The sequence below is a fragment of the Eschrichtius robustus genome, chromosome 10, assembly GCF_028021215.1.
Source record: "Eschrichtius robustus isolate mEscRob2 chromosome 10, mEscRob2.pri, whole genome shotgun sequence".
Taxonomy (NCBI): Eukaryota; Metazoa; Chordata; class Mammalia; order Artiodactyla; family Eschrichtiidae; genus Eschrichtius; species Eschrichtius robustus.
The window spans coordinates 41,282,577-41,426,755 of NC_090833.1; positions in this window are offsets into that span (position 1 = coordinate 41,282,577).

Here is a 144,179-nt window from a genome sequence, read left to right on the forward strand (position 1 = left end):
ATCCTCCAACAGCATTGTCTACAAATTGCTTAGAAAGCCCTCAGGATAACTTCCCTTCCTCCTTCTCTGACAGCAGTCCACATCTTACAATTCTTAAATTATTTCTATTACCTAATCTGAGTCAGATTTCTTGCAAAGTATTTAGATTTCTTGAATTTTAGAGTAAAACAAATAAACAAAGGAATAAAAAGACATTTTAAATCATGAGTTATCTTCAGTAAGGAGAGGGTTGGGAACCTCTCCCAGACTACCCACAAATACAGTCCAAGAAGAACAAGAATAGTTCCATGGGACAGTGCCTCATTCTGAACTACAGTACTCTGTTGATGGAAAAGTAATTTCTCTCTTTCATCTGTCTTGAAAGAACCAAGTTCTTGCTAAAGCTTCTTCAGTCAGTGAACACTCAGCACCCTCTTAATATAGAGCTTATGCTACACACTATTATATCAAATGACATAACATTCTAGAAGGTATAAAGAACCATATAAATGGTGTTGTTATTACTTAAGATCACTGAACTTCAGGTTGGAAGATGTTGCTGAAAAGAGTACTTCCTCTGTGTTCAAGGATAACAAAAAAGACCAGTAGGGACTACAGGCATGTTAGACCTTTTCTTTCATTCCGGCTCTATCTCCTTCTCAAACTTGTCACTAGTTTTTCTCTTTTCACTTCTTGGGCTCCTTAAGGCTTGCTCTCTCAGCCAGCCCCAGAATAGCCAGAGTCTACGGCTGTAAGCATTGTGTCTTTTTCGTCAAGATGGCCTGGGGGGCAATCAAGGACTTGTGGGTTAGATGAATCATTCCTTGCCATTTAAGACTCATAGATGAAAGAAAAAAAGCACAGGAGGGATCCTATCTATCCAGAAGAGAACGCAAAATCACAGTGACAAAAAAAAAAAAAAAAAAAAAATTGGGGTTGCTTAGAAATTACTTTCTCATCCTTAAAATAAGCATATTTCTCCATTCTTCTCTTCACATAGAAGTGATGGAAAAAGACAATACTTTTCTTAGAGTGATTATTTTAGCTCATCAAGAATCAGGTAGTTTCTGATGGTCTGAGGCACTCCTTAGAAGGGATCTGGCAGCTGATTGAGAAAATGCATCTTTATCACAGAGTTGAAATGCCTCCAACCCTAGGAGAAGCTGAGGAACTTTTTTTTTTTTTTTTTTGGCTGCACTGGGTCTTCGTTGCTGCGCGCGGGCTTTCTCTAGTTGCAGGGAGCGGGGGTTACTCTTCTTTGCGGTGCGCGGGCTTCTCATTGCGGTGGCTTCTCTTGTTGCGGAGCACGGGCTCTAGGCGCACGGGCTTCAGTAGTTGTGGCTCGCGGGCTCTAGAGCGCAGGCTCAGTAGTTGTGGCGCACGGGCTTCGTTGCTCTGAGGCATGTGGGATCTTCCCAGACCAGGGCTTGAACCCGTGTGCCCTGCATTGGCAGGCGGATTCTTAACCACTGCGCCACCAGGGAAGTCCAAAACTGAGGAACTTTTGAAAGATTATATCTGCTCATACTGCAGGGGAAAGAAACATTTTCCAGAAATGAAGAAGTATCTCTTTCAGCAAGTCCTATGGACTCCTGCATTTCTTGCAAGCCTGCTAACCAGCAGCTTGCTCTCTCGTACCCTCCTCGACCACATTAACTAGAGAGATACTATGTTACTATTCAATTTTTTTTAAAGGAAAGGGGGAAAAACAACCCTGATTTGTCCTTGGTAGGACAATGAGCTAGAAAATATGCATAAAATGTTCCACTGTAAAATAACATCCCAGCTGAAATCTCCTTTAGGAAAAGCTACATTCATTGATGGCATAAAATAGCTTTATATCACATTGCTTTGTTTTCTTTCTTTTTTTCCTTCGAGGGAAGAAAAGGCTAATTTCTTCTGCATGAGACAAAGAAAGTTGTCTTGTGTCTCCTGCTTGATGCTTTCCCATGTTTTAATGAAACACTCATAAGTGAATGCCGAGTCAACCAATTATTTGAGTCCAGGCTTTACATTAAAATATAGATAAAATATAAAGTGTTAGTTACACAAAAGGGAATTTGCCAGATTTCTCAATAAAAAAGCCCCCATGTCATAAAAATATCCTTTCTCTAATCAAAATATCACCTCAATGAAGTCATCATGTTTAGCCTGATTGCATTTCCCTCATATATGTGCAGCTGCATTTGCCTCTCCATAAATGTCATTTGATTATGAGAAAATAAACAGGAAGGGACTCAAAGGGAGTCAGTACAGGGCCTGCTTGTTTACCTGCGGCAGCTTTCTTAGCTGAAGAACAAATGTCATGCAAATGGTGCACCAGCAATGAGCTGCCAATCACCCTCGCTTGGCATTCATGATGATTTGCTAAATCATTTAAAGAGACATGCTTTACTAAATGAAAAAATATCAGCGGCAAGGGCCTGTGTTTAAACACGGGGCTGAGTTATTATCCCAGTAGGCTGGAATGAAATGAAGACATCTTCCAATTAAAGCTTGCAGATGAACCCAGACAAACCCCCCTTTTTTCATAAAGACAGGCAGATTATGATTGGGAAGGAACAGCGACAGAGGCTTTCATTACACGCTGATTATGGTGATAAAATTCCCAGCGCTGTGTGTCTGCAGGCCCAACTTCACATTTGAAGGTTTTTAATATAATTTCCTTAGGGTGAAATGCTGAAGATTTATTAAACTTTATGAAGGGCTTACAGATCCAATTTAAGAGGACATATCATAGGGCAAAACTGACAGACGATAAAATACATTCCAACTATAAGAGAAAAAAAAAGGAGAAAGTCGAGCCGTGAAACTGTTTTTAAACATTTTTTGTTGTTGGTGGTGTTCAAGTGAAATCAGTCATTTCCCCCAGTGTTACAGCCTTGTTGCTCCACTGAAGTTTTCTTTCTTTCTCAAGGTGGGTATTGAGGCCACAGAAGGGATGCTTAGAGAGCTTACCTCATTTTATTAAAAATAATTAAATAGCCAAAATAATTTTGAGGTCACTGATGCATAAAAATCCTCAACATTTACATTTTTTTCTGCAATGAAATTTGCGTGATGCTCTTTTTCCCAGCATACCACATGTTTAAATGCTGATATGGATGCAGACGTGTTTCCATTTTTCTACAAAGAGACGCTTGTCAGAAAGACAAGTTTGGCAACTTCTGTTAGCTCTCTTTTTCTTCAAAAGTTTCAAAACATGTGCGGAGACCACTTCTCTTTAATGTTTATCAAGGTTTCATGAGCCTGTACTCACAAATTCAGGTAGGATTTTTTACAGAGGGAAAGAAATAGTACAGGATCTCTCTTCCACTTGCCAAAGAAGAAACGTTTTCTAGGTACCACACAGGTTAGATAACTCGCAAGCTTTGCTCATCACTCAAAACAGGCCACAGGTAAGAAAGCAGACACAGAAAACTGATGTTATCTATTGCCTTTATCTGGAAGGCCCAACTCCCTGATATTTGCCTAAATTGTTCTATGGCTAAGATTTCTCTGGGCAGGTTTTTTTTTTTTTTCTGAGTCCTTCCTTCGCTTCCCTCCCTCCCTCCCTTCCTTCCTTCGTTCCTTCCAATAGATTTTTAGACGTATAAATTACGTAGCATAAAACTTACCTATTTTAATCATACAATCCAAAGATTTTTAGTAAATGTAGAGTTGCACAACCCTCTTTATAATCCAATTTTTAAACCTTTTTATCCTCCAAAAGATCCCCCATGCCTGTTTTCAAATAGTACCAGTTCCCACATCACAGCCTCAGGCAACTTCTAATCTGCTTTACTTCCTATAAATGGAATTATACAATATGTAGTTCTGCCCAGATCTTTTAACCATTTCAGGATGAGAACCAGAACTCACACTGGCACTTAGTAGGGACTTGATTTATATTCAAATTATCCTGGAAAACAGGTCAAATCAAAGCAGGATCAGCCTTGTGGCTTTTCCATGGTAAAAGACTTTACTGGGTAACCTTGGTGAAAGTAAGCACAGAGGTAAGAATAAAGCCCTTCTGATTTTGTTTGTTTTTTGGATTTTTGGTAGAATCAATAATATTTCTTATAAAAAGCTATTATATTTTATAAAGATATTTTGCTTCTCATTAGAAAGAAAAGTTTTGTCTTCACTGATTTTTGCACTACTCTCTTAAGAAGCTCCTAGAACAAGGAGGTAAACCCTAGTTAGGAGGCAAATGAGACAGGAAACTAAATGTGACACATAAGCCTAGCTTGGATACTGAATCAGGGAATATAAATACTATAGTGATATATTTAGGGATAAGTGGTAAATTTTAATATAGACAGTCTATAGGAAACAGTATTATGCTGGTTCTGCATTTGATGATTATACTGAGAATGTCTTTGTTCTTAAGAAAAATATGCCAAAGCATATATATATATATATATATATAGAGAGAGAGAGAGAGAGAGAGAGAGAGAAAGGTGAAATGATAGCAACTGATGAATCTGGATGAAGGGTAAATTGAAATATTCTTTGTATTATTCTTGTGACTCTTCTGTAAATTTTAACTTATTTCAAGAAAAAGGGGTTAAAAATATGGTAATAGTGTAGTTGTGGTAATAGCAGCTATAATTGAAAAAATCAAGTCTATCTGTTTCTGTGTCTGCTCTTTCTTCAGGATTGGATGTTTAGAGCTCAGGCCATCAAATGAGATGGTGATGCTATTTACTGAGAGCTTATTACATGCCAGGCACTGCATGTTTTGATTTCTTCCATTGAAACAAAAGATAAGAAAATGGCCTGATTGCTAAACGCTTTGTATTTAAATATAACGTCAAGAACAAGGATGCCCTATATCTTCGTTATGACAGCTTGGCCACAATACACACAAACACATCTAGAATTCGTGAAAGGCTGAAGTAGATCATGGTCCAGTCTTCCGAGCCAGGCTAGAGGGTGCTGAAGCCTAGTAGTTAACTCCAGGCACCTAGAAGGGTGTATTGGACAGTACGGTTACATTATTGAAAAACTAAGAACAATTAATTGCTTCATGATAATAAAAATACTAGCCACACTTAATGAATGCTTACAGTGTGTGGGCTGTTACACAAAGCATACATGTGCAGTGGATGTTTGTGCCTGTGTGTATGCATGCTTATGTGTGTAGATATATATTCTCATATATATGATATCTATTCTTCACAATAATCTTTTCAGATAGACACTAAGTATATTTTCATGTCCAGAATGAAAAAAGTCAAGCTTGCTCAAGGTCTCATGGCTAGTCTGACACAATGGAACCCTCAAAGCCAGGTCTGTTTGACATCACAAATAGCTCTCCACCTCTAACCTGCAGTGCCTCCGTCAGCCTATCCATCCAGGTAGGAGAAACAAATGTGTCCCCTATTTGCTTTGTAAGGACTGTAAGAGGATTTATGAAACATATGTAACGATATGTTCCATGGAAGAAAGAAACGAAAGTTCCTGTGGCAGAGCAACTGAAGCACGGGGGACATGACTGTATATCAAAGGAAACGCAGTTTCCGGTCTCCTGGCTGTGTCGTTCTCCTGTACGCTAATTGCATACCCAACAGATTAGTAATGGGAGAGAGGCATGAAGAAAGGAGAGATTGCTTGCCACCTACGTTACTGCTAAGAGACTTACTTACCAGTGTTACTACTCAGGACTCATAAGGGATTCCTGAGAGCAGGTTAATTTGATTAATAATAATGCTATAAGATAACCATGTATTTTATTATATAAAATAAACATTTATAAGACATAATGACTGACAGCAATGGAGACATCTCCTATTCCTTCTTCAACTATCTATTTTTATCACCTGGTAAATATTCTACTTGCGTGTTCTATTTTTATTTTGTTGTTTTTATTTTCATTTTGTTATCCTAGTTTCTGCCACGTATTTTCTCTGGATGAATGGGGCTCAAATCACTGTTGCTCCTCTCATTTCCTTACTCATTTCAAAAGATTTCCTTGGGAATCAGCATTAACTTTTTTGCCTCTGCCACACACTTTGCTTATTCCTCTGTCATCTTCCAGAACTGAAGACTAGGCAAAAGTTAAATTTTGCAATACACAGTTTTTCAAAATTAAGTTTCATTTAATCATATTCCAGGGACATTACATTGATATACAATCCCCCAAGGTATCTTGGGAACTGGCAACATTGCTATTGCAAAATTGATAAAAATATGAAACATGCCCCAAAGGCATGCTGGAAACAAGGAGACAGGGTAGCATGCCTTCCCTTGAACATCCAGACAATGGAGTTTCCCAGTCTGCAATTCTGCTGTCAGCTAGAAACACATCCTGATCTCCACTCTTGGCTTGGATCCCTTCCAGGTTGGAGGCTTCACTGACTAGTGAATCCTGAATTCTCCCTTCCCAGGGTTCCAAAGACCTCTAGACCCCTTTAGTACAATGGAGTTAAAAATAAGAAAGACTAATGGGAACACAAGTGTTAAGTTTGTAATAACTTGGATTCTCAAGTTATGTAACTTGTTAAATCATTGACTAATGGAAATGAAAGAAATCTCACCTGAACCGATGCCCAATGTTCTAGAGTGATACACTGGTTTGCTCAGAGCTGTGGGGAAAACTGAAGGAAAGAGTAGAAGGGAAAGAAAATTTTTAAATGGCTGCAAAAGAAGGTGATGATATAGAGCAAAGGAACAAAAGCGGAAGTTCATTTTCTTTGGGGAACTGCAAAATGACATTTAAATACTGAGAGTGAGAAATGAAGTGGAATTGAAAGATGATGTTGAGAATTAGAGAAGTCCCAAATAGAGTCTTTTGCCCTTTATGGATAAGTGTGAATGACTTTTAAGAGACTCAATTCAAATATGTATTGAAACCTATTATGTGCAAGGCATTCTGCCAGGTACTGTAGGTTATACCAAAATGAATCGAACATAATTCCTGATTAGCAAATAATTCAAATGATGTATAGACAGAGAAATTCCCAACAAAGGAGAGCTCATCTCATTTAGGGATGCAGAGAAAAATAAGGAAAGATTTAATGGAAGCTTATATCTTTGAGCTAAGGCTAAAAAGACAAGTGAAATTAAAATAGCTGCAGATGGCAGTCTAGAGGTGTGGTCATTCTAGGTAGACTGAATAGCATGAGTAAAAGGACATGGATATAAGGGATTAGGAAACTTCCAGAACCAGCGAAAAGTCCAGTTAGGCTAGCGTATAGGTTTTATGTCAGCCAATACTGGGAAATAAGGCTGCCATATGTCAGAGGACTTTGTAATACAGTGGGTGATGATGGACACTGGATATTGACTTTGAGTGTATTTGCTTGTTTGTTTTTTATTTTACACAGAAGACTGTACGTGAAGAAGAGTTGAAGCAGTGAGTAGAAAGGAAGGGGTAGAGGGCAGGGTGAGGGGTAGAAGGAGATAGAGGCGGAAAGCTACCCCAGGTGAACCAAACTGACGTGGTCGATGGCAGAGAATGGATGATAGATTCAAGAAGTATTAGAAAAGAAGACTGAAAATTGCCAACTGATTGGATAAGGGAAGGGAAGATTAAGAAAAGGTTCAGTTTGCAGATTCTCCTGCAGGGAAACATAAATTTGGGAATCAAAATTTCCTTTGATTCACTTAACACATAGATATTTAGTTTCTGTTATGGACCAGACCCTACACTAAGTGCTCTGAATAATGTAAGTTTGCCCCCCAGGAACTTACGGCCTGTAGTCAAGGTAAAACAAAACACAAATAAGCATTGCACAAAATAGAATATGATAGGTTTTGTTACAAAGGTAAAAGTCAAGTTCTATGGGACTTTATGGAGAGAAGGGATCATTTCTTAAGTGGGAGGGCAGTATTGAGAACAGACTTGGGAAGGAAGTGGTCTTTGGACAAAGCCAGGGAGGAAGAAAACAATTTTGACAGACTAAGTATTGGAATAAGTAGCAAGAGGAGAGGAAAATAAGGAGATAGAGATGGGGAAAATTTTCAGTAAGGATTTAGACTGGTAGGAAACTCCCTCCCCTCCCCTCCCCTCCCCTCCCCTCCCCTCCCCTCCCCTTCTCTCTCTCTCTCTCTCTCTCTCTCTCTCTCTCATCCCTTCCTCCTGGTTTTGCCTATGGTTATGTGGTTACAAGCAGAGAGGCTGCTTCCCCATCATCTTAATCTTTATCCACATATCTCATATGGATAGTGTTAGGATTAGCTAAAATATGTAAAGGCCTTCCATAAATTCAGAACAAAAGCACCAGAGAAATATGTATAGAGTATAAACATAAATGAATACGACTGGCTTTCATTATCAGCTGACAAATACTTTGAATACAGGCACACAGCTGATTGCTCAAGACTGTCGCTATCAGAAGACTTCGCTTATGCTCCCCAAAGAGAGAAGAGATATTTTATTCCAATTTTTAAAAAACAAAACTTCTCTGAACTCATTCGGCTGTAGAGATTGTTTTATTATTTGGGATCTCTAGAAAAATTTGAAAGTCTGGTAGGTAAAAGCTGATGCTTAGCCTTTGAAACAAAACAAAATAATACCTTGCTGTGGGCTTTTGTAAATGATGTCTGTTCCCAAGGTTATGAATTGAAAAGCCACAATTCTCAGTTCAGAGCAGAACCAGCTCAGGTTTAAGGCCAAGCTGGTGTTATAATGAATCTGAGTCATCTGGAAGACTAAATTATCAAGAAGGTACTTTCAGCCCTGGGCAAAGATTTCAGAACTAAATAAAACAATATCACGTACATCTTATAACAAAGAGTATTATGAGGTTTGTGTGCTGTTTCTGACCTGATTTCTCAATGAACAAATTCAAAGGGAGGAAAAATCATCACTGAGGAAAAGGGGCTAGAATTAAGCAATGTTTCCTTATGCATCTTCAAAGAAATTTGAATGGCCCTTCATGAAGCATGGGGGAAGCCTCAGAAGAAAATTAGGCATTGATGTATCTGTGTTGATAACAACTCAAGGCCACACTCTTGGGGGATGGCCAGGAGAAGGCCAAGTGCTTGGGGTTAAACTGCATTCTGTGATCTGGGAAATGTTCTCTGTTCTTTTCTGCAGCCGTGAAAAATACTAGCTACTTATTTTTCCCTCTTTCAAGGATTACTACTGGATTCTTTATTGAGTAGTATCTTCATTTACAATGTAGGTAAAGAAACAGAATACATAGCAATCTTGTCCCTAGTGCAGAGGCTTGTTAAGAGAACAATGTCTAGGAGTAGAGACTGCCAGCGCTTACTATCCAAGTCTGCTGGTAACCCACTAACCCCCAGCTGCCCACTGCTCTCTACACATCAAGCTAGAGAACTCAGTCACCTGCCTGGGTACCAGGATGTCCCCCTGAATTGTGCCACTTAACAGAGAGAGGAAAAAACTTTTAGCTGTATGCACAGGGACAGACGGCATTCAGATAGTATGAACAATTGATATCTTTATTTTTATTCTATTTTAAATGGTTGGAGAGGCTCCTTATCATTGCATTAAAATATTTGTGTAGTACCCAATCACAGAAGGAGAAAGAATAAATTACTAGGACAATCAGGATAATAATTCTTTTCTAATATATTGTCCAGTACCATCTTGGCATGTATGCAATTCGTAACAGTGTCAACAGTAGACAGTATCATTCTTGAGTCACGCAAAGGTGGTTTCCCTATTAGTAAATTCACTAGGCACTCCCTAGTACATAATTCCTGTTAATAGTCCTCACAGTTGCTGCAGGGGGATGCAGGAGAAACCAGATCCAAACAAACCACACAACTATGTTCACACTCCACAGTTCAGAATTCTTGGCTGTGGCTGGGCTGTGTGATGGGCCAAGCCTGTTTTACTTAGATACTGAGTATCAGAACCATACTCAGGGCCTAGGGAACAATATACCAATGTCTAGTTAACAGCTAGCAGTAACAGACAAACCTGTAATATTCCAAACAATAAAAACTAAAAGTTGCCATGATTTGTAAATTATTCCACCAGCAGCTATTCCTAAAGGGAGCCTTATCTTGATACCGACGCCTAGCCCTCCCCTCCACATTCCTCATTTTTCTTTTGGTCTTTGGCCTTGGCCAACAAGCCTGGCGTGCATTAGCCCTTGATTGACCGCCCTCTGCACTCACTTTTCATCTCCTGTCCTATGTTAGTGGTATTGATTCTCTCCCTCCACGTCCCATACTGGGCACTATTAAGTCTGTAATATATTCTTTCTGCAATGCAACACTTTCAGTTGGTTGAGTGTAAGTAGAAGCACAGAGTCACAGAATCTCAGAGATAAAAGGAACCTTAGACTTCATGCAGTTCAACTCCATCATTTTACAAATGATAAAACTGAAGCCTAGAGAGGTTAAGAGCCTGGCATAAGATCAAGATTACTCAAGCACTAAAAGTGAAGGATCAAGGACCCAAACCTCTGGGTTCTGTTTGCAAGTCCAGCATGTACTTCACTACCTCACGCAGTGTTTATCTTCCAGAACCCTGAGGCTTCCTAATGAAGTGAACCTGTCACCCTATGGGCTTGGCTGTAACAAAGCATACTAAAGAGGCAATCAAGAAGACAGTGTTATATATTAGAGGAAAATAAGTTATTTAAAATTTCTAAATGCCAGTAAAATCTTAAAAGATTTAAAATATTATTTCTATCACCCAAGAGACATCCTTGTGGCACCCTTGGGAGAAGGTAGGGAATTAACGTTGTTTCCAACATTTCAGGCAAGTCGGTTTCTGATGGTTGGCTAATTATTCTCCTGTACTTGTCTGATGGCTTAGCAAATTCAGTTGCTTATGAATTTGTTCTCTTTTACTTGGAAAGCATAGAAGCCTGCAGAAGAGAGTTAGAGAGAGGTATGTGGTTGGTTGGATACAGGAGACAGGGAGGATATGGACAACAGATTCATACTGTGGCTCATCTGCTGGTCATTTTCCAGGAGCCCACCCTGGTCCACCTGTTTACCTGCACTGATATTTGCCCAGCCTGGGGAGAGAGGGAAGACTTCTATGACCTCTACTAACGGCATTGGCCAGACTCCCTTGGCCTCTGGCTTCTGGTTGGAATCAGCCAATGGGAAGCTCTGGTAGGAGATCAAAGGGCAGGAGAAGAGAGAGGAGAGGGCATTTCCCCCACTGCTTTCTCTCTGCTTTATTCTGTGGTTCTGACAATGCCTCCATCCCTCCATGACAGCTTCTGTGAGGTGGCTCTTCTCTATGGCTCCAGCACTTACTAGAATCCTCTAGGACTATTCCCTCCTCTCCCTCCTCAGGTCTTGAGATGGTAATAGCTTCTGCTTGTTGCTAGTCTCTGGGTGCCTCAACGTCCCCTGGAGGGTCCCTTACTGCTGCTCTGTAAAGAGTGCCTTCACACTCTATAAATTGTCTCCTCACACTTTCATCTGGGCAGGCTTTCTTTGCTTGCCCGGGCACTGACTGAAACAGGTCATTTGAGGTTAATCATAGTCTGAAGTCACAATTTATCTTCTTCCTTGCTGCAGCAGCAAAGCCATCACCATAAAGGATAGGATCAATTCTTGTTCCTTTTATATCTCACGGATCCGCTAATCCATGAGAAATGCAGCTGAGCTGAGTAGAGGACTGACTCTCACCTCCACTGGCATTTTTGCTTTTGGGGTTTGGTTGACACTAAATGTGCAAAAGATCCTTAGCAGACAGGAGGATACTAGAGCAAAGGTTATATCTGGTTTATGTCAATGTATCCTAACACTTTCTCCTGAATTATGGAGACTGATGTAAGAACTTTGCCTTTTTTTTTGGATAGGCCAGAAGTAAAAGAGGTTGCAGGAAAATGGGACACGAGAGGACGGTCATGTCCCAGGTCTCGGGCGAGTTCCTGGTACGGGCCACCAAGTGAGGGTCCTTGGTTTCGCGCAGGAAAGAACTCAAGAGCGAGCCAGAGTAAAGTAAAAGCAGAGATACGCATTCCATAGGCAGAATGAGGCATGTCTCCAGAACATTGTCTTTCTATATAGAACCTAGTAACATTCAGTGGACAAAAACATGCCTGGTTTTGTTGAACTATTGCAGGGTGAGCAACTATACCTGGAAAAAAAAACCTCACCAACTTTATTTATAAAAGGGCATGATTACTTGGTAGGTTTGAAACCAGCCCCAATTTTCCTCCAGAACAGAGTTATTGATTGGCTTGTTTTAAACTTTTTTTTCTCTTCTCTCAGTCTCTGTGGAATTATCCAATGTTGACTAATAAGAATTCATTTACTAATGCTTCTAAATATCATCAACCGCTTTCAGGCTGTGTGTCTCATTTCTGCCAGTAGAAAAAATTATATACCTGCTTTGTTTTGTATTTTTAGGGAGAGGATGCTGTGTGTTTACTCTTTTCCATTAATCTCTGTGAGTTCAAGGAGCTCTGCAAAGGACAAAGATGCTGCTTCAATAGACAGGAAATGGGACAAGAGGCAGAGAGTATGGGCCTTCTACGTCTGTCCTAGATGTCAGTTGGACTTAAGTCATTCATTCTTTCAGTCCATTAACATTTATTAAATTAATAGGAACTAAGTCCTATTAAGTGCCAGGGGCTGGGGGTGGAAAGACAGGTAAGGCATGCTTATGTCACAAGGGCTCACAATCTAATAGGGAAGGAGATACCTGGGGAAGTAACTGTCCTTCACTTTTAGGGAGATGGCACCAACTGCTATGTGTTCTCACACATCTGTTTATTTTGGTTTAAGAGAGAGACAGATAAGTTCTGACTCCTTGGTTTCACCGTTTTGAAACTGAGCTCTAGGTCAAGATTCTGCCTCCACTGCTTTTTTTTTTTTTTTAAGAAACAAAGCTGGAATCTTTTTTTTTTTTTTTTTTAATTTATTTATTTATGGCTGTGTTGGGTCTTCGTTTCTGTGCGAGGGCTTTCTCTAGCTGTGGCAGGCGGGGGCCACTCTTCATCACGGTGCGCGGGCCTCTCACCATCGCGGCCTCTCTTGTTGCGGAGCACAGGCTCCAGACGCGCAGGTTCAGAAATTGTGGCTCACGGGCCCAGTTGCTCCGCGGCACGCGGGATCCTCCCAGGCCAGGGCTCGAACCCGTGTCCCCTGCACCGGCAGGCAGACTCTCAACCACTGCGCCACCAGGGAAGCCCCTCCACTGCTTTTTGAAGGAAATGTTCATTGTTAAAAGAAAGAAGGAAGGAAGAAGGAAGGGAGGGAGGGAGGGAGGAAGAGAGGGAGGAAGGAAGGAAGGAAGGAAGGAAAGAGACTCAGTGAGTCCGCAAACATTTTCTGGAAAGGGCCAGATAAAGACACATGGCTTGGGATTCCCCTGGTGGCGCAGTGGCTAAGAATCCGCCTGCCAACGCAGGGGACACGGGTTCGAGCCCTGGTCCAGGAAGATCCCACATGCCGTGGAGCAACAAAGCCCGTGCACCACAACTACTGAGCCTGCGCTCTAGAGCCCACGAGACACAACTACTGAGCCCACGTGCCACAACTACTGAAGCCCATGCGCCTAGAGCCCACGCTCTGCAACAAGAGAAGCCACCGCAAGGAGAAGCCCGTGCACCGCAATGAAGAATAGCCCCCGCTAGCCTCAACTAGAGAAAGCCCACGCGCAGCAATGAAGACCCAACACAGCCAATAAATAAATAAACAAATTTAAAAAAATAAAAAAACAAACAAAAAAAAATATGGCTTTATGGGCCATATGGTATCTATGACAACTACCCTGATCTGCTCTGTAGCACAAAAGCAGCCAGACACAAAAGTAAGTGAATGGACACTTCTGTGTTCCAATAAAACTTTACTTATGGAACACTAAAATTTGAATTTCATATGGTTTTCATATGTCATGAATATTACTCTCCTTTTGAATTTTTCCAACCACATGCAAATGTAAAAATCATTTTTAACTTGTGGGCCATACATAAAAAGGCCGCAGCCCAGATTTGGCCCTTGGGTCATAGGTTGCTAATTCCTGGCCAGTTAGAAGCCTAAAGAAGCATGAAGAGCATTCTCTACCATGGATGTGCTAGAATACCTAATGACAGGGTCTCTAGCCCCCTCTGAGGCCATTCAGTGTGCCCACTGATGAAGATGAATGGTTAACTCCGTACAGCATGTCCCCTGCGACCATGGGCCTATCAGTTGGCCTTTGTGAACCTCTCTTTCTTGCTTGTGAAATAGGCAACTTTAGCTGGCCTTTTTAAACTCACAGGTTTTCATGAGTATATATGAAATAAAATCCATGAAAAGTACTTGGTGCTTTTAGGAAGTATTACACAAACCCGATGTATTATTAAAGAAAAAGCAAATCTATCAAGAAGGACTTGGAAAGCCCGAGTACAGTGCAACAGGACTGAAAAATGCTGCCCAAGACGGAGTTCTTCCCGCTGAGATAAATGACGTGGCTTTCCCGCTGCAACATGGCCTCCCGTATTTCATCATCTGCAAATGGAATGACTTGACTGCCTGTTCTTTTTCTTCCTTTTCTTTTTTTCCCCCCTACCTCATTAAAAAATTGAGAGAACCAAATTGTTCCTCAAATGGATTGCTCTGCGCCACTTTGCTGGCTGCCGTATCTGATGCAGCTTACAGGGCTGTACTTATCTGGCCAAGGCCCGTGCATGCCTCCCAAGTTTAATAATTATTTGACAGATTACCCCTGTGTATAGCACAGTATCAAAAGCTTTCTTATAAAGTCCAGGTAAAATATGCCCATGGTGTTTCTAGAGTCAACTCATTTAGATATTTAATCAAATTGTTTTTTCAAGGGTGGTAGAACGTGATTATTTTTGTGAATTAGACCTTCCTCATTCGTGGTAAGTGAAGCATTTCTTAGTATTTTATGTATATTTTTTTCAGGATGAATTCTTCCAGCATCTTTCCCCATAAAAGCAATTCTAAACGTCTGTGTTTTCTGATTGTTCTCATTCTCACCCCCACTCCCCCAGTTAGATTGGACTATTTATATTAGGCTACGTTTTCTCCACCAAAGTGTTTGGCCCACACTCCTGCCTAAAAGTTTTGAGTTTTTTGTCTTCAAATGTTATGGTTTCCAGATTTTGCTCTAACAAGTACAGCTGTAATTTCTAAGAATGACTAAAACAAGATTCCATAATATCTTCTTTGTCATGAGGGAATTTTTTCTTTCCAAGGGAAGATGCCTCGGCCTCCAATTTTTGGTATATTTGTCTCAGAAATTATTTAATTTTCTGTACATCATATTTTTTTAATGTTCCAAAGCTTATTTGTCAGAGTAGAATTAGGCATAGAAACACTCAATTGGGAGATGGTGAAGAGAGTTTTGCAAAGGAAAAAGAGGAGCTAAACCATGACTTTGGTTAAGGTTAAATTTTAGTCACTTAGCTTTTATAGATGGTATGATTAAGCTTGATCTTTTCTGTAATATCATCATTCATCTGACATACCTTTTCTTCCTAACCTTTAGCGTTCTCTTCCTTGTCCTGGTTTATTTCTCTGTGATCTTGTTCTAATTGCACCAACAATATTTCTCTATGTATAAGTGACATGAATTAGTCCCATATTATTCTGTAGTTCTGTTCTTCCATTTATTTCTTCCAAACTTTCCTTTGTAAGATGTGACTGTAATATTCTATAACAACCATCCTCACCGTACGTAGTTTGATGCAAACTTATAATGTCAGTGCCGGCAGTGTAAAAGATTATCTTTCTAGAGCCTTGTTTCATGAAACTTGAACCATAATTTATATCAGATGGAAAAAGATTGCTCCTAGTAGAGGGGCAGAGAGAACAAAAGGCGCTTCTTTCCTTTTAAAGGAAGTTTGAGTAGTTTTAATAACAAACCATTCTTGGCCATTGCTATTGTGTCTAAGAGGTACCGATGTCCCTCACTTCTGCCGTTTGTGCTTAAAACAGTGTCACTTGAATTCAATCAAGTATAGTCCTCAGATTACTTTTATTTCAGGGACAGATTTTCAAGAGCAACTTCTAATTTGAGGTATTGTAGCTGAGATCCTTCTCATTCTCTGCACTCCGCTGATGCGCTCTGTGTATCAGCGTCACACTGAATGCGACAATCACAGGCACTTCGTAGACGAAGCAGAAAGCTTGTGTGGGTGGAGGTGAATGAGGGCAGAGAGCGAGGTAGGTATCTTTCTGTACGTTTGTGTCTGAGTGTTTAATTTCACATGACCATTTTTACACATAAGCGACTTTTCAAAATGTAATTATTATAATCCTAGCGACTAGAATACAGTCTGAAGCTCTTCTAATGATTTAGAATAAGGTGTAACATCTCTTTGTTTTCCTTTGTGTATGAATCTCAGTTTGCATTCTTACCGTCCTTGCGATACCTATAACACATACTGCATCCTCCTGGCTATGTTACATGTGCACGTGACTCTCAACAAATTTTCCTCTCTGCTATTAATGCAAAAACCAGGGCAGATGAACTGAAGAGCAGTCAGCATGGGTGCATAAATTAGGAAGCTTTGAAGCTTAACTCTGAAGTATGCATACCTCTGAGGTTGTGATGCTCACCGAGATAAAAGCAACTATCCTGAAAGGAAGCCTTCTCAAGCTAATTTCCTTATTGCTCTGAATTGTCTAGAGCTCTAGGTTCTTATGTATCCAGATATAAAGACCTGAATGTGGACAGGGATTAGGTTTAAGACAGGAACACGAGAGACACTGGTTCAAAAGAATATGAGCGTCGTAAGGGCTGAAGAATGATGCAAGCGCGGAAAGATGAACGAATCCATCATTTCTTGTTTTAGGAATGTGGAGACATCATTTACGTGTCCTACTTCAGAGCCAGACTATTCGCCATGTAACTCAGTGTGGTTCCCATTGTGTCCTTAATCAATCTCCCTGAAGTTGGACGTGGGTACTTGCAACACCCCGTGTGAGTCAGGATCCCAGGCAAAACTAGATGGCGTTTTCCTGAGCATTAATCAAGTGACTGCTTACAAAGGTGTGAGCATGAGTTGAGGGGAAAATATGAGGGATGATGCCCTCCCTCTGGGCTGGCACAGATGGGGTGCCGTGACCAAGCACGTTCTGGAGGGTAAGAACAGTGGGAGCCGGTGACAGCTGTGGCTGTCAGTGGGGATGGAGAGAGTATTGAGACCAGGTAGGCAGGAGTCAGGGAAGAAACAAACCTCTCCTTCTGCTGGTCCTCTGATTTCCTCAAAGTGGCTCCCATCAGATGAAACCAATTGGCTGCAGAGGGCACAGGAGTGCCGTGAAGTGCAGTCCTCAGAATCCAGCCTCCTGGCCAAGATCAGGGCAGAGGAGCCTGGAGCCGGGTTGCGGGGGGGGGGGGGGCATGGAGGATGCCCACGCATTCTCCTCACATAACCCTGCTTCTTCATTCTGCTCAAGTTCTTGGCTTTCCTTCTGGATCTTCTCCTCCCGTCCTTATGCTCTCAGTTTCCCTGCTTAGCAGTATTTCCTCACTCTCTGCTCACTGTCTGTGCCATCCTATCGTGTGATTGGCACCGAAGGCCTCCTCCATCTGCCCACTCTGGCGTCTCCCACCCGCTTGCACAGCTTCACTTCCACATCCAGCGGGTTCCGAGCTCTTCTCTCCCACCGTCACCCTCACCTGTGGAGGCCCCGCGTGCTGTGTCTCTACCGCCTTCCGGAACTGGAAATCTTTCCGGCACCAATATTTTGAAGTCACGCTTTGAGGTTGCAAATCTGTCACTTCCATCTCCTTTAACATAGCACCATTTGTATTTTGAGTGTTGCGTAGTAAATCGTAATTGCCACCAACTAAAATAGATGTAGGAAATAGGAAGTGTGGGCATTTCTTATAATTTACCATTCACATTGAATCTTCTCCTCCATGTGATTGCAATAACAGCTCTGGCATAAAATACCAAGTAACACGTTGGCCTGAACTGAACAAAACTGCTTATTCTCTTTGAATTGCATTAAGCTTAGAGTTTCAGGCCCAGTAGGTTTTCTTTCTGCAGGAATTTTGAAGATGCCTGTTGCTGATAATATGTCTACTTGCCAAAGCCCAGTTGTGTCATTTAAATGTTTGTTCCTGTGGTCACTGGAAGTGTATGGATGTACGAAGGAATGATATTTACACCACGGTCACCCTTGTTATGAGAACCCAGAGGAAAAACTTTGCATCTCTCAGTACTAAGAACTGCCACGCTTCTTCTGACACAGCTGGTATATTGTGTCCTCTGGATATTGTGAATCTTGTGTATGTGAGTCATGCTTTTCTCTTAGTTTCAGCAGTTAAATATCTCAGTGAAATTTGAGATTCACCCCAGCATGTGTTTTGTGTATTACATCACTCCCATCATTATTTTATTTTTTTCACTTTCATTTTCTCACATTCAATCTAGGAAAAAGCTGTTGGTTCTACATCCCAAATGTATTTAAATCCATCTATGCCACCTCCAACTTTACCCTTAATGCCCACTGCAATAACCAAGGTAAAACATCAGCATTTCTCTCCCGGACGACTGAGATAACCCTCTGACTGTTTTTTGCATTCCCACTCACCCCCTCCTCAATTTCTTCTCCACAGAGCACCTTGAGTAATTCTTTAAAAACAGGAATCTAATTATTCCCCAACTTTTAATTTTGAAAAACAAAGGAAGTTTGTGAGAAAAATACAACAAACACCCATATACCTGTCACCTAGGTTCACATTTTATCCCTGAACTCTTCATCATATATTTCCTAATGTAAGAGCAGCCTGTGTAACCATAACACCTTTATCACGCTCAGGAAATTTAACACTGATACAATACTATTATCTAATATATAATCGTAGTCACACTTCCACAACTGTCTCAATAAAGTCCTTCATAGCTGTTGTTTTCTTTTGCTGTTGGCATCCATGTGTATGTCTCATCCATGATTTCATCTAAGATCATGCATTGCATTTATCTGTCTTAAGTCTTTCCTCTCAATTTGAAGAGTCCAGGTCTACGGTGTTGTTGAATATCTTGCAGATAGGAGCTAACTGATTGTTTTCTCATGATTAGTTTCAGGTTAAAACTTTTCATGTTTATTTTTGTAAGAACACTATGGAGTTGATGGTGTGCCTTCAGTACCTCATGGCACAGACATAGACTACTAATTTATTCCACTGCAGGTGATGTGAAGTTTGATCATTTGGTCGACATATTGCCCAAATACCTTGGAATATTTCCATTTCAATCTGCAAGGTGATAAATGTAATTATTTTAAAGACATAAATCTAATCTTTAGAAAAAATCATACAAGCCCTTCAAACTCTTTTCCACCTAAAGGCCTTTGTATGTATTGTTTCTCCTGCTGTGCTAATTGTAGAGTTAGCTCCTTCTCATACTTTGTGTCTAGAATCAAATGTCTACTGTCAGAGAGTATTTCTCTGATTATCTAATCAAAGCAGGCCTCTCACCAGCCACCTGTATCATAGTGCCCTGTCTGTTTCCTTAAGATGTGATTATTTGCCTGGCTACTTATTTATTATCTATAAGTATAACAAGACAGTTAGCTCTTGAGGGTAGAAATACCAGAATTGTCTTTTTCATGATTGTAGCCCCAGTGTTAGAATACATAGGGCCATACACATGATAGACTATCAAATAAACATTACTGAATGAGAAAATCAGTGCATGTAGGAATAAATGCTATATCTTGGTAAATTTCTCATATATTTATTTATATTATATATTTTAAAATAACTTTTTCAACAAGAAGGCCAAGGAAATGGAGCAGAGATGTGGGGTTCTATACTAAAATTTATGATCCCCCTTCCATAGTAGGGAGTTATCACTGGGAAGCAGCTGCCTAAGCAGGAACTACATTTCCCAGCACTCCTCGCATCCACATGGCCATGTGACTAATTCCTGCCAATCAATGTGGGGAGTGTTGTGTGTTTCACTCTTGCTCCTCCTTTTATGAAGTGGGTGGGACCTCTCCATCAGCCCTTTTCCCCTGCCAGCTGGAAGTCAAGAACTTCAAGCTATTAAGGCTCAGCATAGCCATAGATAGAGATCCTAGAGCCCTGAGTCAGAATGAGGGAGAAAGCTACTTGTCAGACTGTGAGGAGAATAGGAACAAAACAAAACAAAAAAATGTGTATTGTGTGTCCATATAAAATTTGTGATTATTTATAATAGCATCTAGCATTACTCTGAATAATATAGAAATGAAAGCTGGAAGAGCAGTAGTCAGAAAACTAAGAAAAAAAACTGAAAAGAAAGTTGTGATTACTTAAAATTCACTGCATATTACTTTTCTGGCAGTGTATATTTTCCAGAATTTTCACGTCATACAGAGTAGCCTTAGGTCTAGAAACATTCAAGTAGGAGACTTTGAAGAGAATTTTATTTAGAGTAAAAACAAGGGCCACCTGTGTTTTTGGAAAAGGTGAAAATGCAGTCGCTTAGCTTTAAGAGATGGCACGATTAAACTTCATTGTTTCTGAGGCCCTACACCCACTGCCAAACTAATTTGGGGAAATTCCAGTATGATTTAAGAGACAATCCATCAAATCCTTTTTTTGTTGCCTCCGATGAATTTTGTTTGCTGTGGGTAGCATTAGTAATGGAACAGTCAACTATCTAGTAATTACTACCAAACCAGTGAGTAAAAGGATTCACTGAATTTTAGAGATGGACGAGATCTTAAGCTTATTTTATAGTGGGCCCAGCTAATGTAAGTGCTTGCCTTTCAGAGCATAATACAGCTGGCTCCAGAAACTAGAGCTCCTGACCATATCAGTTAGGCACCTATTGGATCGAATGCTCTATGACACTCAGACCATGGCTCAACAGATGTGATTTTTAAAGTCATCACCTATGCCTCCTATTTGCTTCAGTTGTAACAGGGAAAAGTCAGTAGGGAATTTACAAATATGTATTATATATTTGTACAATCTGCCTTAAATCAATATGACTATTTCTAAACAAAAATAACCCAAACGCATTCAAATACTTGTGAACCCTTAAAGGTTATGCATTTATTCTAGTGATGGTGTCATTACTCACAGCATTTTTAAAATTTGCATTTAGAATTATCTTTAAGAGCTCAAATTAGTTTTTTTCCTCTTTGATTACAAAAGTAATTGTATATACTCTGGAAATTAGAGAAGGAAGAAGAAAATTAAAACCACCCATAATTTGATCACTCAGAGGTAACTATCCTAAACATTGTAAAGTAATTCCTTTTATATAAATGTATGTAGGGGTATGTTTTTGTGTGTATCATGTAATGCTCTATGAATGATTTTGCATTTAAAGTTTTATTATGTATATTTTCCTATAAACTTAATTTCTTAATTTTAGCTATCATATTGCGTTGGGCAGCATACCTAGATTTTTGTTCAATATTCCAGCTATTACAAATCACTGGATAAAAGATTAAAGACTTTTGATCTTTAAGTGGATGCATTCTTTTGATTGTCTTCTGTGTTGGTAAACATTCATCCTTGGAGTTGTCAGTTGAAAATAAGCAAAAGGTATTGGACTTAAGTCTGGCACATAAGGTAGATGATTAATCCAAGGAATGCATTTTGAGACAAATAGAGGGCGGTTAAAATGTAGTGAGACACTCTGAAACTGTCACAGAAGGCAGGTTCAAAAGAGCAGTTTCAAAATATTTTGAGTAATGGAGGCACTCACTAAATAAACACTTAACTGTTGTATGTGGCTACTTTGAAGAAAAATAATCACTTTACTGCTTAAGTTCTGGTGTGGCTGCCAAAAAATCAGCCCCTTGACTTCATAGATGTTTTTAGACTTTTGTGCACACCAGCACTTAAAGGTGGAGAACAAGGAATCAGAATCTACCATCATATGTGTGTATAGGAGAAAGCTAGACGTTATCATTTCCTATATCCTGTCCTATTACAAAGAAAGAAAAGAAAGAAAAAGAAAGAAGGGAGAGAGGAAGAAAGGGAGAAAAAAAAAGAGAAGTGAAGAAAGAAAAGAAAGAGAGGGGGAGGAAGGGAAGGAAGGAGAGAAGTTGAAGGAAGTAAAGAAATAAAGAAATTGGAGGAAGGAAGAAAAGTAGGAAGGCAGAGTGCTATCCCAATATACCTGTAAAGTAGTTTATCAAGAGTAATGTTAACACTACTTAAAAATAATGTATGAAGCTAGAGTTAAACTTAGTGTAGGCTGATGGTTTTCAAACTTTTAAGGATAATGGTACACTTCTGTAATCTTTTCAATAAGCTGGAACTCCAATTACAGTAGAGTGAGATTTAATTGGAAATGATGAGGTACACACAGATACCCATTAGACACTCCCTTCACATAGGTTCCAGAGAACAACTTTTGAAAACCAGTTTTAGGTTGATAAAATCCGTTAGTGTAGTTAACCTATATACCCAGGGCTGCAAAAAAAGGGAAGCTCATACATTCCAGATAAAGCTAGCTGAACAACGTTTCCAGAATCCAAGGTCCTTAGAGATGATACACCCTGACCAGAAATGGAATGTCAGTGTCTTTATTAACTCAGCATCCTGCTTGTCCTCAAAAAAATGTACCATGGTGCAGAATGTACCCGTTAAAAAGCACCGCCCTCAAGGATAAAATTCCCTCCAGAATTACAGCCTATCTTTAATCATATTTTAATATAAGGCTCAACTGAAAATATCAATAAGATAATTAAAGGATATAGAAATAGTGAATGAAAAATGGATTTCAACTCAAAGAGGAAAACTTCAAAATCAAACTATTAGCTGGGGTAGGGAGAATAATGGCCTCCCAAAGATGTCCTGTCCTAATCCCCAGAACCTGTGTATGCTACTTTACGTGGCAAAGGGGACTTTGCTGTAATAAAGTTTAAGGATCTAGACATGGGGAAATTATACTGCGTTATCTCCATGGGTGCAGCGTAATCACAAGAGTCCTTACAAGAAAAAAAAGGGAGGCAGGAGAGTCTGAGAAGGAGACGTGACAACTGGAACAGAGGTGGGAGTGACAAGGCCATGAGCCGAGGACTGTGGGCAGCCTCTGGAAACTGGAAAAGACAAGGAAACAGATCCCCCCGCCCCCAGAGCCTCCAGGAGAAATGCAGCCCCGCCAGCACATTTTGGACTTCTGACCTCTAGAATTATAAGATAATAAACCTGTGTTGTTTTAAGCCCTAAATATGTGACACTTTGCTATTTGCTATAGAAGCAATAGGAAACTGATACATTGGATGATCTGGGGGTGGAGGGCGTTACTTTTTAAAGAAAATTCACACTGAATCAGACTCGATTCTCCAAATAGATGATTTCTCAGTTTGGAAAGGGTTATGCCAGATGAATCAGTAATTTTATTAATTTTTTCTAATAGTTTTTTGGCCCAGTGACACCTTCATACTAAGAGAAAGAGGAAAAGAACTATCCTTTCTCATGCCACGCCAGAGTGATGATATTTTTCTTATTATTTCAGTTAATCCTCATAAAAACTCTAAAATGGAAGTATAGAGTCTGATTTACAAATGGAGTAACTGATTCTCAGAGAAAATAAACAACTAGACACATTTCAAGTTGGTGATAGAAAAATTCACTAATGGGAAAGAGATCAGAATGTTGGTAATTTGTATTCCCTTTAGAGAGGAAATATACAAGGGGCAGATTAGATAAATAGAGAGAAAGATAGATAGGCAAATAAAAGAGTAGTGGATCAAATCACAGAATTTTACAAATAGAGTTTAGTGTGGCCAAAAGTTTGCAAAGCAAAGTTTGGCCTAGATAGTTATTAGGAAAAGAAAAAAAAAAAAACCTTTTGGACACTCCACCTAACCTCCTGTTTTCTCCTCTATAAAGGAAAAATAACAATAGACATCTCTCTCATAAAGAATCCCAAGGAATAGAACTGAATACTGTGACACTGAAGAGCTCTTTAAATGTTGATTCAACACTCTGTGGTCTACTTATGATCCCCAAACCAATTTGTGACTCATTCAACACTAAGAGGTCATCTGTTCTGAAGGAGAAAGAGAGACATTGTAAATCAGGTGGCAATCAGTGATTCCAAAGGGAATAGAACATATTCTTTGTCCAAATGAACAGAAGATGTTGGTATGAGATGTGAACTCTCCCTGAGAAGTAGATACAGCTGAAGCTGGTTACCAGAGGGTGAGCATAATGCAACAGCAGCTCCCAAGACATCTTGGATGAGTGTCTCAAGTTAGGTCATCAAGCTGAATGAGGTCACCTAGATAGAGTTTAGACAACTGCAAAGCAGAACAATATGACCCAAGCCTGGCTGAAGACCTCAACGCAGCTACAGAGCCAATGGCAGCTGGAAACCCTTAAGGGCTAAATGCAACGGGAGAGAGTAATTTTGACATCAAAGGCATCAGCTTGACAAATGAAAATCAAATTGGATGAACTTTAATGCAAACAGCTGGGTGTGATGCAACTTAAAGAGGCAGATTTCCTGGAGTCAGCCAAACAGATTTATTAAAATCCTCCATACCTCCCAAGGAGAATGTAAATACAGAGTTTTTAATTTTCAAGTTTTTCCACTCCAAACACTGGAGGGGAGAGCATGGTAAGATAAATAATCTGCACCACTGCATTCCTTGGAATGATTTAGTGGCTATGCTGGCTCTATCTGTGCCAAGACCTTTTCTCTGTTCTGTCCACATTTTCCTCCCTTCCTTTCTCCCATCTTTCCTTCTAATAGTAGTAAATTTTATGGTAAATTTTGTAGTAAACTTTATCTTCAGGTAATACATCTGAATGTGGGGTGATTGATTCAAAGAGTAAGTGTTTTTCTGCTAAAGGATGTCTGTTACTTGGAAGCTCCTCTGAATGAATGGGCCAGGACTCCGTGACACCTTGCAAGTGAGCATGATAGATAAATTTGCTTCTTAACATGTGTTTGGCAACCAGCCTTCCTATGAAATGCACGAAGTGCAGCTGATATACATCAGCTGTTGTTTGGGCCAAAGCGTAGGTAGCTCACTGGCTGATGGAGAAATCAGACTCAAGGTAAGCGGGAGAAAGAGAAAAATTTTACCATCGGCCAGTGAGGTGCTCTACAGAGTGGTGTCAGGGACCTCTGTCTGTTCTGTTTTGTAATAGGGAGCCACCCGTATTCTGTTATCAGTGGTTACCCATTTGAGTCAGAATGCAAATATCCAGTACAAAGGATTAAAGTCGCTGGAAACGACAATACTACTGCAAGTCTTATTGCTCTAATTTCTCCGCTATCATATAATGGAAGCTCTTAATGACAGAAACACTTACCCAAGAAGCATAGAAGCTGCTTGATACTGCTCATTATTGTGTCCCCAGAAATTTAGCACACGGTAGGACACCTAGTAGGCACACAATACATATTTAATATGTTATTGAGTAACATAAGCTAGAAGTCTGTAAATGGGGCTTGGCATGATTAAGCTTTACAGGAGGGATGAGACATCTATTTCATTAAGTCATCATTATCCATTTAACTTATGTCACAGGATGTGCAGAGCAAATTCAAAGCCATAAAATCTAAATTCAGGATTAATATGGGGGTACAAACAAGACAAAGCAGAAAAAAAACCTCTAGTGTCTGGTACCATTTAATAAGGGTCTGTTTGCCTCTTTTCAGAACCTATGCAATGATGTCTAAGCAGCATGTAAGAGATTTTAAGCTAATATACCACTTATCGAGCTTTGCTGGTGGATCAGTGAATGACCTGAAGCTTTGTTCTTATTCTTGTGTCCTCTTAGATTATTCCATTGATATGCTGAAGAAAGACACGCAGATGAGAGCTAATGGTCTCAGCAGATATTAAGCCTGTTTTCTTTCTGTTTACTACCTGCAACTCCTGCTGGTTTCAAGTGTTTGGTTATTCATTTGAAGGTATGTTTTGTTGACATAATAAGCTATTAAGGGCCAGACCTGAATTGAGGTGAAGGTTTCTGTGAAAATTCATGCTTGCAAATCAGCAAAATAGAAAGTGGAATAAATGAACAGGTATTTGTGCCCAGAAAGTCCTGTGTGCAATTAGCTGATGAACCTGCAACAAAGCCTCAGGAACTTAAATCAAGGTGCATTTTACTAAGCACATCTGGGGTAATGGCCTTCAGATTTTTCTAGATTTGGTAATCTTCTAAAGAGTGTAACACAAAAAAATATGAATGAAGTGAGACGCTGGAGATATAACTTTTCAAACAGGATTTTGCCACCCAGATGATGTATTTTTTTGAGAATAGTTCAGAAAAGAGCTTTATGTGTGTGTGGGTATGCAAGTTGTGCATGTACACACCAGATATAAAATCTAAACCCTGAGTTACGATTACATTAGCTTACACAAGCCAACAGGGCTGGTGAAGAATTTGGAAACTGGAAACAAAAATGTAAAAATATATTTTGGATATTGGATAACTTCAACATTAGTGAAGAGGGTGAGATCAACTTTATCTGGCTAAACAGTCATGGATTTTTCAAACACACTGGGTATCAGTTCATAGTAGCCGTTGATTTTAGCATTAGCTGAGTGAAAGCAACATTCTTCAAATAATAAATGAGCTCACCATGTAATGCTGAGCAAGACTAGATTGGTCTAGATTTAGTTCTAAAATAGTTTTGAGGATGCTTAGATCCATTAAAAATATTTTCAGTTCACAAAAGTTGCCTTTCTTCCATTTTATTAAAACCTTCTGCCTCTCTCCTCACCTTTTATCGCTAAGAAAATAGAATAGGCAGAAATTCAACAGATTTAACTACTGTGAACTCACCACATGTCTAAGACTGAATCAATTTAGGGAAATCCCATGTGTTTGGGGTGAACTAGCCCTGTGTCATTTTCAGTCCCCATGGATACTTCTACTTCTGTCTCTCAACCAGTAGGCAATTGAGGCTGTTAGGGGGTGGCTTCATCCCAGAACAAAATAGTTTTGAGAATAACACTAGACTTTAGACTGTGTGGTTAAAAAAAAAAACCCAGAAGATTAAATAAAAAAGTGACTACAATAGCCGGAAATAAACGTACAGGAGAAGGAGCTCAAAACCAGTGTCAGTCATCTGTGGGTCGTCCTGACTTTGCGGAAGGGGTTATCTCAGCAGTTAGGAGTTTGCTACGTAGCTGGCAATGGGAGCCAGAGAGGTTAAAAGAGCTCATCGCTTTATCAGGATTACTGAGGGCAGGAGGGAGCCCTTAATGGGCTGGCAGTCCTTTCTGTCACAATTTAATGGCATATCGATCTTGCAGAGTGAACAATCATGACCTTCAACTGTTTACAGATGCTTTGGAGGGAAAAGGCTTAAGGAGCTTATTCCGGGGAAGCCGAGAAGGTTCAGACTTGACCAGTCAAATTGGGGAAGTCAAACAGCAATAAAAACATCCCAGTTTGGGGCAACTTTCCACTGGGGGTGGCACTTACAACTGGGAAGATCACAAGTGCTTCAAGAAAAGCCAGCAGTGTTACAGGCAATCAATAAATCAGCCAGGAGTGTTATTAACAGAGAGAAGTGTGTGTGTGTGTGTGTGTGTGTGAGAGAGAGAGAGAGAGAGAGAGAGGGAGAGAGAGAGAGAGAGAGAGAGAGAGAGAGGGAGAGAGGGAGGGAAACAGAGGCCCTTGCATCAAGTTGTACATTTCTACTGGAACCAGTTTTCAAGAAAAGGTTTCTTTTAGGTGCCTGCAATGTTTGAAACCTTCACATCAGCAGGGTAGTGACCCTAGGATGAGGTAATCACATTTCACAAGACAAATGTGAGCAAAGAACAATATGAAACAAGGTGTTTTTCTACATAACATAATTAATCTGAGGGTTGTGGAAGGCATTTTCTTGAATTCACATAAAACTGCCAGCTAAGATGTGGAGAACTGCTTTCTGAGAGAAGATAAATGCACTGGAATTAAATTCTCAGAGGGAGCAGGAGTTTGGATGTTTATCTGCACCATCTATTCCAATGAATCCAGTCTCTTATACTGTTGGATCCCAAGACAAAGCTTTCAGCCTTGGCTTCGATGAGCCTCCACTATGTGATCTGCAAGGTCCTGGTTACTACATACCGCATAAAGCGTGTAACACCTGCCCTCAAAGAGTTTATAAGTCCCCTAACCAATCATGGATTTGCACATTGTTTCTGGCTTTGAGGCTCTAACTCTTTGACTTCTGTGGTGAGTTGAATGGTGGTCCCCTTGAGAAATGTCTATACCCTACTCTCCAAACTTGTGAACGTGACTTTATTTTGAAAAAGGGTCTTTGCAAATGTAATTAAGAATATTCAGATGAGATCATCTTGGATTTCCTGGGTGGGCCCTAAATCCAATGACAAGTGTCCTTGTAAGAGACCCACAGGGAGAAGAAGGTAATGTGAAGACAGAGGCAGAGTTGGAGGGATGAAGCCACAAGCCAAGGAACACCAAGCATTGCCGGCAGCCACCAGAAGCTAGGAGGCATGGAAAGAACCCCCCCACCCCCACCCCGCCCAGAGCCTCCAAGGGGTATGCTGCTCTGCCAGCACCTTGATTCTGGGCTTTGGCCAGAACTGTGAAGGAATACATTTCTGTTGTTTGAAGCCACTGAACTGGTGGTAATTTGTTACAGCCGACCTAGGAAACCAATATCTCCTCTGACTTGGAATAGCTTTAACCTTTCCTCCCACATACTTGACTTTATGAGAATACACAGTGCAAGCCAAGGCTGATATCTGCGAACAGTTACTATCCTGTAATAACAAAATGCACCTTTATTGCTCACTACTAATTTGTTTCCCCTCAAATTTGTATGTAAGGGATTTAGGAGGGCTGTGAAGTGGAAGAAGGGATTTGCCCTGCAATTTTTTGAATGGTGAGAAGGAAAGAAGCAAGATGGCAAGTCCTTACAGCACTGGCCTCAGTGGGTGGGGAGAAGACCTGGTGATAATTCTGCACATAAGTAATGGGCGCTCAAAGCACACAGCTGCAACAAGCTACTGTTTAATTGTCCTCAAAAATGTGTTAAAATTTTGTAAAATATGTGCCATGTGTGCTAGATATATCTAAAACTATCTCAAATTTCAGTTGCAGGAAAAGGAACTCAAGGTCAGCTTCAGTCACTTGCGGGTCATCCTGACTTTGCAGGTGTTCTCTATGTAGGTAGCAACAGAGAAAGGAATAAATGTCGGTATGTGCCATGTGCTAATGAGGCTGTTTGGCTGCCCAAGGCACAGGGCTGGTGACACAACACCATCAAGTCAAGCAGAGCCATATGGTAGTTGTGCTACGATGGATGCTTTGGGAAATGCTCAGAGGGATGAATGACCCCTCCTCTCCACTCGTCCAGCTCTTGCTCTGGATGGGACCCAAGACGTGATCCACCTTGAATTAGCCCCACCTCCAGCCTGCCCTCTTCCAACCATTCCTCACTCTGATGAAGACATCTTTCCACCATACCAGTCTGATTACAGTTTCCTTCTACCTAAAATTCGACAGAAACAACAGTCTGGCCATTTGCAGCCTTCATGATCTGTCCCTACTAACTCCACCTTGTGCTTCATATTCCCCTACGTCCTCCCTCCATGGAGCTGCATGTCTGTCATTCTAAGCTATTTACATGGTGTCTGCAAACATTGTCATGCTTTTTGCATGTGTTAGTATCTTTTCTAGAATGTTCTCCCTGCTTACCCACTTGGCAAACACATGTATTCTTCAAAATCAAGCTCAACTGTCTACTCTCATGAGAATCCCCCTGACTACTAAAACCGAGTTAATTATTCTTTTATCTAGGCTATCACTAGCCTCCACTATCATACTCATCTCACTGTACTATTATTTGTTTATATAACCATCTCTCATAATAGACTGTGCAGAGTGTAGAAACTTTGCTTTCTCTGTGAAGGTAAAAGCATATCTACTGTGTCATCGTATCTCTTGTGCCTGGCCTAGCACTGGACAAATAATTGGTGTTCAATAAACGTTTGATGAATAAATGAAAGAATGACTAGTCCTTTCTGTGATTAGTAAGCTCTTAAAAGCTCTTAAGACATGTACATTTACTCACAAGTCATTAATGTGCAAGAAGCCTGTCTCTGCCCTTATAAGATCTTTGAGGAAGGAGATTGCTTTTTCTCTTGTTTAAAAATTTAATAAGCTTAATATTTTCTTATAATAAAATTATTCAAGTTCCTTATAAAAAAATCTGGAAAATAAGAATAAATATCTAAACAGAATTCATCTTTAATCCCATCACCCCAAGATAAACACAACTATTATTTGCATGAAATTAAAAATACATCCATATGGTCATGGAAGCAAACAACTGTGACAAAGATTATATGTATGAAAATACAGATAACCACATACTAATATTCTCTCTCTCTCTCTCACACATGCACATACACATGCACACAGATCATGGTCATTATTTATATCAATTAGGTAATGCAAGCTGCTGTAAAACCCAGCTGAAAAGGGTAAAATGGCTTAAACACCATAGATATTTAGGTCTCATTTGTATAATGTCTAAAATAGGTGTTCATGATCCTCAAGATGAGGGGCCCAGACTACTTCCATCTTGTGGCTCTGCAATCTTCCTAGCAGTTTCCAAGGTGTCTATGTTCCCACAGAAGAACAAAGAGCATGAGTGATTGCATGTGGAAGGGTTTAAGGGACAGGCCTAGAGGTGGCATGGATTTCTTCCATTTACATTCCATTGGCTAGAACTCAATCTACATGTCCCCATCCAAGTGCAGGGGAGGCTGGGAAATATAGTTTATCCTTTTCTTTCCAGGAAGAAAGAAAAGGAGTGTGCTGAATCATTCATCAGACTCTGCCATACAGTGAATTAATTCTTTTGTAAACTGATATTTTTATTTAAAAAATATTTCATTTGAATGATGTAATAACATTACTTTTATAGAATTATTGAGGCAAGTAGTCATCTGTTTAGCTGAACTGTCAATTTTTAAAAATATTTTAAAACAATTTTTTCATATATTGTGATTATATGTAATTAATCACATACAAATCTATGACACTTATATCTTCATTGTGGATTTTGCTTTTTATCAACATAATATGACTCTACTCATCAATGCCTTTTGCCTTGGGTTCTATTTTGCTTTAAATAAATGCCATCACTCATGCTTCCCTTTTGTTTGCATTTGCCTGGCCATTGTTATCACATTTCTGAATCACTTTGTTTTATGTGTCTCTTATAGACTGTATGTAGTTGAATATTTTGACCCAATCTAATAGTCTTTGTCCTTAAATAGAGACTTTAAGCTTTTTTATATTTGTCAATTAAACTGTTTAAACTGTTTAATTGCAAATAAATTTATCAATTAAATAAATAATTTGCTTTCCTAAGTTATTTTCATCTGGTAAATTGGAAAATAGTCATTTTGTTTTATATCCTACAACTACTTGTCTTTTTAAAAATGATGCTTTAGTAGATAACTCAGTTTTCCAATGTCCTGTTCCAATCAAGGAATGAACAAATGAAATAAAGGAGGAAGCAAATTACTTCTCTCTAAAAATGAGTAGAAAATTTTTATGCTTTTGTTTCCTCCTACCCACTCATACCCACTGTTTAATTTTAATGAAAGGGGATTTGTAAAACTTGAGCTACTGAACCCAATTTAACATTAGTAGAATTTTCATTATATATCTTTCTCACAACTAAAAAGCAACTTTGCTAGCTATAGAATCATTGCGTCTTATAACCAACAACACTTGCATTTCTGCAGTGATCCCAGTCATGTTTATTTACCTGGAGTCAAAACTCCTTCCCCAATTCTCAGTATATCTCAGTTCTGAAGTAAGAGGTAATTTATTCTGATAATTTCACAACAGAGATAGTTAGATTACCATGGTAATAAAGCTTGGGCAAACATAATCCACATGAGAATCTGTGCCATTTGTGCAACCTTATTTTCATCATACAAGGTGTAATTCATGTCCCACCCCCATTAAGGGCCTTCCCTTTGCAGTCCACCCTCTTTTGTCTTCCTATAATATTCATGGTTTATGTTTTATAATTAAGACATTAATTATAATCCAGTTTCTATTATCACTCATTATCGTTCACATGCTTGTCTTATCTCACCAACTAAATAGTTATTTCCTTGATGGCAGGGGCCACGTTCTGTTTTCTCTGCATAGCCAATCATCTAGAATGGCAATGAACACTGTGGGCACTGGCTACATATTTCTTGCTTGTTTAATCACATTAATGGTAAATTTCAGCTGTGAGTTTCAAATTTCTTCTCTCATTTAAGTTTGCAAAAGTTAACCAGCATATAGCAGCCTCGTTCAGATCTATCATTTATTTTTGATCCTCACCCTATGTACAAAATGACAGAAAAAGAGGAATGATCAAAAGGTAGGCAACTAACTGAAATGAGAAAGGAAACAAATTCTTCAAGAGACAGGAACACTGACATTATTTACAACAACATAATAAGGAACAACAATAATAGCTATGACTTCTAATGAATGCTAAGTGCTCATATTAATTATCTGATATAATCTTTACCTTAAACCTACTTTTCTTCCTATTTATAAACAAGGGAAATTGATGAGCGGTATGGGGAGGGGAGGGAGAGGGAGAGGGAGAAAGAGTTTGAGAGAGAGAGAGAGAGAGAGAGAGGTTTGCTTATGATTTGTTCTGAGAACTATGGTACCACACTCATTGGTTACCCATTGTGGAAATGACTAATGACAAATTTTGCTTTTAGATGCAGCATCCTATATTGAAAACAGTGCAGCATTTTACATTAAACAGAAACAAGTTAGAATTTTGACTCTTCTGCTTATTGTCTCTGTGACCTGGGGTATATTATTTACTATCTTTTTACCCGATTTCATCATCTATAAAACAGGAATCATATTTACACTGCAAGGCCCTTAGGATAATGAACATTAATGTATAGAATGTGTTGGCACATGGTAGTTGTTCAACTGGTAGCTATTATTTAGAATAATTATCACTCATTATCACTCTGCCCTCTCCCTATCTCGGGCTATCAAAATCTACTTCTTCTGTCCAAGGCTCACCTTAAATGACATCTCCTCCTTCTCTGATATCTATAATTAGCATGTGACCAACACCCCTTGCCTTTTAATCTTAATATCTTCTTATTTGTGATATATTTTTTATATGTTTTGTGTATTTTTTTCTTTCATCACTTATTTGTATATTTGTTTTCCCTCTTTCTCTTAGTTTGTTACTTTTTAAGGCGGAGAACTGCCTTTTATTTTTCTTCACACCCTCTGCAGTCTTTTGTGGTGACTTAGAGGAAGTCTCCAACAGTATTTATCAACTCAGATTAGCACAGCACTGTGTATTTCTTAACTTTCATGTTTATTGAATAATTTAGAAAAAAATACAACTTTATTTCCTTTTTACCACTGACCTCAACATTTTGCTAGTTCATTCCGTTGCAGAATTGTATCTGTAGCTCCCTAGTTGAATGAAGTGGGTGGATGGGCAACATGTTTTTAAATGCCTTTAAAAGGAATGGCTGAATTTTTTTATTATTCTTATAGCAGGACTGTGGTTCTCAGTCTTGGTCGACTGGGCTCACACTTGGCATGGTTTTTAATAATCACCATGCTTTGAGTAAAAAGGATTTCCAGTGAGCTAAGGGAACTTTAATGACCTTTAAAATATTATATTAAATAAAATAGAGGGAAATTGGCATGGTAAGCCAACACTGTTTGAAAGTATTTTATAAGAGATTAAAAAAAAGAAGAAAGACTGTACCGGAATCCCGTGAATAGCCAATAAAAATTCACCTTGTCTGTGTACTGTCCTAGGAGACACAGTCTCATTTACATTTATTAGAAGTAATGATATAGTGTCCTGCAGATAATTAACACAATAAAATGCTGCTAATTTCACAGTGTCATTATAAAATTTGCCAGTTCAAATTAGAAAGTGATTAACCCTCTGAGTGAGGCAATGACATTTCCATTCCCAGTTTGTGAATTAAATTTGAAAGGATGTTTCCCCTAGTTTGAAAGTTCAGCTCTCTCACCATTCCTGCCTCTTCTTTTTTCCTATACCACCTTTACTATGCCTTTCTAAGAATGAAGCCTCTGGATTTAAGCAAGCTAATTTACGACAATTTTGTATCCCAGAGTGTCCAAGTTATCAGCAAAAGCGTAAGTTTGTTTCAGAACAGGAACGAAGCCAATTTCCTTTATTTAAAAGGAGGGATGGAAGGAGGAAAGGAAGAAAGAAAAGACAGAGGGAGGGAAAGAAACACAATCTAAGAAGAGTATAATTTCTTTGATTAATGAACTTCTTGTTGGTTCATGTAAATCGGAAAATTCTTCGTTAACAAGTTGCCTTCAGAATGTACTTCATTTAATGGCAGTTATTCTTTAACCTTTACCCGGACACTACTCATTTACTGCGTATCTCTCCTTTACAACTGATTTTAATTAATCCCTCAAAAAAGAATAAATTCATTAAAGAGAAAAGATTTATCATGCCTCATTTCAAATATTCCTACTCAACTGAAATCCTCTTAAAGAATATTTAATGAGGGCATGATATTGTAAATGAATGAAACCTCGAGTTAATGACAAAATTGTCCAACCTGTTAAAGACAACTATTAATTGAATAAATCTAATATATACATTTATAAAGCTGCTAAAAATATGGTGCCACGTCCTTTCCCCTTCTTCCACTCCTTTTCTCCCTTTAATGATTCAGAGCAAAAGAATATATAGCTGAATTAAGGGGACAGTCTCTTAAAAAGTAGGAATTTATTTCCAAAGCACTAAAGCTTGTTAGTATCTTCAAGGAATGAAAACAATGAAAAGTGTTCCAAGAGCTCTGAAGAATACTACTCTAAGGAAATTTTACTTTATAATTTCCTCTATATTTCTAAATGCATTTGTTATCACTGATACTTTCTTCACACAGCTGTGCAATTTGAACACTTAAAAAAATTTTTTTAATCTCTGTGCTCTGAATTCACAGCATTTTAAAAAATTAACTTTTTTAAAAAAATTTATTTTTGGCTGCGTTGGGTCTTCGTTGCAGCATGCAGGTTTTCTCTAGTTGCAGTGAGCAGGGGCTACTCTTTGTTGTAGTGCGCAGGCTTCTCATTATGGTGGCTTCTCTTGTTGCGGAACACGGGTTCTAGGTGTGCGGGCTTCAGTAGTTGTGGCTCGCAGGCTCTAGAGTGCAGGCTCAGTAGTTGTGGCACACGGCCTTAGTTGCTCCGCGGCATGTGGGATCTTCCCGGACCAGGGATCGAACCCGTGTCCCCTGCATTGGCAGGTGGATTCTTAACCACTGCACCACCAGGGAAGTCCCAGTTTGAACACTTTAAATGACCCAAAGATTTTGTCACGGGATTTCTCAGGGTGTAAATGGACCTAACCTAACCTGAACTAGCTTCAACAAAAAGAGGGAATCTCTTGGCTAATGATACTGAATCCAGGGCCGTTGATGATGGCATTAAGACTCTCTCCCCATCTGGTAGCTCTTCTTTCCTTTATGTGGCTTCATTCTCAGGTAGATTTTCTTCATATGAATCCTTCAGCAGCTGCAGGCCCCTATCCTCCCAGCAAAACCACCCTCATGGAGAGAGAGCAAAAGTCCACCCTGGTTCTCCTTGGCGGAGACTAGGTCAAGGAGACTGTCCTGACCATCCACTGAGACATGACACTAACTGACCAACCCATAGCAGGAGGGTGAGTCCCGCCCACACCAAGTGACAGGGATTGAGGGAAAGGAGGTTCTCCAAGGGGTAATGGGATACCATTACCAAAAACTGATGTTCACTGATACCCAGACGACTGCCTAGTGTGAACTCATTTTCTGAGAAGACTGAAGTCTAAAGAGGCTATACCCACATAGATAGGTAGTGCCAGAAGTCTAGAATCAAGCTGGGATGCAAGCATTCTTCTAGCATTGATCTGTGCTTTAGAAAACTGACCGGCTAAATGGATTCAAGTATCCCTTATCTCTCTGACATCCTGCAATTCTGTGACTGTTTGGAAGAGTTGGGGCAGGTAACTCTGACTGCTTAGTCAAACACCAGCATCCTGGGACTTCCCTGGTGGCACAGTGGTTAAGAATCCGCCTGCCAATGCAGGGGACCTGGGTTCGAGCCCTGGTCTGGGAAGATCCCACATACCGTGGAGCAGCTAAGCCCTTGCAACACAACTACTGAGCCTGCGCTCTAGAGCCCGCGAGCCACACCTACTGAAGCCCGCGCGCCTAGAGTCCGTGCTCCGCAACAAGAGAAACCACCGCAATGAGAAGCCCGCGCACCACAACGAAGTGTAGCCCCCGCTTGTCACAACTAGAGAAAGCCTGCGTGCAGCAACGAAGACCCAACGCAGCCAAAACTAAATAAATAAAATAAATTAATTTTTAAAAAAAACCAAAAAACACCAGCATCCTTAGCCTCTGATCCATCATTTAAAAGCTGTGTGACTGAGAAATTCGCTTCAGCTCCCGGGATTTTAGTTTCCCATAAGAAGAAATGATTAGTATAAATCAACTATGGAATTTTTAGTGGAATAGGACCTTTTTCATAAACTAAATATTAATAACCCTCAAACAAGTAGTTGTTGGTTCATGTATAGCATGGTTAACTAATGTATGCTTAGATGCTTTTTTAGTGCATCCCTCTTCAAAAGAAACTTGTTAGTCATGAGGACAAAAGCTATCCTAGGTTGTCACAATAGTACACAATGGGATTGTTAATAGACAATGGTATACGTAATATGGGAAATTACCAGGGAATGGTCCCACAAGGCACCCCATCATCACCCAAATGATGATCATCACTCCCGTTTGGGACGTGAAGTTTGTTTACCTGCTCTGAAAAATTACTTGTGTTATTAGGGTGATCACTTGTGCTTTAGCTTAAAAATTTGTGATTACCGGAAAAGTGTCTGTCAGTGGTTCAGAGGGAAACCCTGGTGCTTGAATCTACAAAAGACCTTCTTGGGGACCACAAGGCCCAGATAGGTGTATAGGTGAGAATATAGGGACCCTGACTGAGGAGTGAGCTGGAGATGAGTGTCATGGGACAGGCAACATGCTGATTCCTATTTTTATTGACCGGAAATAAGCAGCCCCTCACATGAGTGCTCTTGGTGTTGACTACCTAGAACTGGCACAGTGGAATTATTCATGAAGACTGCCTAGAAACAAATACTTTTAAAAGTCAGCAATGCTTTCTTTAGTCACGCTTGACTTAAAAATGACTGTATTTTTGAAGTCACAAGTGCTTTCTTGCATCTCTTTTATTTGTTAGCGAGTTAACCTCCAACACAAATCCTATGTGTGTGTGTGAGGGTCAACCCACTAACTGTCTCTGTGAAACATTTGGGCTCTCCAGAATGTGGTTGGAAAACCAGTAAACTAGATAATATTTCACATCCCTCTAGCTCTAAGTGAGAAACACAATAAAAAGTCAGCTGTTCTCAAGTTCTTAAAGTCTGGTGGTAGCCAAGCTAAGAAAAAAATTTTCTCACATCTTAAGTTTTTAGTTATTTAAAGTGCACGCGCATACACACACACACACACACTGTCTCCTAATAACAGTCCTTATATACAACCTAGAGGCACCATTCTATGTTTGCTATTACTAGTTTCTTCCCTTGGCAACTTTGTAAAAAATTAGTTTCTTTGCTGTATCTTCTTATTTAAATTGGATTTGATCACAGCTCCCACTAAAACCCCATGTGGAGATTATGTTCTGTTGGTATGTCCTATTGCAACAGAAGGTAGCAAATCACATATTTAAAGCTCCTCCCTGATTTATGGGTGAAATCTTTAGGGTGGGAGTGCCTTGGAGCAAAGGGTGTAATTGTTGAGCGTGCTGATTGGGAAGGTAAGGGAAGACAAACCTCTGGTTACACAATAGTTTTTTAGTGCATTTAAACTGAGAATATTTCATCCACTGTCAAGGAAACAAATTGCTTAGCCTTAATCTATGCAATAATTTCTCCCACACATAAATGCCCTTTTACTATTAAATCAGGTCCCTCCTTTCCTGCAAACTTCAGCCCACAGTCCGTTGTATCTTGTCTCTGAAGCTTTGCCCTGTTTATCTCCCTCCACCTCCATCATGCCTTTTCCCTGATAAACAGAGTTCTTTCTTATTACTGGACATTTATAACATGTAACTTTGTTAATCATATTATTTATGTTATAGTTATAGCTTAGAATGTATGTATTTTATTAACTAATAGACCTTAAATGACCTTATCCATGTAAACTGTGGTTACATGGATAAGTCATTCTGGATTGGAGCTAATCTTTGGGGCAGGGAGGCTAGCTCCCTTAATTTCCATTTTATACCAATGAAAATCTAAAGGAAGGAGAGATTAAATGATGTGGTTACATCTTAACTTTTTTGAATACTCCTTATAGCCAAGAGCTGTGTGGTTTTTTTCTCTTGGAGTTCAGACAAAGCTGGTAAATCAATTAATATATTATATTATTGGTTATTTTTTTCTTCTTTCTTTTTTGAGTAAAAGATTAAAAGTATGCTATACAAAATGTTAACGTCTTACAGACATATTTAATTTAACTCTCATAACAGTTCCATGAGATAGTTAATTTTATATCCATTTTACATGTGGCAAAACTGAACTTTGAATTTAACTACTCTGAACTAAAATCAGACTGCTAGCACTTGGATTGAGTTGGTCTGACTATACTGTCCGTTCTTACCCACTGCATCATGGTGCTTTCTGTGCAAACCAATTTGTTTTCAGTATGCCAGATTTATATGAGAGTTCAGGGCACTGACTCAAGTAGAGTGAAGCCAACACAAGTATTATTTAAGTGTTGATTGCTATCCACTAATTATGTGACCACAGACCCATGGTTTCCTTGTTTGGAGCCTCGTTTTTCTCAATAATGAGTTGAGTAAGTCTATCTATAGGATTTCTTCCAGTGCTAACAATCCAAGAGTGTGTGCTATTGATTGAAAGTTTCAGCTTAGACTCCTGCAACCGTATGGGGGTCAAAAATTGAAAAATGAATTACGTGAATTCAAATCCCCATGAGTTTATAAGGCAAGTCTACATTAAGAAACAAGAAGACTCCATTTAGAGAAACAAAAGGCAGAAGAGAAGGGTGAGGCTCTGTGTGTACCTTACTTTGCTGCATTGCTACAGAATTCCTCACCCCCGCCCTCCCACTCCCAAGGGCAAGTTTGGGCAATGAAGCACAAGATAGTATCACGGGCATTTACACTGATACGAAGAGCCAAAGATTATTCATTTATTACTACACCTGGACATGTTTTTGTGCTACCATTGATTTAGCTGTCGTATTTCTTTCTGCTTACTGTCTTCCTTCTGGATTGCATTAAAGACTAGATAACACTCATCTCAAACAAATCAAGAACAAAGGCTCTTTAAAGAATGTTGTAACCATTTAACCGGGGAACATGGCTGAGTCAGTGCAACAGCTGCCAAGACCCAGGGGGCTGAAGTAGCTACTGCTGCTTGGGCACTTGGCTGTATGGCTGCTCTCACCAGGTCCTCCTACCTTGATGAGGTTTGGGGAGGGGGCTGACATAAAAACCAGACAAGCTTTGAAAGTTGACATGGAACATGATAAGGTACAGACTTGATAGCTTGAAAAAGAGGAAAGCAGTTCGAATATCACCCTCCTTATTTTCCTGGATATGATTAGAAGGAGGTTTCTCAGGTGGGAGTAGAATAGAATGCCTTGAGTAATTGGTTGAGTAGAGAAACACAAGGAAATATTTACGTGGCTATAGTAATAAGTTCTAGAGTGAGATGGGCAGGACCAAAAATAGGCAATGGCAATGAGAACTGAAAGAAAAATGGGCAGAAAAGTTCTTGTTCTTTAACGAAATCTCTGGATATGGGGGTCCATTACATAGGGTGAGAAAGGAAGAAGGCTCAAAGATGTCTCTGAGGCTCTTGGCTTGGACTGCCGGGAAGATGGTGCCATCAAGTAAGACGGGACACAGGAGGAGGAGGAGCATGTAGGAAAGGAAATATGAGTTCAGTTTGGGGAATATGTTAAGTAGCTGTAGGTTATCAAGGCAGAGGTAGCAAGTAGGAGAGAAGTCTGAACTAGGAATATCAAATTTGGGTGGGATCAATACATAGGTGGTAGCAGAAGCTACAGGTATGGGAGATAACCTCCAGGAATATTGAGTACAATAAGGCAAGAGAAAGGTTTAGGGCAGAACTCCAAGGAACACTAGCATGTTAGGTGTGGGTGGGCCGAGGGAGAATATCTGTGAAGGGAATAAGGGACACCTAGGAGGTAGGAGGAAGTGGGTAATGGAAGACAGAGTCAAGAGAGCTTCAAGAAGGTGAAGCATCTAATGATAAAGAAAACCCCAGAATAGGAAGCTGAGTCAAATAAGACAATCGTCACCAATTTTGCAATTTTGCCTCTGGCCAGACCTATTCAAACACATAAAAATGATGTGATACATGGAGTAGCAGAAAGATAATTGACCTTTCTCACTTCTATGGCCTTGGGCAGGTCCCTTAACCACCAGGAGCCTCATATTCACATCTGTAAAATAGGAGATAAATTCACATGTTTATGTCTAGAGGACTGATCTAAGAATATACAAATGACTATGCAGATATATTTTATGATTTTTTGAACTTGGCAACATAAAGCAAATGTAAGATAGACATCTTGGTGATTACTGTATGGTGTGTGTGCATCTAACTTAGGGCATTTTCTTTGTGATACACATCTTACTGATATGAGTTCTCTGAAAACAGGGATTATTTTTTGTGTCACATACATATTGTCCAATAGGATCTGAATACTTAATAAAACCTTTCCATGATGATAACCATTATTACAATGAATAAGCCAACTCTCCTCTAAAGCAAAAGCTTAATTTCCAGGCTGTACTAAAGAAAAGTTAAATTTGGCTTTTCACATCCTAAGCAGGTATTTGGCAGCAAACGTTTCCATTCAAAAAGAGAATAATATATACTGTGAAGACTTCCGGAAAAGAAGTGCTCTCCCATTCAAAAAGGGTAAAATTTTTGCAGCTGTTTTTAGATTCCAGTTCATTTAAAACTCTGCTCATTTAAGTTGTTCTCTTTTAATCCTTGATTGGTGTGAAATGCAATTGTGCCTGGCAACTGTCCATAATAAGCATTAAAGGTAATGAATTTCTTACAATCCTATTTCTTACCTATGATGAAAATATCACCCACATTATCTCATATAAGCACGATGCTAAATTAGCCACGAAGACCTTGGCAGCATTTGCTGAAGTGGGTGAAACCAATGTTGAAATCTGTGTCTTGCTAATTACTTTGCATTCCTCATTATAGGTGAGCATTGAATATACACATATTTTATAAATACCAGTTCTTATACCTAAAGAAGGTATAGCATCTTTCTTAGATTCCATGCCTTTACTGACAAAGTCATTAAGCCTAAACTTGGTAAAGGTTAGAGTTATTATTTTCCTACCATCATTGGAGTTTTTTTTTTTTATTCAAACAACTTGGTAAAAATTAGTAACTGTGTGCCATTGTTTATGCCAAAACCTGACAAGTAGCTTAAATATTCATAGTATCAGTGCATGCATGATGTTTGATTTAAGGCCTTAATTCTGGTCTCTTGCTATAGTGACCCTTCCTTGCTGACCTGAGTAATAACAGAGATGGTCCCAAGAGGTAAGAATAGCTCACAAGAAAGAGCAAAGAGTGAAATATCTAGTGTCTGGGACTCTGAATCCAGAATATGTTCCTAATGTATAGAAAGAAAGAAAGAGAGATGGAGAGAGAAATAAGAAGGAGGAGGAGAAGGAGAAAGAGAAGGAGAAGGAGAAAGAAGGAAGGAAGGAAGGAAGGAAGGAAGGAAGGAAGGAAGGGAGCTGAGAAAAAAGCTGAAATTAACCTGCAATTTTGCAAAATCAATAAAAGATACCAATAAAGAGACAACTAAAAGCTACTGTTGCAGATTTTGGAGCACTAATGACCACTTACTGAGACTTTTTAATATGCTGGGAATTAGACAATCACATCCTATGACCATTTTTTAAGGAAATTCAACTTGCTTCTAATCTTTATAAAAGAGTTACTGAGTCAGGGTTACATACTATGTCATATGCTGTGGATACAGAAATTAACCAGATATTTGCTGTGGTCTCTCACCACTTATATAAAGCTGTGGGAAATGCTGCAGGAGGGAGAGGGTAAATTAGGGATCTGAGAGACTTTGAGAGTCTCTATAATGGGCAACCTACAGTGCTCTAGGGAGAGAAGTATGTCCCATGCTAGGTTATTAACCATTCTAAAGAAGAGAATACTTCACTGTAGTGAAAGAGCTCCAAGAATGTGACTAATACTTTTCAAGGTAATAAAGTGAGTTTTAAGTAAGAAAAGGCAAATCGTTCACCTATATCATTTTATCCTCTGAAAAATCCTGAAAAGTGCACGTCTGCTTCTCCCATTTGCAGACCAGCAAACTGATTGAGGGATTTTAAATAATTTGTTCAGGTTCCCCCAGGGGTGTGTGGTTCTATCAACCATGACTCTTTTGATTGAGTGAGTGATATAAACTTGACTTAAAACATATTAAGCAGAAAAAAAGACTATTGGTTCATGTAACCAAACCATGAGAAGGAGGAAGTACAGCTGGGCCTCAAGAATGACTGGAATCAAGTTCAAATGCTGCCAAGAGTCTCCCACTCCCCCCGTCTCATATCCATTATTTCTGGCTTCATTCTATCACATAGCTCCCTCCCTGGAGTTAGAAACATGGCTATTTGGCAAACCCAAGTTTTGCAATTCCAAGAAACTCCCAGGTTTCAAGTTATACGTTTTTGAGGCAATGCAGTGATTGGTTTAGCTTGGATTTGGTACCCATCCTTGGACCAATCAATGATCCCGGGTGTTGGATTATAATAAGTGGACAATTTGGGTCAGAAAACCAGGTAATGGAACTTTCAGAAAACAGAAGCTTCTTTTCAAACAACTGTTCTGGGCTGACAAAGAGCAAACGTCAATTACAATTTTTTTTTATTACCTATAGTTGCTTCCAAAGAAAAAGACAGATCTGTGTCACTCAAGGGATGTAAAATTTCACTGGGGTAATAAGAAAGAAAACTGCCTGCATTCAGATTCTGGCTCTATCACTTACTAGTTGTATGACCTTGGACAAATTACTTACTGCCTGCTGCTTAAGTTCCTCATCTGTAAAATTGTAATAATAATGTTATTTACTTCCTAGAGAGTTTGAAATTCAGTAGCTCCAGAATTGAATTTAGCTTCTTTCCCTGAAACTGACACTTGCTCACAGCTTCCCTTTATCAGTTAATGGCACCTTCAATTCCTCAAGTTTCTAGTTCCAAAATCTGAGAGTTATCTTTGAGACTTCCCTTTCTTCCATGCCCTATTTTCAAACGGTCTGCTAAACTTGTTATTTCTTCTTTCAAAATGTCTTTTATAGCAATCTCCATTTCTCCCTTCCAACTGCCACCATGTCACAAGAGGCCCAATCAGCATTTATTTGGATTACAGTTGTAACCTCCTAACTGGTCTCCCTCTTTGGAAAGTCTAAACTTTTCGATCCATTTTTGACAGCACTTCCAACTGACTTTTTCATTCTCTTTGAAATAGTCTTCAACTCAATAGTCTGAATAAGAGAAAGACAAAATTATGTTTTCTGCTATCCTAAATTGTTTGATTTTGGTTTTTTGAAATTCTTAACTCGAGAAAAAGAGTGAATGTTGGGTTAATGAGAAAAAGTATACATATATATGCAAAAATTCTATATTTAATAAACAAATTTATGCTTATAAAATAATGTATGTACCATATTAAGACATTATCTTATAAATATGTTTATTATATACAATTGACAGACTATACTAAGAGCATTACTTTATAAATAAACTATAGTTTTATATTTAGGTATTAATATAAATATAGTATTAATATAGTTTATTATAAGTTATTTATTTAAAGGCCAGATTGTTAATTACTTTCCTTTTATTTAGTTGCAAATAATTTCATGTTAGTTAAATTTTGTTTTGTTTTGTTTTGATTAAGTGGGATTTGAAATATTGGATTGGGGAAAGGAGTGATGGAATTTTTAATACAGAGCAGTTGTATCCAATTGTGAATGTGCTTAATAAGAAGCTGATTTTATTTGGATTGGGATGTTGGATGGAATGGAATATTTGGATAAAGAGAACAGGTCAGGTGAATCATCAAACAGTAAAAGATCATCACACTATTTTTGCATTGTTGTGTTTTGTTTTTCATTTTAAGATTTTTTTGAAAGAAGACACACTGAAACTCTAGTTCTTTTCTTCGTTGCTGGAAAATTAGGGACAAAAGAAGAAAACAGATAAACTTTGAGTTTTTTGAAGGGCAGTTGAATGAATAATTTTACCTGGAGATAATTTTTGAAGTATAAAAGAATGGGCCGGTTCTTGAGTAATTAAAAAAGAAGGAAGAAAATTGTCTTTGAGGCAGTGAGATTTCAAAACATGGTTATAAACAGATTGTATAGGAACTTAAAAATCCCTAGCACTAATCTAGAAAATATGGCATGTGTATTTATTTATTTTCAAAGTTATTTAAAGTGACTTTAGTGTGGATTTGTAGGTTATAAACACAAGTACTTGATACCACTTGAAAAACTCACCTATTGTTCCAAGATGTTATATCTCTTTAAAGTTTGCTGTAAGTTGCATAATATCCTCTTAAATATGTGGAGTGTTCAGTAAACGTTTATGTTTTCCTGTGCTTAATAAGATTTCTCTTTTTCTAGTAAACATATAATTGAATTTAAGCCTTGTTAATATTAAGTAATGTGGAGTAAATAATATGAAGTATATCAAAGAAGTGCTGAAAAGTATACCTTCTCTGTAGTGTAGGTCATGGAGCATGTTGAATGCTCTGTACTTGTGTAGAGGTAACTAGCTTCGTGAGTATCATTCAAATCTTCATTTCATAAAGTGGTGGCACATGGTAGAGGTGCTTTTCATCCAAGAACCACTTTGTTGGTTTTATTATATTTCTTATGAACCAGATAGTGAAACACAAACCAGCCTGTTTTATATCCTGATGCACACACATACACACCCACTCAACACACATCATGCGCACCAATGATGTAAGTAAAAAACGAACTGAAGAATCATTTGGTGACTTTAAACCAATGATTTTATGACCACATTCCTTGATCCTCATTTTAAAAATAAGTTTACATACCATCATGTCCCTTTCCAATATCAGGTCAGTGCCTAATGCTTAAAATACATATTTAAGAAGATGTTATGGAACTTACAGCAAAATTTAAAGAGATACAACATCCTGGAAAAATGGGTGAGTCTTTTGGTAACTTTCAAGTCGTATCAAGATATAGCAGACACACATCTTTTGATTCTAAAGGGTGTCATTTTATAAAAAGAGAGTAATATGTGGATGATGATGATGACCATGGTTTCTTATTTACACGGTTATGCTACAATTTGTCCACTGTACAGTGAGATGAGAACAGGCTGAATTAAGAGTAAAAAAAGCCCAATGGTTGTAGCACATTTGTGTGTTCTGTTCCTTCTATTAATATTAACCTATAAAGTATAGGTATGCTTTTCTTTGTAGGCGATGGTGATTGAGATAAAGGAAGGGTACTGCGTGAGCTTTAACGTGTAGTGTTTTATTTCCTTTTAAAAGTTAGGTAGTAAATATTAAGATTGACAAAATTGGGTGATGAGTACCTGAGCTTTGTTATATTATACCGTATATTCTCTATTTTTATACTTCCCTATTTGTTTAAAATTTTTTTTCTAATAAATTAATAGAATCTTCAGACTTGGCAAATGGTTTCCAGATGCTGAAAAAGTAAGACCCAAGCTTCTAAGCATGGCAAACAAGCTTGTCATTATCTAGTTTCTCCCTGCTGCTCTGCCCTCATTTTCCTCCCTCTGGCCTCTCCAGAATTGCTAAATTATTCACAGTTCCTGAAAGATACAAGGAACTATCAACACATTCTATCCCTCTATATGCTCAAAAAGTGTTACTTCTGCCTGAAATCCCCACCCCAGCCTCATTCAGTCAGTTTGTTAAAGTCCTTTTGCCACTTTAGACACTTGTTTAGGCATCATTTCCTCTGGGAAAGTCCTTGTGACTTTTCCAGGAAGAATGAAGCACCTTCTTCTCGACATTATCTTGGCACTTTCAATAAACACGTTATTGCATTTGTCTATGTATCTTTATCTCCTCTTGACAATGAGTTCCTTGTTGTCTAGTGGTATAATATCTACTCCTAGCACTGTCTAGCACAAGGAGAATTTAAATATTTTTCATTAGTTGTTATTCTCACCTTTAAGGTAAAAAAAATCCCATTTAAAAAATCCCAGCAATTTAGAAGTGTATAAGGTAAAAATCTGTCCTCGTCTCCATTTACAACTTCCTATTCTTACAGCCGTGGTTAACTGGATGTTATTTTTATTTCCATATAACATAAAGAAAGAAATATTCTTTGCATATACAAGGGTGTACATGTATAAACTAACATATGAATACATAAAGGTTTATAATTACTTTTATACACAAATGGTACAGTATTATACAGTGTTCTGCATCTTGACTTTTAAAATATAGCAACTTATTAGTATATACAGATTCACATTATTCTTTTTACAACCTGTATCATATCCCATATTATGTTTATAATTTAGACTGACTTGAGAAGCAATTAACATATAACCTGATTGAAAATGTAAAGAGAATGTAGAGGTTTGTTACTTGGGAAGAACATAGGTGGGGCGACTTCAGGGTTGGTTTGAATCAGAGGATCAGTAATGTCATCAAGGACTCAGTTTCTTTCCATTGGTCTGCTCAGCATTCCCTGGTATCAGCTTCATCCTTGGATGACTTTATGATGGACACAAATTGATACAGTAGGTCTAGTTTTCACATCTAATACCACACCATCGAGAACAATACTGTACGTGAATGTGTGCTTTTCTCCATCCTCACCAATGCCAGGTTTTAACATTGGATCACAAAGCATATTCTTATTGCATATTGTTGTTCAGAACTCTTATACTCTTATATTTAGTACCTTGTAGTATGAGTCAGAGATTAGTGTGAAGAAATTAGGTTGATGTGTGGTTGAGATGATAGTTTTGATGATGGAGGTAAAAAAGTTGGGTCCAAGGAAAAGTTCCACAGGTAGCTTGAGATGTTTTGTCAATTTGAGTTGAAGACTATATTTCTGTTAATGTGGGCTGGTATCCTAAACAGGTGAGGCAAGAAGTCTCAGATGAAAAAAAAATTCTCCTTTCTCTGCTGGCTGATGCTTAAAACGTGACCACAAGACATTTGATCCTTCATCATATGCCTAATTTTTGTTAAAATGTTGATGTAACTTGGTAAAGTAGTACGTTGTATCATTGTGAGCCCAGGATAGTCTACTAAAATGAATGAAGCATCAGACAACAGAGAGATTGATGTCTTGTGGACAATTGGACAAGTGAGAACAGGAGGGGAATGGAAGGGTGAGTGGAAGTGGCCTACGAGGGAAGGAAAGAATTTTAGACACAAACTGCCTTTTTCACAGTTTTGCCCAAATGCTAGAGCTAGAACATTTTGTCTATGAAGTCTTCAAGACAGAACTTAATTCAGTTCTATCCAAAGAGAAAAAGTGCCATTCAAGGTGGTAACTAGGAGAGAGTAATACGGTCTGTGTGCTGGGGAGCTTTAGAGAGGATGGAAACTCAGCACTCTATGAATGAATTCAGAAAATTAAAAACGTTTCAGCTCAAGGAAAATTTCACATTAGTTACACACATTCGCATACACAGACAGACTTAGGCCATCATATTCAGATTAGTAACACACACACACACATACACAGAAGTGAATCTAGAATTCTAAATCATCATACTTAGCTAGTGATGTTAATAATATGGCAATAATAAACAGTCTTAAATTGTTGCTGAGGGACTCCACTCCTGGGAGGATAAAAGGCATTAAGGGCCTGTAGTTAAACCAGAATAGATTTCACTTTCCTAGTATGTACTGGGTGTGGTCCTGCCCCTAGGCAGTGAAACAGATTCAAGCACCCACCTGTGAGCATAGGTGCAATGCTTTCCTCTGTGATGTGGGCATGTTTGGAGAATTACTAGGATGGTATCTGTAAGGAATTTGAACTCTTAAAACAGGCCAAAAACAAACTCTGTGCTATATTATTATCACCCTGTGAATCACTCAACAGAATTATAACCAATCCTACTATGGTGAGGTCCTGGAACCTCAACCAGAACAACAAGTGAAACTCTGGACTTGAATTTGGTTGACTAAAGTTAATCTTGCATTATATATAGCTCTTGTTGATTTTTCCAGAGAGTGTCAGTCAAAGGTGATTGTTTCACCGAAGGCAAGCCTTCACAATCTCTGCTCACCTCCCTCCCCAACTGGCTCCCAAGGCAGAGAAGAGTTGGGCACAGAGAAAACCCTCCAGCCCCGCAGAAGAGGGAACATTCTGAATGTAACTAATCACAACATAGCAGCCAAGTGGCTGGAAGCACCAAGAAAATTACAGGCAAGCACACAGGACACAGAAGGTGAACAGGTGAATGTGCTTGGCAGACACAGTTTTGCAATCAGCTAAAGAAAAATGCAGCTCTCCGTTTCAACTAAGAATTTACTAAGACTCCAACTTCTGTTTCTCATCTGGTGGGACTGGGAGATAGCAAACGTCACATTTTTGAAGAATCTTACTCTCCAGTCCCCTTAAAAATGGGAGTTCTCTTAAAAATTAAACATATTAAACTGAATATATGTTGTATATGGTGAAAATACGAGACTTCAATATTCATTTATTCATGTATACGTGTTTTTATTCAATCAATGGCACATTATCGTGAACCTATTTTATTCCAGACCCTGAATTAGATGTTGGGGATACAGAAATGGATACGCTCCTACCCCCACGATGTTTGTTCATAGTCTAATAGGGAAGACACATAAGTAAACAGGTACATACAGAATGGTCATGGCAATGATGCAGGACCAGGATGCTATGGGAAGACAAAAGAAGTGCATGCAAGTCAGCCTGTGGCTGCGTAGTGCATATGCAGGTGTGTATGTATGTGTGTGTGCACGGGGTGGGGTGGAAGTGTGGAGTAGGGCAATTCAAAGAAGGCTTCCAGACCTGACAATTCTTCAGTTGTACTGGGGAAAATGAATAGGAGCTATCCAATTAAAGGGGGGGCCTGAAAAATGTACAAGGCTGAGGAGGTATGCAGGTCTGGATGTGTGAGAAAGTAGCTTCAAGAGCCTGCAAGTGGTCCCAAATGACTAGAACATTCAGTGCATGTGGGGCACATTGGAAGATAAAAACAAAGGAGAAAACAAAGAACATAAGGTTTCTTGCACTCAATGATGAGTAGACTGGATTTTATCATGACCATGAGAGGGAGCCAGGGAAGGGTTTTTCAATCATTCAAATATCATTCTGGTGACACCAAGCCAAACTGGAAGTTGTTGCCCCATTTTAGGAGACTACAATCTTAATCCAGGTGAGAAGAGAAAGATGCCCAAATTAGAGCAGTTGTGGTGGGACTGGAAAGGAGAAGAAAGATGAGAAATATAGAGAAAATGATGTAGATAGACAATCTTAAAGGGCTTTTGGAAAAGGGGATATCTAATATGACTATTTTATTTCTGCATTGGAAACTAGATTTATAGTGCCTTTACCTGAGATGCTGAAGATGGTCAAGAATGAAATTAGTAGGATGAAAATAACAAAGTTGAAATGAAGAGTTAGTGGATGCATGGGCTCCGTGGGAGTGGAAGAGATTTCTGTACTGTATAGGTGTATTTGCTGATCATCAATATCTAAATATACTTAAAACCATGGGTATGTGTAAGGCCACTGAAGGAAAGTAAATGGAGTGAATAGAGAAAAGGGCTAAGGAGGAAATTATAGAGAATATAAAAATTTAGTAAGTAAGCAGAGATGGAAGAGTAAGTGATGAATATTAAGAGGCAAAGTCAGAGAGGTAGGAGGAAAAACAGAATAGAGTAGTACTCTCAGAAGCCAAGAGAGTTGTTTCATGGAGGAAGTAGTTAACGTTGCCCAATGTTGCCAAAGGTCAAATAAGATTCTAAAAGTATGAGTTGGGATGTCAACTAGAGTACCTACTAGATTTTGGTGGAGGGATAAAGGAAATAAGTTATTCATCTCTTCAAGAAGCTCCTAATCTTCCCTCTACATATTTGCCATACATACATATTGTTTACTGTCCATAAAGAGTTAATTATAATGCAAAAAAGAACCAGTTAGGAACTGCAAAAGAGTTCTTTTCATGGGTATTTCAATATTGTTCTACTGACCCACAAATTTTGATAAATAAGATGTAGGAGACCACCTCTAAGGTTGCCCTCAGTGATCCCCACCTCCTGGTCTTCACGCCCTTGTGTAATTCCCTCTCCTTGAATGTGGCTGCTATTAGTGACCTGCTTCTAGAGAACAGAATGCAACAGAGGTGATGGGATGACACTTCTGAGAGTGGGTAACAAAAAGACTGTGGCTTCCACCTTGGGGCTTTCCCTCTCTCTCTCTTTCTCTCTCTCTCTAAGCTCTTGTCCTGGGGAAAGCAAGCTTTCATGTTGTGAAGAGCCCTGTGGACAAGCCTGCAGGTAAGAAGATACCTCCAGGCAGAGGCTAGCGAGGACCTGAGGGCTACCCATAGCCACGTGACTGAGCTTGGGCATGAATCTGAGGGCTGCCAACAGTCATATGAATGAGCTTGGAAGTAAATCCTTCCTAATTTGAGCCTTGAGATGACTGCAGCTTCAGCCAACATCTTCATTGGAGCTTTGTGAGAGACGCTGAACCAGAGACACCCAGCTAAACTACACCTGGATTCCTGATGCATAGAAACTGCGAGATTTTTTAAAACGTGTGTTTTTAAGCCACTAAGCTTGGGTGTAATATTTACCTAGCAATAAGTAGCTAATATCTAAGATAAACATCAGGTATGTATGTTCATCAAAATGAACTTCTCTGTTCTTCTCTAAAATACGCCTTCAGCTATAATCTCAACCATGAGTAATAGTACTGTAATACCAGGATTTCTTAAAGGATGCAGTTTGCCTCATGCTTTTTAAAATACGAAGTAACAATGGCCCTACTTAACCAAAGTCAACAGCAATTACAGAGTTTTAGAATTTCTTAACATTATAGTCACCTACGTGCTCAGTTCATAATGGAAGGGTAGAGGTTCAAGAGAGGTCATCTTGGTGCATTCATTCCCTGCCAGCCAGGAACAGAACTGGGCCATTATCTCCCTGCTTTCCTGGTGATTGATTCATCACATCTGTCTTTCCTATTCCATACCTTCCTCAGCCGGCATCTTGTGCTTTCTGTTTACTAGACTCAGAAATGCCTTGTCTCCTAATCCTCCAATCCTCATGTATAATCCTGTGCTCAACTCAAATGTTTCTTGATTGTATTGGATGTTATCACATCCTATTGACTGCCTGGAGTTTGCTGTTATCTCTGGAGGGTGTTCATCCTTTTGTAATTAACAGCTTATTTGATTCAATGGTAACAGAGGTCAGGCTGTGTGTATTTTACCATTCTGAGTTTGCAGGGGTATTTGCCCTCCCCTTTGATATCTTCATTTTAATTACTTCTGAGATTTGTGTCTGTATCTGTAGGATGTGGAGTGTGAGTTATTTTAAATATTCCTCTTCTTTTTAATATAGTTTGTGAATACTTTATTCACTCCTGGAAATGCCAAGCCAGGTTTATCAAGCATTTGATTCCTTTACTGATTTTTATTTATTTTGTATTTTTTCATTCAGCTCCATTTTCCTCCAACCTTAACAACCAATTTTCAGTTTGCATATTTTGATGCAGACATCACAAAGGGCTAATTGAACCTCTGCCAGGCGGAAGTTAAAATACATATCTGGAGATAAAAACCAAACATATTTTTATGTGTGGTATGCATCTTGTTTCCACATTTTCTAATACACAAAATGTAAGACGAATAAATACAACTGGTTTTCGTAAAGTTTGGCTTTACCAAAACTTTTTGCAACTACTCAAGGAATCTTGCAGGTGAGAGAACACAAAAGCCTTTCTTTTAGGTACAAATGATGAAAGTTGTTTGAAATTTTAAGAAAAGAAAGAATGGTTCCATGTCACCTGCTGTTGGTATCAGTCATTTCAGTCTAAGAAAATATCATTAATTAAAGGCTTGCAATAAAGGCTTATTGCAAAATATTTAACATGGGAATATTTGCAGCATCCAAAGAACAAAATAAAGATGTTTGTTTTTTTCCTGAGGATAGCAAGATTAAATATGCTTTCATTTTATTGCAATAAGCAGTGCCACATTTTGTCTTCAATTAATTTGCATTTGGTCAGGGCCAGCCTAGTAATTCAAAGATGGGTACACCGATTTGCAAATGAGCATATTTAATTTTGTAAACAATTCATGATATTATCCTAGATCATTAAGCAGGACTTATAAGTTGGATGAGACATAGGTATTTAAAAGTGGTGGGGAAACCGAAGTAGTTAAACAGCTTGAAACAAAGAACCAAGACTAAATTTCAAAAGCCAAAGAAGGCCATAGCCATGATTCCAAGTAGTCAGGCAAATAATGGAAAACTGGCTACAAAGTCCAGAAGGATGATGAAAATACAGACTGCTGACTTAGTTTCCCTAATGTAACTGAGATGAGGACGGTGCAATGAAATTTGCATTAATATATTTTTATTTAGTAATTTTCTGGGCAGCTATGGCATTCTATAGAGAACTACCCCACTGACTTATTCTTCTGGACTATCAGCTAGATAATTGCAGACACATTTTTATATTCAGATTATGCTATAAGTAATACAAGTGAACTGTATTTCCTACTCCCATTAGTTTCCTGGATGTTGCTAACATTTTTAAATAGTCAAATTATATGCAAAACTAATTAAAATGTCTCGATAATTCGATAGTGTGGTACTGGTACATCAAAACAATGTTACAGTGTTCAAGAGATACAGTGGCTTGCCCAAGATGATGCGGTGGTGCTGACAGCTCTGTAGTCTAGACTCTTGTTGCAGGATTCCTGGATTCCACGCCTGGTGGGCTTTCCTTTGCACCACACTGTTTTCAACAACAATGATATGGCAGAAACGGCAAGGCCCTTTGCAGACGAGGAAATAGGACTTTCAGAGGCAAATAGGTTTGGGCAAATGCTACATTTCTTTCTCAAAGGGTCAGTGCACATAAAACCTCTTCAAAGTCCTGTAATAATGAGGCCTGTTTTACTTTATTTAATGCAGCATTTCCAAAGAATCCCTTTTCCATATAACATCTATTAACACTGCTGAGCAGAGCACACTTCAGAAAACTGCTCTAGATTCAGGTGAAAGAAGAATAATTGCCCAAAGTAGGCAGACAAGGAAAGAAAGTGGGGGTTAAGATGTTCTTCCCAAACTCCTTGGGTAATTGCCTCAATTCCTCATTTTGCTTGGTAGTTTTAGGCCTATAATTAGATGTGTTCCCATGCCTCTCCCAGTGGCACGCAGCTGAGTCACTGAAGCCTCCCACCTGCAGTCTGGGACCTGCCCAGGTTCTGAACCGAGTCTTCAAATGACAGGGAGTGTGTCAGCAACCCAGCCCTCCAGACATGGCATGTGGAGTTAGTCACATTGACAGCGATCTCACTGAGTCATATGTTGCTAAACTCCCTTGCTATGTTGGCTGAAGTCATTTGAGGGTTTTACCTCCATTTGGTAAATCTGGTATACATTTTATCCAAAATGTCAATCCCAGACCACACGTTCAGAAACCTCTTTTTCTAGGACTGAAAATTCCCACCAGTATTCTTTTCACAGTCCTGAACTTCCTTCCAGGCATTGGCTGGGGTCTGAATATGAATGAACTATTAATATTATTATTATTATCGCTTCTACCTAGTTGCAAACATGTTCATCACCTCAAAATGATACCCATACCCATGAAGAAGTCACTCCCCGTTCCCCCTTCCTTCCAGCTCCTGGTAACCACCAATCTGCTTTCTGTTGCTATGGATTTGCCTATTTTGGATATTTAATATAAATGGAACTATATAATATGTGACTTTTGTACCTGGCTTCTTTCATTTAGTACAATGTTTTAAGGTTCATCCACGTTGTAGGACATATCATTACTTTATATCTTTTTAATGGCTGAATAATAGTCCATTGTGTGACTATACCACATTTTGTTTAGCCGTGCATCAACTATGGACATTTGGGTTGTTCCACCTTTTGCTTACTATGAATAGTAAATCTATGAACACTTATGTACAAGTTTTTGTGTGAATATCTGTTTTTAATTCTTTTGCATATATACCTAGGGGTAAATTATGGGGTCATACAGTAATTCAATGTTTAATTTTTTGAGGAAGTTTTTGAGGAACTGCCCAACTTTTTTCCAAAGCAGCTGCACCATTTTACATTCCCACCAGCAATGTATGAGGATTCCAATTTTTCCATATTCGGCCAGCACATGTTATTTTCCATTTGGGGGGTGGTTTCCTTAATTATTATTGTAGCCATCTTAGTGTGTGTTAAGTGGTATTTCATTGTGGTTTTAATTTTCATTTCCCTAATGATTAGTGACATTGAGCATCTTTTCATATGCATGTTTATCTTATATGGAGAAATGTTTATTCAAGGACTTTGCCTATTTTTTAATTGGGTTGTCTTTTCATTGTTAAAATGTAAGAGTTTTTATAGAATCTGGATACTAGACCCTTATCAAATGTATGATTTGCAAGTATTTTACCCAATTATTTAGGTTATTTTTTTCACTTTCTTGATAATATCTTTTTATGCATAAAAGTTTTAATTTGATAAGGTCCAATTTAATCTATTTGTTTTGGTTTGTTTCTTCCACTTTTTGGTGTCATATCAAAGAACCCATTGCCAAACCCAAGGACATGAAGTTTTACTCCTATCTTTTATTTTGAGAGTTGTGTAGTTTTAGCACTTACATTTAGGCCTTTGATCCCTTTAATTTTTTAATATAGTGTGAGATAGAAGACCAAGTTTATTCTTTTGCATGTGGATATCCAGTTGTTTCAGTACCATTTGTTGAAGACAGTATTCTTTACCCATTGAATAGTCTTGGCACCCTTGTGGAAAATTAATTTTTTTAAAAAATTTATTTTATTTTATTTTATTTTTTATTTTATGGCTGTGTTGGGTCTTCGTTTCTGTGTGAGGGCTTTCTCTAGTTGCGGCAAGTGGGGGCCACTCTTCATCGCGGTGCGTGGGCCTCTCACTGTTGCGGCCTCTCTTGCTGCGGAGCACAGGCTCCAGATGCACAGGCTCAGCAGTTATGGCTCACGGGCCCAGTTGCTCCGCGGCATGTGGGATCCTCCCAGACCAGGGCTTGAACCCGTGTCCCCTGCATTGGCAGGCAGACTCTCAACCACTGCGCCACCAGGGAAGCCCCGAAAATTAATTTTTAAACTTGTCTGGTTTTGTGTTAACAGTCCCATATCTGCACAAAAGGCCACTGGGCTTTTTTTTTAATATATATATAAATTTATTTAATTTATTTATTATTTTTGGCTGCATTGGGTCTTCATTGCTGCACGCGGGTGTTCCCTAGTTGTGGTGAGGGGGAGCTACTCTTTCATTGCAGTGTGTGGGCTTCTCATTGCAATGGCTTCTCTTGTTGTGGAGGACGGGTTCTAGGCGCCCAGGCTTCAGCAGATGTGGCATGCGGGCTTCAGTAGCTGTGGCTCGCAGGCTCTAGAGTGCAGGGTCAGGAGTTGTGGCGCACGGGCTCAGCTGCTCCACAGCATGTGGGATCTTCCCGGACCAGGGCTCGAACCCATGTCCCCTGCATTTGCAGGTGGATTCTTAACCACTGCACCACCAGAGAAGCCCCGCCACTGGGCTTTTGATAGGGTTTGCATTTACTCTGTAGATTGCTTTGGGCAATAGTATTAAATCTTCCAATCCATGAACATGGTATGTTTTTTTCATTTATTTATATCTTCTTTAATTTTTTTCATCAATATTTTGTAGTTTCAGTGTTAAAGTCTTGCACCTCCTTTGTTGAGTGTATTCCTAAAGATTTTATTGTTTTTGATGTTATTAAAAATGGAATTATTTTCTTAAGTTAATTGTTCATTGTTTGTGTGTGGAAATACAACTGATTTTTAGTTTTGACCTTATATTCTAACAACTTTGCTAAGTTCATTTATTATATCTAATAGTTTTTTGGTGGATTCTTTAGGATTTTTCTATGTATACAATATGTCATCTGTAAATAAAAATAATTTTACATTTTTCTTTCCAATTTGGATGCTTTACTTTTCTTTTTCTTGTTTAATTTCTTGACTATATTTTCCAGTACAATGTTGAATATAAGTATCAAAGGCAATCATCTTTGTCTTATTTCTGATCTTAAGGGGGAAGCTTTAAGTCTTTCACCATTAAGTATAATGTTAACTGTGGGTTTTTCCCAACCACCCTGTAACATGGTGAGGAAGTTCTTTTCTATTTATAGTTTGTTGGTGTATTTTTTAAATCATGAAACAGTGTTTACTTTTGTCAAATAATTTTTTATGCATCAATTGATGTATCAGGGTATTGCTGGCAGCATAGAATGAATAAGAATGTGTTCCCTCCTTTTCTATCTTTTGGAAGAGTTTGAGAAGGATTGGTCTTAATTACTCATTAAATGTTTGATAGAATTCACCAGTGAAACCATCTGGTTCTGAGCTTTTCTTTCTTGGGAGATTTTTTGATTACTGATTCAATCTCCTTTCTCACTATTGCTCTGTTCAGATGTTCTATCAATACTTTTTCATAATTACATTTCGGTAAGTTGTATGTTTCTAGGAATTTATTCATTTCTTCTAGGTTATCCAGTTTGTAGATGTATAATTGTTCATAGTTGTCTCATAATCTTTTGTATTTCTGTGGTATCAGTTATAATGTTTTTTTCTTTCATTTCTGATTTTATTCATTTGAGCCTTCTCTTTTTTTTCTTAGTCAGTCTAGCTAACAGTTTGTCAATTTTGTCTTTGCCAAAAATCAGCTGTTAGTTTCATTAATCTTTCTATTGCTTTTCTAGTCTCTGTTTCATTATTTCTTCTCTGATCTTTGTTATTTCCTTCCTTCTGCTAACTTGGGCTTAGTTTGTTCTTCTTCTAGTTCCTTGAGTTGTTGTAAAGTTAGATTATTTATTTGAGATTTTTTTTTTCTTCATTTAGGTGTTTATCACTATAAACTTCCCTCTTAAAACTGCTTTTGCTGTATCCCATGCATTGACATTACTGTCTATCTAGAATATTCGAAAGAATCAGCCAAAAACCTCCTGAAACTAATAAGCAGTTATAGCAAGGTTGCAGGATACAAAGTTCATATACAAAATGCAATCACTTTCCTACATACCAGCAATGAACAATTGGAATTTGAAATTAAAAATACAGTACCATTTACATAAGCATTCCCCAAAATGAAACACTTAGGTATAAATCTAACTATATATATGTATATATATATTCTTATGAATATATATGAATATTCTTATATATATATTCTTATGAATACATATGAGGAAAATTACAAAAACTCTAATGAAAGAAATCGAAGAGGAAGTAAATAAATGGAGACATATTCCATGTTTATGGATAGAAAGACTCAGTATTGTCAAGATGTCAGTTCTTCTCAACTTGATCTGTGTATTTGATGCAATCCCAATCAAAATCCCAGCAAGTTATTTTGTGGACATTGACAAATTTATTGCAAAGTTTATATGAAGAAGCAAAAGACCCAGAATATTCAACACAATACTGAAGAAGAACAAAGCCAGAAAACTGATGCTACTTGACATCAAAACTTACTATAAAGCTACAATAATCAAAACAGTGTGGTATTGGTAAAAGAATAGACAAATAGACCAATGGAACAGAATAGAGGGTCTGAAATAGACCTATATAAATATAGTCAACTAATCTTTGACAAAGGAACAAAGGCAATATAAGGGAGAACAGATAGTCTTTCAACAAATGGTGCTGGAACAGCTATAGAGCAACATGCACAAAAAAAAAAAAAAAAAAAAAAAAAAGTGAATCCAGACATACACCTATATTCTTCACAAAAAATAGCAAAAAATGAATCATATACCTAAATGTAAAATGCAAAGCTGTAAAACTCCTAGAAAATAACATAGGAAAAAGATCGTCTAGATTACCTTGGGTTTAGTGATGACTTTTTAGATTCAACACCAAAGACATGATCCATGAAAGACATAACTGGTAAGTTGAACTTGATTAAAAGTAAAAATGTCTGCTCTGTGAAAGACACTGTCAAGAGAATGAGAAGACAAGCCACAGACCAGGAGAAAATATTTGCAAAAGACATAAGAGATAAAGGACTGTTATGCAAAGTATACAAAGAAGTCTTAACATTCAGTGATAAGAAAATGAACAACTTGATTTAAAAATGGGCAAAAGATCTAAATAGACACCTCACCAAAGAAGATATACAGATGGTAAATACGGAGGAAACTTAAATGCAAATTACTAAGTGAAAGAAGCCAATCTGAAAAGGCTGCATACTGTATGATTCCAAGTATATTATATTATGGAAAAGGCAAAACCATGGAGACTGCAAAAAAATAATTGATCACAAGGCGTTTTGGGGGTGGGAGGGACCAGGAGGCAGAGCACAGAGGATTTAAGTGGATTGAAACTATTCTGTATGATACCATAATGATAGATATTTGTCAAAACTCATAGAATGTACAAAACCAAGAGTGAACCCTAATGTAAACTGTGGACCTTGGATGATAATGATGTGTCAATGTAGGTTCACTGATTATAACAAATGTAGCACTTTGGTGTGGAATATTGATAGTGGTGGAGGCTGTGTGTATGTGGGGTCAGGGGATACACGGGAACTTTATGTACTTCCTGCTCAACCTGGCTATAAATCTAAAATTGCTCTAAAAAATAAAATCTATTTTTAAAAATGCCGCTGCTTTCTCTCACTGCATTGCAGCTGCTTCTTTCTGCATTCATTGCTGTTCACTGTTGTGTTTATGACTAGGTTCTAGAGTTCTGCAAAAGTCAACTCTGACAGTTTTTGCCAGCTTATTAGTTGCTTTTGTGGAGGGATGGAGACCTGGAGTTCTGTACTCCACCACTCTCAGTGAACTATAATGGCCTTTTATTTTGAGTGAAGTAGGGAGCCACTGGATAGTTTTGAGCAGAGGAGTGATTTGATCTGACATTTTAAAAGGTCCATTCAAGTTTCTATGTCAAGGCTAGACAATATGAGAACAAGTGGTGATACAGGGAGACCCGTTAAGAGGATATTGCATAATCCAGGAAAGAGATGTTGATAGCTTGCAGCAGAATAATAGCAATAGAGAAGTGATTGGACTCTTCATATAAATGCGTAGATAGAGCCTAAAGGTTTGAATATGAGGTATGAAAGAAAGGGAGACATCAAGGAGGACTTCTTAATCTATTGTGCCTTCACCACATATTAGAATTTTTTTAGGCATAGTATGGTGTGTTGAAAAGTGTGAAAGCTTTGAAATCAGGGGCATCTGAATGAATTCTTGTTACATTTCTCACCATTAATGTACCTGTCCTAGTCTCAGTGACTTCATCTGACATGGTATAGGAACACCAAGCTCTCAAAAGTTGTGAGTGTCAAACAAGATAACAACATAACGTATCTAGCTTTGTGCCTACATTGCAGTAAGAAATGAATAAGAATTAAATTTGTTTTATTTCTCACTCTTTTCTAAACCTGATAACAGTAGGCCCATTTTAGAAGTTCTTTGTAATTAAATTAAGCCTCCATGGATGGAGTTTTTGGACATCTAATTCTGTACACTTTCTTGAAAATTTCAGTCTGCTCTCTTCACAGACACCAAGAATCCACTTCCCCTAGGATGTGAAGCAGATATCAGGTTTGACTCCTAGAATTACGGCCTCTTAAAAATTCGAATGATCTCATTTCATTCTAATATGAGACAGCTCCACAGGGGATTACACCGTGGAGATTTCTCTCCCTCCCTTTTTTATCAAAGAGACCTTGGGAACACATTCACATTTTTTTTAGATCTTTTCCAATCAATAGTGAAAGCATGATTTTGTAAACCGAGGTTCTTGCGCATTGTCACAATGATTACAAAGAGCTGATTGAGAGAAAAACATTAACCAAAAAAAGAGGGAAAACATACGTTTTCCATCAGTGTTGGTCAAAGACATGAGACATTTCTAAATAAATATGCTATACCAATCAGGGACTACAGCATTCTCGGTGAAAGAGAATGCTTCCTTAGCCATCAAGTTTCAGCCATCGAGTTTCTACAAAGATGAAGAGCTACCCTTGATGGACATAAAGATTATGACAAGTCCATCAAGAAGCTCCTGTTTACCATTCCAGGAACAAGTAGCAGGTAAAACCACAGGAAATTCCTGTTTCCTGGGAGATTGACTGACTCAAAGTTCATTTTTCCAAGCATTTTGCCACGCTAGCCAGCCTCAGGCCTAAGGTAAGCTCTATGCCTGCTGCTCCCCAAAGTAGATCGACTAACTAAATTTATTTTTAATTAATTAATTAATTAATTAAAAATTTTTGGCCACGTTGGGTCTTCACTGCTGTGCACAGGCTTTCTCTAGTTGGGGTGAGCGGGGGCTACTCTTCGTTGCGGTGCGCAGTCTTCTCATTGTGGTGGTTTCTCTTGTTGCAGAGCACGGGCTCTAGGCACATGGGCTTCAGTAGTTGTGGCATGCGGGCTCAGTAGGTGTGGCTCGCGGGCTCTAGAGTGCAGGCTCAGTAGTTGTGGCTCACGGGCCTAGTTGCTCCACAGCATGTGGGATCTTCCCGGACCAGGGCTCGAACCCGTGTCCCCTGCATTGGCAGGCAGATTCTTAACCACTGCACCACCAGGGAAGTCCTAGACTAACTAAATTATATAAATAATCCTGGGATATATTTACTAGGTAAGAAATATAGAAAGGTCACAGTTCCTTCTTTTTTAATTTTCCTCACTGCTTTCCCATGATAGCTCTTCTATCCACATGCATGGATAAGGACAAGAAATCCAGCCACAGGTTTGATTTGTTCTATGCGACTTCTCTCTGGGGTTGTCACAGCCTTGGATTATCTCTGGTTCATGTAGGAGATGTGCTGTCTAGGTGTGGAGGACTCCACAGGTAGGAGACAGGTAACCCTGAAGCTCCAATAGGCCTGTAAGAATTTTACGCACAGGAGAAGCACTGAGCTACTTGGAAATTGATGGGATTAAATACAGACCTGAAAAGGCAAAGGGAGGAATATTTTCTGGCCCCAAGGGAAAATAAAAACTGTTTAAAATGTGAGGTGGCATCCCTAGAATGGATTTTTAATCAACAACAGTTCTCATTTAGTCTAAGAGTGAGCCAATGAATAGACTAATACTACTGACTGACATTATGGCCCATTTGTCTGCTTAAGTTGTCTGAAATTTTCAGCTGCCAGCAAAGGATTAATATTGATTTTCAGGCTGTCTTCGTTAAATACCTGCTATAGAGTACCACTCTGTTATTCTCCTTGCCAACTCTTCCCCCCATTGTCACCAGCATTAAAATGAAACCTACCTATTATTACATCAATCATGCCTGGCAAAACTATTCAAAAAGATGAGAGCATCCATCATCTTCACCATCAACAGGAAGCTTGAATTTTTTTTTTTCCTTTTTGTTGGTCAACGTGGAATGCGTGGTACAATTAATTAAGATTTCCTTACAGAACCAATGTAAAAACCGAACGTGAAATACGTCTGTGGAAGGACGGTGAGTAGAAGGGGAGGCAAACGCTTAACACTTTGATGGATGCAGGAGCGTGGCTCCACCTTGAGCTGCTACCAGCTCAAACCATGGGAACGGGCTGCCACGTCTGACTCTAGAAGGCTGGGTTTGCCAAATCTGGGCCCCACAAACAGCCTGTGTGAACTTGAACATAATGCCTTTGATGAACTCGTGACCCTTTTCCTCTCACGTTCTATGGTTTTGCTGTACCAATTCCCCCAAACACGGCCTTGATGTTTCTCATCCCTGCATCTTTCCACAGGCTGTTCTTCTGCCTAGAACACTCCCAGTCTTGTGCTTCTGGTAATCTCCTGCTTGTCCTCCACGACAATTCCTCAATTCCTCTACTAAGCAATTCCCAGGCCAACCTGGGTAAGCTGGGGACCCCTTGAAGGTGACTTCACTGTCTCTCGTTCAAACCTGCGGCATGGTCCTCACCATGTTGAATCACCCCCTAAAAGGCTGTGAACACACTGAGGACAGGAGCTGTCCTCTTTTCAGCTTTGAAACTCCTGAAAGGCATTGTTGAAAAACATCACAGAGTGGGTATATGATAAATATTTATTGACTGACGGAGTAGGCTTTGAAGTACATGATCCCCACCTGGTTTTCTTGTACAGAATATGCATTTTCTGACTCTATTTAAAAGGCAGTAAATCGTAATGATTACTAAGGTCTTAGGCCGTAAATCAAGTTCTATCACTTCTTAGCAGTCACGTTGGGCAAGTACTAAAACAATAGCTAAACATTACTCAACTGTACCTCAACTTCCTTGTTCTTTAAACTAAGGTTAATAGTAGTACTCAGTAGGGTGAATGTCTAGAGTAAACAAGAGAATCCAAGTAAAGCACAGCATAGTGCTTGTATATATTGTGATGCATATATTAAACACCCAGCAGTTATTTCCACCTGGAAGCCTTGCAGTAACTTTGCTGCATGTTTAAGGAAATTCATTCTTCTTGTTGCCCTAGAACTTATTTATCATCAACAGGAAGCCTGAATTTTTTGTTTCCTTTTTGTTGGTCAACATGGAACGGGTGGTACAATTAATTAAAATTTCCTAAAGGAGTAGTCAGTAGTCCCAAGCCAGTAGTCCGAAAGGAGGTATATTACATGGGGTAATTAACATAAGTTTATTCCTTACAGCAACAAAATATATTCATTTAGGAAGCTCCTTTCAACAAATATTTATTAATTACTTGTTACCTATTATATGTAGCTTTGTGCATTCAGAGGTAAACAATACACCGCCCCAGCACTGAGGCAGCATACAGTCTCCAAAGAGATTGTTACAAGAATACATTAAGTGGCTTAGAAAGTTAGGAAGTTGGGATATAAGTTACCTGGTGCCTTTTCTCTTTTATATGTGAGCACAGGCAATGTTTATAATAAGGATTTGCACCATGCAAGTTTTATACAGAAATATCAGTAAATAAATGTAGGCACACTAATTTAAGACATCCTAATGACCGCTGAAAAGATCCATAACAAATAAAAAGGACTCCCGTTATAGTTTAACCATCACATTCTGTACATCTAAGGACGGTTATGAAAGAAGAGGTGAAAACAAATATTTGCTGTTATTTATAATCTGATTACCAAAACATGGCACGCCTTACTTAGAATATAGATTTAAAGAATCCAAGGACATTCTAAGGAAGCTTTACTGCATTGAATACAGAGTTCAATCTGTATTTTTAAAATGTTAGTATTTCAAATAACAACTAAAACAAAACAGGTTTTTATTCTTACTTTCCCCATTTTGGGCTCTATTCTCTGGCAATGCACTAACTACTTGAGGGTGTATGGGATTTAAGGCATGCTTGTTTACTCATTTTCTCCTTCCCCTGATAAAAGAAATCTTAAATGGCAGTAAAGAGAAAACAAAGACTTCAGGAATACAGTGGCACCTTTCTACTTTACAGACAGTAACAGAGTGTATTTACCCAGCAGAAACAGAGTGTATCTACAAAGAACCTAAGCAAAATCCTATGTCTCAAAACCATTTACCACTAATTTTCATGATCAAATTATGTTGTCCTAGGACAAAATCAGGTATAATGTTAAAAGTAATCATACAGAAATTTGCAAACTTTTAATCACCAGTCATATATAGAAAGATAATTATGTTCACATGGGATTCATATTTAATACATATCAGTATGTTTTAGATAATAATGAGGACAACATTCAGTGTTGGTTTCCAGGTGTAAATTCAGAGCAGCAAGGCAGATTTTTAGTTTAGTCCAATTGATTGAAGTCTGAAAGAAGATCAGCAGTATTAGCTTAACTAGACCCAGCATCTGGCTAGAGGCATCATCTGGCTTTGATGTATGTCCCCAGTAGTAGGATTCCCTGTAAATCTTCTCAGCTGGCAACCTCTTTAGCTGTCCTTTCTCTACACTGGGACTATTGGAATCTGTTGGCTTTTAGACCTACCTGAAAAATTTTTATTAAAAAAAAAAAAAACAGCTTGGAAACAGATGCTTAGGGATAGGAAAAGTTGAAGTTACACCAAAAGTTTACTCCAGTAAATCATGTCCAGTTGTGTCCTCCCTGAAGTCCCTCAAGGTAAATTTCTCATTTGTCTTCATATCAGAGTTGCTGTTCTTATGACTGTTACTTTTACCCCCAAATGGGATTAACTATTGTGAGAATGACATAAAGTCAGAATTCATTCTCTCTGTGTTTCATCCACTTACAAAAAAAAAAAAAAAAGTCATTGAACATCTACCATTAATACGTAACTATGGTGGATACAGAGATGACAAAACACAATATCACAATATCTAACCTCAAAGAGCTTACAAACTACTAGGAGAAATAAATCTTGTAAACAAACAGTAACACTGTAAAGCTATATGGGAAAAACCCATACCAAAACATAAGCATAATAATAATAATTTATGTAGTTTAATTTTCAAAACAAACATTTGTTGAAACTGTTGTTTCCCTTATTTAACAGACCAGGATATTAAAGTTCAAAAACGTTAGGTGACTTGTTCAAGATCACACAGCAGTGGAGCTAGGATTTTAATCCAGACTCCAGCTCCAGAATCTGTGCTTGTAAACTGTTTTTTCTTCTGTTTGTTTTAATGATACAGGGGTTATTTCCTGCTTGGAGAGTCAAGAAAGTCATCATGGAAAAGTGAGGTATGAATAGGTCCTCAAGAGATGGGCTGCATCTTTTTCCTTCAGCTTTATTAAGATATAATTGACAAATAACATTGTGTAAGATTAAACTGTACAATGTGATGATCTGATATATATGTATATTATAAAATGATTACCATAATAAGTTTAGTTAACAAATCCATCATCTTACATAGTTATCTTTGTGTGTGTGTGTATGTGTGTGGTAAGAACATTTAAGATCTATTCTGTTAGCAACTTTTAAGTATATAACACAATATTATTAACTATAGTCACCATTATGCTAAGTGAAACAGGACAGACAGAAAAAGAAAAATACTGAGTGATCTCACTTATATGTGGATTCTGAAAAAGTCAAACTCATAGAAACAGAGAGTAGAATGGTTGCCAGGGGCTCGAAGACTGCATCTTAATGATTTCTAAGATGGTAGAATAGTATGAACAAAAGGCTTGGAGGCCAGTATGTCCCCCTAGTGATCTAGAAAGAGTGAGTGGTCTGGTTTGGATGGGGTGTAAGGTACATGTACAGGGTAGCAGAAATATAATATCAGAAAGGTAGGTTGGATTCAGATTATTATAGAATTTGAAAAACTAACAAATCAGATTATTTTCTTTAGCAATGAGACACTATTACATTTATTTTCTTCTTCACCACTGTCCCAAAGGCATTCTTTCTGAGTTAAGAATTCATGTGCGAAGAAGAGGATAAAATGGTTAAAATGAGTGAGTAAAATACTGTATCAAAGAGTGGGTAATCTCACCACTGATAAAGTCCACCATCAGCTAACATAATTGATTTGCAACTTTAGTTTTTAAAACGACTTGCTTAGCAGATAAGACCATTTTCATGTTTACTTTTTATTATCCTTCCCATTGGTATAGGTACCAGTCATTCAAAGAAAAAGATGAACTTTCATTCTAAATTTAGCAAGAGAGCAAGTAAATAAATTAATTGGGCATAAATATAGAGGCAATTAGAAAGAATGTTAGGCCTAATATTTACATACCAGTTTTTAAACGATCATTTCAATGTCTACTTCAATTGGGAAAATGTATTATGCATTATGTTCTGTTAAGGGACATAATTCTTTCTGAAACATTGTGAAAGCTCTAATAAAAATTGGGAAGTACTATTCTATCTGCCACAGACCTTAAGTACTATGGGGTTCAACGTTCAGGATATATTTGCAGTGGTTACTAGCTTAGGGTGTCAGCTTATTTCCTATATTAGCTGAGATACAGAAAGTGTAACTGCATAAATAGTCATGGTTGACAACGACTTTACAGCTGTGGGATTTCCCCCCTCATTCCTCCATTTTTCTTACTTCGTAATGCTTGAGTGTAACTACTTACATTAAACTACATCATTCAGTAGACTCTCATTTTTCTCACATTATAGTTCCAACAGATGTCAAACAAATACAACTCTTAAAGCTACTTTCTTCTTTTGTATGGCAGAAAAACGGAATTATCATGGTAATTTGGAGAAGAGGGAAAACTTTCCTAGCTTTCATCCTTGCTTTGGAGGCAGGAATGAAAAGGGAAAGAAGAGGGGAGTGACAGCTATACCATTACACAGAAGCAACTGCAGTAGACAGTTACTACAGAGTGTGATTTGAGGGGCCTCTGACCCCCAAATATCTTCCTAACTAGGCACTGAAATTGCCACAAGTAGAAGTTCTTCCTAGGGGTTTTTAGGAATCCTTTGCATCTTTACTGTTTGAAGCATTTTATTAACAAGAAGATACTATATATAATTAAAATGCCAAGAGAAGAATATCTTATTTTAAAAATATACTACCACTCATTGTCATTCATCAGAAACAAGAAACCATAAGAAAGAGATTGGGAAGGGAGCCAAGAAGAAGAAGCTAATGCAAGGAAAGCATGAGCAGTCTAACCAGGGTGTGTGTGTGTGTGTGTGTGTGTGTGTGTGTGTGTGTGTGTGTGTGTGTGTCTGTGTGTGTGTGTGTGTGTGTGTGTCTGTGTGTGTCTGTGTGTGTATGCATGTATTTGGTGCAGTGGACAGAACATAAAATGATTAGTGCTTTCAATGATGCGTAGTGTATTAGTTCAGGCCTGTCAAGAAGCAGATATCAAGACAGGACTAGACAAGCAGGAGGTTTATTAGGAGACAGAATAAGAGAAGATGGGGAGAGGGAGCAAGAAGAGGCAGGGAGAGCCTTTAGTCAGACCATAATGTAGGTCTGACACCTATGGAAGGAGAAAGGGAAGGAAGAAGGATAGAGTAGGAAGAGTAGTGAACTGCAGTGCAGTTCCAGGAAAGATTCAGCCAGACCATGGGAAGCCCTTAAGCTGAAGTCACTATATCAGGAGTTCTGCAAATCTCACTGGAATAATCCTGCCTTATTCCAATGCTCAGGCATTGGCTGGGAGTAGCCTGTGAGAAGTGTGGCTTTGGTGCAAATGTGATTGTTGATCCCGAGGGTCAGCAGATGGGGCCATCAGTCAGTGATGCTCTCTAACATGAGTGGTATATTTTCACAGGCACCAAAAGTAGCAATTAAAAAAATTAGCATTTTCTATGCTTATTTGCCCCTCAAAATTATTATGTTGACTAGAACCAGAAAAAAGCTTGTGATATTTATTATATCACATTTCCACTATATAAGAAATTTATTTAGTTTCTGTATTATCATATACAATTACCTTTTTATAATATAAAAATAAATTAAATGTGTAGTATCTTTTTTTTTTTCTTTCTTCTAACTACTTGCTTTGAAGAGCATCACAAAACCCAAGGGCTATTGTTCTCAACATATTCATACTTCAACACATTCCTGGGAAAGGAAATCCCCCATCACTAATAATGATTTTCCTGGAAGTGATTCTCAGTCCTTGTGGTGGAGATACTCCTCAGATATTATAACATTATTTCCAAATTGGCATGTGGTGGGATAATTTGAACTCTACTAGCTATCACCATCACCACCAAACCTAATGGATGAGTTGCCAGTTCTACGGTGACTGTACCTGCATTTTATTTTTTTAGAATTTTTTTTTTTGATGTGGACCATTTTTAAAGCCTTTATTGAATTTGTTACAATATTGCTTCTGTATTATGTTTTGGTTTTTGGCCCCGAGGCATGTAGGATCTTAGCTCCCTGACCAGGGATCGAACCTGCACCCCCTGCATTGGAAGGCAAAGTCCTAACCACTGGACCGCCAGGGAAGTCCCTGTACCTGCATTTTTAAGAAACATCCCAGGTTTGTGCACATCCCTACTGAGGATTACTGCTCTAGGGAAGTGAAATTCAAATCTGAACGTGCATAAAAATGGAAGACAGGGAGGCTTGTTAAAAACACATCTGTTTCAGTAGGTCTGGGGTAGGTACTATTAATGAGCATTTTTAGTAAGCATCCTAGATGATTCAGTGTATTAAGGTGAGTCACAGAAACATATTTCCAGAAACTCTACATCAGGGCCATGGTTGGATTTCCCTAACTGATAGTGAAAAAGTCATCTAGACCGAATGAAGCCATGTAGCAGATGGGGCATGGGCAGGGTGCAGAGTGAGGGCACCAGCAGATGGAGAAGTAGCAAGATGGTGAAACAGAAGGAATGAGAAAAACCAACCGAAGGATGGAGAATACATATGATCTATGTCTAAATTCACCAATATATCTATATATCCTATCATCAACTTCATCGGGAAAATCGATTTCAGTTTGGAGAATGGAAAGTAATGCATCAAACAATAGTTATTCCTTTACATCTTAGTGTTTTATTTCCCTCTGGACTAAAATAATAGAATATATATATATATATATATTATATAATTACATATATTCTCTGTATATAATTTGTGTGTGTATATGTATACATATACACTGTTTTCTAAGGTTTTCTTAGCTTTACTTTAGATATAAAGGAATGGTACTGAGCTTGCACATATATTTTATTATTTATTGTAATACAACATATAAATCTGGCGATTTGTACCCCTATAGGGTAGAAGGCAAGAGCTGTAATTATTATGCAAAAGTACCTGCACAATTACAACATTAGCATAAGTGTAGCTTTATCCTTGTTTTTACATTTTTCAAACTATAAATCAAATATGAGTGCCTGATGAAAAGCTGAGGCTAGCAAGCAGATGATAAACCATTTTACCAGGGGGGCAGAGATTCATTTTTATTCTTTAGTTTCTATGTTATTCCCAAGCACCTTTTTTGAATGCTGATACAGAAAATAACACTATATGCTGCATGACAAAAGTGTTGACATGTCCGTACCCCTTGGCTTGTGTCCCTGTTGCCATCACCCAACTGATATTATTGTGACATTTTGACATTGCATTGTGACACAGTGACCTGGTGCCTCCAGCAGCCTAGAAGAACAAGTTGATGAAGGCACATGGCGCATTAGGTAGCAGTGAAGCCATTCATTACTGTTACGGAGAGAAAGTCTGCTCTACAGACAAGAATTCTTATCTAAGGCATGAGACACCCTTGATTCTCTTTCCTGCTTTGCTACTGATCTACTGTGAAATCTGTAACAAATATTTTTTTTAAAACATCTTTATTGGAGTATAATTGCTTTACAATGGTATGTTAGTTTCTGCTTTATAACAAAGTGAATCAGCTATACATGTACATATATCCCCATATCTCCTCCCTCTTGCGTCTCCCTCCCACCCTCCCTATCCCACCCCTCTAGGTGGACACAAAGCACCGAGCTGATCTCCCTGTGCTATGTGGCTGCTTCCCTTGGTGATTCAGTTTTTCTGTCTGTGAAGTGGAAATGACCCAATATACATGATTTTTTTTTTTTTTAAGTTCTGGGGCAGTGATTGCATTTCCGCCCATTCTTGGTAAATAGAAATTTTGGAAGGGCACACTTTGAGGAACTAAATTAAATGATGATCGTGAAACAGGAGGGAAGGAGACAGGGCACAACCTTTAAAAGAATGACATAGCCCGAGGACATGACATAACCTGATTAGAACCAAATAGGTCCAAGATGGCAGACGAGTCGACCTCCATTAGACCTTGAACCTCAGTATACACTTATTTTAACACATCAGCTAAATGACACACCCACCAGCACCATGACAGTTCTGAGGCGACCATCAAGGATGAAAAAGTGGGCGGTGGCCCAATTCCTGGAAATCCCCACCCCTTCCCCCAGATAACTGGAATACTCCTCCCACTCATTAGCCTATGAAATTACCCACCCCTATAAAAACTGACAACCCCATACCCTGGTGCAGCTCTCGCCTTCTGAGATGGCCCACACTCTGTCTGTGGACTGTGTTTCTCTCTAAATAAATCCACTTCTTACCTATCACTTTGTCTCCCACTGAATTCTTTCTGCCATGAGACATCAAGAACCTGAGCTTCATTAAGTCCTGAAACCAGGTGTGTGAACTCAGTTGGAAGACTGTGGGTTTTGGCCGGGTTCGAGTCCTGGCACGTGGGTTCAAGTCCCAGTCTGAGTTGCATGGTTTCAATCACACATGATAGACTTCAGTACTGTCATAGTTTGGGAATAACTAATTACTGACTTGCTCTCATCTATGCCCTACTTTAAAGGTTTCCCATGACAGTCTAGCCATGAAATCCTTCTATGGTCTGCTTAATATCAAACCTTGTCCCTTATTTATTAACAATAGCAAGCTACAGCTCACTCTCCATGGCATTACATATCACACTCAGCTCAAAATTCCACCTAATAGATCTTCTTTGGTAAAATGCAGCCTCTTCAACTGTCATAAAATGATTATTCGTTGGTTCTGGCAAGCGAGGTTGGTCTTGGAGATCATGTCACAAACTCAGATGGAAGTCTCCTTCTGAAGCCAGGACTTTGCTCAAGTGCCTATCGGTCCAGCTTGTGACCTATTGTGCAGACTCAGCCTTTCCATATGGAAAATGAGATCATGGACCTCTGGGCTTGAAGTCCAGGCCATCTCAGGTCATCTGAGAGCAGGAATATTTTGGAGCCCACAGTCCCTTAAGGAGCAAATGCTGTCAGTAAGATCAAGCGCCCAGTCACTAATAGTGCCCATTTATTCTGCAGCCAGCGGCAGAGCTGAATCTTGGACCTTTCATTCCTCAGCATTTCGGAGGCAGGATAATGAGCCATGGGGGTAACCGCAGCAGGAATTCTGTAATCAAGCCACAAGGGGGCAGGGAAACATGCTCACTTGCCACCTCAGCCAGGGGAACTTGGTGTAAGCTGTATTTCGATAGCTTTGTTTGTTTTCTTAGCTATCCAAAGAGCATGCTAATAAGCGTAGTCACAGAAGAAGGGGAAGATGGGATTAAATACCAGGGAAAGTCATCAAAAGGAAAGAATGGGATAAGCCTCACAACTATTTCCAAAGCTTAGCTATTTCCTGTCCAAAGCCAAGTTCCCTTTATTTTGTAAAAGATGAGTAAAATGAAGGCAAAAGCATGCTTATTATTCCCTTGGCGCCCTGTATTAGCCAAGTCCTGCTAACAGCAGAGTTTGATGAGATGAATTACTAGATGCCCCATAACCCTTTGCTCTTTAACATACAAACCTCATCTAGTTATTTTTAAAGGGGCTCTGTGCCTGTTTCTTTGTGCCTAAAACTCACTGCTTCCCACCACAACAGCAAAAACAAGAACAGCAGGAAAAAAACACAGTTATATCCTTACAGGAAAACATTGCAGAGCTCAGTTACCATTGGTGAAGGAGTGGCACTTATCAGGGGAAAGCTGGACTCTTGACCTTTTATTACCAAACCAACTAGGATATGTCACAAACATCTTACATTGGTCATGGAAGAAATTTCATTATTTATGAAACATTCAAGAGTGCCACTAATAATGTTTATATATTCCAGGATAGAACCATGTTCGTTGCTTTTTATTTTGGTACTTTTTTATATTTAATTTTCTTTTTAATTATAGAATAATTTAAAATATAGAGAATACCGAATATAATGAACACTCATGAATTCATCATCCTGAATTAATAGATGAATATTAACATCTGCTAACTCTGTTGCTCCAGGGCACTATTCCTTTTCTTTTCTTAAAGAAATGATATATTACAGCTACATCTAAAGCTCCCCATCTGCCTCCTTTTCTCCTCTCGGTCCTCTCCCCAAAGGAAACCACTACTTAGCTTGGTGAGTATCATTCCTATTCATTTGTACATTTGCACAGTAAAAGCACGGAAACACCCAAACTGTCCCTGGACACCAGGATGGAGAAACAGACTGGTTTATTCATGTAATGGAATGTTATTTAGTAGTTAAATAATGGATGAGTCCAAAAAACCATAAATAGGAAAAAAGTTACAAAAGGATGCAAAAATATACTGTTTATGTAAATTTTAAAAACATATATCAATAATATAATCATTTATGAATACCTATATATGTAGCAATAATACAACAATGTGAATGTGTTTATTTTTCAGTGTAATGTTTAATATTCTTTTATGTGATTTGTTTTTGCATGGCTGTTATGTACTGCTATAGACTGAGTGTTCATGACCTCCCAAAATTAGTTAGTTGAAGCCTTAATCCCTAATGTGATGGTATTTGGAGGTGGGGCCTTTGAGGGGGCTCTGCCCTCATAAGTGGAATTTAGTGTCCTTATAAAAGAGGCCCCAGAGACATCCCTCATCTCTTCTGCCACACAAGGTTACAGCAAGAAGATAGCAGTCTATGAACCAGAAAGTGGGCCCTCACCACACATGGAATGTACCTTGATCTTGGACTTCTCAGGCTCCAGAACTGTGAGAAATAAATTTCTGAGGTTTATAAGCCACCCAGTCTGTGGTATTTTGTTATAGCTGCCTGAACAGACTAAGACATGTACTCTGACAGGAGTTGTGGAGGATAAAACACAGATGATTTAGGATCCCTACCCTCTAATATGGGCAGTAAGATTAAATGCAAAGTAACAAGTAACATGAAAGAAAAGAAATTAGTTATCACATCAGTAGGGTAGCACCTCACAGTCATTTAAACAAGTCTGAGCAAGTAATGTGGTATTTAATAAATGTTGCTGATTATTACCCCATTTAGTAGATGAGAAAACTGAGGCTTGACTAAATTAAGTAATATACCCCAAATCAGTGTGAGCAAAGGGGCAGAGTCAGGATTGAAACCTGTATTTATCTGAATCCAGACCTGTTCCTTTAACTAGATCTTATTGTACTAATTGGACCTATTTGTTAGTTCTTGTGAGAAAAGAGAGTTTTTTTTTTAAATTAAATAAATCTTTCAGGACTAAATACAATGTTATAGGGACAGAAAACAGATCAGTTATTGCAAGGGATATGGGTGGGGGTGGACTATAAAGGGGTTCCAGAGATGTTGGGGGTAATCAAAATGTTCTATATATTGATTGTGGTTTCATTTGTCAAAACTCATAGAACTTTAAAAAAAAAAAGAATGAATTTTATTCTAGGTAAATTATACCCCAATAAAACTGACATTGAAAAAACAGAAACAAAAAACCAACATAATCTCCAAAGGCTCATGAATAAACACCTTGTTCTGGGCACAGAGACACTTTTCTCTTGATCACTCTTGACAATTTATTCCTGCTAAAAAGTCTGGGGAGAATTTCAGAGAAGAGTCCTAGGTCAGTGCCCACAAAGTCAAATAAAATCTAGCCTGTTTCCACAGCAGCTTCTGTTTGACAAACCAAGAAAAGTGGGCCTCCGTTAAGTAAGACCTTTCCTTTTGTTGAAGGTGGAGGGGAGAGCACATCTGAGAAGCCCTGCAGTGTTATCCAGGGAGCCCTTCCCGTTGAGCGGACCTCAGGTGGTCAGGCAGCCTTACTGCCTCAGAGAAGGGAGGGTCCCCAGGCCCCAGGAGCCATAGCACACCTGAGCTGTCCTCTTCTGAGTCCCCATCGGCATGGTCCCTGCAGATCGCACACTGAAAAGCATATGCATCTTGCAGGAGAAGGGAAACCTCTCTAATCTGCAGCCTGAATATCCCACAGAACAGCCCTCAAATCCTAGTGGCCTAGATCCTCTGATGATTGCTGGGACAGAGGCAGAAAGACAATACGGGAAGCAATTTAATCAAGGCAGTCAGAGCTATCGCCACAGACTAAAGTCATTCACAGTGCAGCACAGGACCTTTGGTCTTCCTCCCTCTAAGCTGCATTTCTTTGTAATGCTGGGTTGAGGAGTCTTAGCCATTCTTTGAGTCAGTCGTAGAACCTAGCAGGCTAAGATATTAACAAGCATAAAAGGTGTTACCTGCCTCCCCGTACCAGGAGGCTTGCACGACTATGCAGGCTTCACGTATTTCTTGTACTTTCCTGCGGGAATTAGTTAAAACTGCCAAGGTGAAAAGTACTTGATTTAGATTAATCTCACTTTTCTAAGCAGGAGAGCCTCATTACTCTGACTGATTGACCTAGCCATGCTGCCCTTCTTGCCTGAGGAAGGAGGAAAAAGTTTCTGGTTCATAGATCTTGATGGATAAGTAAAATAGGTCATTATCATCCTTTCATGAAACCCATGAAAAGCACAGAACCAACTGGAGAGCCAAGTCAATGCAAGGGATGGTAAACCTACAACATTTCACCATCTTCGGCAAGACCAGAAACACTGAAAAGAAATATGCAAACACCATGTCCTCTGCGCGTTAATTCTTCCAGGACTCTGGATCATGACTGGCCAATGTTTTAGGTCCAGTTAAAACCAGCTGGGAAAAAAGCACCATTAAAGATTTCAGAAGGCTTTATTTTTTAAAGAGAGGAAAACGACTACAACCACTAAAACTTCTTTGAATTGATTCTAAGTAAGAGTTTGCTTTATGAACTGCCTCTAAACTGCAAGCTGGAAGGATGCCCTTTTCAGAGAAAGTTAAATTACCAGAGATAAGACCTAAAATGGTAGTTCTCAAACTCGACGGTGCAATCCAGTCTTCTGCAAACTTGTTAAAATGCAGAGTCTGATTTAGTAGATTGAGATTCTGCATTTCTAACAAGCTCCCAGGTGATGCCGTTGATCTACAGAAACTACAAGAGATCTAACTAAAAAGCTATTTGCACACTGAAGGGCCTGAGCCATGCAAATTATTCATTGTAACATAGACATTCACTGTCGATTTGTATTCATATTTTTGTTAAAACCTGGTATTAAACTTCTTTTTCTTTCACTTATCTGATAATTTATGGACAGCTACCAGGTTGCCTGGCACAGCGCGAAGAACCTAAAATAATCTTGGCCAGTCACTGACTCCTCACTTACTTTGAGATATGTTTTTTATTTCCTTGTCATGAGGATAAGTTCACAATGATATCACCTTTCTAAATGCATATGAACATTTGTCCAATCATCACTCCTTCTCCCTCCCAAATCAGAATTGCTTCTCTCCAAATCTTCCAAATCTTTGAAATTTTTGCCTCTGGAGAAACCTGTTTTTTAAGGAAGTGCTATAAAAACAATGTGGTCAACCTGCCTGAATCCATTAGAATACTGCTCTATGTGGCCTGAACACGGATGACTCAGATTTTATAAAAACATTGACATAGATGAATTGGAAAAACAAAGAAACAAACAAAACCCCATAAATTAACCAGTATTACGATTTTTTTTTTGTTTATTTACTTAGAAAGGGACAGGCTATGAGAACAGACAACTGTTAAAAGATTTTTAAAAAATTGTATAAAATCATTAATAGGTACTATTTCTAGGCATAATTACATATTTTAAAAACAAGGAGAAGAGGTGGGTGTTTCTGAAATCTTGAGCAACAACTGGACCCAGTTTTAGTGATTTAGACACACATAATTAGCAGTTTAATTTCCGCTGTGGCTAAGTTAGCCTTAAGATTTCATTTAATAACAAGCACAATTTTACAGCCAGAAGCAAGGTTCCAGCGCCAGCTTCAGCTCGGCACTGCCCTCTGCCGGTCCCCAAGCGATTCACGCCGCCCTGCTCCATGTAAAGGCATCAAATTGCAAATTGCAATTGGGCTGCCCAAAAATTAATTGCAAGAGAAATGGAGAAGTATAATTCATTTACAATTCACTTTAATGAGGCTTTTATTTTTAGCTGAACAACAACAAAAAAGCATGAAAAATTATATTACTAACTGCCTTTTCTCCAGTCTCCCAGACAATACTTGTTATCATATTAGCCTTGAAGTAGATTTCCCTTTCACACTACTTAGCACAATTATGTCGACTACCTCCATGCAAAGGATGGCCGAAACAACTGTTGCTCAAAAGAGCAGTTTTTATCCGTTAAGCAACCAAATTAAGCATGGGCCGTTTTATGCCTGGCAAGCCCAATTTTGGCCTTATATCCCAATCTCTTTATGCAATTATTTTGTAAGGGGGGGAGGGGGATAAGGTTTCTTCTTTGCCCACAGGGCCAGTCATGTTGTGTTAACATTGAGCATGACTGACCACCCAGAGTTGGAGATGTGTTTTGAAGATTCCTGCTAATGAGCTGAGAAACGTCAAAGCTGCTCTGTTCAGAGTCTGTCCTCCTTGTCTTCACTTTTCATCAGAACTGAGAGATTTGACAATTATATCAGTCTTTCCAATCAAAATTCCAAAAGGGCTATATGCCATGTACAGAAATGCTATTGCTGTGTTATATAAAGTATTCCCATTCTGTCTGAAATAGGAATCAGAAGACTTCACTAGGATTTGGAGACAACAAATGACTATTCCTATTGGAAATGCAGGTAGATTGGAAGTACAAGAAACAATGGTGTCCCAAAGCATTGACGCTACATGAAGCTGTATCCCTCTATGTGGCTACATGAGGCTGTATCCTTCTGTGCCCCACCAGCTGCCTCCGATAGAATTTGCTGGGCCAAGATCCTGTGGATAAAGAATCCTGTCACTAAAGCCTATTATTTACCAGAATTTATAAAATTTGGACTTAGTTTAAGTCTGAGGCTTATATGTCAGCTCTGGTGCTTTATTAGCCGTATGGTTTGACCTCAAGTAAATGTCTTCCATTTCCTAAGTCTTGGTTTGCGTATCTATATAAGTAAGGTGATAATATGACTCATGTAACATAGTTGTTAAATTAGATAAATTGTGAAAATACACAGAGTCGAACACCCTAAATATTCATAAATTTGGAACTGGAGCTACAAGATTGTTGGGAGAGGGATGGTAAATTAGAGCTGCACTGAAGAGGCTGATATATCCAAGAGTCTGGGCTTTCTGATGTCCAGGTCAGGATGTGAATCCTAGCCCCACCTCTTTCACTCACTTTGGGAAAGTTATCTTTAACTCTCTTAAACCTTAGTGCCCTCATCTGTAAAAGATGGATAATGGTAATTCCATTTCATGGTGTTACTGTGAACGAATAAAAGGAAAGTCACCATCATAGGGCCAGATTTACAGTAAGTGTTTCTACAAGTAGTAGATGTTTGTATGGAACTAGGCTGATTTGGGGTCCTTTCTTCAAATTCCAGAGACAACATTTTGATTGGCTTTACGTCCTTGCATATCGCAGAGCTAAATGTTGTAATCACATTGCTCCGTTTCAGTTCGTAATAAGGTTAACAATATTTTGTCTAAGAAGTTAATAGTGACAAAGAGGAAAAAGAGCTGCTTAGGGAAAAAAGTCTAATCTGTAGATCGAGAAAGTCAACCAGTGTCTGTCTGTAGAGCTTTTAGGCTCTGTGCTGGGAGGCTAAGGAAGAATCTTTATAGCTGGTTCACAGAATTCACTGGATGCAGAACAATGACCTTGACTATTTTCACCTCATATTTGCCTCCTCTCTTAAAGGGCAATGACCCAACTAATTTATAGCTCTGATTCCAGGATACCTGAGAAGGAAGAACATCACTGCAGCTTCTGTCCGGCATCTGGTACCAACGTTACTTAAGGAAAAATTCAAAAACCTCCCGGGTGGAGAAGGGGCTGCCTGTTTTCCTGCACTGTCTCCTTCACATTAGCATATTCCCAGAAGAAAAAGAAGAGAAGGAGATAGATGCACAGACTGATGAAGTTTTAGAAGGCCAATAAATGATGTTTTTCTTCCCTGCCTGAGTTTGGAACCAATTAAGAAACAGATAGGAGACAGACAGCTAGGGAAATGAATTACATTAAAATGCAGTTATCAAAATATTTAAAAATTTTTGAGATATAATAATATGTGTGTTTCTTCATTAGCACGTTAATGATAAGATCCAGCACAGGCCTAATAATTACCATATTTCAAAGAGGCAATGAGTGTTAGTGACAGTTTGAGATATCTGCAACCACTGACATGAGATATGAAAATACCTCTGATTTCTACTGGTGATGTAAATAAAAACTAAATACCACTCTGGCTTATTGTCCATAATGGAGGGAAATGCTAAATTTCAGTTAGAGATCAGTGAAAATAAAGACTGAATTCTTTTTTTTTTCCTCATCCAAGTTCATGAACACTCAGTTAAGGACACTTGAAGAACCACTTGAGATCAGTGGTTCTCAAACTTGAGAGTATATCAGAATTACTTGGAGGGGTTGTGAAAACACAAATTGCTAGGCCCCATGCCCAGAGCTTCTGAATCAGTAGATGTGGGCTGGGACCTGAACATTTACACTTCTTACAATTCCCAGATAATGATGATGATGTCGATCCAGAAACCCCACTTTGAGAATGCTGCTCTAGGTGGAGGTCCTCCATGTAGAAACCCTTAGAATAGGGAATGTGTTCTCCCTGAAACTGTCAAACCCTAGCCTCTCAGGGATCCCCACCCAGTTTTCAAAGACAGCAGACAGAATACAGATGGATATCAGTACCATTACAGCTACACACTTTCTATTTTAAGAGCCAGCTCGAATCCTACCTCTTCCCCAAAGCATCCCTAATAACCCTAGGTTGAAGGGACCCTACCCCTCTCTAAACTCCTCTAAACCTGTAGCTTTTGTTCTGTACCAAGGCCTTGGGAATACTTAGTATCACCTGGCCCATCTTCCTTTCGTTTATCCTGGTAGTTTATTCCCCTTTCCTTAACTAGATTTTATGCTTTGTGGAGAATTAGTCCCTGTACTACATTAACACTCTCCACATTGCCCTGTGCACAGATAGTTTTGAGATGTACTTGCTGATTACGCTGTCTTGTGAACCTGCAGTTGGGTTCAGCCAGTCAACCACACTGTGGGTTAATTTTGGCTGATACAAAAGAAGTACAGCTAGATCTTGTTGAGATGTTTAGGTTGCAAGTGACGGAAAACGTAATCCAAACTGACTTAAATTTAAAATGAAACTTAATGGTCAATTATATATATGCCTTCCGGTGCAATTTAATGCTGAGATTCTTGGTGCCATCAAGCCTCTGTTTCCCTGTGCTTCACTTTTATGTATTTTGCCCTTCTTTGTACATTCGATGGGCTGGAAAGAGAAATGGTCATACTAGTTCTAGAACTCACACTTCAACTCCATGCCATCCAGAGGAAGAATGGCAGCCTCTTCTTGTAGCTTTACCTAAAGCATGTGGAAACTTCTCTCCCAGAAACCCCTAGCAAATGCCTCTTCATATCTCATTTGTCCACATTGGGTCACAACCTCACAAGTAAACATATCAGCCAGCGTCAAAGGAATTTTTTGTAGTTAAACTCCTCTACTTTTCCATGAATGGGAAGGAGGAAATGCCCAAATCAAATCAGCCTGCTGTTATCATGAGAAGGGGAGAATAAATCGATTTTGGAAAATGAAAAATAGCAAATATCCTCTACCATAGCTTTCTAGTTTCTAGTTTTATATTTTAAGCTAGAAAACAACCCATGGACTAAAAGAACTAGAAGGTCCCAATGGAAAGTACTTGGATCAAATTCATGGCTTCAGACAGGTATGAACCTAAACTATAACAAATCTGTAGTCCCAAGAGTGGAGACTTGACCACTGAAAGCCAGAAGATCTAGGACTGAGTGCGCCTTTAGCCACAGGTAGCTGAAAGACTCTGCATGTAGGAATATATCACTCTGTACCAGCCTTTCTATCTTTAAAGTGAGGATGTGACAGTGGAACATGTCTAAGGTTTTAGTTTATGTTAGGGCAGCTGTTAGTCTAATCTATGCTTGCATGTGTGTGTTTGTGTGTGATGTGTGGTGTGGTGTGGTGTGTGTGTTTGAGTGTCTATGATGGGGGTGGGTGGGTCCCCTTGTGAGATTTTCCCCATTGCTGGAATTTTTACTAATCTCTTTCACTCTGTCTTCTGTGAAGAGCCATCAGACATATGATTGGCCAAGACGTATGTTTCTGAAGTTTGTCTTTGCTGTTCTCAGTTTCCTGAGTTGTATCTTATGCATCCCCCCACTCCTCCTAATTGGTCAGCTCTCACCTTTTTTATAATACCCTTTTCTCCCTCTAGGTTCTGAGATGATTCTGAAAAATATTCACACTAAAGTGTGAAGAATTAGCCACCAATAGAAATGTCAACTTTCTCAAGGTATAAGAAAATGGTAACTTAAAAGACTGGCTTTTTAATGTGATAAAATGGAAAGAAGGCAGGTTCTGAAGCTGACAAACCCAGCTTCAAATACGGGCTACACAACTGATTTTGTGACTCTGGGTAAGTGACATGGCCTCTCTGAGCCCCAGTTCCTTCATTGTAGGATGAAGAGGATGGTGACTTCAGGCAGGGTTCTGTAAGAAGGTATAGGACATGAATGATGTTCGGTTCATACAAATGGCTCAATCCATCTTAGTTCCCGTTTCTAAAAAGGGAAACGGTAAAAATTCAGATATCATTCAGCAGTTAGAGCTGGCAGTTTCTGAGATGATAGGTATGGTTAGCCCCCTTGGAATCATTCCAAGCAAGTTAGTTAACGTATGTATACATTGAGCTAATCCTACGTCCACTATCCAACTCTTATTGTGTCCAGAATCCTGCCCTTATTCTTCTTGTATACATGAAGAACAAGCAAAATTTGTTCCTTAAACAGCTAATTTCTTTTTCCATTCTCAAGTACTATCAAGTAACTCAAACTGAGTGAGCTCAAATATTTTAAGCCTATCTTAAACTTTGACATGAAGCCTGATGAGGATGGTGGGAGGTGGTATTCTGATTTTAGTTTGGGAATTCAGCCAACTTTCACACTTGTGTGAATAATAACCTCTGCAATCGGCTTATTCACATGGTCTCATCTGTCTTTTGCCATCTTGAATCTTTATCTCTCATTGTAGACCCCTACCTTTTTCTATTTCAAGTATGTTTAAGAAGGAAGGACATTTCCCTCTCTATCATCATTAACTTGAAATTGTATTAGCAACTCTTCCCACACAAAGAAGCAAAGGTTTGTCCTCTCCTCAATGGCCACTAGGAAAGATATTAACTAGATTGACCATAGGGGAATCCCTCTTACTGTTTCCTTTCAGTTTGGTCACCTTTTGAGTACAATCTTGGAGCTAGCCTGTATCTCCTTGACTTGTTAATAGGAATGTCATGTAAGATGAAATCCGAATAAAAACTCCAGCTAAAGTCCAGGTAGATTACAACTGTTGCTTTCTCCCTATCACCCTGGCATGTCACTCCAGCACCGAAGGAAATGAGATTGGTCTGGACAATCAGATTTTCACAAAGCTGTTGTGGTTGCAACTCAGGATCTTGTTTTCTCAGAGAAGGTTGCAAATTGATAGTTTATTTCTTCAAGTACCTTTCCAGACCTGGAAGTAAGATACAGAACTTGGAGTCACCAAGGATAATTCTTTTTCTCTTTATTAAATCTTGGCAACTCTTTTTTATTTGCTGGCCTTCAGAGTTTTTTTTTCTCTGTGCTCTACAAACTTTTATAACAAGGTGGAAAAGCCGTAGACACTCCCTGTTGAGAAGGCACAAATATCAAAGAATTCCAAGTTATGTCAGTTCTGCCTTTTCAATGTTTTTCAAAGTGTTCTCCTTCTTGTCTTTCTAATTTTAATGCCTTAGTTTAGGCCTTAACCATCTCTCATCTCTATGTTGTATAGTTGATAATTGATCTTCCTCCCACAAAATTTCCCTCAATTCAGTCCATTCTTCACACTTCAGACAAAAAAACTAAACTAAAATTAAAAAATAAAATCCCCAAACCAAAAAATCAAAACCCAAAACCCAACAAGAATAACAGGTAACCCAATCAAGTTATACCATGACCATGTTGAAAGGTTTCCATCGCCCCCGCAAAAGGCTTGTAATGCAAGGTGCGAACTTCCTGGCATGGCAGATGTACCCTTCGATATCTAAATGTGTGACCTTCTCTTCCACCGTCCTTCATCAGCACCACACACTTGAGTCAGGCCAATTTTTCCCCTATTGACAAAGATATGATAATACTGCAGATATTTCTTCAAGTTTCTACAAAAAGGGGGGGGGGGTTGCTGTTCTGTTCACTTCGGTCCCTTCACAACTTGTCCAATACCTGGGGAATACTAGACACCATGATAACAAATCAGAGGAAGAATAACCCAAGCTAGATAACTTATGTTTATCAGGCCCAACTCAATGGATACATTCACTCAGCTCTTTAAGGCATATTCAACTAGAGTGGTCTCTGTTATAGATTGGTTTTCTCTCTCCCATAACTCTGTGTGATGATTTGATTCGTTTTAACTTGGCAGGACTGAGGCATGGTGGAGAAGGAGGGAGAATATGGCTACCTGGGATGAACGGGAAGGTATAAAATATATTTCATTGGCTTCACAATTTTACTCTGGGTCCATTTGAGGATTCAGGAATCACAATTTTCATCTACAGAAAATGACATTTAATGAAGAAAAATCTACGTAAGTGAGTACGTAGATTGCTTCATTCTTTTTTAAAAAAATTTTTATTGGAATGTAGTTGATTTAAAATGTTATGTTAGTTTCTGTTGTCCAGAAAAGTGAATCAGTTATACGTATACATATATCCACTCTTTTTTATATTCTTTTCCCATAGAGAAATGCAAATCAAAACTACAATGAGGTATCACCTCACATGGGTCAGAATGACCATCATCAAAAAATCTGCAAACAATAAAGGCTTCATTCTTTCTGTCCACCAATTTAGAAGAGGCCAGACAGATCTATAGTCACAAGAGCCTGAGCTGGCCCAGTTTTGCCACTGTCGAGGTAAACTCATTCTTGCTGCAGTTTGGGGTTGCCTGCTAGGCTGTTGTGTTCACCTCGGGATACAGAGATATCATGACAAAAGTTGACTCTGAGAATTCTAACTACTGGACAACTCTGGCTTCTACAAAAACAGATAGAAACTAGTAAAGCAGGTGCATGTCAAAGTTGGTATAAAAGCAGCTCAGCCCCTTTATTTAATGGGGGTGTGACCTTATTTTATATTACCTCATTAATCCTTCCAGATTTTAACGTGGTTCTACTTTGGATGTGACAAAGGCAAAGGTTGCTGTGAAGGCGATAAAAATGGAATCCCCTTTTGGGTTGGAAGATGAGAGCTTTGGAGGATGCCATGGGCCTAGAAGCAGGTCAGCTCTTCATTGAACTGCATCTTCTCCCATCTCTCAGGGGCCCAGTGAGGAGGGATCTTTTGCTTCTCTTTTTCATTTATGTGTGAACAGATAACTTAGCAGCAAGGGTGTTGGGAGGGGAACTCACAGCGGGGCTGTGAACCCAAAGGGACGGCTTTGGGCTTCTTTGCCTGGAATTTAGCCTCTTGTTCAGTTCTCCTTAGAGGCAGCACATAATTCCTTTTTATTTTCTGTGTGACCCCCTGGGTGTACTTGAAGACCTTTGTTCCACTACCCTCAGCCCTTCATGACTACCTAATTAACCCTTTTTAGACTTCCCTCATGGGTCTTAGTCCAACCCTTTAGTCACTGCAGTTCATACTTCCCTGGATCCTCTCCAAATAGCTCACAAAGATGGCTTACAAAACAAGGGCTTCCTGCAAGAGTCACAGGTAGCCTGGCGTCTCAGCGAGAGAAAGGAGAGTACAGAGCAAAACAAACAAAGGTACACAGCCTGCCACTCAGGGCTACAGCCTCCTATGAGATCTGATCCCTCATGGCACTCCCTTAGCGTGGCTTGGCTACTAGGCCGACTGGGATTTTGTCCAGAACTCTCTCCACGTAAAAAAGCAAGCCCTGCTTCAGGCTGAGGAGGTGCCATTAAGTCATTTTCTTATTGCCTTTCAGATCAGCTTTGAACTATAAATAAACCAAGTGCCCAGGAGTAGCCACAATGCCTGCTGTAAGGTTATTTGCATCCCTGCTCTATCTGAATTCCCCTTATGCCAACGCTCCCTTTCAGAAACCTCACAAAGCTGGCAGGTCCACCACTCCTGCTGCCAATGTCAGTGCATTAGCACTTAGCTTAAGTGAACACATATGCCAGGCAGGCTCACAGCTTCCTCCTCCCCCTCTCCTAATGGAAATACTTCAGATAAAGAATGACACCGCTAATATATCACATATGCTTATTCTATTGATCTTATTTTAGACTACTAACCCTCGAAGATAGTAACGAAATCACCTAAGATGTTGTAGAGTGACGAGCACAGGCATATAATCATGATGGCAACAACAAAGATAATGATGATAAAATAATAATAATGACAGTAGTAGCGGTAGTGCTAGTAATAATAACAACTTAGTGTTTATCGAGTGCCTGCTACTGTTGATCAGGCATCAGAACTGTGCATTTTGTATGACACATTGTATGTGTTGGTTCTAATCTTCACAATAACAGCAGGAGTTTTCATCTTGAGCTGGAGAAAGGGAGGCTTGGGACAGTGAAATTCCTCATCCAAAGGCCCATGCTGGGCAAGCAGGACAGTCTGTTTGACTCCAATGTCAAGTGGCCTTTCTGCTCTTCACAAGTTACCTCTACCTTTAACTACATGTGACAAGGAAAGCCAGCAGGATTTAATGTTTAAATTCATTCAAAAAATGTTAAAGTAGTCTCACTTCTCTTAGATTTCATTGGAAAGCCACAGAGACAATACATTTCACAATGTGAGATAGGATACTGGAAGCTAAGGCCACCTTTCAGTAGTCTAAGGTGGCTTTTTTCACAATCATGACAGCTAAACATAGAACTTTTAATATTCTCTCAGCTCCACTGTCAAAAGTATTTACTCTCTACTACCTCTTTTCTTGTAAGCCCTAAAGGTATCACTGATAATATAAAGAAGGGAACATTCCAAAGGTTTATATGAGTTTAAAATTCCATTTCCTTCTCTTTCACAATTTTTTTCACTGTGGAAAGAACAGAGTTACTTTCTTAGTCTCTTTGATTTCATGGATCTTGGGGGGGGGGGGTGGTCTGTTTTTTTGTGGTAAAACCGAAAGAGAAGGAAGAGCTTGGAAACATTTAGACAATCTGTGTGAACTTGAAAAAAATAATCATCTATATTTTGACCAAAGGCAGAATAAACTTGAATATGACAAGAGCAGATTAAGAACCCAGTTACCTATTCAAGATTTAATAATCAGGATACTGTCCATGGGGCCACTTTGCATTTTGCCACCTTAGTTCACCAGTAAAAGGTTAGACTTGCTGATGTCCAAGCCTTGATAAGATGCCCAGCTTCCAATGATGGCAGGGAACCAAACCAGTATCATATCTAAGGAGGAAATATTGGCAGGAAGAGGAGATTCTCTAAATGTTGCCTTATAAAAATAAGACTGTTGACCATATCACTCATTTGATTTTGTGATTGGAAATATCCGTGTTTAATATCCAACACTGTGGTTCAGAAAGGGAGGAACTAAGAATTATTAAACACTTTTATGACTTGCTTCCATGTGCATTCCTCTAAGTGACTGACATGATTTGTTTCTACTGAGTCTTGACAACAACCCTCTGAATAGTTAATATCATCATCCCTATTTTATACATAATGAAACTGAGTCACAGAAGAGTTAAATCACTCAATCTAAGTTACATCATTTGAGGAAAGGTCACTCTGGGATTTGAACTCAGGGGATTGGGCTCTAAAGCCTCCACTTGTAACACTCGTCTATGCTGCAAGCATCCGTGAACACAGAGAGTGAGTTCAGGCTACTGAAGAGGTCTCAGGTCTAGGGAGTGCAGGTATTGAGCTAAGTTCAGTCTTCCTCTTTGTGTGGCAGAAGATGCCTCATCTCACAACACCCTCAACCCACAGCTCTAGACCCTGAGCTCCCTGAACGTCTTAGCAGCATCTTCCCATGGGATCATTTGCCTGGCCTACCAGGCAGAGTCCTTCTAACCCTGCTAGGAATCCAGGATGATGGGATTCTACAGTTTTCTCAAATCTTCCCCTTTCTATAGATTTTAATGGGATTAAAGATCACTGATTTACCCTAGCCTGATTGACAGGAAACTGAACTCTGAGCTTGGCAGATGCTGGTAATGGACTTCCCAGGAATACTGAGCAGTTCTTGGAAAAATTGGCCACTCTTGATGCCCTTTCTCCCTTTATGTAATCACATTAGAACACTGACAAATTGTGGCAGCAGGCAGTACCCTTTAAACCTGAGGTGACACGGTGCCAGCACATGGACTTCCCTCCCCCAAGTCACCTGCTCCTTATTCCTAGGAACTAGTGGCAACTGTTTTCTAAATAGAACTCCTTTAAATTTTTCCTTCTCTAATCAACAAGGAACCTTGTTATGGCCTTCTGCATATGTTAGCCTCTGACGACAATCTTCTTAACATCCTTTGAGAAGATTTTTGTGCTTTTTTCTTTTAAACAGCTACCTACCAGGGGTGGACCCATCTGACTTTTAAATGAGGAAGACTCAGCCATGACACACTCACACCAAAGCACGTTGCAATGAGGACCTGCAGAGAAATAATGAGAGGGCCTAACCAGGTCTGTGCTGCCTTGATAGCCATGGATGAAAAGGGCGAGAGAAGCACAGACTACCATGTATAATTTAGTGGCATTATTTTATTATGATCACCTCTGCTTTCCTAGGTTTGTCTCACATTCTCCTTGGCATTTTAAACAAAAAGGTACTTCCCTCCAATTCTCCTTCTCCTTTCACCAGGTCATGTTATGTCTTGTCATATCAAGTCATGTTTGATGTGACACGACATGGGGTGCCATGTAATTCAACCCAATCAATAGAGGCATCAAGAACAGCCCTGATGGAGCTTTGCATCAAAGATGGGGTCTAGCACTGCTGACTGCTTTTTGACAGTTCTTTTGGTAACCAACTAGGACAGGGGCAGGAGTATCCTCATAAGATGTGACAATATTCTATTTGTTGTTTTCATTTTTCCTGCTCCTGATTACCTAGTCAGGGAAGCTGCAAAGATGATATTTTTCAATTGGACATTCTCTAACTAGATAGCAATATATTGTCCATCTAGGACATAATTTGTGGGACCTAGTGTAAAATGAAAATGCACAAGCACTTGTTCAAAATTATTAAGAATTTCAAGTTCAAGATGGTGACATCAGAACATTTAATCAAGCCTGAAGCCCTTCTTAGCACCAGACCCTGTGTGATACAGGATACATGCTTCATACACACAGAAGGCTCTTGGTCTAGGATCATATTCAGGGGTCTTCCTGTCTTTAGAAAGTATGTCCTGCACGACGGTGCACATTTCCGATGATGGCCTATCACGCCAGACACAAGAGGGAGAAGAGGAATGTCATTAAAACTGCATTCAGGGATATTTCAATCGGTGCTGATTGCTACTTCTCCTTAAAGCACAGCAATTTACTGCACAGATTCTGTAGCGGTCGAGCGGGATCCACTGCCATATCCTACCTCTGTCTATCTCCCTCTCCTCCTTGCAATAGTTCCTTTATTCCTTTTCTTCTGTTTTGGGTTGGTTCATAATGCTTTGGGCAAAGACTACTTCCTTTACATTTTTGCACTGGAGCTTTTATTCTCAATGAAATCTAACTTGCTGCATTTTGTGGTATTGTTCCTCTGCAAGATGCCAGCAGCATATTGCACAATTAATTGGTGCAATTTGTGGACTCAAAGAACTGACCCCTTTCCTTTGAGCTTTAAGTTTTGCATGTGTGTGTGTGTGTGTGTGTGGTGTGTTTATATTTACATCTACATCCAAACAAATTTGCAAACTGCAAATGAACAAATTCATTTGGTATATCGTCACATCGTTTTGAAGTGTGTTGAAATCTCTAAAAGTGCAGCAAGCATATAAAACAGGGGAGAAAAACTAAGAGAGAAAATGGGAAGCAAGAGGACCTTTTAAAGTAAATATTTCCTTCTTCAAACAGGTTGGCATAATAGACCCAATGCTCTGTTTTAAAACAAGTTAAGTGAAATTATTTTTAAGTCCTCAAAGACTCAGTCCATGGGTGAGGTCCTGGGTCCTCTTGCAATTGTCAACATTTCAATGCCAGCTGGCACCAGAGGCCCTGCTCTGAGGTGCCTTTGATGCGGGAACCCTACCTTTGGAGATCTAAAAAAAAAAAATTACCCAGGTCAGATGTAATGGCCCTCCAGCCTTCGCAGGCTGTGAATGAGAAGAGGCACGCTTACCGTCGCAGTGCACCATGCATTTTATCCGCTGTGTCGGACCAGCAGGGCTACACTAGCCAGCGCTGTCTGGCGGAGCGCCACACGTGCACACGCACGCCAGGGTGCCAGGACACGTGACCAGCTGGGTCACACTGTCAGGGGCAGTTAGGAAGATGTTCCCTGGACATGGGATTGCGGGGAAGAGGTAGTGGGATGTAATGGCGCTGTAGGGCTTACCCACGATGGTTATTATCTGTCCCCAAAGAGATTCCACTTATCAAAAGCTAAATATTCCTTTTTCAAAAAAAAAAAAAAGGCTTTATGTAGGCAGCAGAGGTATTTGTACAGACTTTCTAGTAAAATTAACACATACTAAATTTTAAAGGCTCATAAGGTTTTAAGTGATTCTAAGGTGACTTGGTTTGAATTGTACCATGCTTCCCTGGAAAATTTCATTTTTTTCAAAACATGAACATTGTTTATGTTTAGGAGGCCTGAAGGACTAGGTTTGCCCCTCTAAGCAGAGTCTCTGTTCCTCCGAAGGTCGGGGATGATGTGGGAAGATGGTCTAATTATTCCTCAGAATCTCTTTTCTCATTCTTCTTTCTCTCTTTTGCCTGAACAAGATCAAGGAAATGGTAAACAGATACAACTTCAAGCCTGTAAAGAGGCAACTTTCAGTCTTTTGCTTTGGGAGAGGACAGCAGCACAATTTGGCGTGCATGCAGTGCATTCAATAATCGAAGGCTGCATCAGCGCCTCCCCTTTACAGATGATACAGAGGAGGTCTCACTTGGACAGACAGACAAAAGCAACAGCATCTGAAACAGGAAAGGAGAAGAGAATTTCGGCCAGGTGAGTGTGTCCCATGAAAGTACAGTGAGATTGTGTGTGTGTGTGTGTGTGTGTGTGTGTGTGTGTGCGCGTGTGTGTGTATGTGTCGGGAAGGGGAAGAACAATGTGGGAGAAAAGAAAAGGGCACACAAACAGCAGAAGTGGCTGCTCAAACACACTCTGAAGGGGTTTCAACTTTTCTGTAAAACCATTAATGTTTTACCAATCTGTGTTTTAAAATTAAGATTCTCTGAACTTTTGTTGTTCAGTACGGTAGCTACACTCAGCCCATGTGGCTGCTGGGCCCTTGAGTATAAAATACAAACGGAGATGTGCCCTTCAGTATAAAATACATACGGGATTTCAAAGACTCAGTATGATAAAGAGAATGTAAACTACTGTATTAATGTTTACATTGCTTAATGTTAACCTGATAATAATTTGGATATACTGAGTTAAATAAAATATATTCTTAAAATCAGTTTCACCTGTTTTTTAATACTTTTTTAATGTGGCCCTGAGAAAAAAGTTAAATGACATATGTGGCTTGCATTATTTTCTATTGGACAGTGCTTCTCGAAATATTTCAGTCTCTATTTATGTGGGTGCGTGGGGGGAGGGTGGTGGATCTCGGAGGGAGGACTGTGAGCTCCCATCCACATATGTATAATTCTTTGATCTTAGTGTCCTAATCACCCAAAAACTTCTCACTCGATTACCCCCAGCCCAGGAAGATATGACACATTCCAGAAAGGACTATCTACGGTTGTCAGTTTCTCCATGTCCTGTAATCCTGCAAAGGAAATATATTTACAAGGCACTTACGCCTGGCAGCTCTCTTATCGTTCTTAAAAAATGGGTGAGGAACTAGTTCTGTGATAGAGCACAAAATGAGAGCTGCTCTTTCACGCCATCTTCCAAGCAGGTGGTATTATGCGCCAGGCTATTTATACAGTGAGTCCAGAGCCCAAATAGAAAAAGAAAAAGAAAAAAAAAAAAAGAGAGCGAGAGGAAAAAACTCTTTACCAAAAAAATCCCTGCTTTCTCCAGGACATACTGAGAAGAGAAAGACATTTGGTGTCAGCAGTAGTTCATTATCTAAATCCTTTGTAATTACTCTAAAGCTATCGTTAAAGATAAAAAGTGATAATATTAATAGTATTACTAATACTAATAATAGTAATATTAAGATAATATTAATAGTATCTTTTTGTATTTGTGTAGCTCTTTATAATTTAAAAAGCATATCCTCAGCTATCATCTGATCTCTTATGAAGACTCCATGACTTAGATGGTTTTATTCCCATTTGCAAATGAGGAGACAGAGGCTACATGAGCTACTGAAGAACAGATAGAGTTAGCAGCAGAATCAATAGAATCCAGTCTCGAAACAGATTCTGACAGTATGTTCCCCTCAGTTCCTCTTACACTTAGGGCTTGGTTGGTCTTGCTTAAAGGTACTTTAAGGTGTTCTTTTCCCGAAACTCTGTAAGATTCATAAGATAAAAATGAAAAAAAAAAGAAAAAAAAAAAAATGAATGAACTCGGGGGTGGGGTGGGTACACAGATCACTAAAGCCACTTGTCATAGATGTGGCTTTGTGACTTGAAATCAATTGGTTTCACCCATGACTGTAGATGCAATACAGCTTTAATCACCAGAATGGACTAACTGTGAACAAACTGAGGTTCAGAACAGTGGTCCAAATAGCATCAGAATCACCTGAAGGACTTGTTAAGATCATGGGTCACTGGGTCCGCTCTCCAGAGTTCCTGGTCCTACATAGCTCTGGGGTTACAGATAGCCCCTGGTAATCTGCATTTCTAACTAGTTCCCAAGTGATGCTAATGCTACTGGGCCAGGGACCACACTTCGAGAACCACTGTCTTAGGGTGTTAACTACAGGGACAGAGACACATAATTGCAGTGACAGGAAGAAGTCAGTGAAAATGGATGTTTCAAAGCTGAGCTGGGTTTTTTTTTTGAGGTCCTTTTGGGATCAAGAGACCTTATATCAGTGAATTTCTGGTATATTCAGGGAATTGGATTAAGAGGCAGCGGGGGGTAGATGACAATAGAGGAGAGAGAGAGAGACAGAGATAGACAGACAGAAAGAAGGAGAGACACAGAGAGGCAAAGACAGAGAGAGACTGATTGATTCAAAGCAGAGAACCTTTGATAGTCAACTTACCAGAAAAGACTAGAAGAGCAAATCAATACCACAGTTTCCTGTTGTACACATATTAAGAATAATCAAACAATAAAAGGTCATTAGTTAGCTATTTAAATGTTTGCAGTGTCTCCCCTATGAAGGGGAATGATCATTTATCATCATGACTGAAGTCACTTAAAAAGTCTAAACACAGTTATCCAAATTAGCAGTGCGGAGAGACACTGTTGCCTCTCTAAATTACGATCAAGCAGTAGAACTTCAAAACAGTCTTTTATATAATATTCTAAAAGGGAATTACCATTCAAGAAATGCAATTAACTAGAGGTCTTTTTCTTATGAGGTAAGTGTTAAGTAAATAAAAGAGATAAACCCATTTCCCCCCCCCTCCTCCCCAGGGCAGGGTATGGAGAGTTTCACATTCTCTTGAAATGTCCTCTTCTATCTTTTTTTTCCCCCTCACACTCTCATTTGTTTTGTCTAGATAATTCTAAGTTTAAAAAAAACAGAAACAAAAACCTGTAGTGGAATGCCAAGTATTATGCAGCAATGGTCAAAAATTAAATTACCCAAAGTACATTAACGAAAACTCTTGCTTTAAGAAAATTACTCTCTTATTTCAAATCTGGGACAAATGAAGTTTTCAGCCAAATCATTTTTGAGGCATTAAGTTGTTCACAGTGACAGAGTGAAACAGTTGGATAATTATAAAGCAGTGTGTCACTTCGGAGAGTAATTTTCCATTTAAAAGAGAGCAAGGAGCCGGTTTTCACAGGAAGTGCTTTCTGATTCAGTGGTTTCGGTCAACAGAGTAAAGTGGTGTCTGGCTCCTGACTATCATGAATCCGTACCTGAATACACATTGCTCACACTTGCACGGTCTCAGCACAGTTTTGGAACGGGCCTCCTTTTTGCCCTGCTCAGTTAAAAGTTGGAAGGAGTGCAGCTGTAGAAAGCTATGGCTAGCACATTTTTTTAATGGGTAAAATTTATAGAGTAATATATCTACTTTTAGCATGACTATTGTTAAACCTGGAGATCAAGCAAAGTGACACTGAGTATACTGCTTTATCAATTGGATTCGTTCGAGTGAAAAATGCTGATCAGGCCATGTCTATCCCTTGGGTGCACAAACCCTCCTTCAACTCTTGAATGGTCGATACATAAAAGTCAAATTCATTATAATTTGTAGCTTTTTTTTTTTCTTGAAGAAGCACACAGTGCTCAGTACATCAATATCAACTCTTAAATCCACATCGGATGGAGAGGGTACAGCACAGTAATTCAATCTCTTTACGCTTAATATGGCCAGGAAGGGAGAATGAAAACAGCCTCTTGTAAAATGATGGAAAAAACAGGATGCAATCACTCTGATGGAGCGGTGCAAAGGAGTCATTTTACACCATCCGTTACCAGGGCAACAAAATACAGTGAGCCCTATACAGCTAACAGGTGACATTTTAGCTAAGAAATTGCTTCTTTGGTATTTTTTCTGTCTATGAAAAACAATGTTACCAGCGTTTTCACTTGTCATGTACTATAGGGCAACATATTCCTGCTGACAGACCCATAATGGAAAAATGGAGCAGTTAAATAGTATTACAGTCTAACTTTTTGGATACATGTTAATATTCTCTTTAAAGAGATTTCAGACATTTTCAAACACCCTGAAGATTCAAGGGACTGGAAATCTCTGCATACATCTATGCATTCGACTTAGTTTCTAGATGAGGAGAAAGTACTTACCTGTGTTTCCAGAATATGGCGTAAAGTACTAGACACTTTCAAGAAAATACTTTCAAGAAAAGTAATTACTATAATTGTCTCATGTCATGAGGCCCACTACCTTGGCAAGCCTAACATTATGTTATGTATGCCCACAGCCCTTTCGTAAGGAAATAGAAACGTAAGAAAGTGATGTTTTCACAGCAGAATAGTCTTTTCCGTCTACCCTGAAAGTTATCTGGTACTGAAAGAGTAGGAAATGGGGAAATTAATTTCTTCAAGAAGACCATAAAGAGTTTTATAGAATGTTGTTTTTTTAAAGTACCTACAGAAGATGATCGCTTCCCCCCTTGCCCCCCAAATTCATGCAGGGTGATCATTAAAAAAAAATGTGTCTTAGTCCTACCTTGGATTTTGTTTTATTGCCCATATAAGGATTCTGTTACTGCCCCAAAGCTACTCTAGTTCTTCTAGGCTTAGATTCCAATAGTAAGTACTCAAATTTGTGGCTGGGTCATCATTTTGCCTTCTCATGGGGTTCTTTCAGATCCACTGATGTGTAAGAATAGAAATTGAGAGCTAGGATAGAGTTTAGAGAATACTTAGTCCAAACTTCCCTCTTTACAGATCAATCAATCAGTATCTGAGGAGGGCAGAACGTGGTGGAAATGGGACTAGAACAAAGGTCCCTAATGCTGGGGCCAATGCTCTTTCAATTACAGCAATGTCTCATTTAAATATTTACTGAGCACCTGCTACATGCCCAGCCTTCTGGGATACAACATGGAATAGAACACCATCCCAGCCTGCCACAATCAGGTGGGGGAGGAGGAGAGACAGATAGTTATAAATACAATAGGCTAAGTGCTCCAACAAAAGTACAACCTCTCTCTGTTGGGAGACAGGGGTGGGAAAGCTCCTGTTTAAAGCAAAGGCTGTAGGTTAATTATGTGGCAATTTGTCAGCTATCACAACTAAACTGCCCAATAATTGGGCTCAGTGGGAAGTGACATAGAAACCAGCACATATGCGTCTAGAATCAGAAATGTATATATCTCCTTCTTTTTTTTTTTTTTTACTGTGGCCGAAAAAACACTTAACATAAAATTTACTATCTGTCTTAGTGCATTCAGGCTGCTCTAACAAAGATACCATAGACTGTGTGGATTATAAAGAACAGAAATTTATTTCTCACAGTTTTGGAGGCTGGAAGTCTGAGTTCTGGTGAGGGTCTTCTTCAAGGCTGGAGACAGCCTACTTCTCACTGTGTTCTCAGAGGAAGGGGTGAGGGACCTCTGGGGTTTTCTTTTACAAGGACACTAATCTCTTTCATGAGAGCTCCACTCTCATGACCTGATCACCTTCCCAAAGACCCCATCTCTTAAGATCATTATATTGGGGGTTAGGATTTCAACATATGAATTTTGAGGGGACATTTTCAGTGTATAGCATCCTCTTAACCATTTTTAAGTGTATAATTCAGTAGTGTCAAGTATATGCACACTGTTGTGAAACCGATCTCCAGAATTTTGCATCTTGCAAATTTCAAACTCTATACTCATTAAACAACTCCCTTTTTTCCCCTTTTCCCCCAGTCCCTAGTGACCACCATTCTACTTTCTGTTTCTATGAATGTGACTACTTTAAATACCTCATATAAGTGGAATCATGTTGTATTTGTCTTTTGTGACTGGCTTATTTCACTTAGTACAATGTATTTAAGACTCATCCAAGTTATAGCCTGTGACGGGATTTCCTTCCTTTTTAAGACTGAATATCCGAATGCATGTATATTCCACATTTTGTTCATTAATTCCATCAATAAATACTTGGCTTTGCTTCTACCTCATGGTTATTGTGAATACTTCTGCTATGAACATGGGTGTACATATGGGCTAGAAATATTTTAACAAGGAAAGAGGCCACACATGGCAAGGAGGAGCTCAGGAAAGAGGAGGAAAAAGCAGAAAAAATGTGTGTGTGTGTGTGTGCATGCACATGTGTGTGTAGGTAGGTAGGTGAAATAAAATGTCAAAGCAGTCACCTTAAGAAAATATTCCTGACTTCAACGTGGGATAAATCAAATGATCTAGATTTTACCCATTATGGTCCCGTCAAATGAAGACAAATTCCGGAAAATTAAGGTGAAAACAATCAGTAAATTAACATGCGGTAGGTTGAGAAAAGAAAAAAAAGAAGGACTTTTCTTATCTTATGGCCTATGTTAAATACTAAAATATCCCAAGAAGCAAAAAGAGCCAAGAAATAGTAAAATGCCTGAGAGAATATGAAAAGCAAGGAAGCTGTGACCTAACTGGAAGGTAGGGGGTGGGGAACAGAGAAAAAAGCGGAACATTTTAGATAAATCCTCAAACCTATTTTGCCCTTTGTGTGCACTGCTGAAAAGTCAACAGTCTTAGCTGTCAAACATAATGTGACTAAGGTACTTCTGGTTATGACATGGGGGATTAGAGAGAGAATATATATGTATAATAGAAATAGAATATTTATATTCTATTCTATAACAGAATATTCTATTCCTATAATATTTATATGTATATTCTATTTCTAATTCCCCATGTCATAACCAGCAGTTTTATATATATATATTCTATATGTATATAACAGAAATAGAATATATTATATGTTTTATATATACATATGTATGTGTATGTGTATACGTATAATATATGTATAAACAAACAGGGCAAGAGAAAATCAATGGATTTAATACTGCATTATGGAGTTAGAATTATTCAGAGAAGAGAGGAAGGTTTACAGGGTCAGGGCTGAAACCCAGAAACCCAAGGAACAGTTACATATGATTACAAATGAGAGCAGATGTAATAAGGCCCAACTAGACAAAAATGCAAATATCTTTTTAAAATTAGAAATAATTAAGTACTGGGACTTCCCTGGCAGCAGAGTGGTTAAGAATCCACCTGCCAATGCAGGGGACACGGGTTCCAGCCCTGGTCCAGGAAGATCCCACATGTCGCGGAGCAACTAAGCCCGTGAGCCACAACTACTGAGTCTGCGCTCTAGAGCCCGTGAGCCACAACTACTGAGCCCATGCGCCACAACTACTGAAGCCTGCACACCTAGAGCCCGTGATCTGCAACAAGAGAAGCCACCGCAATGAGAAGCCCGTGCACTGCAACGAAGAGTAGGCCCTGCTAGATGCAAATAGAGAAAGCCTGTGCGCAGCAATGAAGACCCAATGCAACCAAAAATAAATAAATAAAACTTTTTTAAAAAAGAAATAATTAATTACCAAAGTAAGAAGGAATATATACTATTTTTGTGCAATTTTTCATGCTGTGTTTCTATCATTGTCTAGAATGTCGTTTTCTGTTTCATGTACATTTGTTTTAAGTAGCTGACCTAATGTAAAAACCTAAGTCTTCCCTGTGCAGTGAAAAGCACCCTGCTGTAGGACTGGAGAGGTTTTGGTGTTCACAGCATCTGTAGGGTTAATGACTTCTGTTCCCTGGGTTCTAAGGTCTCTCTGGAGGTGGTGTCTCCTGGGTCAGCATCTGTCCTGTTTAGAATCACACATTGTTACAAGAGACTGACGGACCTGAGCAGCACTTGGATAAGTGCCAGAACAACATGCTGAGTTAAAGGAAAGACATAAATACGGCATGGCAAATAAATGTAAAATGATTTCCCACCAGGGTTATAACCAAGAGTCTAGGAGACAAAAATTTGTGTTTCCTGAATTTTAAACCATGTCAGTCATTTACCTTTTGTTTTTAATACCTGGTTTAGAAAGTTTAAGTAGTTTCAAAGTTTGAGTTTAAAAACTGGGATGATTGAAGTTAAAAAGAACAAACAAAAATAAATTAACCTAAAACAAAAACAAAACGACTGATGAGAGATGGTTTCTTAAGTCGGACTTGAAAAAGAAAGATGTAAATGCTAAAATGGTTGCTATTGTGTAACAGGTGTATTTAAAACTTTTTTTAAATTAAAAATATCTGAAGTAATTTTACATATTGTACCCATTTGGTGTATACAGTTTTTTTATCCATCTTTGTTTTTTCATATTAAATTATATGGCCTTCATGTGTCATTTTGGATTCTTTATAAACATCACTTGTCATATCTATACTATTCCATTAACTGGGTGGATGACAATGTCTTCAGCCCATACTCCATTATTGGCTGTTTAGGTTTATTTTTATATTTCTATTAAAAATGATGCTGTGGGTAGATGTGAGGTTTATTGGTTTATTTTGGGGGTTTTTTGACAGCAAATAGAAGGTATTAATTACACAGTTAAATCTATCAGCACTCTCCTCTGGGATGCACTCCATTGATTCTAAACTTGGAAAGTTCTCCACATTTCCAGAACTATAATAAAAAATCAATGTCTTTTCATTTTAGTTTCTTTTTAATACTTTGAGGTTCTTTTTCTTTTACTTTCTAAACTATCTATAACTTTCTATGCATCCTGTGAGGTATGTATTTAGATAATTCTTTTTCCCTAAATATATAACAAATTTTTCAGTAATTGTTTATTGAATAATCATTTTCCCCTATTGATTTGTGACATTATCTTCTACACATTATCATATACAAGAGTCTTTTTCCTAGAGTCTTTTTCCGAGCAAAACAGCTGCACTTTGGATAGCCACCAACCTATTAAAAATATAAGTAAGAAAATATTCTGAGTGAGATAACATGGCTTTAGGCGTTATTAAATGAGACTGAATGATCATTCATCTGGGCCTTAAATTTTTTTGTATTTTTCTGAGTAAACAGTAATTTTACGAACCTCAGTTTGTAAACTCTAGTCATGAGAAGTTCCTTGTCTCTCAGGTCTAACTTTTATTTTTTGAGGTATAATTCACTCACAATCCTCTCAGGGTTCTTGTGAGCAATTATAGATAAAATATTCGGCACATATCCTGAATATAAAAGGTGCTATATGAAAATATAATCTATAAAATAGCAACAGTAGTATCTGTGATGAGACATCGGTAAATCTGACCACAGTTCATGTGAAGACCAGAATGCCAGTATGATAGGAAGGTGCGGTACTACCTAATCTTTTATTCTTCAAAGTTTTTATAGGTTCTCAAAGGAAGTTGTAAGAGAAGTAAAAAGTGCTGCTGGTCAGAAAACAAGATGATACGAGAAGAAGGGAGTAGCTCATAGAATACAATTCAACTCCTGTAAAAGTTGGGTAACTGATTTCCATTTGCAGGGGGAGGGAAAGGTAGCAATATTCATGGAGAAAAAAATGAAAGCAAAAGTTAGGCTACAATCTTTACATTGTATGTCAGTGAAAATATTTTTAATGTTGACATTTTCATACTAGAAAAATGTATAAGGATACAACCTTTACTTTTAACTTTCATAACAAATATATAATTCTGTTAGTCACATCAATAATTATAAAAAGTAAATGATGACTGTTTATAATTAAACCAATATTTCCTTTCTTTCTTACACCACTTCTTTTCTGTCCAATTTTGACTAATTAAAAAAAATCCCTACCACATTAGAATACGAATAGAGATAGATTAATCCCTGGTGACTATTTTAATAACCTTTACACTAGTGCCCCTAACACTATGGCCACTTGCCTCTTTCTAACACTTCCTCTATTCTGCCAAAGGAGTGAATCTTTATGATTCACAAATCTGTCCGTATTCCATTTATTTAACAGAATAAAGTCCAAATGCCTTGGGTTTATGTATATATAACCTGACTGTTAGCTACTTTCTCACCTTGATCTCCAGTTCCTAACAGGTTTCTACTCTACCCACTCTGAAAACCCCGTGTTCTGTGCACAGGTCTTTCTAAACCCTGTGCCTTTGCTTATCTTTCTACTTGGACTGCTATTCTGCAAACCTGTGCTCCTGGAGAATTGCTGATGGGATGTAAAAAGAAATTTTTAAGTCTTCTAATAGTGTGTTGGAAATAGACATAAGCAAAGAAAAATCAGCCTTGCCAAATAAGCTGAACCCAAAGTACAAGGACAGTGAAAAATAAAAGTCAAGTCAGCTTAACCCCAACTGGCATTTACAAGATTAACAATATGGTTTGCAGTGCACTTGGAAGGAAACCAACCAACTTTAAGATAATTAAGTGCTACCATCAAGGAAGGAGTATGCAGGTGCCAAATAAGGTTGTCTGGGACACTAAATCCCTGTCTATCTTACAATGCCATACAAATATGAAGAACTTGGAGAAGTATAGTCCTAACAGCATTTGTGATATTCTAATTCTGACTGAAGGACCTAGGAATCCAGATGGAGGAAAGGAAGCAAACAAAATAAGGGATACATGTTTTGTTTTTTAAAATTTTAGTATGTAAATCCAAGAATTTCCTGAGGACTTAAGATCTTCTTATTCTCTCTCTGGCTCTCACTGATTTCATATAGGCAATAAATCCTGTAGCTGCCCACCCACATTGTCTTACCTCTTCTGCATAAAAGAGAATAGAGACCAAGAAGGAAAAAGCTAGCTCTTCTGGTATGAAAAATGAGAGCAAGCTTGTTGGCATCCCCTTACCAATCCCCAGGAAGGCTGGGTCCACCCAGTAGTGTTAAGTGTAGTAGAATCAACTGCTACTACCTCATCCTTTAGAGACAGCTTGAGAGCTATTTTCTCTCTGGAGTTTAAGAATTGTCTTTGATTCCTACAGACAAGTGTAATTCCTTCTTACATTTGTCTGTAGCACTTCAAACAAATCCACGACACAGTATTTTGCATTATATACTTAAAAAAACTATTTGAATTCTTTAAGGGTAGAGTCTAGCTTTATCTTTTACAGTTCTAATGCCTTGAATAGAGTCTGCATTAGAAAAATGTTTTTAAATGGACTTGTCAAATTAAGCTATGAATCGAAAAGTTTCTAAGCCGTGTTCAATCCTCTTTATTCTTCAAGTTTATTTCAATGGTTTTATGAAGTCCTTCTTTTGCACTGCAACCTGTGATCCATGACCTTTTTTCTCTAAACTCCCTTTGAATTTTATTCTTAGTATCTTATAGTTTAGAGCTTAATTATTTCTCACATAGTTATTCTCACTTCCTTGGTAGATAATTGGGTTCTTGAAGGTAGTAATCAAATTTTATCCTAAGAAATGTCTAGCACAAAACTGACACCTGAGAAGTATTCAGTGAATACTTCTTGATTGGTGTATTCAGATGATCATTATCCTAGTTTTCACCCAATATATTAATATCTAATATATAAATTTTAATAGTAGTGGTTAACAACAAACGACCTACACATCAGTCAGATATTATGAAATTCTGAATTGCTTCCTCTTCTGGCATCATGGTTAAGAAAAACATTCTGGAATCAAACTGACATTGATGTGAATCACATCTCTGACCCTTGCTACTTATATGACGTTTAATTTAATCTCTTTAAATCTCAGTTTTCTCATTTATAAAATGAGGTTAACAAAAGTCACCACAGCACAAAGTTGTTGTATGGATTGAGATAACACATATAAAGCACACAGGCAATGCCTAGCACATAAGAATTGCTTCAGGGAAGACAGATATTCTTATTCTTATTCTTCTGACTATTACTACACTTAAAAAAATAATCTATCAGTCCAGGGAAGTTTGAGCAGACCTTTAATTTGCTTACAATGTTTTTCACTTAAAATCTTTTTTCCCCTCTAGAAAAATACATGGAAATGAATGATGTAAGGCCACTGGAAATAGAGGAATACAGTTGACCCCTGAACAATGCAGGGGGTGGGGGACAGTTGAAAATACACAGATAACTTTATAACCAACCCTCTGTATGTGCAGTTCCACATCCACGGATTCAACCAACCACAGATCATGTAGTACTGTGGTACGTGTTTACTGAAACAATCCACATGTAAATGAACCCATGCAGTACAAAGCTGTGTTGTTCAAGGGTCAACTATATTTTTATTTAAAAAAATTATACAAAGGGAATAATAGCAAATAAAATAGTGATATAAAGAATTCCAAGTCCACCTCTTCATAAAAACAATACAAAAACCAGCAAAAATTCTAAGTATCAACTTTTTTGGAACTCTGGAAACTAACTAAAAACTTGTAGCAACTAAGGCAGAGCTTACTTAAGAAATATGGCTGAATCTCATTAAGAAGAGCAAGCTTTGTCCCATTTCACTTACTCTATTTGTACATGCACAGTGATAAAAAATTTGAGTTGTCCAATGCATACATACCCAGCTGAGGTTGAACAAGGCAATTTTCTATAATCTCGTTGTCAGCTCTGACACTGTAAACAAGTGTCCATTTTGTGGTATATTTAGTGCCACATTTTTTGCATCTTTGCTATATTATTTTTGCATCTGGGGTCTTTTTGTGGGTGATTTTTCTCTTTAAAATGCTCCCCATTTGTAATAATGAAGTGCTATCTAGTGTTCCTAAGTGCAAGAAGGTTGTGATGTGCCTTATGGAAAAAACCAATGTTTTAGATAAGATTTCTTCAGGTATGAGTTATAGTGCTGTTGGCCATGAGTTGAATGTTAATGAATAAACAACATATATTGGAGATTGGTTCAAGATGCTGGAGTAGAAGGACGTGCTCTCACTCCCTCTTGCCAGAACACCGGAATCACAACTAACTGCTGAACAATCATCGACAGAAAGACACTGGAACTCACCAAAAAAGATACCCCACATCCAAAGACAAAGGAGAAGCCACAGTGAGACGGTACGAGGGGCGCAATCGCAATAAAATCAAATCCCATAACTGCTGGGTGGGTGACTCACAAACTGGAGAACACTTATACCACAGAAGTCCACCCACTGGAGTGAAGGTTCTGAGCCCCACGTCAGGCTTCCCAATCTGGGGGTCCAGCAACGGGAGGAGGAATTCCTAGAGAATCAGACTTTGAAGGCTAGCGGGATTTGATTGCAGGACTTCAACAGGACTGGGGGAAACAGAGACTCCACTCTTGGAGGGCACACACAAAGTAGTGTGTGCATCGGGACCCAGGGGAAGGAGCAGTGACCCCATAGAGACTGAACCAGACCTACCCGCTAGTGTTGGAGGGTCTCCTGCAGAGGCGGGGGGTGGCTCTGTCTCACCATGAGGACAAGGACACTGGCAGCAGAAGTTCTGGGAAGTACTCCTTGGCCTGAGCCCTCCCAGAGTCTGCCATTAGCCCCACTAAAGAGCCCGGGTAGGCTCCAGTGTTGGGTTGCCTCAGGCCAAACAACCAACAGGGAGGGGACCCAGGCCCACCCATCAGCAGACAAGCAGATTAATGTTTTACTGAGCTCTGCCCACCAGAGCAACAGCCAGCTCTACCCACCTCCAGTCCCTCCAATCAGGAAATTTGCACAGGTCTCTTAGATAGCCTCATCCATCAGAGGGCAGACAGCAGAAGCAAGAAGAACTACAATCCTGCAGCCTGTGGAACAAAAACCACATTCACAGAAGCAAAGACAAGATGAAAAGGCAGAGGTCTATATACCAGAAGAAGGAACAAGATAAAACCCCAGAAAAACAACTAAATGAAGAGGAGATAGGCAACCTTCCAGAAAAAGAATTCAGAATAATGATAGTGAAGATGATCCAGGACCTCGGAAAAAGAATGGAGGCAAAGATCGAGAAGATGCAAGAAATGTTTAACAAAGATCTAAAAGAATTAAAGGACAAACAAACAGAGATGAACAATACAATAACTGAAATGAAAACTACACTAGAAGGAATCAATAGCAGAATAACTGAGGCAGAAGAATGGATAAGTGACCTGGAAGACAGAATGGTGGAATTCACTGCTGTGGAACAGAATAAAGAATAAAGAATGAAAAGAAATGAAGACAGCCTAAGAGACCTCTGGGACAACATTAAACACAACAACATTCGCATTATAGGGGTCCCAGAAGGAGAAGAGAGAGAGAAAGGACCCGAGAAAATATTTGAAGAGATTATAGTCGAAAACTTCCCTAACATGGGAAAGGAAATAGCCACCCAAGTCCAGGAAGCACAGAGAGTCCCACAGAGGAAAAACCCAAGGGGAAACAAGCCGAGACAAATAGTAATCAAATTGGCAAAAATTAAAGACGCAGAAAAATTATTGAAAGCAGCAAGGGAAAAATGACAAATAACATACAAGGGAACTCCCATAAGGTTAACAGCCGATTTCTTGGCAGAAACTCTACAAGCCAGAAGGCAGTGGCATGATATATTTAAAGTGATGAAAGGGAAGAACCTACAAACAAGATTACTCTACCCGGCAAGGATCTCATTCAGATTCGATGGAGAAATCAAAAGCTTTACACACAAGCAAAAGCTAAGAGAATTCAGCACCACCAAACCAGCTCTACAACAAATGCTAAGGGAACTTCTCTAAGTGGGAAACACAAGAGAAGAAAAGGACCTACAAAAACAAACCCAAAACAATTAAGAAAATGGTAAAAGGAACATACATGTTGATAATTACCTTAAACGTGAAAGGATTAAATGCTCCAACCAAAAGACACAGGCTTGCTGAATGGACACAAAAACAAGACCCATCTATATGCTGTCTACAAGAGACCCATTTCAGACCTAGGGACACCTACAGACTGAAAGTGAGGGGATGGAAAAAGATATTCCATGCAAATGGAAATCAAAAGAAAGCTGGAGTAGCGATACTCATATCAGATAAAATAGACTTTAAAATAAAGAATGTGACAAGAGGCAAGGAAGGACACTACATAATGATCAAGGGATCAATCCAAGAAGAAGATATAACAATTATAAATATATGCACCCAACATAGGAGCACCTCAATAAATAAGGCAACTGCTAACAGCTCTAAAAGAGGAAATCGACAGTAACACAGTAATAGTGGGGGATTTTAACACCTCATTTACACCAACGGACAGATCATCCAAACAGAAAATTAATAAGAAACAAAGCGTTAAATGACACAATAGACCGGAGAGTTTTAATTGATATTTATAGGACATTCCATCCAAAAACAGCAGTTACACTTTCTTCTCAAGTATGCACGGAACATTCTCCAGGATAGATCACACCTTGGGTCACAAATCAAGCCTCAGTAAGTTTAAGAAAATTGAAATCAGTTATTGCCTGAATTAACTAATGGGGATGTATCTCTAGAAAAATGGATGTATAACAGACAGGAGAATGATAGTGTTCAAGGAAAAAAAAAAACCCAGATGTATATTTTCTTTATAGTGATACATGTTCAAAAGGAATTTCAAAATGTAATAACTAAAAATATTTGTAATGATACACATAAAGTTTTTTGGCCTTAAAAAAAAAAAAGAAAAGAAAATTGAAATCATATCAAGCATCTTTTTCTGACCACAACGCTATGAGATTAGAAATCAATTACAGGAAAAAAATTGTAAAAAATACAAACACATGGAGGCTAAACAATACGTTACTAAATACCCAAGAGATCACTGAAGAACTCAAAGAGGAAATCAAAAAATACCTAGAGACAAATTACAATGAAAACGTGACGATCCAAAACCTATGGAATGTGGCAAAAGCAGTCCTAAGAGGGAAGTTTATAGCTATACAAGCCTACCTCAAGAAACAAGAAAAATCTCAAGTAAACAATCTAACCTTACACCTAAAGGAACTAGAGAAAGAGGAACAAACAAAACCCAAAGTTAGCAGAAGGAAAGAAATCATAAAGATCTGAGCAGAAATAAATGAAATAGAAACAAAGAAAACAAGAGCAAGGATCAATAAAACTAAAAGCTGGTTCTTCGAGAAAATAAACAAAATTGATAAACCATTAGCCAGACTCATCAAGAAAAAGAGGGAGAGGACTCAAATCAATAAAATTCGAAATGAAAAAGGAGAAGTTACAACAGACACCACAGAAATACAAAGCATTCTAAAAGACTACTACAAGCAACTCTATGCCAATAAAATGGACAACCTGGAAGAAATGGACAAATTCTTAGAAAGGTATAACCTTCCAAGACTGAACCAGGAAGAAATAGAAAATATGAACAGACCAATCACAAGTAAGGAAATTGAAACTGTGATTAAAAATCTTCCAACAAACAAAAGTCCAGGACCAGATGGCTTCACAGATGAATTCTATCAAACATTTAGAGAAGAGCTAACACCCATCCTTCTCAAACTCTTCCAAAAAATTGCAGAGGAAGGAACACTCCCAAACTCATTCTATGAGGCCACCATCACCCTGATAGCAAAACCAGACAAAGATACTACAAAAAAAGAATATTACAGACCAATATCACTGATGAACGTTGATGCAAAAATCCTCAACAAAATACTACCAAACAGAATCCAACAACACATTAAAAGGGTCACACACCATGATCAAGTGGGATTTATCCCAGGGATTCAAGGATTCTTCAATATATGCATATCAATCAATGTGATACACCATAATAACAAACTGAAGAATAAAAACCATATGATCACCTCAATAGATGCAGGAAAAGCTTTTGACAAAATTCAACACCGATTTATGATAAAAACTCTCCAGAAAGTGGGCATAGATGGAATCTACTTCAACATAATAAAGGCCATATATGACAAACCCACAGCAAACATCATTCTCAATGGTGAAAAACGGAAACCATTTCCTCTAAGATCAGGAACAAGACAAGGATGTCCACTCTCACCACTATTATTCAACATAGTTCTGGAAGTCCTAGCCACGGCAATCAGAGAAGAAAAAGAAATAAAAGGAATACAAATTGGAAAAGAAGAAGTAAAACTGTCACTGTTTGCAGATGACATGATACTATACATAGAGAATCCTAAAACTGCCACCAGAAAACTACTAGAGCTAATCAATGAATTTGGTAAAGTTGCAGGATACAAAATTAATGAACAGAAATCTCTTGCATTCCTATACACTAATGATGAAAAATCTGAAAGAGAAATTAAGGAAACACTCCCATTTACCATTGCAACAAAAAGAATAAAATATCTAGGAATAAACCTACCTAGGGAGACAAAAGACCCGTATGCAGAAAACTATAAGACACTGATGAAAGAAATTAAAGATGATACCAACAGATGGAGAGATATACCATGTTCTTGGATTGGAAGAATCAATATTGTGAAAATGACTATACTACCCAAAGTAATCCACAGATTCATTGGAATCCCTATCAAATTACCAATGGCATTTTTTACCAAACTAGAAGAAAAAATCTTAAAATTTGTATGGAGACACAAAAGACCCCGAATAGCCAAAGCTGTCTTGAGGGAAAAAAACGGACCTGGAGGAATCAGACTCCCTGACTTCTGAGTATACTCCAAAGCTACAGTAATCAAGACAATATGGTACTGGCACAAAAACAGAAATATAGATCAATGGAACAAGATAGAAAGCCCAGAGATAAGTCCACGCACCGGTGGTCAACTAATCTATGACAAAGGAAGCAAGGATATACAATGGAGAAAAGACAGCCTCTTCAATAAGTGGTGCTGGGAAAACTGGACAGCTACATGTAAAAGAATGAAATTAGAACACTCCCTAACACCATACACAAAAATAAACTCAAAATGGATTTGAGACCTAAATGTAAGACCAGACACTATAAAACTCTAGAGGAAAACATAGGAAAAACACTCTTTGACATAAATCACAGCAAGATCTTTTTTGATCCACCTCCTAGAGTAATGGAAATAAAAACAAAAATAAACAAATGGGGCCTAATGAAACTTAAAAGCTTTTGCAAAGCAAAGGAAACCATAAACCAGATGAAAAGACAACCCTCAAAATGGGAGAAAATATTTGCAAACAAACAATGGACAAAGGATTAATCTCCAAAATATATAAACAGCTCATTCAGCTCAATATTAAAAAAACAAACAACCCAATCCAAAAATGGGCAGAAGACCTAAATAGACATTTCTCCAAAGAAGGCATACAGATGGCCAAGAAGCGCAAGAAAAGCTGCTCAACATCACTAATTATTAGAGAAATGCAAATCAAAACCACAATGAGGTATCACCTCATACCAGTCTGAATGGCCATCATCAAAAAATCTACAAACAGTAAATGCTGGAGAGGGTGTGGAGAAAAGGGAACCCTCTTGCACTATTGGTGGGAATGTAAGATGATACAGCCACTATGGAGAACAGTAGGGAGGTTCCTTAAAAAACTAAAAATAGAACTACCATACAACCCAGCAATCCCACTACTGGGCATATACCCAGAGAAAACCATAATTCAAAAAGACACAGGCACCCCAACGTTCATTGCTGCACTATTTACAATAGCCAGGTCATGGAAGCAACCTAAATGCCCATCGACAGACGAATGGATAAAGAAGGAGTGGTACATATATACAGTGGAATATTACTCAGCCATAAAAAGGAACGAAATTGGGTCATTTGTAGAGACGTGGATGGATATAGAGACTGTCATACAGAGTGAAGGAAGTCAGAAAGAGAAAAACAAATATTGTATATTAACGCATATATGTGGAACCTAGAAAAATGGTACAGATGAACCAGTTTGCAGGGCAGAAACTGAGACACAGATGTAGAGAACAAACATATGGACACCAAGGGGGGAAAGCAGCAGGGGTGGTGGTGGTGATGGTCATGGTGGTGTGATGAATTGGCAGATTGGGATTGACATGTATACACTGATGTGTATAAAATGGAAGACTAATAAGAACCTGCTGTATAAAAAAATAAATAAAATTCAAATTTCAAGAAGAAAACAAAACAAAACTTAACAACCAAAAACCAAACAACCTGATTCAAAAGGAGCAAAAGACTTGAATAGATATTTCTCCAAAGAAGAGATACAAATGGCCAATAAGCACATGAAAAGATGCTCAACATCACCAATCATTAGGGAAATGCAAATCAAAACTGCAACGAGATACCACCTTGCACCCATTAGGATGGTTACTATCAAAAAAATAGAATATGAGTGTTTGCAAGGATATGGAGAAATTGGGACCCTGGTGTACTACTGGTGGAAATTGGTACAGTCACTATGGAAAACAGCATGGTGTTTCCTCAAGTAATTAAAGATAGAATTACTATAAGATCCAGCAATTCCACTTCTGCACATATACCCCAAAGAATTGAAAGTAGGATCTCAAAGAGATATTTGGACACCCATGTTCATAGCAGCGTTATTCGTAATAACTAAACCATGGAAGCAACTCAAGTGTCCATCTGTGGATGAACGGATAAGCAAAATGTGGATATACATGCAATGGAATATTGTTCAGTCTTAAAAAGGAAGGAGATTCTGCAGTATGGTTACAACATGAATGAATCTTGGGGATATTATGCTAAATGAAATTAGCCAGTCAGAAAAAGATACATACTGTATGATCCCACTTATATGAGGTACTTAGAATAGTCAAAATCATATAGACAGAAAGTAGACTGGTGGTTACCAGGGGCTGGGGGCAAGGAATAATGGGGAGTTATTGTTTAATGGGTATAGAGCTTCAGTTTCACGAGATGAAAACAGTTATGGGGATGGAGAGAGGTGATTTTTGCACAACGATGTGAACGTATTTGATACCGCTGAACTATACACTTAAAAAATGGTTAAGATGGAAAAAAAATTGTTTATCATGAAATATATCAAATACAAAGTATAAATAAAATACATATGCATAATTTAAAGAATAAAAAAAGAAAAAAATAAACAACATATATTAAATAAGGTGTCTTTAAACAGAAAAGCACAAAAAAAAAGGTTATGCATTGATTAGTTTTCATCAGTTGATGAAAATGTGACCAGGGGCTCAACGGAACCTAACCCTCTATTTCCTCTAGACGCAATGATTCAGTGTTCATTAACTCAGTGTTTGCAATGACTTAATAGAACATAACTACTGCAAATAACAAGAATCAACTGTGTGTGTGTGTGTGTGTGTGTGTGTATTTTCTGTTTCTTTTGATGTTATCCATGCAATGATAGTACTGAGAACAGAAAATCAGAACATGTTAGTAAAAATATGGATGTTTTAGACAGAATACCTGTATTAAATCTTGGTGTTTTTTTGTTTTGTTTTTTGTTTTTACTTGCTGGCTATGAATGTATAGACACTGCTTATATCCTCTGAATTTAAGAGCCAATCTTTGTAAAATTAGGATATTAGTAATACCTACCTCAGAGTTTGTTATAAGATCTCATTTAATTCTCAGAAGTGCAAATGCTTTATCAATAAAGCGTTCACTAAATACTTATTATATATATGTACATACATATATACATATATAAAATCATTGCCCTTTAGGTTCCTATGAGTATGCAAAGTTTATATGCAAACTTCTGATTTCATATTGCATATAGTCATGAAGTTTCATACAAAATAAAAAACAGTAACAGAAATAGCAGCATCATTATAATCCACAAATAAGAGAAAACCATTGGCCAAGATCTGGGTGATATTCCTATTAAAGTCATTAATTATAAAGATAGATTGAGAAATAATTTCTAAAATTCAACTTTTTTCTCTGATTCATATACTTTTTTCTCTGATTCATCCATGAACAGCATTAATAGCTGTTAAGAAAATAGGCAAAATCTTTGCTTATTATATATTTGTCCCTAACCCCAAGATTAAGAGACAGCACCAAGTATAGCCAAACGATTCTGCTTTAACAAGAAGCATCCCTACATCTTTCTTTTATATTCTCTTTATATGGATACTGGAAATAACAACACCTAAGACACAATGTCCTACAAATTACAGGGAGGCAGGCAGAGATGCTTAACCCCTAAAGAAATGTGTTGTAAGCAGGACTAGAGATGGAAAGAGAACTAGGGACAGTTGAGGGCATAGTCTTTGATTGACGGGAGTCATTTATTAAGGAACATGTGTTGAATACCTTTACGTGTCAAGTAGTATTCTAGGTACTAAGGATATGAGGGCAAATAAGGTCGTGGTCCTAAATAAGTACGAGACAGACAGTAAACAGATAAGTAAATAAGATAGGTTTAGACTGCAGTAAGTGCTAAGAAGAAAATAAAATGGGATGATGTAACAGAAAATGGGTAATGGCATAATTTGAATTATATATTTAAAGTAGAGGTACTCAATCCAAATAACAAATACCAAATGCATATAGTTCTCTAGTTACTAAGAACACTAGAAATACAAAATGCAATGATCATTTAGTGATGTCTGCCATGGCCATGAGAAGGGCATCCCAGTATTAGAACTTTGTATTGCTGACACTACTCTAGAGGGAGAAAAAAGCTGTTAAAACTAGAAACAATACTTTCCATATTATTTAAAATTATTTTCAAAAATTTTGATACTGGTACAAAGAAATAGATATAGCTTTTACCGTATCATTATATGTAGATGATAAAATTATCTATCTAGAAAAGCCAGAAGAATCATGGGGGAAAAACTATTAGAAAAAAATATTTTAATATGGGCTTAATGCAAATAAATGTACAATAATTAATAGCTTTTATATATATCAGTTGGAACATACGAGTCAAAATATCCTATCACATTAACAGCGATAACAAGGTAGCAGAGTATCAACAAGAACTATATGAAGTAACTCTACTATATAAGAAATAAGGACATTATTAAAGATATAGGCTAAGCTCCTGAACAGAAATAGGAATGTCACTAAATATTTTCAAATTAATTTGTCATCAATGCAATTGCAGTTGAAATTCCAGAAAATTTTATAGACGAGATTCTGAGGTACATTTAGAAAAATAAACAGGTAGGACTAGGAAGAAATTTTCTGGAAAAAAATGGGCCAACAGAGGGAATATTGCCTGCAAGTGATAAAACTTACAAGTACAATTATCAGAACAGTATATTAGTTATTTAGGAATCCACAGAGAGGCCAGTCAATAAGAATTAAAAGCCAAAAATCCAAATGATTTTCCATGTAAAAATTAAATGCATGATAGAGGTGTTATCATAATTGAGTGAGAAAATCAATCTTCTTTTTCCCCCTGACTTATTTGTCCTGGCAAAATTGGTCAGAATATGAAAAAAAGTGAAGACAGGTTCACACCTTACAATATATATTAAATAAATTCTGCATGACTTGAGGAGTCAAGTACAAAAATGAAAACAAAGAAAATTAGAAGATACAGACAAACCCTGAGTAGTCTTGCAAGGGAAAAAAAATAAAGCAATGGAAGAAGCCACACATTTAAAAAACTGATATATTATGTCTATATATGAAGTTTCAACTTCTGAATGCAAAATGAAGATCATAAAGAAACTTAAAGGAAATTTTCAACATGCCACAAATTTGACAAATTAATTTGGTTTGAGACTCCTGTGAGATATATAGATATATAGATATATAGATAGATAGATAGATAGATAGATAGATATATAGATAGATAGATATAAAGAGCCCTTAAAAATCAGGAAGAATGTAAGGTGCAGTAAAAATTGGTCCAAATATGAAAAAGGAAATATAAATTGAAATGATAGACAAAAATATGAAATTATTTAATACTGACTCTTTGTTCTAAAAGGGAGTAAGTATAAAGAACTAAAACAGGGTTCTGACAGAAGCTACCACCAGAAGGACAGGATCATGGGAAACAAATAGACAAGTTTCACCGTGTATAGCATCAAGAATTGATAACTTAAAGGGCATTGCTGGCTTTCAGCATGGTTTTGATCTCAGAGGACATCACATGGCCTGGAAGAATATCAACTAGCATTGAAAGTCATCACCACGAAGAACTTCAGAGGTACCAAAGCAAGCCTAGGTCACTAAAAAACCCTCCCCATATAACAATGATAGCTATTGAAAGGACCCTACAGTGGGAACAAATACAGACCTATCATGTAACATGTCTCCAAAGGAGGGAACAGGTAGAAATCTGGATGAATTAAGGAATGGGAACATATGAAGTAGATGATTTTTTTGGTGCATATAGATATGGGAATGCAAATACACATATTTGCGAACTTCTTGGTTTCCTGTATTTGTTGCCTCTCTTGCAGACACTGAACAGGGTAAGTAACTGTGAAGTTGCAGAGCCACTTCTCCCCAACACCACATGTGAGAAACGGTGGACTGGGAAACCATGAAAGCAACCTCTCCCAGTGCTCTGTGACTCAAGAGCACAGGCTTATAGTTCTCTTTTTGCTCTTACCATTGTCCAAGTGTGCAGTGAATTCTCCAGAGACAGGACTAGCACGCTATTTCCTGGTTTCTAAAGCAGAAATAATCTTACTTTTATCATTTGTGTTTTTCCCATTCCTAGACTTCACTACTGATCACCAAAACAGTAATTAAAACAATCATGTGCTACTTTTTCCTATGAAACCGGCAAGAAATTTGTAAAAATATACAGACTTGGCAAGTGTGCCTAGAAGCAGGCATTCTTAGTGTATTGCTTGTAATATATGTATAAAAGCTTTGTGTTGGGTAAAATATGTCAAGAACCATAGTCAAATCCACAATACTTCCTAAAAGAGGAATTCATTCTAAGACACTAATGACAGCTGCAATAAAGATTGATGTTAAAGCATTTGTGTTTTTAATAATAGTGTAAACTACTAAAAAAAAGAAAATATAATATTATATATTTAAATATGCCCTACAGAAAAGAAGAAAAAGGTTTGCTATAAAATTCTTTTCATTTTCTCATGCACATGACGTATTTTAATTTGAAACCCCTCACTCATACTGCGTTTTCTCTCCCTCTCCAGTGGCAGTTACTATCATGAATTTTGAGTTTTATAATTTAATAGATATAGAATTCATAATGAACAATAAGTCACAACAGTGTCATCAGGAAAGGCTTTTAAATATTAGGAAGCTCTTAAGCTCACAGTAGCTAATACAAGTTTTCCAAAATTCTAATTTTTGCTTAGAAATTTAAATTTTACCATTGGTACAAATATTATCCATTGTTTTCCTTGAATCAGCAAACTCTCTTTGTTGAAATTCACTTCCATGAAAGTGACTGCCAGATACACTCTTGAATAACTGTAGTTTGTCTGTCAGTCATTCTTTCAAGTAAAAATGGTGTTCCATAAATAAAAAGCAGCTATTTCTGCTCATAACTCAATCACACGTGTTGTTCTTTGCTCTTCAATATGCAGCAGAAATACTTCATGCTTAATTGCAATTTTATCACACAGAATATTAAAGAGATGTGCACTCAAGAGTCAAGATTTAAGAAATTTAATACTTTTCACTGATTTATCAAGGACATTCTTTGGTGAAACTAGCTTTTTCTTTTTTAACTGCGAGTGCCTAGTGGTGAAGAATACAGTAACCACAATACATTTTGATGCTTCTGCCTTGATTTGTGTTAAGGCATCAGCAGTTTTATCTTTCGTTGCTTTTATACCACCAATGCAAACATCTATACAGACAAAAAAACAAATGAGGTCTTTCTTACTAATTATTATAAAAGTAGTTTTGATTGCAGACACCCTGAAAGGATCTCAGGGGCTCCCAGGGGTCTGTGGACCACACTTAGAAAACTGTTGCTCTAAGATGTATACCTAGAAAAGGACTTACTGTCATAAAGGGAGAACTTGGTCAACTTTTTTAGATTTGCTAAACTGATGTCTATGTTTTTAGCAGCCACACTTGAATATTCTCTTTTTCTTTCCATCCTTGATAACAGTTGGTATTATCACACTAATAAAATTTTGCCAAGCTGATGGGGGTATCCTGGAGACTATGTTGTTTTAATTTCACTTCTATGGTTGCTAGCTTTTGATAATTTTTATATCTCTATTATCCATTTGGGTGTCTTCTTTGAATTTTGTACATATAAACCATTTATCCATTTTCTTTTCTTTTTATTAGTTTTCCTTTGATGTTTTGTGTATGCTTTTTACTTCTAGTTCTTTGTATGCTTTACATTTTGCAAATATATTTTTTCAGCATTTTCCACCCTTTACATTTTTATTATATTATGGTTTCCTTTATTTCATAGAAATTTTATATTTTGATTTGGTCAAATTATCAGTCTTTCTCAAACAATTTCCACTTTTTGAAACTCATTTCAAAAGTTCTTTATGATCCCAAGTTCATAAACATAATTCTCTTGTATTTTAACTCTTTAAATCAACTAAACACACTTAGCATATCAGCCTACTAATTATGTTACCCACACTGTCTGTATACTTAATATTTTTTGTCTGCTTCCTCTATCGGTTTCTGTAAGAGAAATTTTTAAATCTTTCACTATTATTGGGAATTTGTTTCTTTAATTTAGTCAGCTGTTGCTTTATACAGTTCAAGGTCTTTTTGTTTTTCTGTGTTCTTATGCTTCATGTGCTTCTATTATGAACAGCATACAGCAAAATTTTATGTATGTGTACATGCTTATCCAATTTGAGAATATCCACCTTTTAACTGGTGAGTTAAAAGACATTTACTGTGAAATTGATATTTTTAGGTTTATTTCTATCATTTTTATTTAGTGCTTCCTATATACCATGCATTTTCATTCCTTTCCTCATTTATAACCTGATTTTCAGTAATTTTTTATTTTCTGTGTTTTTATTTTTTTACTCTAATGTCAGCTGTGGTTTAGAAGTTATACAAGACATATCTACTCCTTTAAAAGTAAACTTAGACACTTTAATATACATATTTAACTTAACATTCACATATAGAAGTTAATTAATATACTTAAATTCTAAATGTAAGACTTAAGAAGTTTTCTTTCCCTCACTTACTCTAGCCTTAAATAATATTGTCTCCCATATTTTAGTTCCATCTTGATTAATAACTCTCAAATTATTTAATATTATCATTCTATACAGTCAAAGTTTGTTACACTTGTCAATGTTTAACAGTTTATTTAATAACCATTTTTTCTTGAAACTCAATTCTTCTTTCTGGGTCCAATCTCTTTCTTCCTGAAATATATAATTTTTGTAATTCCTTCCCCAAGTCTGTTGTTAGTAATGTTCTTTTAGTGTGTGTTTGCCTGAAAATGATTTTATTTAGCCTTGTTCTTTTTTTTTTTTTTAACATCCTTATTGGAGTATAATTGCTTTACAATGTTGTGTTAGTTTCTGCTGTATAACAAAGTGAATCAACTATATGTATACATATATCCCCATATCCCCTCCCTCTCACATCTCCCTCCCACCCTCCCTATCCCACCCCTATAGGTGGTCACAAAGCACCGAGCTGATCTCCCTGTGCTATGCGGCTGCTTCCCACTAGCTATCTATTTTACATTTTGTAGTGTACATATGTCCATGCTACTCTCTCACTTCGTCCCAGCTTACCCTTCCCCCTCCCCGTGTCCTCAAGTCCATTCGCTACGTCTGTGTCTTTATTCCTGTCCTGCCCCTAGGTTCATCAGAACCATTTTTTTTTAGATTCCATATATATGTGTTAGCATATGGTATTTGTTTTTCTCTTTCTGACTTCACTCTATACGACAGACTCTAGGTCCATCCACCTCACTACAGATAGTTGTTTCGCTTCTTTTTATTTTAGCCTAGTTCTTTTTTTAAAAAAAATTATTTATTTATTATTTATTTATTTTGGGCTGTGTTGGGTCTTCATTGCTGTGCACGTCAGCCTTGTTCTTGATAGCTTAGCTGGATATAGCATTTTGATTATAGGTTGTTTTTCCTCACCATTTTTGGTATAATTTCATTATCTTCTGGCTTCTAGTTGAACTTCCCATGTTTGTTTTCTGACAAACTGTTGCCCTTTGAGGGGAATCTCTTTTTTGGGTGTTACTTTTAAGATTTTCTCTCAGTCTATGTTACAAAGCAGAGTGAGTCTAGGAGTACATTTACTTTTATTACACTAAGGAATACCTGTGCTGGTTAAATACACTTATCCATGACTTTTCTCAACTCTAGAAAACAATCACTTTTATTACTTCTCTCCAATTCTTTCTGTTTTGTCCACTAAAAATTTTCATTAAAGTATATTAAATTTTCTCTATATACCTTTCATATATGTTAATCTCTTAAAAAATTTAACCTGACAGTTCAAAGTTTAAACTGTTCATGGAAGTTTATTTCATAAATTGTATTTTTCATTTCTAAAAATAATTTGTGCTTTATTTATGAAGTCTCATGTTTTTCTATGTTTTTATCCTTGCTTCATAACACTAATCTTTTTTACATATATACTTCATAGGCTCTCCTATATGACATTTTAAGGGGTCTAATCTTGCTATTTGTGTTTACTTTCTTTTGTTTAAGGTGACTTGTTTTTGCTCATGTTTTGTGATACTAGATAGTAAGCTCATCTCTAGTAAGGCTTCATCAAGTAAGATTTTGTGAGGAGTGTTAGGGTGTAGCCCTCTAGAACAGTTTTATATTTAATTTTTTCAAATGGTCCAGGGGTATTACAAGCCTGGAACACTTTTGGTGGGTTAATTTCTTAGACTTTGGATTCCACATTAAGTTTTTGTTGTTGTTGTTTTGTTTTGTTGTAAAGCAAGGTTTTGTTTTATTTTATTTTTTTGGCTGCACCATGTGGCCTGTGGGATCTTGGTTCCCTGACCAGGGATTGAACCCGGGCCCTCCGCGGTGAAAATGCAGAGTCGCGACCACTGGACCGCCAGGGAATTCCTCCACATTAAGTCTGTATCTCAAAATCACATGATGGTAGGTCCCTGGTTATAAAATCTTATGGGAGATTCTTGCCCCCTACTTAGAACCCTATCATGACAGACAAACTTTTTCAATGTCTTTCTGAGACAGCAATGGGTAGAATTGTTCAGCCTTCCTTTTTTACTGAGAGGACATTCTCTAGATTTATAGGAGTTTTCCATTTAAATTTTCCATTTTTTCCTGACCTATTCCTCATCTCCTCTCCCTTTCTACACATAATTAAGTCTTTAGAAACCACACCCTGCTTCTTGTCATTGCTTCTAAAACATTGTACTTAACTTCAGGCTCTTGTTTCCATTTTGTTTTTGGCCCCTGGAAATTATTCCTATTTATGAATTCTACTCTGTATCTTAAAAGATGTTTGCTGTATTTATCTGGAATATATAGTTGCTTTACAATTTAGGCTTTTTCATATTATCTAGTATTACCTCTTAAATATGTAAAACTATTGTTACTTTTAGTCAATAATTAATTAGATTTATAAACAACATTTTCAAATGTTCATGCTTATCATTGTTTTATACATTCCATTTGTTTTCTATTATTCTTTTTTGCAAAGGTATATTCATTACATTAGGATATTTTCAGGGTTTGTAGGAAATTTTATTCTTTTAAGTATGAAAAACAAATGGTCATTATTTTGCTTTCACTCTTAATGACACTTTAGCTGAATATTTGATTCTCTTGACAGTATATTTTTCCTCAATACTTTGAAGATATCACTTCATTCTTTTCTGGCATCTATTGTTGCTAATAAAAATCTGCTGCCATTGTAATTGTCACTTTACTATATAATTGTAAAAGAAAAATCAAGATATAAAACAGCATTCATAATGTAATTCCAAGTTTCTGAAAATATATGTGCAAGAATGTTTTGTTATTTAATTCCTAAATTCTAATAGTGAGAGTTCAGATAGCAAAGAATATCCATTACCTGAATTCATTCTGTTCCCAAGTTTCACGGTGTAAGTAGTGGATATTTACATAATTTTCTGAAAGCCAATTTAACTATATGTCAAGGGGCTTCAAAAAGCTTAACCCAATAATTCCACTTATAAGAGATAGACATTTATTTATAAAATCGGACATTGCTAGATTCCATGTCAAAAAATGAAAACGATATAAAAGTCTAAAATATTTTAGTAGAATATTATGCAGCCTTTAAAATCATCCTTTTGAAAAATTAATTATATGTAGAGTCACATATTACACCGTGAAAATTTTATTAAAAGTATCAAACAATTTATGTGATCACATAGACTAAGTGTAAGTATGCATATATTTCTATGCACATATCTCAGCAATTTGTTAAGAATGCCTTTTTTCTGCATGCTGGGGTTGTATATAGCATTTGTTTTCTTTTTAATTAAAAAAAATTTCTAAGCTCTATATAGTGAAGAGGTATTACTTTTATAATTAAAAAATAAGTTAATGAAATATATGCACATAATAACCCTTGCTACTAAGTAGCTTAGAATGTAACATTGTTTATCACATTATTAAATTATGGCAATGGGAATAAATTTTCTCTACAAATATGAAGAATATGTTTTTCTCATACTCGAATGCAGGCTAGCACAGTAATTTTATGATGTTTCCGCTAATGCTAGAAGTACATGGACCATTACATGCCCCCTTCACACACATAGGATCCTGAATCCCTGTCCTAACTTCACTTGTTACATGCCTTCTTACTTGATCTGTTCTTTGTTTCCTGCCCACCCTACACAACCCCCCCCACCCCCGTTACATAACTGGCATGTCACCTTCTACCTTTAATTCCTCTTGCCTCAGTTATGTTCAAGTTACTGTCCTTCTCAACTAAGGCTGTCCATCTCTACTTGGCTTTTCTTTTCTCTATATTTCTGGTTCTTCCACAATTACCTAAGGCAATCCCCTCCTGGATAACTGTCTAGATCACCCTTGTCATTTTCTACTCCAATTTTCATCCCTTCTTTCCCTCTATCTATCTTTTCAGCTGCGATCATTATGGAATGGTATATTAGGCATAAAACCAAATTATCAACCAAATGGGCTTTTTTTTTAAATTAAATGCTTTTAACAAACTAAAGAGAAAATTACTTCATTCATGTTTCTACTTTTTATAAAATTTGCAACATCTTAAATTTTGAAAGTGCTCTGTCTTTAGTGAAATATATAAATGGAGTGAAAGATTTCATTTCTGTTAACATTATGAAACTTCTCATTTTTCTTTTTGCCAAGGTGAACTGATGTAATCCAGGATTTTGTTCTTTTCAAGAGAAGATGAGCAACTTTATAAGAAATCTTAAGGGAGAGGAAAAAAAACTTGTGTAACAAGTACAGCTTGGGTAACTGATATTTTACATGAGGATTTTTGGCTCAATATAAGGAAGAGGATTTTTTAGCCCCAAATAGCAATCTGAAATCCTTCAAAAACTCATATGGACAATTTTGAATATTAGGAATTCTGTATGATTTCTTTTTAGAACTAGACAAAATTGAATTTTGATACCTTATTTTTAAAAATTAATCTGTCTTGAGAGAATACCAAATGATTATACCCAAACTGTATATAAATCTGAGTGTTTCAATGTTTCCTATTAAAAACTGCATATTATTTTGATATTAATAATATTAAAGACTAGAGATGTACAATCTGGATTCAAGTTTTGGCTTTGGCCTACTTTCTGTATGTCCTTAATCTTTCAAGGTGCTTCTTTAGAAGTGACTATTAATATCTATCTTAGCTTCTTCACAGCATTATTGGGAGGGGAAAGAGTCAGATAATGTACATAAAATGCACTCTAAGCTTTCAAGCACTCTATTGATCCATGATTGATATCCAGATAGGACAGCCTTGCTTGTGAAATTTCATGTAACAAAAATATACCTCTTCCATGTCCAACCAATTCTCCTTGGCCAATAAAATTTTCGTGCAACTGGCTTGAATATTCAAACACCGATTTTCTTACTAGAAATATTCTATTACCTTCTATAGGGCAAGGAGGTTCTCCTTTAGCTGTCACTTCTCTGCTTCCCAAGTAATAAGATAACTAGTAATAGCAATGCCCCAAGGCACCATGATCACCCTATAATTTGCCTAGTGAAGGTATTAATAGTCACGACAATAACAGTTAACCTTTGCTGCATGCTGCCTGTGCTTTAGACACTGTCCTAAGCACATGAACAGACATTATTTTATTTAATACTCAAAACCAACCTGTGAGACTGATATTATAATTATCCACTTTCACAGCAAGGAAACTAGAATTCAGGCAGTTTCGTTCATTTGTTTATTTAAGAAATGTGTGTTGAGTGTCAAATATGTACCAGGCACTGAACTAGATAGGGAGAAAGAGAAATAAGCACGATCGAAAAGGTCCTGGAACCCATGGAATTTATATTATGGTGGAGGGAAAGACAAAACAAAAAAATGTGTACAGAAAGTTATAAATACTCTGCAAAACACTGAAACTGAGTGGTTACTTTAGGAAGTGGTTAGGGAAGACTTTTCTGAGGAAGTGTCCTGAAAGATACAGCTTGAATGTCAGGAAGAGGCCAGTCATTTCAAGAAGGTCAGCAGAGAGTCTACTGGGCTGAGAAAATAATAAGTAGAAAGGTCCCAAGATGGGAGTAAGCTTGAGGTAATGATAATAATGGAGAGATGTGGACAAAATGAGGATATGTTTTAGAATTAGAATTGAAGGATTTTCTCCCGGGTTGTAGATGGGAGTGAGGGAAAGAGATGAATCAAGAGTGAACACTTTGCTAGTTTGTTAAGATTAAAGTAGGTGCTCTTGGGGGAAGATGATGAAGAATGGGCAGGTTTGGGGAAAGATCAGGAGTTACCTTTTTTTTCCCCTTTTAAACATTTTTTTTTATTCTGGTAGAGCATACACAATGTAAAATTTACCCTTTTAACCATTTTTAGTGTACAGTTCAGTGGTATTAAGTACACTTACATTGTTTTTAAACCATCACCATAATCCATCTCCAGAACTTTTTCTCTTCCCAAACTGAAAAATCCATCCTCAGAAAATAACTCCCCATTCCCCTCTCGCTCCAGCCCCTAGAAACTACCATTCTATTTCCTGTCTCTATGAATCTGACTACTGTAGCTACCTCATAGAAGTGGACTCATACAATACGTCCCCTTTTGCAACTGGCTGACTTCACTTAGCCTAATGTCTTCAAGACTCATGCATACCTCAGAATTTCCTTCCTTTTTCTTTCTTTCCTTTTTTTAAAAATAGGCTTTATTTTTTAGAGCAGTTTTAGGTTCATAGAAAAGTTGCACAGAAAGTATATAGTTCCCAGATACTTCCTGCCCCTGCCATACACAACACATAGCTTCCCCTACTATCAACATCTCCCACCAGGGTAGTAACGGTTATTGTAGTTGATGAATCTATATTCTATAGGTTAACAATTCTATAGGTTAAAAATTATTGGGTCCCAACTGGAGTGTAGGAAGAGCAGAAAGTTAATTAATAATGTTTTTGATTATTTTCTTTCTCTATACCAGTTCTGTCCTATATAATGCCCACTAGCCACTGGTAGCTATTAAACAGGATGAAATATAAGTTAGTCTGATATGCTGTAAGTGCAAAATAAACACCAGATTTTAAATACTTAGTAAGAAAGCACATAAAGTATCACATTACTAATATTTTGTATTGGAAAATTATTGAAATGATAATTTTTCAATTTTTTAGATTATGATAAAACACACATAACCTATCTTAACCATTTTCAAGTGTACAGTTCAGTGGCATTAAGTCCATTTACGCTGTTGTACAACCATAACCATCATCCATTCACAGAACACTTCATTTTGCAAAATTGAAACTCTGTATCCATTAAACAATAACTCCCCATTCCCCCCTCCCACAAAGCCCTTGGCAATCACCATTCAACTTTCTCTCTCTATGAATTTGACTACTCTAGGTTAAAATGATACTATTTTGGGTTTATTGGGTTAAATAAAATATACTTTTAAAATTTAATTTTGCTTTCTTTTTTGTTTTGTTTTTTTAATGTGGCTATTAGAAAATTTAAAATCTCATGTGTGGCTCACAATATATTTATTTGGAACAGCATTACTTGCCTCATATGGCTATTTAAATTTAAATTAATTAACAGAAAATAAAATTAAAATTTCAATTCCTCATTTGCAGCAGCCAATTTTCCTGTACACATGTGGCTAGTGGTTATCATATTGAACAATGCAGATACTGAACATTTTTATCATTACAGTAATTTCTGCTGGACAGTACTGCTCTAGAAAACCCAACTAAAATGGAAACAACCACAGAAAAACAAGGAAGTCTGAAACATGGTCAGGGCAGTTGAGCAAACAGTTCATGCAGGCAACAAGGGAAAGTGATAATTAACTGACTATGCAAAGACTAAAAAGTATTGTGAAACTTGCAAGTTGCATTTTTTTATTCTAAAATACATGGGCAACAACAGACAGCTTCAGATGTTTTTCCCATGAAATTTTAGATGTTGCCACCAAATGCATAACACACTACTGTGTACTGTCATAAGTCAGCTAAAACATGTGTAAACATATGTCACGTCAGTCATTAAGAAGAAGGGTATAATTACACTTTTAAATGTGGCAAAGCATTTTGAAAGTAGTGTATAATTTTCTAGAGCAGGAACCTCTGTGAACATATCTTTCCCTGCGTGTTTATACAGCCTGACATCTTCAGGTTTGTTCAAATCAAGAGCCCCACTGTGAACAAGCCAGCAGCAGACAAAAGAAGTAGTTTTTTTCTTTAGGTGCCATTTCATTGAGAGAACCAGAAAGAAGCAGTGAGGTAGGCAGTCACAGACAGAAAATCAAGACAGGAGAGGGTACTACTCAATTACAGCAAGCAGCTGAAAACTTTGTAAGATCTGCTCATATTAGAGGAACAAATGTTTAATGATTGCTTATGAGCAAGATGCTAGCATAACAATACATAGTTAATCCTATAAAAATTGATGCCTTTGCACTTTTTAATTTTTTACAGCTCTGAGGTACTTCTGATATAAAAAAACTACATACATCTAATATGTACAATTTGATGAGTTTGGATGTATGCATACACCTGTGATACCACCACTGCAATCAAGCTAATAAACACATCCCTCACCTCCCAAAGTTTTCTTGTGTCCCTTTGCCTTTTTATTGCGTGTGTGGTAAGAACACTCAGCATGAGATCTACCCTCTTAAGATGTTTTTAAGTGCCCAACACTGTACTGTCGACTATAGGCACCATGTTGTACAGCAGATCTCTAGAACTCATTCATCTTGTATAGCTGTAACTTTATACCCATTGAACAACTTTCAATTTCCCTGCCAGCCCTTGGCAACCACTGTTCTATTTTCTACTTTTATAAGTTTGACTATTTTTAGATACTGCATATAAATGAAATCACGCAGTATTTGTCTTATAAATATTAACATGCTATATTAATATAGCATATTATTTTATATTAATTTATATAGTATATACACTACTATATAATTATATAATATATAATTTTATTATATACAAACATATAATTATACAATAATATGTAATTATATATGATATATATATATCACATTTTCTTTATCTCAGATTCCTCTGAGGATACTAATTATATTTCTTCTAAACCCTCCCTTGGATTAGATTATGAATCATACTTTCTTAAACTTTCAGTTCTTCTTCTTGTATTTTCCATTCAGTCTATTGTTTTTCCTAAAATATTTGTGATTCTTGATCACGTGCTTACCTTTTCATCTAATGCTCTTGCTGTGTGTGTATTATTAAGGGTGGCATTTGGCACTCCCTATTTCTTTTACCATTATGGAGAAGATCTGAATAGACATTTTCCAAAGAAGACATAACAGAGGGCCAACAGACATATGAAAAGATGCTCAACATCACTAATTATCAGAGAAATGCAAATCAAAACTACAATGAGGTATCACCTCACACCTATCAGAATGGCCATCATAAAAATCTACAAATAACAAAGGTTGAAGAGGATGCGGAGAAAAGGGAACCCTTGCATGTTGTTGGTGGGAATGTAAATTGGTATGACCATTATGGAAAACAGTATGAAGGTTCCTCAAAAAACTAAAAATAGAACTATCATATGATTTAGCAATTCCACTCCTGGCTATATATCCATAAAAAATGAAAATATAATACTAATTCAAAAAGATACATGCACCCCAATGTTCAAAGCACCATCATTTACAATAGCCCAGTTATGGAAGCAACCCAAGTGTCCATCAACAGACAAATGGATAAAGAAAAAATTATGTTATAAGGGTTATCAAAGACTGCAGATCTGCCAAGTGCTTGGTCTGGCACATATAAGCTGTTTTAACCACGTGGTCAGTTTTTGTTTTGTTTTTGTTGTTTTTTTGGTTTTTTACATTTATTTATTTTTAATACAGCAGGTTCTTACCAGTTATCTATTTTATACATACACGTGGTTGCTTTTCATTGTGGTATTATCTGCTCTGTGCATTGGCATAACTGACTAGAGGGAATCAGGTCCTGAGAAATGGGAACACTCACTCTATTGGTTGCCTATAGAAGTTGTCTTGAGTTAGGTACACTTGTAGCTACCCTCTACATGTACTGTTCTTCCTCTCTGTTCCCTTGCCATGCAGCAGGAAGACTGCTCCTTTCTGGGTTACTGAGAGAAGAAGAAGTTAAAGGAGAAAGAAAAAGAAAATTCCATTGTAGAAACCAAAAGTTGCATAATACTCTTGAAGAGTTTAGAAACACTCTTTCCTTCACAAGCAGTGTTCTCTTAGCCTTATCTATCAGACATTAAGATTTTACTAAGCTATGAATCACATCCCAAAATTTCAAAATACTACTTCAACATTATGTGTCCTTTTTTTGTTACAGAACAAATGTCTCTCCTCGTCTTAAAGAATGATTTCTTTAAGCATTCTGGTCAGAAATCTGTGAATTTTGGATGTAACTGGTTTCACAGCTTAGATCACAGTTTACCCTTAGGGAGGTGTATTTGAACCCTAGAAGCATAATTTTGTAGCCGATAACAGTCAAAGTGCCTCCTCAGTTATGCTTGCAGCATCTCCAAGGATATGTCAGTTATTGCAACAAAATGCATCACAATAGGACCTTTAGCAGAGATAAGTATCTGGGTTATCTACAACTTAAAGTACATGCATGGGACGATCTTCTGGAATCCCTCCTTTCTTTTCCCTTACATTGTCCTTGGTTGGTTTTTTTATGGGGCGGGGGCTGAGCTATTGTCATGGCTATCTAACTGATATTCCCCCAGCTACTCTCCATTTTCTAGATTAACCTATTTTTATCATATGAGTCTGCACTCTACAACCTTCAGTGGTTTCCCAGTGCCTATACATAAAAACCAAACTCTTTGCCCTGTACTGAAGTTGATGCACTAACCCCTGCTACCTAAAATACATCTCTTCGCCAGTCACAGCTGACATTCAGCTTATTCCTCTAGGTGCCGTAGTGTATTTTCCCTCCTTGCTTTCCTGGCACAATTTATTTGAGTGGAATGCTCTAATGTATCCTTCCTATCTTTGGAAATTCTACCCACACTTTCAAGCCTACACCTTCTTCCCTAATCACCTAGGCAGTTATGGTCTCCAGTGATCTTTTTTATTAATTGAGGTATAACTGACATATAATTAATATAAATAATGATTAAATATTTGTATACATTGCAAAATGATCACCACAAAAATTCTAGTTAACATTCATCACCATACATAGTTACAAAGTCCCTCCTATCCCACTGATCTCTTTTAATATCCTTCCACACAATACTTAATATAAAGAGCTTAAAACAGTGCTTCTTAATAAAATGCTCAATAATGGCCATATTTTATACTTAGTTTCTACTTTTCTCTCTTTACGGTTATGTGTTCTCAAGGGCAGTGACCGTCTCTAACTCATCTTTGAGCCAGCACAGTACATACCCAGTGCCTACTCATGGTAGTTCCTCAACAAAGATTTGTTCAGCAACGTAAATAGTGCCATTTGCTACTCACTGGCAATTGCTTCTAGATTTTCTTCAATGGAACAAATTGAAAAATATTTACCAGAGAGCTATCTGTTCATCGAATACATAGATAGATATGACATTGCTGTTGGCAACTAAGATTGTCCTTTGGTACCAATTCATTATATTGGCTGAGTCAAAATAACCCTTTTTTTTTTTTTTTTTGGCTCTATCTGTTATTTATATCTTATTTAACTTTTGATTTCTTTAGTATCAACTATGTTCTCTTTGTATTCTTGTCTCATTCCTTGTATTTGATGCCACTATATTTTTCCCCAAGAATGGCCTTGGTTCCTCCTAACTAGAATTTGGCGGAACAGTTCTTTTTCTTGTCATATTTCCCTTAGTCCCAACACTCTACATCCTCTCAAATCCCTCAATCCTTGTTTTCCCAGTGAGTTAACAAACTTGGGAGAGCCTAACCTTTCCATATCTCTCAAGGAGGGATACCCAAGCTTTTTTTATTTCCTAGAACTATCAGGGGAAACAAATGAATCGACATGTAAGAAAATGTACAAACTCTAAATTCAGAGTTATACCAATCCAGGGTGTTATTTTAAAATTATGCTATTAAACGTATTCTTTGGTGACATATCTTCTGCAGCACTTGACAATGCAGGCTATCCTTAGCAAGAAAAACATTTAAAAAGAAATGTAATTTTTTATCTTGCAATGAAATTCTCTGTTTAGTTTTGTCTCCTTTATGGGCAGACCTAGGCTTTAAAATTGGCATTAGTCAAGGCAGTAACGACAATGACAGAAACTGAGAAAAAAAATGGGATTAGATTAATAGGAGAAAGCTTAAACCTCTGAAGGAAAAACTTTGAAATTGTACATGAAAATCCCTCTTACTGGGTCACCATTACTCAAAGAAGGGCCTGTTGAAAATAAGAAATTCACAGCTGTCCTGCTGACATGGAGAGAAAGAAACCTTCAAAGTAAACCTTGAAGAAATGATTTATAAAGTAGTAGAGTTGAGGCTTGACCCAGTAATAGATTTTGAAAGGGTGTTTGGTATCTCTGTGGTAAGTCGGGTTGTCCAACAGACAAGGCTCCACACCTGAATACAACCAGGCTAGAGGCACCTTAATAGTGATATTGATTGACTATAAACAAAGACAGGAGAAAGTAACCAGGATAGCAGAGAAAAATGTATTTGGGGGAAAAAGGTTATTATCCTCCTTCAGGATGACTAATACCAGAGCCATAGAAATTCATTTTACAACAAATATTTTTTGAGATCCTACAACATGCCAGACACTGGATAAAAGACACATTTCTAACCCTCAAGGCATTTTCAGGCTTGTTTATGTGTTTTAGGGAGGTCGGTGGACGGAGGGAAGAATCCATGGCTTATACACAAAAATCAAACCTGCCACTTTAGCATTATCAGTAACCCACACTCTACTGAATTGCTCTGAAAAAAAAAAAACAAAACAAAAAACTTTGCCACACAGAATGTCTCTCATTTTGTTTCTGTCACAAAATAGCTGGGTAATTTAGAGCAGTCACTTCATTTTCCTGAGTCTTAATTTCTTCTTGGCCAAATACAGGGGGCAATAGGGGGAGGAGAAAGACAGTCAACAAAAGCTATTTCGAACTCTCCTTCTAATTCTAGAGTTTAAATTTGGTCGGCAATTGATATGCATCTGAAGGTTAGGATGTGATCTCTAATGATCTCTGTGAACAGAATACAAGCTCTCACTCCTTGTAAGAAACAATTTGTAGCAAACCTGTTGGTGGACTTATTGAGGACAGGTGGGGATTTTGCCGCAGTGCCATTTCTGTGTCATCAGCACACCTACCACTGGTTTCAGGCTTCCTGTCTCTGAGACAGGCAGAAGCAGCTCAGCATCAGCCAGGGGGAATCGTGGTGCTGAGTGAAGCCCTTTTCCTTTGCTCCCCTTGAAGGATGAAGATTTTCCAAAGACTAGGATTCAATTGATTATTTTGGAGTCATCCAAGGTGGAGTAACTCTACAGAATAGGATACTTACTGGTGGCTGAGGTTTCTTTTGATCCGTGTATAGAATTACTTCCAGCCCTTGCAATGGTCTTTGGTCAATCTGCTAAAGCTAGACTATCTCCCAAGCAGCACAAGGGGTGAACCGCTGCAATAAAAGTAGGGAAAAACCAAAAAACCTAGTTGGGTGGGACCACTGTCTTTAAAAGGCACCCTTGTACACATCACAGGTATTTAGGACTTCACAGTCACTCCAATTTAAAAATGTTTAAGCACTTAATGTGAGGCAAGTAGCGTTCTAGGGCTGAAGTGATGGGCAGGAAAAAAAAAGACAATTTGATCTTGCCACCTAAAGGGTGAGAGAGGCAGTACACACATGTGAAATCCAATAAAAACAATAACTTTGGATAGCAGCAAGTACTATTACAAATCACAGCTCCACACGTGACTCTGGCTTTGACTGTGGCGATGGCTTCTATGCGAGCTTCAACCACCTTCCTACAAGCACAGCTGGCTGGTGCCTCTCCTTGGGCCTGGTGCCTGCTCGAGAGCTCCTCAGCATGGCTGCCCCTGGTAGCCTGCCAGGCACTCACTGACAGAATTGCCACCCTGAACAATGGGTGATGGATAATAAATGTGCTTCCTATTTCATCTCCATAGGGGAAAGTTCTGAGCTGCATTTCATTAGGTACCTCAAGAGCTTCGAGCAAATTGAAAAGTGCCTTCTCATATGTGCTTTCCTTCCCTGTTTCACTCTCCTGTCCCTCACTCCTGCTTCTTGAGGTCATTCCCGAATAAACTGCCTTCATGCAAGCTTCTGTCTCACGTTCTGCTTTAACATGATAGCTCGGCTACTGTATCATACAAAATACTTGTGCTTCTTTTCTGCAGCTTTGTCTACTGGTGAACTCCTTAGAGCAGAGCAGAATATACTTGGGGTAGGGGTGGTACAGGGTGGGGGGTCGGGTGGAAGAGAGGGGAGGTGTGGTGAGGGGTTGGAGGGAGAGATTTGAGGATTGTGCTGCAAGAATGAAATTGCTTTGAAGTCATGTGGTTTATGTTAAAACTTCACGTGAATTTTGCCCTCTTCACAATATTTCCATGTATGTTTTAATGTAAAAATATTAACTTTACAACATCTCCATAATAACTAAAGTCCTGCAACAGCTTATTGGTTGGCCTCACTGTTTCCAGCATTGCCACATCCAAACCGTGCTTCATAACACCCTAAAGCGCAAATTTGATCAAGTCATTCCTTGGCTTACAACTTTGAAAGGGACAGACCATTTGATGAAGTCCTAATGAAGTTCAAACTCCTTAACATGATTTATAAGGTCTTGCATAATTTGGCCCATGCTTCCCTCCCCAGCCATTTGCTATCCTCTCCTTGACATTTATCATCTAGCCATAATGAATTTCGTTTAGTCCCTTAAGCTCTCCATGCTCTCTTGCCTCCAGGCATTTGCTCATTCTGTTAAATCAGTCTGTAGTCCTCTCCCCCATGCTCTTCAACCTGCCCTTCCACCAGTTCTTCATTCCTCAGCTTCCTCCTAGAAAAAAGAGTCACCATCTTTGTTTGAGTTAGATGCTTGCCCTGCACTCCTGTTACATCCTAATCTTCCCCATCACAGCTCATGTTTCACCCTTTTGTTCTTGCCTATTAGTCTGGATCTCCCATGGAACAGAAGCCTAGAGCAAAGGTCACTTCATTTGTCCCTGTTGCCTAGTGCCTTGCACAGTCCTGGGAACAAAGCTAATGACTGTCAAGATAGGGTCCTTAGAGTCACTGAGTTCAAATATTGTTCTTTACACCTGCTAGATGTAGGACTGGGCAACTCTTATAAGCTCTTTTAGTCTTAGCTTCTTCATCTGTAAACTGTGGAAAATAATAATACCCTGATTATAGGATCATTAAGAATAAATGAGATAATTCATGCAATTTTGTACAATGACCCATAGAAAGCACTTAAATGACAGCTACTATTATTCTAATAATTACTACAATTATCAAGTATTCAATATATATAAGTGTGAAATTACTGAATGAATGCAAAATAAAAGAGAAATATTTCATACCTTTCTCATTTGTTAATGAGCAATTTAGTTTTCATTGTCTATCGATTTCTTAGAAAACACAGCTCAACTGAAGAAGCTAATAAAGCATGTAAGAGTCAGCATCCAGGAAGTATTCCTTCACTGCTCCATTGTCACAAATGCACATACACATGTGGATATGACTGGCATTAGGTTTTTCAGCCTTTTTATTACTAGGATAACAAAGAAGGGTGTGGTCAGCTAAATAATGCTCCGCTACCCCAAAGTTTCCGTGTCCTAATCCCTGGAATCTCTGACTACGTTATCTTACGTGGTAAAAGGGACTTTACAGACGCGATTAAATTAGAAATCTTGAAATGGGGAGATTATCCTGTATTACAGCAGTCCCCAATCTTTTTGGCCTCAGGGACCAGTTTTGTGGAAGACAATTTTTCCATAGACTGGGCGGGTGGGGAGGTGGGGGCGTGGGGGGGGGATGGTTTTGGGATGACACAAGTGCATTACATTTATTGTGGACTTTATTTCTATTATTATTACATTGTAATATATAATGAAATAATTATACAACTCACCATAATGCATAATCAGTGGGATCCCTAGCTTGTTTTCACTTGCCACTCACTGATAGGGTTTTGATATGAGTCTGTAAGCAACTGATTGATTATGGTCTCTGTGCAGTCAAACCTCTCTGCTAATGATAACCTGGATTTGCAGCCACTCCCCAGTGCTAGAATCACTGCCTCAGCTCCACCTCAGATCACCAGGCATTAGATTCTCATAAGGAGCACACAACCTAGATCACAGTAGGGTTCGTGCTCCTATGAGCACGAGAATCTAATGCCACTGCTGATCTGACAGGAGGCGGAGCTCAGGCGGTAATGTGAGCAATGGGGAGCGGCTGTAAACACGGATGAAGCTTCACTTGCTCGCCTGCCACTCACCTCCTGCTGTGCGGCCCGGTTCCTAATGGGCCAAGGACTGGTACCGGTCCATGGCCCAGGGGTTGGGGAGCCCTGCTGCATTACATAGGTGGGCGCAATATAATCACAAGGGTCTGTTTAAGAGTCAGGCAGGAGGATCAAAGTCACTGAGAGAAGGTGATGTGATGATAGAAGCAGAGGGCAAAAAATCCACAAGAATGTGGGGCCAGAAGCTGGAAGAGGCAAGGAATAGATCCTCCCTTGGAGTCTCCAGAAGGAATCAGTGCTGACACCTTGATTTTACCTCCATAAGATTTATTTTAGATTCTGAACACCAGAACTCTAAGAGAATAAATGTGTATTGTTTTAATCTACTAATGTTACGGTGATTTGTTGTAGTAGCAACTGGAAGCAAATACAGATTTGAGATATACAGTATATTGACTACAAAGTGGTCTAGCACAGTATTTTTGGACTTTTGAGGATAGAGAGATTGACAAGCATAAATTTATACTGAAGGGATAATCTCTTATTATGTAAAGAGAACAGAAGACACTCTGGAAATATAATTCCATCTTTTGCTGGCTATATAAATCAGTGGGAAGTGTTAGCCTTTTCTTATTCTAAACTCCAATATACATTTACATATAGTTGGATCTGTAACCATGCTGTTTTAAATATTGTGGCTTTAAAATATATTTTATTATAATGGTAGAACTAGTCTTAAATCATTATCTTTCTTCCAAAAGTTTCCAGCTATTGTACATTTATGCTTCAAGGTTAATTTGGAAATATTCTTATCATCTTAAAATAATAGTGTTTTAATTTTCTTTTGGTTTTATTTGACTTTGGAGGATTTTTAGGAAGTATAGGCATCTTAATTTTATTGAGTCTTTTATTAACAACTAAAGTATATTTATACATTTATCCATTTTTTTTCTCCCAGCCACTGACGTCCTTCCTAGATTTCCCCCTGCTGTCCTTCCCCTTCCCAGATTACTATTATTAGTCACATGTGGATATTTTGAAAGCCTACATGTGCCCAATGTTACATTAAGTAGCTCTGTAGAGGTCTCAGAAGTATAAATTCTTGATAAACCTAACAAAGGTAGTTGTGAATTTTACTCAATTTCTTATGAGGCTTACAAACTTTTCTTTTAAAACTATGTGGAAACACTGATTCATATTATTTATGTCATCAAATTTGCATGTGCATGGTATGATAAAAATAACTAGTGAAATCATGACTCATCAGGAATTAGGCAGTAAATTTTTCTATATAGCAAGTTGTCTGGAAAGTTGAAAGGTTACCTCAATGGCACTCAAAATTTTTTGGCACTGAACACACACATACCATACTCCCTTCAGCCATGTCTTAGTACATACAGTAACTGTGAACCACACATACTCAAAATTTTTATTGAGTCCTCTTTTTCTATTTAAAATGGATTTATGCTTATTGTGTGAAATGCTGAAAATAAGAAGGGAGGAAACATGAGACTCCCACTAATGAATAATTTTTCCTCTGTGTGCCTCAATAGAGCATTATCTTTTCTTCAAAATGGGTCTGCATATTTAACATTTGATTTATTTTCTAGGTATTTTCCTGTTGTTCTTATCAACAGAAGATTTTCTTCTGTTGTCATTGCTATAGACTGAAATGTGTGTGTCCTCCCAAATTTCATATGTTGAAGTGCTACCTTCCAAGGTGATGGTGCTGGGGGTGGGGCCTTTGGGAGGTGATTAGGTTATGAGGGTGGGGCCCTCATGGATGAGATTAGTGTTCTTGAAAAAGAGATCCCAGAGAGCTCTCTCTGTTCCTTCTACCATGTGAACACACAGTGAGAAGATAGCCACTGGCTATGAATTAGGAAGTTGTTTCTCATCAGACACCAAATCTGCTGGCTCCCTGATCTTGGACTTCCCAGCCTCCAGAACAGTAAGAAACAAATTTCTGTTGTTTATAAGCCACCCAGTTTGTGGTATGCTGTTATAGCTCCCCAAATGGACTAAGTCACATTGCCTTTTTCTGAGCAATCCCAGTTTTCTTTTCACCTCATTTTGTTGTCAGAGGACCTCATGTTTGATCTCTTCCTTTTCTACTTCAGTCTACTCCCAGAGTCTGTTCTCTTTCATTTCCATGAGAAATGCATTTGTTTGTCCATAATTTTCTTTCGCTTTCTGGGATAAATATTCTGCTAGAGTAAATTCCTCATTTTTCTCTTGTGTGCTGTATTCCTTTCTTTTTTGTCTTTTTTATTTCTAAGGAAATTTTGTCCTCAGTGCTTTCTTCCATTAAAAAAGTAAGCTTATTCATTGATGATGGATTCAATTCTGAGCATTCTAATAACTCTCTTGATAGTGTATGGTTTTCCTCTTGACCCTTCCATTAGGTTTCATGCTCCATTGCTATCCTTCTTTTAGAATAAATTTAAGAGATGGCCTGGGCCTTTTCCCCCCCAGATCTCTTGAGAACAGGAAGGTAGGGCAGAATAGCAGATCCTGGCAGCTAGAACTGGTAAAACAGATTTCCCTCCCCAGGAGAGTAACTTAGTATAAAAACCCTTGTTCTGTGAGATCAGATGTTGGAAGGCACGTGGAGGTTTATTTTCACAGTTCCAACTACTGAGGCTATCGATATGCACACACTGTTAGTGGGATCATGTTACCAACCCAACCAATTACAGAAGACCCTTGGCTCCTGGCTATTACCACATATCCTCTTATTGACAAAGTAATGATATTTTCAATTTTTATTGAAGATTTGTTTTTTCACCTGACCTACATTGTTTTTTCTCAAAAAATGTATTTGTGTTTACCACATATATGAAATTGAGGGAAGAACACAAAATTCTGTTGAGATGCAGATGCTGTGTGATAGCTGCTTTCACTAGTATAGTGACTTTTATACAAACTAACATCCCCGTCTATGCCAATTTAATTTCTTGCCACAGCAAAATTATCAGTTACTCTAGATCATGGACCTTGAGTATTCTACAAGGATAATCAAAGTTGTGAATCTGAATGTTGAAGTTCTACTATATTCACTGTAAATTTCCAGACTTTGAAATTGCATAAGCAGGTAAGGTGTTTCATGAAGCCCTGTAATGAAGCAGTTCAGACCATTTTGTAGATAGAAAAGAGTTCTGAAAGCAAATTGTATCATTTAAGGTAAAAAATCATCAGGTATGCACAGATAGCTATCATATAAATATAACTTAACCCTTCTGAGAAGCTCCTGGTCATAAAATAGACACCACTTCCTTTTTTTTCATATAATTGTGAGGAAAGTATCTGAAATATGGTTTAAGAGTCCAAAGACTAAATAGAAATGGAGAAAGACAAGATGGGCGAAATTAGAAAAGACTTGAACTATGCAAATTTTTTTATGTTGGTACTTAAGTTTTCCTTTTCACAGGCCCAAGGAAACCACTCTTTCCTGACACCTCATCCACTCAGATTTACACATAGAACTAAAATAGGCTGGCAGAGAGTGCAAAGGTCATTGAAGGACAAAGCCTCTGGAATTCAGCTTACAGCACAGGACCACTACTTAACTGGTTTTCTGTGTCACTAACGAGTTTTGAAATCCCACACCTAAAGGAAATAAAAGGATTCCAAAAGGAAGTTTTCCTTTGTTCCCCTTGGAAATGATACTCCACTTATTTAAGAAGCTCGTGAAGTAGGTATGTGAGCAAAGTTACTACAAAGAAATAGTCAATGGGATAGGACCGGCAGACATTCAGTAATGTCCTTTGAGACATTCAGTAAGAAAACAAATTTAAAGATGACCATTTCTACTTGAGAGAGGCAACCAATTAGTTTTCAGTCCTGTAAAATATGGAGAAGTGTACCCCAAATTTTGATGTTACCTTATACTTTGTCCTGCACTTACTGTAATCTCTCTCTCTCTTCACGTGTAACCTCATTGCCATCACATACTGAAATAAAAATAGATCTCATTCAACACAAATAAAGAAATTTCCAAAATATCTAAGAGAAACCGAGGGTGATAAGCTCTTGGACATCTATTCCAAGCATCCTGTTACACTGCAGGAAACCTCATTGCTGGAGGAGAAATTATTACATATCAGCAAGTGCAACTGTATTTGGGTGGTAATATCCTTGACTAAGTAGATGGTTGCAGTTTTCTGATGTACCAACCTGACAGCTGCTTCTATGACCTTTAGTTTTCTCAGTGCAGTCAACAGTAATTCTATTTCTTTGACTTCCAACATACCCCATGGCTGTGCGCACCACTGACAGATCTGTACGGATATATGTCTTCCTTCATATCAGAACGAAAAGATGAATCTTAATGGAAAACACTCTTGAGTTGACATTTAAACAAGTAATTTGATTTGGGGGAGAGAAATAATTTTAATTTATTGTCATTTTGAATCTGTATCATCCTAGTGAAAATTGATAGCAAGGCAAGATAAAGCTCTTCAAAAATACCTATGTCTTGTATAGAGGCTATGTATAAGAATGTCCTTGTTTTAAGTTTAGGGGTATATTATTAAGGTGGTTTTATATGTATGTATATATATATACACATGTATATATGCACGTTATATTTGTGCACCTATAGAATGCATACATATGAAGAAAAAATAGGAAGTATTAACAATTGTTAAGCCTAGGTACAGATATGCAGGAGTTGCTTGTATATTTATTTTAATTTTTGAATTCTCAACATTTTTTTATAATTAAAAATTTTAAATACTAATATCAGTATTAAAATCTCAAGACACAAACAATTTGCATGAAGATTTTTTTCCCCCTTATGTAAGGCCATGGACTGGAGAATGAAAGATAAGTGTTAAAAATCAGGAAAGCACCCAGCCAAACCAGTTTGCTTTTTGAAAAAGGCTGCAGCATGGCATGGGAAGACTCAGGATCTTGAAACAGCAGTCAAGTACACATCCTTCCTTTCTTGCCTCCACGCTTCCTGATTCCGTCTGCTGCCTGCTTTTCTGCAGTCATAGCCAATAACATGCTTGGGATAGAATCGGAACTCTCTTCAACTGGAGTCTCCCATATGTTCATTATAGAAAATGTGTTTGCATTTTCACTGCAACACACCGCATATACTGACGCTGCCTGACTGTGAATTCATAGCTGGGAGAGAAGAGAGACTGGCAGATGAAGTGAAAGAAAGTTGCTGCGAAGTAGAATTCCAGCCCAAGAGAGTTTCAGAGTTTCACAGGACTTTGAAGTTCTTCTGCTTGGCATCGTTCTCATTACAGAATGCCTGGGTTGTTGTTATTCCCTCCCTGGGGCCCCTTTCCACTTAGACACAGCTATAATTTCATCAGTTATAGCAACACATGAACTTTCTCAGCATGGGACCCTGTTTGTGATAAATGTGTCTAATTTCTGATTGGTTGAAGTCTGTCTTTAAAGTGATTTTTTTTCCTGGCCACTGACAGTATTGATTCTTGTTTCATGAATGCCTGTGGATTCAGTGTCCCTGACATATTCTACTTTACCTCTGTATTATGTAGATGAATGAATGGATGGATGGATGGATGGATGGATGGGGAGAGAGAGATCGAGAGAGAGGTAACCATATTTTTGTCTTACTTTTGGCTGATCTTAGAACCTGCTATTACAGAACACACAGGAAAGGTCTAGAATACAAAAAAAATGAGAAAACTTTGTTTAGTGAATCCATATTTCTATGCTGCTTCTGAGACAGCTGTTTGGAACTTTGCAGCACCTGTCTTCATAAAGTTCCTGACTTTCCAAAGGTTTCTAACTCTTATTAATCTTGACTATCATTGCAATATTATGACCAAATTTATTTTGTTATGAATTACCTGAGATTTTCAGTTGTCTGCTATATTAGTTCGCTAGAGCTGCAATAAAGTATCACAAACCAGGTGGCTTAAAACAACAGAAATGTATTTTCTCATGGTTCCATAGACTAGAAGTCTGAAATCAAGTTTTCAACAGGGCCATATTCCCTCCGAAGATTCTAGGGAAGACTCTTTCCTTGCTTCTTCGTAGTTTCTGGTGATTGCTGGCAGTCCTTAATGTTCCTTGGCTGGTTGATGCATCATTCCAATTTCTGCTTCTGTCTTTACATGTCCATCTACCCACTGTGTGTATTTCTGTGTCTTCACACAGCCTTCTTATAAGGACACCAGTCATTGGATCTAGTGCCCATTCTAATCCATTATGATTTGATCTTAACTAATTATAGCTGCCAAAACCTTATTTCCAAATAATTGCACATTTTGAGGTTCCTGGGGTGTGTGTGTGAATTTTGGGGAGACACTATTCAACCCCCTAAACCCACCAAGAAATAAATGTATCTTTCTAGTTGGTGGGTTTCTGTTTTGAAGAGTTCAGAGTAAATGTCTTTGTATGAGATTTTTAAAAGATATGTTTTTCCTCTTTTCAGTTAAGAAGATACTTTCTGGATTGCTTCATATCTCGTCCTTCTACAAATTGGGTTTCTAAATTTCATTTTGGTTGTGAAAGAAAGATTTAGAATGTTTCTGAGAATGGGCCCATTAATTTTGATTATTCATTACTTCAGAAATAAAATGTATGGACTGACTTAAGTGAGAGCTTAGAATTGAGGTGGCAAGTTTCACCCCTACACCCTCCTTTGTGAAGCTGGAAATCAAGGTACTCCAGATTCTGGCTATTAATATTAGCTGACGCTATATCTTCATGTCTTTCTGCCCTTCTTATGCTGTTCCTACCAGTTGTGATGTACTTCCCCCATCATTATTTTCAAAATCCTACACATTTTTCAAAGACTCAACTAAAAGGCTGCTTCTCTCCCCAGTTCTCTCTTCCCTACTCAGTCTCCCCAAAGATTGAATTGATTTCTCCATCCTCTACTCCTCCTATCAAAGAAGTCAGTCTCTGGCCAAAGTTTCACTGGGTCTATCTCCCGGCGCCACTATTCTGTACCTGTATGGCTTCAGAGAATTTACTTAGTCTTTCTTGGGTCTTGATAAACTGAGAAGAATACTATCTACTTCTGTGTAAACTGCTTAAAATAACACTTGGCATAAAGTAAGAGGTCAATAAATGTTAGTCCTCCTTTGTAATCATTTTCTTCTTTGTCCTGTGGTTATTTGTGAACAAACGTGCATGCTCCACTAGACAGGGAACTATTGGAAGCCAGGGGCTGTGCTTTATCTATCTTAGCATGCCATATGCCATCGAGTACATGCTTGTTATGTAGCTGTGCTCAGTACATTTTTGCAGATTTAGTAGAGAAAGGAACCCTTTTCAGATTCTGCCTGTATTCTTAACCAACATGACAAGTTTTTTCTTGTTCTCTAATGGAGTTCTGCACAGATCACGCACGAGATACACGCGGCAAACATTTTTGTATATTTTCTTTTTTCAGGTATGCATGGTAGAAAGCTTTTGAAATAATCGTAATGCCAATAAGTTTGTATTTATTAGACACTTAATATGTGCTAGGCACAGATAATATGTTATCTTAACTTCTTATCCTGACAAGAACCATGCAATGTATTTGCCATTATTCCTGGTTTACAGAAGGTGAACTGGAGCTCGGAGAAACTAAACCAGCTATAGTGCCAAAGGCCACAGTTAGAACAGGTAACAAGTCTGAGATTTGAACCCAGTTTAAGCTGACTCTAAAGTTCTTAAGCTTTGCCCTCTATTGCGTTGTCTCCTTCCTTCCCTCCTTACTCCCTTTCCTCCCTCCTTCTTTCCTTCCCTCCCTCCCTTCCCTCCCTCCCTCCCCTCCTTCCTTCCTGCCCTCCCTCCCCTCCTTCCTTCCTTCCCTCCCTCCCTTCCCTCCTTCCTCCCTTCCTTCTTTAACTACAACACTACAAAAAACTTGAGAACTATCGGGAATTAGCTACTATACCTTCAACACCTCAACTCAATTGCTGTAAACATTTTGCATATGATCTTCTTCTCTCTCCATTTGCCTATCTATTTTCCATCATTGATATCATAGTACACACATCACTTTGTGACTTGCTTTTTTCAATATCTCCAGCTTTTTCACTACATATTTGTCCTATGCCATCCACCAATTATCACCATTTTCCTTTTACTTTGAGTGACAAATTAAACATGTGGTCAATCAAATAAAAACCTTGGTGTGTTGTTCATATTCACTGTGGTCTTGACCTAATTTGGAAGGCTTTTTTTTTTCTTCTTTCAGGGAAGAAGGAGAATTCAGAGTGAAACTCAGCAGAGCACAGCCATAGATGGAGACAAGATGACGTCTACTCTCAACCTAGAAGGGACAGTTAACCCTTGAAGTTACCCTAAAGATTATTCTTAACGTAATTATTATACTTTAAAAGTGAAGTAAAAAATACTTAGAGAGGTTCAGCAACTAGTCCAAGGATATAAAGCAAGAAAACTTAAATCTGAGAGTCTGGGGTGATTATTACACAATTCTCTTCAACCCTGCAGTAGTACCATATTTGCTTCTCTTTTGTGGTAAATGCTGCTAATTGTCTACCAAACACCCATTCTCCTCTTCTTCTTAATAACTAAGCTATATTCTTGGGGGAGGAGAGGCAGTAATATGCTTAGCCATAAACCTACACTTCTCAGCTTCCCTTATGTGGAAGGCTATTAATGAGACATAGTTCTGGACAGTTTAAGTTAAAAGCAGAAATATGAAGGCAATTTCAGGGCAAGTTTCACTTTTCTAACATAATGCCTCATCTCTTGTTCTTCCTTGGTTTCTTTTTCTACCTGCCTGGAATGCAGACTAAGATATGAGACTAGAGGTGAGGCCACCATGGCATGACACTGAGATGACCATGGGAATGAAAGCCACACTCTACAGATGGTGGATAAGAAAGATCAGGATAAGAAGAGTGTCAATGACATAGAACTGGTGTGCCAGCCATAAACTGTGTGCTATCAAACTTATTACCGAAGTATAAGCCCTTGTATGGTAAAGGGCTTCTGTACTTATATGCAGAATATAAGTACTTATATGTACTTATATTCTGCTGTACTCATATGCAGCAGAATGTCATTTGCGACTGATATTTTCACTTCAAACATCATTAAATTATTTCAAGAGTAATAGACTTTTTAAAACTTTTAAAATAGATTGTTTTTTAGAGCAGTTTTAGGTTCACGGCAAAACTGAGCAGAAGGTACAGAGATACCCCTACCTCCACACATTCACAGCTTCCCCCAATATCAACGTCCCCCACCACAGTCGTGTATTTGTTACAACTGATGAGCCCACACTGACACATCATTATCACTTAAAGCCTGTAGTTTACATTAGGGTTCACTATTGATGTTGTACATTCTATGGGTTTGGATAAAAGTAGATTGCCATGTATCCACCAGTGTAGCATCACACAGAGTAGTTTTAAGTGTAACAGAAGCTTAAAATTTTCAACTATATACTGATAACTCTCCGTAGGCTAATAATTTTTAGTAAATATGCCAAATATAGAAAGAAAAAATAAGAAAAAGAAAAAGATGTATCATTTTCCCTTTGTCCTGTACATAGTCCTGAAAAAAAATTTAACCCTCTACATTGCTTATAGAATTTACTAGAACAAAATATGTTTATATCATAGCAGTAGTACACACTATGTTCATATATGTCAACACCTGTTAAAATGGAGAAAGAGCTCTCTTCTGGATTGATGATGTACTAGGAATTATGAGATCTTGGTTCTTTTCATGGTTCTGTCACAAACAAGTTGTCTTTGGGCCATTAAGGTAGACTCTCTGTAACTCAGTTTCCTCATCTGTAAAGCCAAAGATTAAGGTAGTGGAATCCTAAATTCCTCTGCAGATTTAGCATTCTGCAAATCTGTAGAAGCACTTCTTCCAGGAGACAGGATTCACAGCCTGATTTCCCTCCATGTTTGGCCTTTAGGGCTGTGCGAGTTTAAATTGTTCGATTAAATTTTTGGCAGTGATAACTCTTAACCATCCGCCATTTGCAACTCTGACAGTATTCCTTCTGCTATGGAACCTACCCTTTTAGAAGACTCAACTTATTCAGTATCGCATAAAGCACTTTCATAAAATTTCAAGTGCAAAGGATTTCGAGGAAGTCAGATTTAGTACCTATTTTCTCTTTCAGAGGTTCTGGGAAATTATTTTTAGTTAGTAAAGAAAACAGGGACTATTCATACAATTTAACATACCCTGCATGTGTATGTTTAAAAATATTAGTCTCATTTCTTTAGTTCTATTTACTATTAGGCATTATTGAAAATTCTACCTCTTTTCATTTGCTCTTAAAACCCCCCCAAAGAGTCTTTTTCCAATTCTGAAAACTCTTGGCTAAATACTGGTGCTATTTTCAACTTAGAGTAACTGGCAACCTCACATTTTGTAAAGTTCAAGAAGAGCAGAAACTCAGCTTCCGAATCTGCCACTCTGTCAGCCAGTTAGAATGAACAGAAAGCAGACAATGGAAGGCAAATTTCTGGAAGCCAAACCCTCCTTGCCTGTAAAGAACAGATTTGAATGGAGGCTAGGATGTGTTGAGGGCTGGAGGAGACCCAGTTCTAATCATTCTTTTCCATCCAGGTCATCAGTTAGACCTCTCATTAAAACTTCTATTATAAATAAAATAGTTTTTAAGTACTATTTATTTTAATACTGTTGCTATCAAAAAGCATGCATTCTTCCTCACAATATGCCTGCAAACCATGGTTTCAAGGAGACAGTGTTGCCTAATAGCTAAGAATGTCTAATGGTTAAGAATGCAGGGATAGTAGAAAAACAGATCTGTCACATTGAAAAAGACTCTCACTCTTTACTAAGCCTTAGTTTTCTATTTTCCATTGTAAAGTGAGGACAATTAGAATCTCTACCTCATACAGAATGATTTGATGACTACATGATACATGTAAAACATTCAGTTACTCTTGGCCATTGTCAATATTTAATAACTGGTAACGGTATGTTAGAATTATTATTATATTTATCATTATTTGTTGTAGTAGTAACAATATTTTATAGCATTAATATTTCTCAAAATAGTTTTCCTTAGTGATACCATTAAATACTTCCTCTCTGCTATTACATAAACTAGGTAGATTTCTCGAGTCATTTCAATAAACTTAATTTTGATGTTTTGATTGGTTTTGTGAAATAGTCCATGCAGGATCCTGGAGAGTAACAATAAGTTGTAGTCATCATTATATGCTTAATGCATAAATGTTCACTGAACAAATCACTTTTGGGTGACAGGTAACAGAAATGCTTTCTGGTGGCAATCACCTGCAATTTTATTCTGTTTCATAAAAAACTATCCGTTGATCCTAAAGTAACAAGATGTTAAATGGGACTCTTCCACTGTCCTATAACTGAGTCAGAATTTCTCAATGGAGAGTAACAGATGCCAAGTACCTCCTCATTCTAAAGAGAGCAACTCAAGATCTTAAAAACATCCTTGCAGTTCTTACAAAAGCAGGAAATCTGGTACTGTGACCATTACCGCCTATCTCCTCCAAGCCTCTTTTCAGAGATACATACAGAGAATTTGAGGGAATGGTAAAGTCTTAAGTCAGAGAACTAGGGCACGAGTAGGGGAGGAGGGCTCACCCCTCCAAATTAGCCAAGGAAGAGGTATGCAAGAGAATTATTTGCAGAGATTGATGTTTGCAAGAAGGTAAAACTGCCCTCTCATTTCCTGATAGGTATCTCTTAAATGGTAGACTTTCTGTGCCTTCTTCTGCTTTATGTGAGAGAGCGAAAGAAAGAGAGAGAGTGAGAGAGAGAGGAATTGGAGATTAAGACTGAAGAGTGAAGTGAGACAGAAGGGGAGGAGCAGACTCCACTCTCACCTCTGATAAGATGTGAGAGTTTCCAATGGGCCATAGTGGCCCCTACAAAGTGGCCCACCTTAAGCCACCTTGCTGTTGCCCCACTCAGTAGGGCTCCAACAGTACAAACTGAGTGTAGGGAGTTTCTCAGGGACCTGGAGCTGAAGAGGGTATCTGAGGGTGTCAGCTGGAGAACATATTCACAATAGGGTCCTGTGAAGTGAGCAACCATTCTTAGGAACTCACACAGCTGCCCAGGGGAAGCCAACAGTGGGACGCTGCCCCAGAAAGGGCACCAGGTAGTGAAATATTTGGGCTCTTTGCTTGAATCCTCCCTATCTAACTCCTAATTGGGGGGCAGGCAGAAAGAAGGAAGAGGCAGAGTATCCAAAGGGCATGGAAGAGGAAAGCCTTGAATTGGATACCAGATGGAAGTTTTAAGACTGGACTGCAGCTTTTTCATACTTGAGTATTAAAAATTTCAAGGTGAGACTGTTGATATGTGACTAATTCCTTCTGGAACGTGCTCAAGCTGTTATCAAGGGATATGAAAGGAAAGTTCAAAAGATCAAGCATGAAGGCAGTGATGGAAGAAAAAATAGATCTCTTTCCTATGTATGGTATGTCATCAAGACTGTTCATTGTACCAACTACACTCAAAACCCTGGGCAGGGAGGAGGGAGAGAAGCGTGAAGTAGCGAGGTGGGTAGGCAGGTCGGTCAAGATTTAACTATTAAATGCACCCCCTGTCATTACAAAGTGAGTTAGCAGAAGCAGGGATTCTGAAGCCGAACTGACTGTGCCAACCCCTCTTTCCACTGCACACGCACTGCACTATCTCCTGTAATAAGGGCTTCCGCTTAGATTGCTCTTTAAAATTAAAAAAGCACTTGGGTGAACCAGTGCCTTGCCAACAATGTTTAGTCTGAACAAAATTCTGTTTAACGAGGTGTCAAAACAACCATTAAAGATGTTTCTAAGAGCATTATCTTAGCACAGCAGGGAGTCGGCATGATATAGAGAAAATACAGGATTGGGAATCTGGAGCTTTGCATTCTGGTCACAGCTCAGTGAGGAGCATTGCAAAAGGAGTACGGCGTTTGGCATCGGATTGAGATCCAAATTCTGGCTCTGCTAGTTAGCAGCTGTGTGACCTAAGGCAGAATTCTTAACCTCCTTAATCCTCAGTTTCTTCATGCATAAAATGGGAAAATGGCACCTACTTTATAGGTTTGCTGAGAGGAATAATGAGATAATATCAAGGCCTAGGAAAATGACTGGAACTGAACCCAATAAAGGTCCAATAAGGTGTGAGTTAAATCAAATCTTCATCAGTACATTTTCTGCTCTGCTGAGCTAAGAGAACACCTATGATGATGAAACAGAACAATATATATGAGAAAAAAACTTTCTAAAGTGAAAGCTATTTGAAAATATTTATTTTTCTTGCTCTCTTTCTGGGAGACAGCTCTCTTTGAACTACAAGAGCACAGAGTGAAGACCAGATGAGGAAATTCTTTCTCTTTTTTTTTAGAAAACAAATTCTAATACCTCAGAAGCAATTTGCTCTATATTTCACAGACTATAGTTACTTTTATTAGTATTCATATATATATATCATTTCTTCTCAATTATAAAAGACATACATATTCTTTATAGAAATTGTGGGAGATATTACAAAGTATTTCCTTTCAGTTTTTTCTAAATAAGAATATTTTTAAGAATGGGGCTTATAAGTATACACAGTTCTGCATCCTGCTTTTTTAAAGTTTACACTATGCAACAGGACTTTCTGACTAATCATTTGAAACTTGGTTGAATATCTGAGTCAGTAAACAATAAAAAGAGAAACTGTAATTCATTAACAAGATATACAGAATGTAAAGATAGTTCCTTAAAGGTGTTTATTTTGTTGAAATACACATACAGAAGAAAATATAAAATGTAAGTGTACAATTTATAGAAATGTAAGAAACCAAACAGCTGTGTAACTACCTGACAGGTTTAGGAATAAAATATCTCTAGTAGTAACCTCTATTAAAAAAAAAAAAAAAAA